The sequence below is a fragment of the Ursus americanus genome, chromosome 14 (genome assembly GCF_024610735.1).
Source record: "Ursus americanus isolate L20-20 chromosome 14, mUrsAme1.1.p, whole genome shotgun sequence".
Lineage (NCBI taxonomy): Eukaryota > Metazoa > Chordata > Mammalia > Carnivora > Ursidae > Ursus > Ursus americanus.
Genome location: NC_142140.1, coordinates 41,501,103 through 41,642,890, shown reverse-complemented (window position 1 = coordinate 41,642,890; position 141,788 = coordinate 41,501,103). Strand labels below are relative to the sequence as shown.

Below are 141,788 nucleotides of genomic sequence, written 5' to 3'. Positions count from 1 at the left end.
GTTATACATTGAGAAGAAATAAAGTTCATCTCTCCATACCATATATAAGGAACAAATTCCAGATGGCTTAAATATAGAAATGTATAAAATAAAACTCTGTAAGTACTAGAAAAAAATGTAGAAGAATATTTTTATTCCTTTGGGGTAGGGAAGTCCTTACTAACTAAAACATAAAATCATAGCAATAAAGAAAGACAATCAGACACAATAAACCAATTTAAAAGGCAGCAGAATAGAAGAAAATATTTACATTTAACAGACCAAAGATTATTGTCCAGCCTCGTATGAGAATACTTCAACAGAAAGATGCCTCTTTAATTTGTCCCACATGGATTCTCAAAGCAAACCAACCACTTCATTTTAAGCAAAACTGAAAAAAATAAAATAAAAAAGATCTCTTCTGATAGTGAAGGAAAATATTGGTGGAGCAGCTATAGGGCACCTTCAGGCAAATTAGAAAAAGCTGTGTCTTCTAAGGAGCCACAGTGGGCATTCAGCTTGATGAGCAGAGGCTGGGCTGTATCTCAGCTTCCAGTAGCACCCCAACCACACAACCATTCTCAAAGGTCCTGAATGATTATGTGGCATTTACCAACTAATTGTTCAGTTTGTCTTCTGTGTATTGTGATATTGTAAGAATGTAAATATTTGGTCTTCCTCCTGGCTTCTGGCCAGAGATCCTAAACCCTTGTAATTTCCTAAGTGATAAGAAAGATAAGAAACTATCTTTTGTTACAACATCTGGTTTTTGTTCCCAATTCCTGAAATAACCCAGGCATGATAAAGCTGAAAGGAGCATTTAATGTTATTCATAACAAACCCCCTTCAACCACACACAAGTTCATGGTAATAAGGTGACTTTTAGGAAGCCTCCAAGGATGGGGTGATGATTGCCAGGGAAGCAACCATGGTTCCCTGGATTAGAAGGTTGGAACTTTTTGTCCAACCCTTCACATACCCTCTCTGTTTTCCTTCTAACCTTAACGCCTGGGAGAGGAGAAGGGCTGGAGATTGAGTTCAATCACCAATAGCCAATGATCTAATCAATCGTACTTTTGTTAAGAAGGTCTCCTTAAAAACCCTAACCAAAGGGGTTCAGAGACATTCCAAGTTGGTGAACACATTGAGCTGCTGGGAGGGTGGCAATCCCAAGAGGACATGGAATCTCCACATCCCTTCCCCCATACTTTGCCCCATGCATCTCTTCCATCTGGCCGTTCCTGAGTTGTATCCTTTTATAATTAACCAGTAGTCTAGTAAGAAATCATTCTTCAAAGTTTTATGAGCTGTTCTAGCAAATTATTGAACCCAACTTCCAATTAGTATCTGAAGTGGAAGCAGTCTAATGGAGCCCTTAACCTGTGGGGCCTGCCCTACCTCCAGGTAGTGTCAGAATGGGGTTGTAGGACACCAAGCTGATGTCCAGAGAGTACTGGAGAATTAGTTCGTGTGGGGGAAACTCCCACACATTTGGTATGAGAAGTATTCTGTGGGAAGAGGAAACAGGGTTTTCCTTTATTTAAAGTGTTGTGAGCAGAGTACAAGAAAAAGTTTTTCTTTTATTCTTCCTGAGGATTTTCAAGGATAACATTTCTTTGCTTCTGTTTAGTTTTTGTTTTACTCTACATTGCAATCTCTCTGTGGGATGCAGCTAGAATAGTGCTTAGAGGGAAATGGATAGCATGAAACTCCAATAATAGGAAAGAAAAAAAGCTCTCCAATCAATGACCTCAGCCTACACCTTAAGAAACTAGAAAAAGTTGAACAAACTGAACCCAAAGTAAACAGAAGAAAGAAAATAAGATAAGAACATAAGTCAATGCACAGAAAACAAAAAATACAGAGAAAAATCAATGACAAGCTGGTTTTTTGAGAAGATCAGTAAGATTAGTAAAACTCTAGCCAGACTGAGAAAAAAAGAAAGAAGACACAAATTACCAATATCAAGAATGAGAGAGTTAACGTCACTACGGACCCCACTGATAAAAAGAGAATATTATGAACATTTTTTTATGAGTAAGTTAAACAACTTAAATAAAGCAAATTATCTGAAAGACACAAACAAAGATCACCTAAAAAGAAACAGATACACTGAAGAGCCCTGTAGCTATTAAAGGAATTGAAACTGTAGTTAACCCCTACCCCATAAGGAAAACCCTAGACCCAGATGGCTTTAATTCCACTAGATATTTAAAGAAAAAATACCAATTCTTAGCAAATTTCTTCGTAAAATTGAAGAGGAGGGAATACCTCACAACTCATTCTATGAGACTAGCATTACCCTGATACCAAAATCATACAAAGACAATATGAGAAAACAACACGTTAATATTTTCTTATGAATGTTAATAAAAAGCACTATGACCCCATGCATAAATTGGGACTTTACTCTTCTACAAATACAAGCAATCCAGCATTGTTGAGTGTCTTCCAGTTGTGTTAAATCCTGCCTCTTTCGCGGAAGGTATCCCTCTTGAGGACACATAGCAATATTTCCTTCCTCACAGCTTCTCTCTCAGTCCTCAGCACTTGCTGACCCATCACTACATAGATAAAACATAGAATAATTTCATGAATTATTTTAGAGAAAAAGTAAGAGGAGAGAGAGAATTTTGTATGGGAGAAGAGGGAGGAAATCATGTGGGTTTTGTATAGAGCCAAGGGAAAATTATAGATGTGAAAAGAAAGAATGTGTAAAATGGTGTCCTTGATATCTCACATTTAAATGATTTCATTCGTTTTTGAAAATGACAAATATGCCAGTGCTTGGTGTTAAATCTTTATTGAATGTGTAATATGCACTGGTTCCTCATCCCTGAGGCTGGAGATGATAACTTCCTCTTTTCGTTTGATTATATTTGGTGAAACAGTTCAAAGGCTGAGATTTAAACACATTCTATTTCAGGTGCATGACCTTACAACTGGGCTCATCACAAGAGGGGTTGCAGCTGAAGACACCAGAGTCCTACCAACAGAACTTTTCTTACAACCTGACTTCGGCCATGTAGCTTTGGTCCTTAACATCAAAGCAGAGGAAAGCCAGAGGAAGTGACTCATTTCTGCTTGAAGTAGGTTGCAACCTTCTAATGAGGAAAGGCAAGATGCACATCTCCTTGCTCTGGTGTGTAAAGCCTATGTAATTTAGGATTTTGGACCTGCCTATTGGAGCTGGAGGGTTGGGGACAACACTGGTGGCATCACGGGCCATGGATTGTCACAAGAAAGTGAAACCCTGTAAAGATTAAACATCAAAACCCTCCCCTCCAGTTTCCTGTGGGATGTGGATTATGGTCATAGATGGGCATAACTGGGGTGGAGCTGGAGAAAATATTATTAAGAAGGCACTTCCAAATATTTGTGAGAGCTACCTTCTTTGAATGGGAACCCATCCTATTTCTATGGTGGCCCACTAGGCATCAATTCCAAGGATCCATAGGTTAGAAGAGTCCTTGTTTTCTCTATCACCCAGGACTCCAGAGAAGCCCAACATGCTAACATTTTCACATTCCTTTTTTTTTTCCCCATTAGCCTAGAAGTTTCTAAAGGGCAGGAGTCTGTCCTACTCATCTTTGTCACCTTAGCAATTGACCCAGAATACCTGTTCCCTGAAGGCTTGGTGAGTTATAAACATGCATGTCTTATCTCTTTTGTTTCACAGTATGAGCTCGAGGGACTGTTACCAGTACTCCAATGATCTGTTTGGCATCTGTCTGCCCTACTAAACTGTGAACTTCCTGAGGGCAGAATCTATGTACACCCAAGCTCCCTGTATTCAAAATCATGCCTAATACATAGAAAGCATTCAGTATGTGTTTGTGGAATGGCTTAATGCATGAGTGAATGACTCAACCATAATGAGACTCCTTAAATTTGATTTGTCAATTATACCTCAATAAAGCTGGGTGAAAAATGAGCCTCCTTGTTTCTGATCAGTAGATTCACTGTTTTGCTATTTTCTTACAGGCTAGAGCTTAGCACCTGGGGCATCTAAAGTGATCTGTTAGATCTAAAGTAACCTAGTACAGTGGCTCTCAAACTTTGGTGTGTATCAGAATCATCTAGAGGCCCAGGATCTTTGAAGTAGGATATGGCCTAGACCTTCGTAGTTTTACCAAGTTCCCCAAGGGTTCTAGTATCTACCTGAACTAGAGAACCAATGATTTTGTGTCATGCTCTCAGCCTTTTCCATGCCATACTATCCTGGATGACACTTATTCAGCACAGTAAACAAGGTGAAGCTACTTACAGTCAGGATACTCCGCCACTTGGCCCACCCAGGATCCTTTCGTTTACTGGGAATACCAGTTGGAAAACTCTGCCTGACTTTGATAATCAAACAGTGGTTGGGGACCTGTAGCTTCAGCCAAGAGCTTGTTTCAAATGTGAATCTCAGGCTCTCCCCCACACCCACTGAAGCAGAAACAGCCTTCTAACAAGATCTCCTGTGGATTCATGTGCATATCCAAGATCAAGAAGCACTCGCCTTAACACCCCTAACCTTGAAACTCCAAGTCCTCTCTGACCTAAAAAAAAAACTTGTATATGTCCAGGAAAAGGCATGACTCCTTCCTCCATGTAGTTGACTCACAGACACAGGGGAAGTGGGGCAGAAATCTGCTGAGCTCAGCTACAACCACTATTCACACTTGAGGTTGTGTTTGTGTGTGTGTTTGTGTGTGTGCGTGTGTGTGCACGTGCATATGTTCCATTCCTGTCAGGGCACTATTGAGCCAGAGTGTAACCCGTACAGTCTCAGAGGTTTAAAAAAGTCAAAATGCTAAAAGATGCTGAAGAAAATTTCACACTGACCCTTAAGCTTTCTGTCTGCTGTTGAGATGACACCCAGGACAAAATTTTCTGCTCCATTCCTGCTATCATGACTTCAGTTCATTCATTCACTCATTGAGCATCTATTCTGTACCAGGCACTAGAAATACAAATGTGAAACAACACTTCAGATCCTCACTCAACCCTCTGCCCATAGTGTCTCATCCTCCGGATTCATATCTCATACTGCACTACACTAACCGTCTTAAAATGCGTATTTCATTGCATCACTCCTCTGGACCAGATCCTCCTGTGGCACCGACCTTTGTTATTTTATGGCTTATCTCTTAGCATATTCCTATATAAACCCATCAGTCCCTGCAGTTGGTCATTCACTGTCCCCCAAGCTTGCCGAGGACTCTGCTGCTACAATCTGATTGAGTTGGCTCTAAGGAGAGCCCTGAACGTCTATTTCTGTACCATTCCTTGCCTGGGGCTGACCCACAGCCATGACTGAGAATTGCTTGTTAATAAGATCAGAGACTTGACCCTTGTCTTTTAGATACTCACGGTCCAGCAAAGACATGGGAAGGTGGGAGATGTGTTACTCAGCACAGTGTTGACATCAGCATGGGTGGGGCTGACCCTGGACAGGTCCTCCAAGAGGCTGCCCAGAGGAGAAGACACCTGAAGTGGTGTTTTGTAGGTAGATGAGAGGAGGAAAGGCACTCAGGCAGGAGACATGGTGTGAGGCTGCATAATAACTTCAGGGACCTGGAATGGGTTTGGTGTGGCTGGAGCTCATGCCGGGGAGTGGCAGGAAGAGGGCGTGGGGAGGCAGAGGGCCAGATCTCAAAAGGTCTGCTATGCCACACTAGAGAATATGATTGTAAAAACATAATGGGGCATGGAAGAGCAGCATGGAAGATTTTAATCAGGGGAATGGGAATCTGAACTGTAGTATCAAATGAGCAGTCTGGAGGTTTTACAGAAGACATGAGATAAGATGGGGGCGGGGGGCAGAGGAGTCAAACTGGAGAAGGCTAGCTGGAGAAGCCACATGGGAGTTAAGCACAGTGTAATGGAAGAAAGCCATCAGGACTTGGCTCTGCCACGAGTGGCTACGCAGCCTTTCTCTAGTAACGCCATTTCTCAGGGCCTCAGTGTCTTTAGACACAACATGGGCGGATTACATCACGTAACCAGAAAGATCACTCCTCACTCTACTAGCCCACAATGTGGTGAAATTAAGTCTGAGAGACACTTTTTTTTTATTGTGGTAAAATACACATAACATAAAATTTACCACTTTAGCCATTTTTCAGTGCACAGTTCAGTGGCATGAAGCACATTCACACTGTTGTGCGGCCATCACCACCATCCACCTCCAGAACTTTTTCATCTTCCCAAACAGAAACTCTCTCCCCATTAGACACTAAGTCCCCATTCCCTCATCCCCCTGCCCCTGGCACCCACCATTCTACTTTCTGTCTCTATGAATTTGACTACTCTGGAACCCTCATATTCTGTGGATTCATATAGTATTTGTCCTTCCATGACTGGCTTATTTCATCAGTATAATGTCTTCAAAATTCATCCATCTTGTAGAATTTCCTTCCTTTTTAAGGCCGAGTGATATTCCACTGTATGTATACACCACATTTTGCTTATCCATTCGTCAGTTGATGGACACTTAGGTTGCTTCCACCTTTGGCTGTTGTGAATAATACCACTATGGGCTTGGGTGTACAAACGTCTGTCTGGAGCAAGTCCTACTCTCAATTCTTTTGAGTATATACCTAGAAGTGGAATTACTGGATCATATGGTAATTCTATATTTAACTTTTTGAGGAACCACCATGCTGTTTTCCACAGTGGCAGCAGCATTTTACATTCCCATCAGCAATGCACAAGGGTTCCAACTTCTCTACATCTTTATGGACATGTGCTATTTTCCAGTTTTTAAATAATACCATCCTAATGGGTGTAGAGTTCCTACACCTGTACTCTATACCCTCTGTACCTCCTTGTGGTTTTGATTTGCATTTCCCTGGTTATTAGTGATGTGGACATCGTTCCGAGTACTTACTACTCATTTTCTATTTTGGAGAAATGTCTATTCAAGTCCTTTGCTTAGTTTTAAATTGGGTCGTTTGGTTTTTGTTGTTGACTTTAGGAGTTCTTCACATATTTTGGATCCTATTTCTCTTATCAGATATATGATTTACAAATTTTCTTCCATTCAGTGGGTTGCCTTTTCGTTCTGCTGATGGTGTCCTTTGATGAACAAAGTTTTTAATTTTGATGAAGTCCAATTTGCCTGTTTTGTCTTTTGTGGCCTGTGTCTTTGGTGTCACATCGAAGAAGTCACTGCCAAGTCCAATGTTATGAAGTTTTTCACCTGTTTTCTTCTAAGAGTTTTATAGTTTTAGCTCCTACAACTTAAGTCTTTGATCCACTTTGAGTTAACCTTTGTATATGGTGTAAGGTAAAGGTCCAGATTTATTCTTTTGTATATGGAGATCCAGTTTTCCCAACACCATGCTGAAAATACTGTCCTTTCCCAGCCGAATGGTTTTGGTACCCTTGTTGAAAATCATTTGACCATACGCGCATGTCATGTTCTATTCCATTGATATTTATGTCTGTCTTTATGCCACTACCACTGTTTTGATTATTGTAGCTTTGTAGAAGTCTGAAATCAGGAAGAGTAAGACCTCTAACTTTGTTCTCTTTCAAGATTGTTTTGGCTATTTAGGGTTCTTTAAAATTCCATGTGAATTTTAGAATGGATTTTTCTATTTCTGCAAAAAACAAAAAAAAATGCTGTTGGCATTTTGATAGGGATTGCATTGAATTTGTAGATCGTTTCAGTTAGTATTCACATCCTAGCAATATTAAGTCCTCTAATCCATGAACATGGGAGGTCTATTTATTTTGTCTTCTTTCTTTCAGCAGTGTTTTGTAGTTTCAGTGTGCAACTGTTTTATTCCTTTTGATGATATTATGAACTAAATTGTTTTCTTAATTTCCCTTTCCGTTTGTTCATTGTTGTTATATAAAAATGCATCATGTTTTTGTGTATAGATTTTGTATCCTGAAACTTTGCTGGATTCATTTACTAGTTCTAACAGGTAATTTTAAGTAATCTTTAGGGTTTTCTATATATGGAATCATATCATCTGGGAACAGAGGTACTTTTACTTCTTTCTTTCTGTTTTTGATGCCTTCTATTTCTTTTTCTTGCCTAATTGCTCTGGTCATGACTGTCAGTACTATGTTGAATAAAAGTGTTGAAATCAGACATCCTTGTCTTTTCCTAATCTTAGAAAAAAAGCTCTCTGTTTTTCATGATCTGAAAGACTTTATAATCTGTTCTTGGGTTTAAAGAACTTTAGAAGTTTGTGAAGTAGGAGGCCATTTTATTAACTTAATTAGCAATAGTGTGGAGCAATCAGAAAAGAAAGAGAAGAGATGGAAAGCATCTGGTGAATATAATGCATTGAGTGTGCTGCGTATACTTCTAGTTTTCCATAGGTGTTAAATACATCACAAAAGAATGAAAAATAAAACAAGGTACTAGAAGAGGCCAAAAGTTGACTGAAAATCACGGAATAAAGTGGCTTTGCCTTTATCCCCATGAATGACTTCCCAAGGAGACCCCAGCCTTGATTTTAAGGTAAAACAACAACAAAACCTAGCATCTAAAACCAGAAGCCTTGCAAGAATGAAGAAGGACTTTAGGGACCTAGGTCTTGTCTATTCCAGAATGGGTCTCCATCTAGGGTCCTGGCCCCTAAAAAGCTGTGCAAAAAGTACCCTTGCCACATCTGTTGAAAGAAGGAAAGTTGGTCTAAAAATACATGAGAAGGAACTGAAACATTTCAGAGAAGGCAGGGCTCAAGAGCCAGAAACAAAAAGAGGAAGGTAAAATTCTAGTTACAAAAAAAAAGAGGAATGGAAATTGAATTGTCTTACAAAGAAAGTCCAAAAGCTTCCCCCTTTTCCCTGACGACTCCATCAAAAAAGGGGAAAAAATAGTCAATGGGAAACAGCTCTGAGAAAAATAAGTCTCTGCACCGTTACAGTTGAGAATTCAAGCAACCTGACCTGAAGAGCCAGTCAATTTCCCAACTACAGGTGTGTTAGAGCTGAAAGGACTTGTCTTGAAAATGTCCATCCCTACCATCACAGGGAAAGGGAACTCTGAAGCTCTCCGAGGGTCACAGAGCTAACGAGGTTCAGAGACAGGTTGAAAAGTCACTTTTGGACATCTGTCCTGCGTTCAATATCAATAGGATGTATTCATTGCAATGAATTAGCATCACCCCCTGAGCTATCCTCAGTGACAGGTGCATATCCAAGACCATGGTCTCAGAGTGGGGTCCCCATACAGCAGCATCAGCAGCACCTGGGAATTTGTCAGAAATGCATTCTCAGCCCCACTCCAGACCCATGGAATCAGAAACTCTGGGGATGAGGGCTGGTCTTCACAAGCCCACTGAGGAATTCTGATGCACTAAGGTTTGATAACCACTGGCCCAAGAAGTAATATTCCTTTTATCCATTACAATAGCATAAGTAATAATCAGCATGTGTTTCATAATTTACAGAAAAGCTTTTAACCTGCATCCTTTTTTATTTGATAGTGGAGAGTGGTAACCCTCTTAAAATATCCGTGAGAATAGAGTCAAGTACTGATATATTTATTTTATGACCTCAGAGATGAGGTGCAAGGAGGGTAACCCATTGCTGGGATGGCAGATCTAGAGAAGGCAGGGCCCAAACTGCAAATGACTTACATAGCTACCCCAAGGGATTCCCGGATAAAACTTCCCACTTATCACTCTTAGATAAAAGATTATCAACCAGGGCATCCTTTTAGAACATTCTTAGAAATATAATGCTGGGTCAATTGTGTCATTGTCCAGAAGAGGAAATAATAATACTAAGAGCTCCCATTTTCTGAGGACTTACTGTCAGGTTGGAAGCTGAGTCTCAGAGAAACAAAGTTGCCTGCTCAGGGTCACCAGGTGGGTCTGGAAAAGCCAGAATCAGCATGTAAGCAATCCGCCTCCAGAGCCTGCCTGTTCAGGGAGTCTGCATGGATCATCCTTGGTCATCCAGATGATGAAGGGGCAGGACTGGACCCCGTAGTCAACGTTCTTGACTGTATATCTAATGCCCTAGCTGTTACAGAAAACCTCTTTTCTCTAGACCAATGTTTTTCAAACATTGGTTTTCTTTCTTTTTTTTTTAAAGATTTTATTTATTTATTTGACAGAGATAGAGACAGCCAGCGAGAGAGGTAACACAAGCAGGGGGAGTGGGAGAGGAAGAAGCAGGCTCATAGAGGAGGAGCCTGATGTGGGGCTCGATCCCATAACGCCGGGATCACGCCCTGAGCCGAAGGCAGACGCTTAACCGCTGTGCCACCCAGGCGTCCCCAAACATTGGTCTTCATCAGAATTACCTGTAAGGTTTGTTTCAACATAGATCAACCCACGCCAAGAGCTTCTGGTTCCGTAGGCTGGAGTGGGGCCCATGCATTTCTAACATGCTCCCAGGTGATGCTGCTACTGCCAGTCTATGGACCACACTTTGAGTCGTGAGTCTCTAGACTCTAATTTGCAGATTGATCGGGCTGATATGGCAAATGAATAAGAACGGAAGTTCTGAGTCCAATATCTTCACTGTCACTCCCAATCAAAACCATACACACGGTCCTGGCCATTTGCCCTTTAGCTGCTCCTCTTCACCCATCTCTCCAGTTACCTCACACCGGGTAAATCTTATAACGGCCTCCTAGCTCATCTACCCCATAGGTTTGTTTGGCCTCAATCCATACTGCCCACCTTCATCAGAATTTGCCTTGTCAAAACTCCATTTAAGGCAGGTTTGGGATAACAAATCTGTTCCTCTTCATTGCCTAAAACTCCTGAACTTTTCATTCAAAGTCGTCCATGACTTCCATGAGTCAATTTAACATTTTAGCTTCATCCCCAAGGTCTTCATGCTATCATGCATTCTCTACCCCATAACTTTGTTTATGTCATTTACTCTACCTGAAATGTCCTCCCTCACCATCTCCCCAGTTTTAAATTCTTTGGTGCTCATTTCAGACACCCTTTCTTTCACAGAGACTTTCATGAAAAACCCCATCAGGAGGTTCTCCCTCCTCTGAGCTCTGCAAAACATGGAGGTCTACATTTGTGGCCATTATCCTATGTTGCCTTATATTAGAATTTCCCCAGCTCACCACATTTTCATTCCCTTAAGGACAGAACCTTATCATGACTTACCCATCTTTGGATTTCATCAGCACAGCATCCAAAACACTTTAGGGGCTCAGCTAGTATTTCATGATTGAATGCACAGATTCTATTTCCAGTCATATTTACATATATTTCAAGTGAACCATTAATTTCTCCTGATAGTGACCTAAAGAATACATAATGAAGGCCAGTGCAAAGTCATTAACAAACATAGAGGATGATTTACAGAAAAATTCTACAGGCTGATCATTACATACTGTAATACCCATCCACCTGACTTTAAAGCCAGCTAAGTATTGGCCATGTTAATGAGTGAAAGAGGAAAATACAGTAAAATATAATGAAAAGCACCCAGCTAGCCCCATATCTCCTTGTGCCCCGGTAATAAATAAGACCCTATGATAATACTTTTGAACACTAAAATTCCCGGTTCTCTTGACAGTGAAGCAAGAGCTGAGAGAGAAGTCTGCAGAGCCTTTGCATCTGGCTGCCACAACTTTTGAGAACAATAGTCTTTCTTCTCTTCTGCTTCCCAAATCACAAATTTGTGGCCTCTAACCATATAGAAAAGGGAAGCCATATACAATCCATATAAGGAGAAGGATTCCGGGAAATGTAATCTCTTGCTTCCGTTGCACATGCTCCTTTTCAAAAGCCTTTACAATTTTACTTAAGACTTGAACTCCTGAACAAGGCATTATACAGTCCAGTCCCTTCCAACCCCATAAACCTCCACACTGCAGTTTGTGCTCTGGGCACACTGGCTTTCTTTTAATTCCTTGAAAATGGCGATTACTGATCCAGATGCCTCAGAAACTTCATTTTACTCTTTGTATCCTTTCTGTTATAACAATATGGCAGTAATGTAATATACTTTTTTATTTTATATATATATATGTTTTATGTACATGTAAAATTTTTATTTTATTTTATGTATATAAATATAAATATATAAATAATAATATATAAATTATATAAATATATATGTGTACATATATGTATATATATAAATATGGAGATATGTGACATATACATAATATACCTCCAAAAACACAAATCCAGGCTCTAACACAAGCATCTCAGGGAACCAGGAGTGGAGCACAAAACCAATGTGGTGAGTAGAGCTAAACCACAAGCCTGCTGGGCCCAGGTCCAGAAATAGGCGATGCAAGCCAGGAGTGTAGCTTCTGATAGGTAATAGGTACTAAGCGTGTGTGCCTGAGAAACGGTTTGGAGCTCAGGCTGAGTCTTAAAATCAAAGGCGGAATCAGACTCTGTAACTCCTGACAGAGGGCTCACAGTTGTTGCCCACGCTTTCCTAGGGCTACAGTTGTACAGAGCAGCTGGCTTAAGGAGGCAGGAGGACCAGACATCACCTGGCATCCAGGCACTGAACCAGACCACCTGCTGTTATATCCCCAATATCCTCTGAGCGCCAGTGCTTCCAGCCACCACACAAGGCCTGGTTCTGGCCCGAGGGACTAGAGGAAAACCACCACAGAGTAGCTGGACAGGGAAAGACGAGCAGAAGACCAAATAGTCTTTTATTCAAAATGAGATTACAGGTCAAAATCCCACAACTCATGAAGAAATCAAATGGTAATAAAGACAGCCAAGGCTTATCGCTTAAAGTCAGAGGCTAGGATGAGCTCTAGGATGCCTGAGGGATAGGAATACACCCAAATGTCTTACTCTAACAGAGACTACTGCATGCCTTCTAAAGGCTCTCCTTCCTGGGGCACCTGGGTGGCTCCGTTGTTAAGCGTCTGCTTTCGGCTCAGGGCATGATCCCAGGGTCCTGGGATTGAGCCCTGCATTGGGCTCCCTGCTCCACTGGGAGCCTGCTTCTGCCTCTCCCACTCCCCCTGCTTGTGTTCCCTCTCTTGCTGGCTGTCTCTCTCTCTGTCAAATAAATAAATAAAACCTTAAAAAAAAAGCCTCTCCTTCCTTAGGAACCCTATCTTGCTTAGTAACAAAATCCTGGGCAAGGCAATTACAGCCAAGCAAAAGATGACTTTTCACAGTTTCCCTTATTACTAGGTATCACTAAGTCTGGTCATTGAGAAGTGAACAGAAGCATTATGTAGAACTTCCTCAAATTCTCCTTAAAAATAAAGGGAGGAGTGCCATTTTTTTTTTCTTCCTCACTTGCTCTTCCTGCTGTTCGAATGTGGGCATGGTGGCTGGACACACTTTAGGCCACCAAGTGACCTTGAGGATAGAGGGTTTGTGCCAGAATGGGGGCAGGGGGTTGGGTAGAAAAAGGAGAAGTGATAATAAACCTCAATATTGCTAAGATGGCAGTATCCCCCACCCTGGGCTACAGATTCCACTCAAGATTTCAATGTCTGTGACATTGCAGCTGACGTTCCTGCAGAAAGTGACACATGGATCACAAAAATTGACATGGAAATGCCAGGGATCGGGACAGTCAAAACAATCTTGAAAAGAAGAATGAACAAAGTTGGAAGACTTGCACTTACTGACTCCAAAACTTGTTACAAAGCTTGCGTCAGGCAATGTTTTCTTAGATATGACACCAAAAGCACCAAGAACAAAAGAAAAATAGATGAATTTGGACTTTATCAAAATTAAAAGGACTTTTGTGCTGCAAAGGACAACATCAAGAAAATGAAAAGACAACCCACAGATGGGAGAAAATACTTGCACAATATGTATGTAATAAGAGACATGTATCCAGAGGTGCCTAGGTGGTGCAGTTCGTTGAGTGTCGGACTCTTGGTTTCGGCTCAGGTCATGGTCTCATGGGTCCTGAAATCGAGTCCCATGTCAGTCTCTATGCTCAGTGTGGAGTCTGCTTCAGATTCTCTCTTCCTTTGCCCCTCGCCTTGCTCTCTCTGTCTCTCTCTCTTTCTCTTTCTCAAATAAATAAATAAATCTTTAAAAACAGAGAGAGAGAGAAATGTATTGAGAATACATAAAGAACACCTAAACACAACTAAATACTAAAAAGATAAGTCACCCAACTAAAACATGGGCCAAGAATGTGAATAGATATTTCTCCAAAGAAGATACAAAAACGGCCAATAAACACATGAAAAAATGTGCAACATCATTGTTGGGGAAATGCAAATGGAAACCACAATGAGACGCCAACTCACACTTACCCAGATAGTTATAATCAAAAACACAGATCACAGCTATTGTGAGCAAGGATGTGGAGAAACGGGAACCTTCATACAAGGCTGGTAGGAATGTAAGATGTATGGCAGCAGCTTTGACAGTGTGGAGTTCCTCAACAAGGGAGCCATAGAGTTACTACATGAATGAGCAATTCAACCTCTAGTATATATCCAAGAGATAGAACATGAGCCACATTATATACCATGTTATATTAATTACTATAATATTATAATATATAACGTAGTACAAACAATATGATACACACTATATTTATTATTAGCAGTATTATATTAGCAATGAATAGTCAAAAATGGAAACAAACCAAATATTCAACTAAAGAATGGGTAAATAAAATGTGGTATATCTATAAAATATGATTTGGCCATACAAGGAATAAAGTACTGATCCAGGCTACAACATGGATGACGCTTGAAAACATAATACTAAGTGAAAGAAACCAGTCACGGAAGACCGTATATTGTATGGTGTGAAGTGTCCAGAATAGACAAATCGACACAGACAGAAAGAAATACTGCTAAATACCTGAAGAGGGTTCATTGTTGCATTATTGAAATAGTGAAAAACTGGAATCAATTAATATATTCACAAGCAGGAGATTGTTTTTTTAACTGTGGCTTGTCCATCTGACGGAATATTACATGAAGTAAACATTTCATTTCACCAGAGGGAAGCCTTTTGCACTAGGACCGTTCCAACCATGGTCAGATCACTGGGATTCTCTGGTATACAGAAACATTTAAAGTGAACATATTCTTTGATCTAGGACTCCCACTTTTATCAATTTTCCCAAAAGAGGCAATTATAATGAGTGAGATAAATCTTAAAATCATAAAGATGCAGATGATACAAAGAAATTTTAGAAATAGAAGTGGAAATTTTTTTCCCATTTCTATTCTATTTTTTAAAAATAGACAAATTTTAAACATTAAAACACACAAAGCAACATTGTGTCTATAGTAAAAAGAAACAAATAATGCACGAGAATGATAAACACCCAGTTCAGAATAGTGTTGATATTGTGGTGAGAAAGAGAAAGATAAATGGGGACTAGGGACAAGTATACAAGGTTGATTTCAGTTGTAGCTCTAAATTCTTACTTTTTCCAAATAGAATACTGCAAAAGAAGATTTGTTAAAGCTGGGGCAGTAGGTACATGGCCGCTCTGTCATTTAAAAAATATTTCTGTATATTTGAATATTCCATTTTTATTTATTTTTTTATTATGTTCAGTGGCTACTGTATAGTACATCATAATTTTTTATGTAGTGTTTGATGATTCATTAGTTACATATAAAAAAGATTTTATTTATTTATTTGTCAGAGAGAGAGAGGGGGAATACAAGCAGGGGGAGCAGCAGGCAGAGGGAGAAGCAGACTCCCTGCTGAGCAAGGAACCCGATGTGGGACTCGATCCCAGGACCCTGGGATCATGACCTGAGCCAAAGGCAGACGCTTAACTGACTGAGCCACCCAGGAGTCCCTGAATATTCCATTTTAAAAACAAAAATACAGGGGCACTGAGATGGCCCAGTCAGTGGAGCATCCAACTCTTGATTTCGGCTCAAGTCATGATCTCAGGGTGATGAGATCAAGCCCTCCCCCCACGTCTGCTTGATTCTCTCTCCCTCTTTCTCTGCCCCTTCCCTGACTTGTGCTCTAAATAAATAAACTCTTCAAAAAAAAATAAAAATAAAAACAAAAATCCACATGTAATTTTTTTAAAAGATTATTTATTTATTTATTTATTTGACAGAAAGACAGACAGCCAGTGAGAGAGGGAACACAAGCAGGGGGAGTGGGAGAGGAAGAAGCCGGCTCCCAGCGGAGGAGCCTGATGTGGGGCTCGATCCCAGAACGCCGGGATCACGCCCTGAGCCGAAGGCAGACGCTTAACGACTGTGCCACCCAGGCGCCCCTCACATATAATTTTTTAACTGGCTTTTTTCTGTTTGCTGGTTTTACCTGCCTGGTGAGGTATGGCTCCCTCTGCCTGGATTCTTCACTTGGCAGTTAAGAGCAAGGTGTTGAGACACACTGCCTGGGCTGGAGTCCCAGTACTAGATTGACTTAGGGAGAGATTCTCAATCTCATTGCTTCAGTTTTTCTTCTGAAAATCGAGTAGAATAATAGCATGGAGCTCATAGGTTGTTACAAGGAGTAAATGTGACCATTATATGGAGAGCTCTAGAACAGGGCCTATCAGCACTTACTAACATCTGCCATTACCACCATCATTGTCAATATCACCATTATTATTAAATCTCCTTGTCAGTAAACTCCTATTTACCCTCCATGTTTTAGAGATCAGTTAAAATACTACTTTTCAAAGAAGTTTACCCTCACTCTCCATTATAAATTAGATTTCATAGGAACCTGTTTGTTATTGTCCATACACTTATTAAAATTTGTATTTCATATTTATATGTTTTTATTTCCTTAACATCTGCCTAGCACATTTGGACACAAAAGTTTCTTGAGGTATGTTTGATTCATCTTTTTATGTACATGGTCCAGTCTAGGGTGGACAAGGAATATAACTGATAGAGATTCTGAGTACTTATTGATTGAATGAATGAATGGATGAACTATTTTATCATTTGAACAGTATGCAGCCATTACAATTATGTTTGCAAAGAATTTACAATATGGAAAAAGTTTTGGCTTCCTTAGTGGAAAAATGAAAAGGTACAAAAGTATACATACGATGTGACTCTAATGCCACATAAATAACACCAAACACAAGCCCATACATTGGGGTACAACAAGGGAGGTGTTCATTCACAACGTTGTGCAACCACCTCGATCTACTTTCAAAACGTTTCATCATCCCAAAATAAAACGCTGTACCCATGGGGCTGCTACTCCCCATTCTCCCCTCCACAGCCCCAGAAACCACCAATCTGTTTTCTGTTTCTATGGATTTACCTATTCTGAATATTCCATATATAGAGTCACACAAAGGTGGCTTTCCTGTCTGGTTTCCTTCCCTTAGCATGGTGTTCTCAAGGCTCATCCCCGCTGTGCCATGTATCAGTACTTCATTCCTTTTTATGGGTAACTGTATGTATATCATTTGTTTATCCATCCATCTGTTTTGATGAACATCTGAGTTGTTTCTGTCTTTCGGTTACTGGGGACAGGTACCGCTATGTACATTTGTGTAGTAGTGTTTGATTACCGGTTTTCAGTGTTCGTGGATATATATCTAGGACGGGAATTGCAGGGTCAGGGGATAATTCTATGTTTTATTCTTTTTAGGAACTGTCACACCGTTTTCCAAATCGGATGCGCCATTATACAGTCCAAGTGACTTAAGAGCGTTCCCATTTTTCCACATCCTCACCAACACTTGTTTTTTCCTTTTTTTAAGAAAAGACTATAGCCATCCTAGTGGGTATGAACACCTCTGTATCTAACGGGTGTCTCATTGTGGTTTGATTTGCATTTCTCTGCTAACTAATGTTGTTGAGCACCTTTTCATACGCTTACTGGCCATTTGTACATCTTCTCTGGAAAAACATGTCTTTCAGTGCGTTGCCCATTTTTAAATTGGGTTGTTTGCCTTTTTGCTCTTGAGCTATAGGTGTTCTTTATACTTTCTGGAAACTAGACGCTTAGCAGATACACGATTTGCAAATATTTCCTCTCATCCTATATGCTGTCTTTTCACTTTACTGGTAATGTCTTTAATGCACAAAGGTTTTGATGAAGTCCGATTTCCTATGTTTTGTTGTTGTCACTCATGCTTTTGGTGTCATATCTAAGAATTCATTCAAAATCAGTGGTCATAAAGATTTACCTCTGTATTTTCTTCTAAGAATTTTATTGTTTTAAGCTCTTATATTTACATCATGGATCCACTTTGAGTTCATTTTTGTATATGATGTGAGGAAGGGATCTAACTTCATTCTTTTATCATGTGGATATCCAGCTGTTCCAACACCATTTGCTGAAGAGAATGTTCTTTCTCCAACTAGTGGTCTTGGTACCCTTGTTGAAAATTAATTGGCAATAGATGGAGGAGTTTATTTCTGGACTTTCAGTTGTATTCCACTGATCTATAGGTCTATCCTTATGTCAGTGCCACACTGTTTTAGTTAATTTAGCTTTGTAGTTTGTTTTGAAATCTGAAAGCTAGAGTCCTCCAAAGTTTTTGTTTGTTTTTTCTTTGTTTTTGTTTTAAGGATTGTTTTGGCTATTCAGGGTTCCTTGCAATTCCATACAAATTTGAGGATCAGCTTTTCTATTTTTGCAAAAGCCATTGGAATTTTGATAGGAATTACATTTTATCTTTTAGATAGCTTTGGGCATTACTGCCATCTCAACAATGTTAAGTGTTATAATCCATCAACATGCACTGTCCTTCCGTTTATTTAAGTCTTCTTTAATTTCCTCTGCAATGTTCTATGGTTTCAGTGTACAAGTATTTCACCTCCTTGGTTAAATATATTTCCAGGTATTTTATTCTTTTTGATGTTTTTGTAAATAGGATTGTTTTCTTAATTCCCGTTTCAGATTGTTCATTGCTGGTATATAAAAACACAACAGATTTTTGTGCATTGATTTTATTTTCTGCAATTTTGCTGACTTTATTTATTGTTTCTAGCAGGTTTTTTGTGGCTCACTTGGGATTTTCTATATATAAGATCATGTCATCTGTAAATAGAGAGTTTTATTTCTTCCATTCCAATTTGAGTGCCTTTTATTTCCTTTTCTTTCCTGATTGCTTTGACTAGACCTCCCAGTATAGTCTGAATAGCAGTGGTGAAAGTGGGCATCCTTGTCTTGTTCCTGATCTTAGAGGGGAGGTTTTTAGTCTTACCATTGAGTCTGATGCTAGCTATGGGGTTTCACAAATCTTTAATTATGTTGAGGCAGTTTTCTTGTATTCCTACTTTTTTGAGCATTTTTGTTATAGAAGGGTATTGAATTTTGTCAAATGCTTTTTCTGTGTCAGTTGAGATGATCGTATTTTTTTCTTCATTCTGTCAATGTTGTGTATGACTTTGGCTGATATTTCCTGTATTGAACTGCCCTTGCATTCTTTGGATAAATCCTACATGGCCACGGAATATAATTCTTTTAATGTACTGTTGGATTCACTTTACTAGTATTTTGTTGAGAGTTTTTCCTCTATTTTCATGGAGGATATTGGTCTGCAATTTTCTTGTGGTGTCTTTGTCTGGCTTTGCTATCAGTGTAATTCTTGTTTCACAGAATGAGTTAGGAAATGTCTCCTCCTCTTCTATTTTTAGGAAGAGTTTGAGAAAGACTGATGCTAATTTTTCTTTAAATGTTTGGTAGAACTCACCAATGAAGCCACCCGGTCCTGGACATTTATCTGTTGGGAGATTTTTTATTTCTGATTTAATGTCTTTATTTTTTATAGACCTTTTCAGATTTTCTATTTTTTCTTGAGTCACTTTTTGGTAATTTTTGTGTCTCTAGGAATTTGTCCGTTTCATTTCATTTGTCCATGTTATTGAATTTGTTAGTGGGCATTGTATATAATATTTTCTTATAATCTTTTATTTCTGTAAATTCACTAGTAACCAGTTTCATCTGATTTTAGTTATTTATGCCTTTTCTTTTTTTCATAGTCAGCATACAGGTTTGTCAACTTTGTTGATCTTTTCAAAGAACCAACTTCTGTTTTCAGCATGAATTACTTTAAAATACATATATATTATATATAATACATACTATATTTTTATATGTATATATATCTGAGTCACATTACAAATGATTTGTCCTCCCCAAACTTGTCTTTTCCCCACAGCCAAGTATTTATGGTTCCTGCAGAGCCAATAGCAGTTGGGCACATCTTCAACTAGCCATACATGGCAAGGGTCTCTCTATCTTCCATCACTCACTGCCCACCCAGTATGAGGCCTCAGTCATGCCCTCCAATCAGAAACGCTGCCACATCCAGATTTGTGGGTTTCTTCTCATGCCACCTTCCAAGAGCACTATTTGTGTGCTTTGCAGATGGCTACAGCATTGTGCCCCTCCCTGGGACACCTCAGAAGCCACACTCAAATGGTAGATGATGTCGGAGGTGGGAGAAGAGTAGCTATGGTCCCTAATGCCATGTCTAAAACCTCATCCTGTAGGCGGTCACCTCATCCTCCTCCTACTCACCACGCCTTGCGGAAGGGCAGGTGATGGTGGTGACAGTGAGTTCTAGCTTCTGATTCCCCAGTACCAGCCCCCCACCCACTGCTGCCATGTCCTAGGGGTCTCTAAAAATGCCTTCCAAGTACTGTGTCCTGACTCATCCCCAGCCACAGCTTCCTCCCTAGAACAGGCCACCTCCGAGGCTAAGGTCTGAGTCTAGTCACAGAGTAGTTCAAAACATCTGGGCTGTAGAAGAACACAAGATTATCTCGCTACTACAGAGTTCAAAAGACATCCTCTTAAGTCACTTGAGAGGGCTTTTCAACAACTGGATGTATTACAGATCTTGACTTCACCTCTATTGTCCAAAGCTGATTTGGTCTCAAGGTGTGGAAACATCCCATCTCCCATCTTTACATTCTCAGTTAATAGAGACTTAAATTACCTGTTTTTATGATATTTTTATTTCTTTTTTTTTTTTCATCACATATCCTTGTTAGCTCTTGGTTCACTGGAGATGGTGGTGAACTTGGAGGAAGAGAGAGAAATTCATGCCTATCTTCTGTTATTTGACACTTTCTCTTCCCATTTGCAGTTTCTGGGTTTTCTTGCTGTTGTGTTACTATGTCACTTGGAACAATAGTGGAAATAATTTGTATTCTTTTTATTATGGAAACAAGACAAGAGCATGTTCTTGTTCTTTCTGTGGGTATCGTATTAGTCCAGATCAATGTTTAAACCAAAACTGAAGATGTAAAATCCTAGAGCTCACTAATCTATTTTAGTAGGTCACAGGAAGCATGCAAACCATAGAAACCACAATCAACCAAAGCATCTATGCTGAAAAAAAGGCAAGAATTTATCTTGTAAAGGTGTCAACTGAACAAATCCATCACAGATAAGTAAGGGACTTAGTTACAACATAACCTGAGGCTGTTGATAAACATTTCCTGTCTTCTTGCCCTGGCAGCAATTCTTTCCAGCCACACTTTTCCCCATGTTTTCATTTAGCTGAATGTTGGCATCCGTGCAAGGGGAGAGAGGTTCTTAGAACAAATCTAACTTTCAGCTTCAATGGTCTAGCCCCCAACTCACTGTTGACCTTCAGACTACAGATAAACAAGAATCTTAACCTTCTCATGGTCAGTGTTGGTCTGGTTCTTCCCTCTTCATTCAGAGAGTGTGACCTGCTTTTATTTTATTGGTTTATAGAACTAAGTGTCCCCTCATCCCTGCCAGGTCACCTTGAGGTGACCACCGGCATGCCCATTATTGAGATAGGAGGCTGGTGACACACTTTCCCCAAGTCTGCTCAAAAGACCATACCTCTCTTCCGCACTGAGAATTTCAGAACCCATGAACCCAGTGCCAAAAGGTGAACATGAGTCTCTCAAATTGCTGGAAAAGCATTGTTCCTAGCTCTCTCCATGTGCATAAAGAATCCTTAATCTTAAGGGTACTTACCCTGGTTCCCAATTTTCTGACTATCTGCATGGACCAGGTGAGAACACAGTGACCAAAAAAAAGTTTGACTTTATATTGAGTGGTTATTAGTCATGCTTCCCCAGATCCACTTCGATTTCCAGGAAGCTGACACCGACTGGCTACATCATCTGTACCCCCGCTGCTCCCTTTTCCTTTTGGGTTCAGACACTGGCAGGAGATCTGGGGACTTCTGCTCCTACTCTCCTCCTGCCCTGTGGAAGTTCTAGCAGCAGCTGAATCCTTCTGCCTTCAGCTCTCAACAGGGCTCAGGTGATATTTATTGGTTTGATCCTTCAAGCATAGGGTAACAGTTCCCACTAGTCTTTGGACACCTCACCCACCTGTTGCTCCTCCTAACCCTGCCTACCCTTCTGTACATATGTTCAGCCTTACACTGTGTCTTCAAAACAGGTGGCCCAGTGTGCCATCTATTCCTTGTGCCAGAATTAAGCCAAGGATTCAAATCCTGGCTCTGCCACCCCCTACCTCTGTGCCTCCCTGTTTATAAAATCACAGGGCTAAAGTCAGTGATGTCTAGTGTGAAGACAGAAATCAACAAGGGCAAAATTCCAGGGTCTTGACCTTCCCCATCCCAGATTGACTCAAAGGAACCAGCAGCATGATGCCAGAGTCAAAACATTCCATAAGTGGGCATGGACCCAGCATCACTGGGTAGGGAAGACCAGTTTTACTATTGAAATCTCAGAAAGACCCTTCTGATCCCCACTCAGAGACCACATTAGGAGACAACTGGGGGACTTTAGATGTTCCTGACCAAGCAAGAAACTATCTTCTAAGTGAAAACCTGAGGCCCTTCTTGCTTCACACAAAAACCAGGTCTTATGCAGGACACATGGCTACAACAAATAGAAATCCAGAAAGGACCCCTGGATTGCACTGAGTGTTTCACTGTTGCTGTTGTTGTTAGCTACTATTAGCTATGTGTTGAGTGCCTACTTCATACCAGATGCTGTACTAGCTGCTTTGTATCCATTTAAACCCCACAGACCCCAGCGGCCTTATTATTCCTATGTTATAGTTGGGAAAATCAAAGCTTAGAAATTTGCCGAGACCACAGCATAAGGATCCTGACCCAAGACCTGCTGAATTCCAGAAAGTGCCTGGAGCCAAATCAGGTGACTCAATTTTCCCTGTGGAACCTGAGGAATATTCCTAAGTGCAGTTGCCTCAATTGCAGGGTTTATGCTGTTAAGGGTGATTTCTCTTTATCTTTTCTTTTTTTATTGAGGTAGAATAAACATAACACATATTTTGTTTATATAACATAAAATCTTACCGTTTTAACCATTTTTAAGTGTACACTTCAATGGCGTTAAACACATTTGTACTGTGGCCAACCATTACCACCATCCATCTCTAGAACTCGTTTCATCTTGTAAAACTGAAACTCTGTACCCATTAGCACTAACTCCCCATTAATCCCTCACCTCAGCACCTGGCAACCACCATTCTATTTTCTGTCTCTATGATTTTGACTAAGTATCTCATGTAAGTGGAATCATCCAGTCTTTTGTGACTGGCTTATTTCACTCAGCATAATGTCCGCAAGGTTCTTCTGTCTTGTAGCAGGTGTCAGAATAAGGTGTCTATCATAAGACTGAATAATATTCCATCATATGCATATACCACATTTTGCTCATCCATTCATCCATGGGTGGACAGTTGGATTTCTTCCATGTTTAAGGTATTATGAATAATAATATGGCTATGAATGTGGGTATATAAATATCTCTTCAAGACTCTGCTTTCAATTCTTTTGAGTATACAACCAGAGTAGAATTGTTGGATCACATAGTAATTCTACTTTTACATTTTTGGAGAACCACTATAGTGTTCTGCACAGCAGCTGTAACATTTTACATTTCCACAAGAGCACACAAGAGTTTCAGGATCTCCACATCCTCACCAACACTTGTTGTTCTCTGTTTTTTGGATAGTAGCCATCTTAATGGTTGTGCGGTGGTATCTCATTGTAGTGTTGATTTTCATTTCCCCAATGATCACTGGTGTTGAGCATAACATGTGCTTATTAGCCGTGCACATATCTTCTTTGAAGAAATGTCTATTCAAGGCAAGTCCGTTGTTTAGTTTTGAATTGAGTTGTTTAGTTGTTGAGTTTCAGAAGTTCTCTATCTAGTTTCAATACAGCCTCTCCCAAAAAATGTCCTAGATACATTTGAGAATAATGTGTGTGCTATTGTTCTTGGGTAGAGTATCCCGTATCTGTCTGTCAGATCCGGGTGGCTTATTATGCGGCTCAAGCCCTCTGCTTCCTTACTTATCTTTCATCTGGTTGTTCTGTCTGTTATCAAGAATGGGGTGTTGAAATCTCCAACTATTATTGTGCAACTGTCTTTTTCTCCCTTCAATCCTGTCAGTTTTTGCTTCATATATTTTGATGATCTGTCATTAGGTGTAAATGTTTGTAATCATTGTATCTTCTGGCTGCACTGAACCCTTTATTAATATGTAATATCTGTCTTTGTCTTTTGTAATCTTTTTTGATTTAAAGTCTATTTTGTCTGATATTAGTATAGTCATCCCTGCTCTCTTTTGTTTCATATCTTTTAGTTAATATTTTCTCCGTCCTTTCACTTTCAATATATTTGTGTGTTTGGATCAAAAATGAGTCCCTTGTTGATAACATATAGTTGGATCATGTTTTGTTTTGTTATTCATTCTACCATTCTCTATCCTTTGATCAGATAATTTAATCCATTTACATTTAAAGTAACTACTGATAAGGAGGGACTTAATTCTGTCATTTTGCCATTTTTTTCTATACGCATACTTAGGGCTCTTTTGTCCCTCATTTCCTGCACTACTGTCTTTTTTGTGTTTGGTTGATTTTTTTGGTAATGAAATGCTTAAATTCCCTTTTATTCCCTTTTGTGTATGTTTTAAAGCTATTTCCTTTGTGGTTACCATGGGGATAGCATAGTTAGAACATGCTAATTTAAGTTTATAGCAGCTTAATGTCACACAGCTTAACAACACACAAAACTCCGCTCCTTTTTGGCTCTGTCCTCACCTCTTTTGGTTGTTGTTGTCACAGAAATACATCTCCATGCATCGTGTACCAAGAGGAGGTGGTGGAGGATGGCTAGCTGCTACTGTGCCAAAAGCTAAAATCGACCAAAGTTAACTGCAATTGATCATCCAAGCCTTATCCTGACAGTTGCAAACCTTCAGTAGATTCCAGAGTGCCAGAATAGTTAGATCAGACAGATTCTGTCAGTGCAATTATTATCTGGGTGGGGAGAGAGATTTCTGGGGCTTCCTATGCCACCAGAATCTCTGTGGTGATTTCTTTTAGAAAAACTTCTTTCTGAGGAATGGAACCTATAATAAATAAGGCCCTTCTTGCTAAGGACATCTCTGATACAAGAGACCATTTTGCATTCCCTTTTCAATAAATATTGCCAGCTAAAAAAAAATTTCCAACCACATCCCAAATCCAAGATGTCACCAGTGTGCATGGTCACATAAAACTCATTCTGTTTTCTCCACCATCACCAACAGTCCCACTGTTAGCATTTATCCTCTGGAAAATTAAGTTCTGTTGTGCTCGTTTCATGCAAATTATCACTGGTAGAAGAGAGATGAAGATTTCCAGATATAGAGACCCACAAGATAAAGAAGCGCAGAGTCGTTAGACAGAGGAGCAGATGTACAGGGTGTGCCTGACTCACACTCACGGTTGCATAAGTAAGATTTCAAAATTAATATACTCTGGAGACCTCAACCTAGCGTACAATGTTCCTGGCTGGAAAAGAAGAACTATATCATTCTTTTTTTTCAAATCTTTACCATTACTTGCCGTTGTATCTCCGCCTCCTGCAGGAAATATTATTTCCTACTTCTGCACACCAAGTTTCTACCTCCAGATCTGTTTGGTTCAGTTGCTGAGAAGCCTGACCCTCCAGTACCACTTGGGAGAAGCTATCCACTGGTGAGTTGCGTGTGCTTTTTCCATTACTTTATGAATCACAGGCTCAAAGCATCCCAACACTGGAGATGCAGGGACTGGGAGCACCCTGGAGGTTGCATAGCTCAGGACTCTGGGGGATGGTCTTGGGGGAGAAAAGGCTGGAGGGTGGTGTCTGCACCAGAAATGGTGGAGAGGCCCGGATGGCAGTGAACAAGTACAGAGCAGGGTGAGACCACCCCACGGGGCTCAGGTGAGATGACAGTGGGCTAAAGAGGACAGTCACGAAGTGTAAGGACACTCAGGCTTCTCAGCTTCTGCTCCTCTCACTCTGCCCCTCCCAGCCCCCTAGGGCTTTAAAGAGCTAGAACTTTCTATCCCAAATATTCCTCCCTCCCCCCTTCATAGTCCATCTATGTGATGGTCCAGACCCTGAACCAAAATGGGCCTCTTGCCTCAATTCAGAAGGCCCAGAGGGGCTGAAGCAAGGAATCTATTTTTCTGAGAGTCAGCTTTTAATTGATTCAGGATGTGTCCTGAGACTTGAAAGTGACACCTCACAAGTGTCTGCTGTGCCATGAGCTAGGTGTGCTGGAGTGACTGGGGAGAAGTCGTGGAGGAGGAGGTGGCTGGTAGCCAGTGCGGGTAAACAACAATGTGGAGAGAAGACACGATGGAAGTGGTCAGGGCAATTGGCCCCCTTGCACCCTACCTTTTCCCCACCCCTGATCTGAATCACCAGAGGGTCTGGACTGTGCATTTCTGACTGACAGACTTCCTGTGTGATACCGAAGCCCAGCATTTGAGAACCACTGGTCCAGTCCACACTTTCCCATCCAGATGAGGAGGCCAGCCCTGTGGTTGGTTACGGAGCAGCCCAGAGGGTGTGCTGCACTTAAGGGTCTGTGTGCAAGGATCCCCAATATCTTAGTTTTTATATGGTCTCCCACTGGATTACCTGGGAGGCATACCTAGGTAATTATTACCTATTCCATATGCATCTCTGCTCTCCCAGGCTGGAGATAGGAGCTCCTGAGGTCTTTCGTAACGGAATAGCCCCAGGTTCAAAATCCAGCTCAACTATTACTTGTTTTGTGAATTTGGGAAAGTCATTTAACTTGCCAATGCTTAAATTGTGAATTTCTTCACTTGTAAAATGTATAAACACTTGCTCACAAAATATTTGCAAATATTACACTAATGCACGCAAAGTATTTAGCGCAGCACCTGGAGCTTAAGAAACACTCGATTAATGATCATAGATGTAATTCTTTAGGTGGATACATTTTCACCCCAGGTGCTTGAGACTAGATAAGTCTTATTTAGTTGCAGCAGATTTCCAAGAATCTGGCTTAGTGAAATGCAGGATCTATGAGATATATCGATCATAAGAGAAATTGAAGAATAAGGTGTGTACAAAGATAAAAACCAATTCACTGTTACTACCAGGAAAGGGAAAAAAAGAATATTCTTGAGAATCAAGCCTAATGATGTCAAATGTTATACTCAGTATAAAGACTTTCATGCGTTCCTTCAATGAACATTTATTGGTGCCTCCTTTAGCTAGGTGGTATATCATAAGAGCTGGAAACACACATGATCTGGACTTCAAGGGGCACACAGTGTATGGAAAACCATGTGATAAGGGCTTGTTTTAGAGGCATGCATGGTGTTTTGAGATGATTGGCGTGATTGATTAGAGGAGGCAGGTTTGGCTTCACAAGAAGGGGAATTTGAGCGAGAGGTACCGGCGGATGAATAGGAGTTCACCAGGCATTTTAGGCAGAGGGGAAAGCTTATGCAAAACCACTAAAACAGGCGAGTTTGCAGGAAAATGGACGGAAGATGGTTGGGGTGGGAGCACAGGACCTGGGGTTTGAAAAGTGACTGGAGCCAAAGCCGGGAGGACGTGAGCATAGAAAAGACTGACAAGTGGTCCAGGCATTGCCTTTGAGGTCCCACCACATACAATGTGTGGGACCACTGCGGTTTTCAGCTGAGAAGTGCATGATCCCGTTGCAGTGTTGGGGAAGTCAGGTTGAAAAGGAGCAGGTCAGGAATAAGCCACGAGCAAGGCAAGACCACAGCAAAGATGGAAATGGGGAGGGTCTAAGGCAAGACAGTGGCAACTGACAGGGGTGCAGAGGGGCTGAATCCGGAGGTGTTTATGAGGTAGAATTCACATGACAATGATAATGACAGTAGTAGTAGAAAAGAGTATGGCTCACGGGAGGTGCTTGGTAAACACTGGGAAAATGGGTAAACCCATGGGGACCTATGCAGGAGGCAATGGGAAATTCAACTCTGAGATGTAGGGGTTGCAAGGTGGGACCGGAAGGCAGAGCTTTGGGACACATTGGCATTCAGGGCGCCTAAAACCCTGCAATTAGACAACACAACTGAGCAAGAACTTGGGGGCGAGAATAAAGAGGTAGCAGGTAAAGAGGTGACAGCCAAGGGATGGTGCCTGGGTGTTCTCACAGGGTGGGCAGGGGAAGGAGACACCAACGAAGAAAATGAATAAGGAGGCACGAGGCAGGCACTCACCTCCCAGAAGGCAAATGAGTTTTAAATAGAAGAACGTAGCAGAAGGATCCAATGCTCATCAAGGATGAAGCTGAAGCAGAGCGGGGGCATTTAGTAGTTGGGTTGTCATGGCAACCTTGCCCAGGAAGCTTTGGCAGGAAGGTGGAGGCAGAGAGTTGAGAGTTAGTTAGAAGGTGTTCAGCTGCAAGTAACAGAACATGGAACTCACAGTAGCTTAAAAAGCAGGGCTCATTTTTTTCAAATCACAGGAAGTCAGAGGATGAGCAGTTCAAGGCCAAGCTTACGACTTGGTGGCATTGGGACTCAGCCTGGTTTTGCTCCATTCTCTGAGTCTTTCGTTCAGGGGTCCCAAACACCAAGCCCTTGCAAGACAAGCTCCAGAGCAGGAAGGAGCAGGCCCGGGTTTTGGCTGCAGCTCTCCTGTCGGAATAGAGCATTCCCAGGGGCCCGCTTGCAGAATGCCCTTCCTCACTGTCCTCCGGCATCGGGTCAGTGACCCGTGTGCCCCCCAAAGAGGAGGTAGAGCAGCACGTGTGCTGTGCAGGGAACTTTACCGAGCAAGTCGGGTCCTCCGGGAAGGCCCAGGGTGTTGAGAAACAGCTGGTGGGGAGACAGCTCACGTCTGCTCCCACGGATAAAGGGAAGTGATCGGGCAGTGCGGGAGCTTTCCAGGACAAGGCTGCAAAGCAGAGACATAGACCAGGCCATCGCTGACACCGCGCGAAGACATTTTTAAGCTTGGGGACGGCAGCAGTTACGTGGGGTGTCATCATTTTGTTCTCTGATTACAGGACGGAGAAACATGGGTGACAATGGCACGTTTCCCCAGGCCAGCCACAACGTGCTGTCCACATCGCATTCTCTGTTCACAACCAATATCCAGGGCAGCGATGAAGAACCCACCACCATTTATGACTATGATTACAGCGCGCCCTGTCAGAAGACCGACGTGAGACTGATCGCCGCCGGGCTCCTGCCCCCGCTCTACTCGCTGGTGTTCATCTTCGGCTTCGTGGGCAACATGCTGGTTGTCCTCATCCTCATCAACTGCAAGAGGCTGAAGAGCATGACCGACATCTACCTGCTCAACCTGGCCGTCTCTGACCTGCTCTTCCTCCTCACCATCCCATTCTGGGCCCACTACGCCGCGCACGGGTGGCTCTTGGGGAAGGTGATGTGTAAGTCATTCACCGGGCTGTATCACGTTGGGTATTTTGGCGGAAACTTCTTCATCATCCTCCTGACCATCGACAGGTACCTGGCGATCGTCCACGCCGTGTTTGCATTAAAGGCCAGGACGGTCACCTTTGGGGTGTTGACAAGCGGGGTCACCTGGGTGGTGGCCGTGTTTGCCGCTCTCCCCGGGATCGTCTTCGCGAGAGTGGAAAGTGATGAAGATTTTCTCACCTGCGCTCCTCACTTTGCAAAAACATGGAAGAGTTTCCATACAATAATGAGGAGCGTCTTGGGGCTGGTCCTGCCCCTGCTTGTCATGGTCATCTGCTACTCGGCCATCCTCAAGACTCTGCTCCGGTGCCGAAACGAGAAGAAGAGGCACAAGGCCGTGAAGCTCATTTTCGTGATCATGATCGTGTACTTTCTCTTCTGGGCTCCCAACAACATCGTGCTTCTCCTGAGCACCTTCCAGGAGTCCTTTAACGTGAGCAACTGTCAGAGCACCAGTCAGCTGGACCAAATCATGCAGGTGACAGAGACCCTTGGGATGACGCACTGCTGCGTCAACCCCATCATCTACGCCTTCGTCGGGGAGAAATTCAGAAGGTATCTCTCCATGTTCTTCCGAAAGCACATCGCCAAACGCCTCTGCAAACAGTGCCCAGTCTTCTACGGGGAGACCGCGGATCGAGTGAGTTCCACCTACACGCCTTCCACAGGGGAGCAGGAGGTCTCGGCTGGCTTGTAAATGAGTAGTGGTTCGCTTCCTACTTATAAGGGGGTACGGCAATGTGTATATGATAATAAAGCCTCAAGGGTCTGTTGCAGCAAGGAGGCCTGTGAGCCTCTGAGGCCAGTGCCCAGGAACCTCAGGGTCGTGCACCCTAAGACAGACTTTGTCCCTCCCTCAATAGCCAGAGCATGCTCAGGCGATAGTCCAGAAGAACCATGGGTAGAGACTGTGACTTCTCCAATGAGCTCTTCCCAGTTCCTGGAAAACGCCACATCCAGAAAATGCTTATGTGCTTCTCCCAGCCTTTGCCTTCACTTCAATGGCTCTGTAATGCCATCCCCTTGGTCAAGGGCCCAGCCGGAGGCGGGGAGGGGGGCGAGTGGGCGCGGGCGGATGGTGTGAGGGCACGTGGGGTCAGGCACGAGTGTCAGGAGGTGGGAGGTGTGGGCTTGACTGAGCCTGGGTGAGGAGGATGGGAAGGCCTTCATTGGCCCAGCCAGACAGCCGTGCCGCCCCCAGCCCCTCTTCCCACCCATATTAACCTGGAAGGCCCCACCTGCTCAGAGAGAGCTTGGGAACCCCAAGAACCCTCTGAGAGCTTCGTCTGGGTCTGATCATCCTCTTCTGTGTAAGTACATGACACATTTTTGCTTTGTTGCCATTTATCTATGAGAACCACGCAGCCTACATTTGAAATCTATTCAATACAGTGCCCCATTGTTCATGTGCGTCGTAAGCCAAATCCCCCTATGTCAAAATGTATGAACGTGTTTGTTTATAAAATCTGTGTAATCTATAATGAGATGAAAAATAAAAGCCCTCGTTTGGTCTGTGCAAGGAAAGGGGAGGTTTGCAGGTAGTGATGGGGAGAAGGTGTGAAGGCGGATGACTTCCTGGATCAGGAGGACAGGGGCTGTAGCAAGAGCTCGGGAGGCTGTGTGAGGCCCCATGAAGCAGTGTTTCCAGAATCAGCTAGGAGGAGAGGCCAGGAAGGATGCGTCAGGACCCAAAGAGGCCTCAGTTCTTTGGATCTGACTGTGTTTATCTTCTTGTTGCCTGTCCCTGCTGCCCTGGCCCCATCTGCCGCCCCACCCCCCGAGACTTCATCACATCACTCTTGCCTGAAGGATTGCCCTGCCCCAGAGCCAGCTCGCAGAGGTCCAGAAAGTAGCCTTGGGGAGTAGAAAATGGTGCAGCGAGAACCCCTCCATGGGCTCGAGAGAGGGGGAACAGCTGGTGGGGGCCTTGGGGTGTGTCGCTGGGGCAGAGAAGGGGCCAGCAGATGGGGTAGAGGCCCCTGCCTTGGAAGTCATACCCCAGCCTGTGAATCTCGGGGTCTAACTGCACAGACGGGGTGGACCTACACGAGGAAGACTCTCGATGGGTTGGGGAAAGTGATTTCCAAACTACCTTCCAGCACCTCGTTTTTGGATCCAGGCATAGAGTTCACATATGTAAAAATAATAATAATAATAATAATAAAGTAAAAATAAAAGTAAAGCTGAAACTGTAACTTGCACATGGGACAGAGTATCATTTTAAGAGTTGCTATTATGTCAAGCCTGAAAATACCGTATTAGTCACAGAGAGAATTCTGGTTTTGAGTTAGAATGTGGGAGCCTGTGGTGTGTTTGGGAGACTACCAATTCAACATTAATAGTTGTTGCTCAGGGAGTCCGGGGTCTGGTCTAGGGGCTTAGTAGCTCATGGTGATGCAGCATCTAAGTCACACCGTTGGGATCCTAGCGCCCGCTCCACAGGCGGCATCTCAACGGGATCTCTATTCTCGAAGCTTCGCGGCCACAAATCCTTCTGCGTCATTATGAAGTCTAGGGAGTCATGGGTTTGATTGCGTTCAAATGCTTCTGTGCTCTGCAAATGTCATTCATGTTCAGACTGTCCGGTTTGGAGTGGGAACTCCTAAATCACACTGACCCCTCATCGAACTTTTAAACCGTATTTGTGAAGGAGAGGAGTTAGCTCACTTAAGTCAGCAAAGACTTTTATCTTGGGTGAGTCAAGAACGTACACGGGTGACCCGGCGCGTTTCTGATCTGACACAAGCAGGAAACAACAGGGCATCTGGAACCTGGCGGCTCGGGAGCTGTAAGCGATGATGATTCTGCTTTCCTGCTTCATGGCTATAGAGATGGTTTCAGAAAGAAGTGTGTGTGTTCGGGGCAGGGAGAGCACGCTTCGCCTTCCGATATTTGTAGTATCCTCACCAATGCATGAAGTTTTGTTTGGACGATGAAATGTAAATATTGGGGTTTTTTAAAGCTATGATTTGGAAAATGAGTTAATGCTCTAATGTTGTTTTCAAAACTATCTAATTAGCGACTCCACATTTTCTCCTCCCGCCCCAACCACAGCCTCTGTTAACCACCATTCTATTCTTTACATCCATGGTTCTATTTTAGGTGCCTCGTGTAAGGGGAGTCACATGGCATTTGTCCTTCTATGACAGGTTTATTTCACCCAGCCTAATGTCCCCACGGCTCACCCGTGTCGCTGCATAAGGCAGGACGTCTTCTGTATAAGGGCAAATAAAATATTCCATTGCATGTATACACTGCATTTTCTTTTTACGTTGATCAATATGCATAAAATTTCAGTTGTACAAGACGAGAAGTTCCAAACATGTGCTTACAACATTGTCCCTGCTGATACAGTACTGTATTGTCCATTTAAAAATCTGCTAAGAGGGTAGATGGCATGTTAAGTGTTCTAACCATAATAATAATAATAATAATAATAATAATAATAATAAAAGCCTGCCTATTTTGTTATTCTGTGGTGTGGTAGATTGTCTTCCTGTTTGCCACTTTTCACTCCTTCCCCTGTGTGATGACACGTGCCTGTCCTTGCGGTGTGACTTAGGACTTACAGTGTGCCTTGCAGGTGTCCCCCTCTACCCACAGGAGGCTCGGCCGCTAAAGACTGAGCAGAAGCGCCATCTGCCTCAACCACACAGAGTGATAGAGATGGTTGGGCTGAGCCTCTGGCTTTCCCTGCTCGGCCAAGGGGAAGGTCCACCCCGGGCCACAGCAGGTGCCACGGCAAGCGAGAAAGAAGACACAGAGAACAGAGCCAGAGACCCAGCCACACACGGCAGCCACATGTCACAGGAGCAAGAAGTCCACGCTTGCTATTTTAAGTCACTGAGCCGTGGGGGCTGTTTGCCAAGAAGCACAAAGGCTAATTAGCACACATGGTACATAGCGGCTTCATAAATACAATTCAGGAAAGTATGCATTTGTTATTCCATCGTGGAGTTCAATGCGGCAAACACCCCCTGAAGATCCTCCGGGTGCCAGTCTGGGTCAGGTACATAGAGATGGGTGTGTTAATTCCCGTGTTCTTAGACCCCTCTAAGTGCAGGGACTGGGGAGGGGAGGAGGGGTTGTAAATCACCAGGCACCGTGCAGGGCACAGAAGGAGAGGTATGTGTGAAATGTTCTGAGAGCCCGGAGGAGAGAGTCACTCACTCAATGATAGTCCCACATCACGGCAGTCAGAGCTATAGTAGGATTTTATTGCCACCAAAGAAACTGCTGCTTAAAAGCTGCCGATGATCTCCATTTCTAGAAGTGGAAACCTGTCTTCTTTATCCCAAGGAGAACGTTTGAGTGGGCTGTCTGAGACAAGCAGATGTCCGGGAAGATCATCATTCCCAGGGATGGGTGTCTTGAGACTTCTGGTGGAGTTGGGGGCTGGGCAGAGCGCACCCCTTGCCGTCCTCCACGATGTGTGACGCTCAAAGGCCCTGGGAGTGAGTCACCCAGACCCCATCCTTCTCTGCTTTGTCTTTTTCTCATTATTAGGATTTCCCTAACAAACTGAAATGGCTTCAGGGTTGATTAACCAGCAGCAGCAAGGGCCACCAAGGGCCACTAAGAGGGAGCTCATCAGAGAGAAGAGGCCTCCGGGCTGGTGAGCTGACCTCCGTGAATTTAGGGGAGGGCTGGCCCTGGGTTTGGTGAGTCACTGAGATTGGGACATTGTCACTCTGACACGATGTTTGTAACTTGACCCAGGGCTGTTCTCACATCCTCGGGACCTCCTTGCTGCGTCACTGCTATGCCCTGTCTCCACCATCTCCTCTCTCCAATCCCCTCTTCTCTTGCTCAGCTCGCCTGCTGTCTAGACGATGCCCCTCCCAGCAAAGAGGAGCCGGCCTCCCCTTCTTGCAAACTCCCACTCCTCGCATGATTTTCTCAGACCCCATGCCCTTGGCTTTGAGGAGATGACCCCCCCCACTCACCTCCCCATTAAGCCCACCCCTTTCTATAACCCTTTCCTACCCAAATCTCTCTCCTTGTAGGACAGGGGTGCAAGGAGTTGACATGACAAACAGGGGGACAGAGCTGATTCTGCCACTCTAGTAAGCCCCCAGGGAAGATGTGTGAGCCCAGGTGTCAGTGGTTTTCCTTAGAACTGTAGGGTACTTAACACCTCTCTGCCCTCAGCCTCGGGCCATAACTGCCAGTTCTGGGGTAACAGGAAAAGTCCTGCATGATATCCTGTTTTGCATAGAGCTGAAGACAGAGGTGCAGGTGTGATCCGATCCGAAGTCACAGTGGGCCTATTACATAGCTTCATGGTGCACTACGTTGCATTAGCTCGATGTCTGGGTGCTGATTGGAAAGAAATACCCAAAATGCATAAAGCAGACTTCCCAGCTGAGTTAAAGGGTTTCCACCACATCTGGATGTATCTGATAAGGGAGGAGGTAGACAGCCTGCAAGTGTCCACTTGGTTCGATGACTTGCACAGGGCATGGGGATATGGAGCAGGGGCTGGGAAGGGGTCATTCTGGGAAGAACCTGGAGGACAGAGACATCAGGGGTTGAGAGGACAGCATGATGACCCCCAGCCTCACCCACCATGAAGTGTATCTGAGGCCAAAGGTGAAGCAGTGTTGGGAGTCATGGGACCCTAGCATCGTTGCTAAGACACACAGGTGGTAGGGAAGGATTCTTCCCCTTTCTCTGAGGACCATGGGATTCTCTGACTTTCTTGGTGAGGGTGGCTTTGGGGACACTGGGAGCATTCTCCTTGGTAGGGAATATCAGAGCACTGGCAGCCACACTGAGAACAGGCAGTCCATAATAGTGATTGATGGAAAGAGCATGAATGTCTAATAACAGAACTCTGGCAAATGTGGTTATGGCATTATACTGAACAAAAGAAGCCAGACACAGAAGAGGATACTGTCTATGATTCATAAATATATGAATTTAAAAGGAGAGGCACGTGATGATCCATGGTGACAGAAGTCAGAGTGGCCCTTACCCCTGGGTATGGTGCGAGGCCACCTTCTGGAGTGATAGGATGAAGCTCTATCATCTCGAACTGGAGGGGCGTGGTTATGTGGGTATATGCATATCAAAATTCGACCAAGTTGTGCACCTAGGATTACTGCACTTTGCTGCATCTAAATTATACTGCCATAGGAAGGAAGGAAGGAAGGAAGGAAGGAAGGAAGGAAGGAAGGAAGGAATCATACCACCATAAAAATGACAGTGTAAGAATTATATAGAAAGAGAACTTTTTAACAACATGGAGAAATGTCTATACTGTAATCTTTTTTTTTAAGATTTTATTTATTTATTTGAGAGACAGAGAGATTGAGAGCCAGAGGAGGGGCAGAGGGAGAGGGACAAGCAGATTCCCTGCTGAGCACGGAGCCCGATGCGGAGCTCAATCCCAGAACCCCAAGATCATGACCTGAACCAAAGATAGACGCCTAACTGACTGAGCCACCCACGCACCCCTATACTGTAATCTTTAGCAGGAAAAAAAAAGAACAGAGAGAAAAGCATATAGAACTGGTATACATATGGGAACAATTAATCAAAAAGTATGCATGGGAAAACGTCCGGACTGAAGCACATCCTATGTTCAAGAGTATAGTTTTGAGATTGTGAGAATATGTCTGATTTTTTCCCTACTCTCCATTTTTCTGTTTTTCCTAACGCCATACAGTGAGTGTGTGTTGGTTTTATTAGACATCGGTGTTAAAAACTGAAAGGTGTTCACAGCCCATCCCGCTGTTGCCTGGCATTGACCTGGAGTCAGGCTGGAACCGTGTGAGTGTGAGCTGCTGCGTGGCAGGTGCAACCACCCACCCAGCGTGGATTCAATGTCTGGACACCGAGCAGCTATTTCAAAGACTGGCCAGCTCCCTGAAAGGAGGGGGGGCACAAGACACCCTCCGATATGGGCATCGATCGAGTCTAGAGTGACAAACCGGTGAAAAGACCATTTCTCATGGGAGTCTGAATGCCATCCCCAGCAGAACAAGAGCCCTACAAACGAGAATCATGAAAGACACCATGAAACTCAGTCACGGCATGACAGACCGAAATGTTTCCTTGATTCAAGGCTGAAGAAGTTGCCGTGGGTCCTCACTTCCTTGTAACTCCTTGGGATGAAGCTCCTTCCCGAGAGGTGACCTGAAGCCCCCTCTGGACCCAGAAACCCAAAAGAAGTGACGCACCCGCTAAGCTGGGCTTCCATGTTCTATGAATCCTCACCCTGTTTCCCCCCCGAATGTGTACTGTCCAAACCAGCTTGGCCATAGAGTCATCCAGTATGGAATGGGGGAGCTGCCTTCGGGACCCCCGGGTCCAGCACATCACCTGACAGATGAGGATATGGAAGCTCAGAGAGGGGAAGTATCTTGCCAAGGGCACACTGGGAGGGGTGGGGGTGGTGGGCAGCACCCTCTGGGACGCCATGCCCGCGCCGCTACTCTATACTGCCCTCTAGGGACGAGCACCCGTCATATCCTCAGCCACGCCTGACGATGGACGCACAGAACTTCCTAGGGCCAGGCTCCAGCTCCGGGGGTGAAAGTAAAAAGCCACCCTTGGTCACATACAGAAATATAACATGTATCCAGCAGCGTCTGAGAGTTCTACACACACACACACACACACACACACACACACACACACACACACACTACCACCAGTGAACACAAGGCTATTCTTTGAAGGACCAAAACTATTGATGCCGCCTCTTTTCTGCAAAATTTTATATTGATTGATTTGCTTCCCATTTTGTGAACTCATATTTTTGTGAACTATAAGGCCTCCTTTACATATAGCCCACAGAGAGCCGATATCTGCCAAGCACCCTACACTTTTTATATCATTTGATCTTGACCACAGACCTATCGAATAAGTTTGTGATTTGGGTTTGGTTTTTTTTTTTGCCCCCATTTTACAGATAAGAAAAACTAAGGCTTGGGGAGTTTCAAAAGCTCATTCAGTGCCAAGCGGCCAACGGTGAAGCTTGGGACTTACTTCTGGAGCATGTCAGCAGAGTCGGGTTCTTAATCATTGCCTCCTGACTTGCATACACAGGATGAACTTGAAGATCTTTTCTTTTTTCATGATTCACTGTCCTGGTTATGATGACCCGTTGTTGGGTTCTGTTGTGACCCAAAAGCATGGCCCTGGGTGGGTGGTTCTTGATTACTGGGCTATTTCTGTGCTTTTCTGGCTGTCCCAGCCGTCATCTCCTTCTAGTCTATTCTCCAAGCACCAGACGCTAGCTTCACCCCTGCAGCTTCCAGGCCGCTGAGACTTCTCTGCTCTAGACCAGGACCCCGGGAACCAATTTCATTAAAATTTTACCAAATATACTCTCCCTAGGAAAGGATCACGGAATGAGTGATTAGGCGTTTGATGTTTCCCGAGTAGATATTATGTGCTAAATTCTGGGTGTGGCCGCCTCAGTGCCCCTCCCCATAAACTTGTTATTCAGCCCATTGCACAGACGGGAAAGCTGAGGTAGGGCGGTGCTTCAAGCGCCGCCGGCGGTCTGGCTGCAGAGGCCAGGGCTTAGCCCTGTGTTAGTCTGCCTCCGCAGGTGTGGGGTCTCTGCCACCCTTTCTTAGACCACAAGCCGATGCTGCTGATGCTGTTGTGGAGGAAGCGGAAGACCCCAGAGGGCGCTGTTGAGGTTCAGAGTGCTGTCCCCTGTGTTCTCGGCTCGGTAGTCAACAGTTGAGGTTTTTAGATAAGTAACCACTCCACCAAGAAAGCTCTCTGTGACTGCATATGGGATTGTCATAGACTCCTGAACCTGACCCTACGCCATCAACTGTTGCTTATTTTATGCGGACAATTTCTCACAGCTGCAGAGAGACTGTGTCCTTGGAGGCAGGATCTCTGCTGTATGTATCTGGCAGAGTGCAGGCACTCACGAACGCCTGCTGATCTGGAGGGCTGCCACGGAGCAACCAGGTGGAGGAAATTCATCATGACGTGCCCCACGACATACGCAACCCCAAGGAAGACGGGCAACGTGTTTAGATCACAGGGGAACCTACAAGTAAAGCCCTTTAGACAATCAGTTGTTTTCGTTTGCAGAGAAAAATAGTACTGGTGGGGGGTGAGGTATGAGTGTGAGCTGGGGTAGGCACAGGGGATGGGGGGGAACGTGGGCAAAGGGGACCACAGGGTTCATAGGAAGCATTCCCCTCTCAATTTCAGGTTGGCTTCAGTAGCTTTGATTGAGGACAAATAGTCAGAGAATCAGAATCTCTCCTGTTTAGCCTCCCCATTGATAAGCCCTGTGGTCTTGTACAAATAAACCATTGATGTCTCAAGCAGCAATTTCTTCCAGCAAAATGAAGGCTTTTGACTCGATAAACGCGAATAATCCTCTAGTTCTAACATCCTTCGATCCTATTTTCCAACAGATTCTGTGTAGCTGGATGAGTAGAAAACAAAAGACATATATGTGATCAGGGAAACCCATGAATAAGCTCTCAGGCCAGACATCTAGTCTCCAACCTATTTTAAGTTGAAAAAGAAGAACTGTTCTCTGATTTTTTTTTTTTGGCCCAGGCAATATACTTATTCACTAAAACTCCGCCTCCCCCTTTCAGCAGAAACTGTGCATTTCCTACTTTTAGGCTGCCTATATGTTCGATTTGCACAGCTCAGCTGGTCAGAGGAGCTGAGACATCCGTCCCCCTACGAGAACCCTCCTGGTAAGTCACCTTTCAGCCACTTCGCCTGTTAGTTAGCTCAGCTTCTGTGATGTGTAAAAGCTTACAGGAAACCCATTAGACAAACACCAGGTGCTCCTAGAGCTATCTTGAAATATAATCTTTGAGAGAAGAAAAGAATTAGAATTTAGAATGAGTTTCAGATTGTGATAACATCAAAGATACAAAAGACGATTGTGAATGAAAGATTGTAAAGGGATCAATATAGAAAGAAGGAAAGAAAGAAAGAAAGAGAAAGAGAGTGGAAAGAAAGAGAAAGAAAGAAAAAGAGAAAGAAAGAAAGAAAGAAAGAAAGAAAGAAAGAAAGAAAGAAAGAAAGAAAGAAAGAAAGAAAGAAAAAGAAAGAGAAAGAATGAGAAAGAAAAAGAAAGAGAAAGAAGGAAAGAAAGGAAGGAAGAAAGGAGGAAGAAAGAGGGAGAGAAAGAATGAAAAAAAAGAAGGAAAGAAGCTTCAATTTTCAAAAGAAAGCTTTTCAAGACAGATGATTCTTGGCAGAATCTTGGCAGAGATTATCTCTGGTAAGAAGAACTGAACCTACCCCCCTCCCCGGGACAGGATGCCATCTGAATGTGTCTCCAAGCAGAAGTTGTATCTAAGTCAGACTCTTTGTTTGTGTGTGTGTGTGTGTGTGTGTGTGTGTGTGTGTGTGTGTGTGTGTGTTTCCCCCAAAAAAGGGGGAAGCTAAATATTGTCCAAATTAATATCATATAACAAATATCAAATTAAGTTTCCCTTTAATATATCAGTTCCACAGGACATTTAGTGTAATGATTCAGGTTCTGGGTCAGAATTTAAGGTGAAAGTTTCTGTATCTTCCTCCCAGCTGCCTAATCTGAGGTCCAGGGGGCTTGAGACCCACAGGGATTAATTAAAGACACTTCTCAATCAAGCAATGGAATGGAAATAGACCAGGCAAGCCAATGTGAGAGCAAATGTGAGAATGGGAGTCTGGATTTAACAGTGGGCTGCTGGCTCCTACGGCCTCCTGGGGGAACCTGGGCTTTAGCCCATTTCATTCTGACTGTATCGAGGCGCCAGGCTAGTGATGCCACGTCCCAGTTCTCTCACCACGAAGTGAGAGACTGGGGTAGCAGGTGGATAAGAGCACAGGCTGTCTGCCTTTGAAATCAGTTGCTTCCTAGCTGTGTGTCTTTGGGCAAGTTACTCATCCTCCCTGGGCTTTGAGGTTCTCATCTGCAACCTGGGGACAATAACATGACCTGACTCCTACAGTGACCTTGAGGATTAATTGAATGAATGGGTGTGAAGCTCAGAACAGCGGTTGGCCCACAGAGTGCCCTGGGGAACTGTTCATGGTTACTAGCAGGGGGCGGGTGATGTTCTGTGTAAGCTCAGCCCAGGGAATGGTAGATGGTAAGACAGTGTTAGCATCTGAGTCAGTCCCTTGAAATGGTGATCAAAGCTGCATTTGCTCCATGTGACCACAGAGCACCAGATTTTATTTGGTCAGACGACGCTTTTGTGAATTTCCCGGAGAGTCAGGCTCTCCGTGCAGCGCAGCGAGCAGAGACGCTCGCAGTGATCCTTCCCTTTCCTGCAAAAGTCCTTTGTTCGGCCACATAAGGGAACTCAGTTGAATGTGGAAATCGAGGCACCAATGTTGAAAGCCTGTAAGACCCTTTGTGCTCATGGTGGACCATTCTGTACATTCTAGGGCTTTAGAAAAGATCACTTTTTCTTTATTCACAGGATAGAGCAAGATGAATTATCAAACGTCGACTCCATACTATGACATTGATTACGGGATGTCAGAGCCCTGTCAGAAGACCGACGTGAGACTGATCGCCGCCGGGCTCCTGCCCCCGCTCTACTCGCTGGTGTTCATCTTCGGCTTCGTGGGCAACATGCTGGTTGTCCTCATCCTCATCAACTGCAAAAGGCTGAAGAGCATGACCGACATCTACCTGCTCAACCTGGCCGTCTCCGACCTGCTCTTCCTCCTCACCATCCCGTTCTGGGCCCACTACGCCGCGGACCAGTGGGTCTTTGGAAACAGGATGTGTCAGCTTTTGACGGGGCTCTATTACGTAGGCTTCTTCACCGGCATCTTCTTCATCATCCTCCTGACCATCGACAGGTACCTGGCGATCGTCCACGCCGTGTTCGCCGTAAAGGCCAGGACGGTCACCTTTGGGGTGGCGACAAGCGGGGTCACCTGGGTGGTGGCCGTGTTTGCCTCTCTCCCTGGGATCGTCTTCACCAGATCCCAAAAAGAGGGGTCTCGCTTTACTTGCAGCCCCCATTTCCCACCCACGCAGTACCGTTTCTGGAAGAACTTCCTGACGTTGAAGATGAACGTCTTGGGGCTGGTCCTGCCCCTGGTTGTCATGGTCATCTGCTACTCGGCCATCCTCAAGACCCTGCTCCGGTGCCGAAACGAGAAGAAGAGGCACAAGGCCGTGAGGCTCATTTTCGTGATCATGATCGTGTACTTTCTCTTCTGGGCTCCCTACAACATCGTGCTTCTCCTGAGCACCTTCCAGGAGTCCTTCGGTCTGAATAATTGTAGCAGCTCCAACAGGCTGGACCAAGCCATGCAGGTGACAGAGACGCTTGGCATGACGCACTGTTGCATCAACCCCATCATCTACGCCTTCGTCGGGGAGAAGTTCAGAAGCTACCTCTTGGAGTTTTTCCGAAAGCACATCGTCAGACGCTTCTGCAAACGCTGCTCCGTCTTCCTGGGAGATGTCTCTGACAGAGCAAGCTCGGTTTACACTCGGTCCACCGGGGAGCAGGAAATCTCTGTCGGCTTGTGACCTGGATCAGGTCGTTGTACACAGCCTGGGGGTGGGAGTGGTTCTTTAAAAGGAAGTCACTGTCCTAGTGGGTCTAAGATTCATCCATCCATCTGGCCTCTCTTCTAAATATATTAGATCATTAGAGGCTGTCACTTCCGGAGAGCCAAATCCGTATACGTCGATGACACAGCAACCTTCTCATCTCTGCTCCACATACATCAACTTATTGGCACATTCTCTCTTTGCTGCAGAAGTTCATTATTTAAAAAAAAAATCCTCAGAGAACTGCTGATTCTTGAGTTTGGTTAACCTGAGGAGGAATACCAAAATGAATCAAGACACATATTGTATAGTTTCTGACCTGCTGGAGGAAACAGGGGCAGGTTGCAAATGTGCTTAAAGCAAGTCCTTGTCGCGATTGGTTAAGAAACGATGTCTTCCAAGTGTGATCTGCCCTCCAAGGCATGGTTGGTAAGTTTCACAGATGTTCAGGACCAGGGGAGAACTGGGAGAGCTTCTTCAGTGAGAAGGGGATCCTCTGCTGGGAGAGGGGAGGGAAGCAGCTCCAAGCTGCATACCCCACACCCACAGGTGGCTCAGCGGCTGTGGGAGGACTGGCACTGGCTCGGGAAGGCAAGGCGAGCCCAGACCCTGGGAAGCGTGCACAGCACCGCTTGTCAAAGACAGAGCAGGGAATGCCCCAGTTGCTGTTGCAGTGAGCTCATTGCATGGCCAAAGGATGCCCTGGGAAGGTGAGCATTTAGGGCAGGGAGGCCAACAACATGCAGGCGATGTGAGGGGGCTTCCATGTAGGTCCAGGCACCAGGGATGGGAAGCGGAGAGTATTTTCACAGCATGTAGGATGAGAGTCAGCAGAACTTGGGATGGATTTGGGTTGGAGGTAAGGGGCAGAGGGGAGACAGACAGAACTTGCAGGCATCAAGCATGCACACTGGAGATGCCCTAAGGAAGACTTCAAGCATGGAAAGAAGATGAGGTTCAGGTCAAAAGCAGGAGGGACTGGTGGAAGAGGAAGGGTCTGGTTTTGTGAGCTTGAACATAGCCCTCTGGAGACAGAACCTGGGCTGGCTCTCTGCGGCTGCTCCTGCCCTGGGAGCTGTCCTTCCCAGCCCGGCTCCAACGACAGGGTATCTCCACGAGGTTTAGAAACACTAGAGTTATGAACGTGTGAGTTGGAGGTCCAGGAACACATCCAGGTGAGGACTAATTCCATAGTTAATGAACCTCCAGAGCTTTCTAAGCATTGAGCTAAGACACCCTGGTAGGGGCAGGGAGGGAAGCCTGAATGAGTACATTTCTGCCCTCCCAGCACACACCACTGCTTAAACATTATCTTCTGGATTCAACTCTCCGTGGGCAGAGGGCAGAAGGCAGAAGGGACAGACTCATTTGGAAACAGGCCGCCTCCAGCTTGATCAGCCACAAAAAGCACAATTTACAGACCTTTGTGTTTCAGGCTGAGTGTGTTAGCTCTGGACGCTCCTTCCCGCCGCCGTCTCCAGACACACTGTCCCCGACACCAAGGGGTCTTTTCATGTCAAAGAGAGAGTCATGACCTCGTGTTCTGCGGTGGCTACTTTCATGATCTTGTACCTGCCTGGTTTTGAATCTGGGGAAGAGCTGAGACCATTTGGGGAGATCAGGTGATGGAACATAAAGGAGTGAGAGTCGCTCAAGGGGTTAAGGTGGCAGGATAGTAAGAGGTACTACGGACTTTTCTCAAGCTCTGAAAGACAAAACTTGAGAGCATCGGTGGCAACGGGAAGCACCCGGAGATGCACTGAAGGTTGTTTCAAGGGCATCAGTATCTTGTGACCCTAGCCTCTGGGTCAACTCAAAGACTTCCTGGTATCTTTGTGTATGTGTGTGTATATATATATACATATCCCATATATGTGAGAATCTTAGGTCTATGGAAAGTTACAAATTGCTTAGGAGAAAATCCTTACTCAATAAAAACCACCCTTTAAAATAATTGATCGTATTCTTGTTCTTTCAGTCAACTGTCCATTTAGAAACTAGCATACAAAAGTGTGAAAGCATTTTGTAAGTAACTGGTTTTGGAAAATTCCATACGTACACACACACACAGTGAATTACACTTCTTTTTAAATATCTGTAAAAGTTGCCCCTCTCCCTGGGTCAAATTGCCAGAATAATATTTTTGAAGAGGCTGCCTCTCAGGACATCGTTTCTGAGCAATGGACACTGGACCCTTTTAAATTTCTAGTTTAGTTCTACTACCAGAGCCAAAGGACTGACACGTTTTTAAAACACAGAAAAATCGATGTGTGTTTAAGCCCATGTCAGCTGTCTGTGTTTGCCAGTGAAGAAGCCCTAAGGTCACAGCTGGTCCTTTCTGTCATCCTAAGAAGCAGACACACAATGCATGAGGACGGCTTTTCATGAGGTTGCTTTTCTTTCATTTCAAATTTCCAAACACTTGGCTGCAATCGCAGTGGTGACAATGGTTGTGTCATTGACATTTGGATTTCTGAGTACGTGTCTCTTATCCCCAGAGAAGACAGGTGCTCCAGGAAGAGGTGATGGGTCCGGGTCACATCCATGGTTTGGGGCCAGCTGGTTTTCAGGCTCTCTCCTTCCGGAGCGGGTCACCATCCTACCTGGAGGTCGGTGGAATGAGCGGAAGACAAGGACAGCCGTGGCTGGCTCGTGGGACAGCTATTCCTAAACAACCTGAAGGACTGCCTTCTACCCGTGAGTCAAAGGAAGGCATGACCCAAGGAAGGGCAGAAGGGGGCTGAGTCCAAGTAGAGGGAGTGTCCAGGGCACCCTCCCATCATCCCCACACTCCTCACTTTGTGGGACCCTCCACTGCCCAGCCCCCTTCTCCCCCAGCCCCGAGATGGACAAAACAAGTTTGGAGTCATTGTGACTTTCAGGTTCTGACTCCACTCACCATGTCCTGGGCGAAGGTACCCTAATCCCCAGCCCGGAGGCCTCTGTCCTGGAAAGGGTTACATATGCACCATGGATAAAGTCAAAGTAAAGTGAACATCCTCAGCAGAGAGGGAAAATGTGCAAATTCGTAAGTTAGGATTCCGCTCACACTTGTATTCCAAGGTTCTAGTTTCAACACCTGCAACATTAGGGGCACCTGGGTGGCTTAGGCAGTTAAGCATCTGCCTTCAGCTCAGGTCATGATCCCAGGGTCCTGGGATCAAGTCCTGCATCTGGCTTCCTGCTCGGTGGGAAGCCTGCTTCTGCTTCTGCCTGCCACTCCCCCTGCTTGTGTTCTCTCTCTCTGAGAAATAAATAAATAAAATTTTTAAGAAAGGAGAAGTAAATAAAAAAATAAACACCTGCAACGCAAGTAAAGTGCATTGGCCTCACCACTGTTACGATGAAATCAAGGTATTTTTCTGTATGTGGTGCCGTATTTTTCTATTTGCCTTCAGTCTTTTCTGGAAGCATTTTTACAAGTCTTACTTTTATTTGGCTCCATATTGTTACTACTTTAGTTTTATTATAAGTTCTGTGCCATTGTGGTTGTGTCATGTGTCAGGAGCTTGGTTTTATTTCTTTTTCTTAGGGTGGTATCCAGTTTTTTAAACACTTAGAAAGTCTTTTCAAGTTGGAATCCAATGGACAGGCTTTCGGAGCCAGTAAGAACCTTGGGCAACACTGCCCCCCTGTGGCCACTTTGGTAACCAACAAGGGCGTCCCGCAGCCCAGCCGGGACGCGGAGCCTGGAGCCCGGGGAAGTTTTACTTTGGGCTGCTTAGTGTTTGCCTCTGCTGGCGTCATTCCAGTCGTGGACAAGAGGTATTTCCACAGCAGCGCAGGGTAGATAATGCTCGGCTCTTTCTGTTTCTGAGGACCAAGGGAGCGCCAGCGGAGGACGCGGGTTGATGCCTGCAGTGGAAATGAAGGTCCTAGTGGCCCAGAGCCAATCTCTGCAGATCACTGAACCCACAGCCTTGCAACAAGGCCACAAAATATTCTGTGACAAAGTGTTTTTCACAGTTCGTAAAAACGCCACAAGCCCCTCCCTGTGTCTCTCTCGTGTATCCAGCAGTGGTCTCAGGTACCAAGTGTTGGAAGCAATAAAATATGATCGCCAGTTGGGTGGGCTTGTTTTTTATTCTCACTTCCTTTTTTCCATTCCTGTCTTCACCTCGGTCAGATCCCTCTCCTCCCATCACAGCATCTGAAAACCAAAAGGTTGTTGAGGACCAGTCAGCCCGATCCCGCACTTTCTGGACAAACAACGGAGCGCTCCCCTCCCCCACCCTCGCGCCAGGCGTTCTGACGTCAGCGGTCTCGGTGGGCCGGAGCATCCCGCCGGTTTTCAGTTCTCAAGGGGTTTGTTTCCCCGTCACACCTGCACAGCCAGCTATGCACCATGGAGGAGAGCAGGTGGGAGCACGGTGTGACTCCCTTGCGGGTCAGCACCCATGTTAAATGAGGGAGAGCTGGGCCCGCAATTCAAGGGGGCGGGGGGGGGTGGTGCTCCTGGCCCCTGGCTTAAACTCAGCGGCTGGTTGGAGTTAACCTGGGCAGTCTCGCAAATAGTGACACCTGGTCCCACCCCCGGGACTCTGATTTGCTAGGCCTGCAGAAGCTCCCGGCCATTCTAAGTAGAGCCAACTTTGAAAACCGCTGTTCAAAGCCCATCCAACCGAGGAGCGTGCTGGAGTGAGGCTGCTGTCCCTGGAGGACCCTGCCCGCCTGGAAGGGGGTGGCGCGAGGGCCAGGGAGGGTCTGGATTCGACTCCTCGATTTTCACAACAGAGCATTAACTCTGTCTTCCCGCCAGCTGGTCTTTAAAGCATGTGAATCTAGACCTGCTTGGCAATATCAGCTCTCCCTATTGGAGGCTCCAAGCATCTTGCTTTCGTTTCTGGTTTGGGATTATGTTTCAACCCGTCCCTTCCAAGTGAAAAGTAAATAGAGATGGGCTCTCTGGCGCCCGTGTGGAGCTTGGCGGCTTCACATTCAAGACGGAATTAAGTAGAAATACGCAGAAAAGGTCTGTTCGACCTTCACAAGTGAATCTCGATTTTGCTTATGTTGGCGAAAGAATTCCCCCCTCCTCCATTTCCTCGTCCCTCCAGGGAGCCATCCCTTTGTGTCCAGTAAAGCCTTATCCCTGAAGACCTGGAAAATGCTTAAGTCTGTGTCTGCCCTGGGAGATACAGTGATAATTCTGCAGAGAAAGCAACAAGGTAGTTTTAAAACAGCAATAGCCCATATTTACTCGAAAGCACCTGTCCCTGGGCGCCTGGGTGGCTCAGTCAGTTAAGCGTCTGCCTTCAGCTCAGGTCATGATCCCAGGGTCCTGGGATCGAGTCCTGCATAGGGCTCCTTCCTGAGTGGGGAGTCTACTTCTCCCTCTCCTGCTCCCCCTGCTTCTGCTTGTTCTCTCTCTCTCTCATAGATAAGTAAAATCTTAATAAATAAAATGACTGCACTATGGTTTATTTCCACTAGGTAATACTCTTCAAAAATCCCTTTTCAGAAAACTATGATTTTTTTTTTCTAACGGATCATCAAATCAGGACTCTCTGTTGATTGGATATCTCACTCCTTCCTACAGGGTGGCAAGTGGAACCTGCTAGAAAAAAGAGCAGGGATTGAAAAGTCAGACTAACTTGGGGTCCCGTCTGGAGGCTGGGGGAGCTTGGGGAAGTGACTCAGCATCCGTCTTGGGACGTCAGAGTCCCTTCCTGTGACTTGGGATACTATCTGCCTGATACTATCTGCTAGGTGGGACTGGAGTTTCTAGACCAGCCCGCCCGGAAGAACTTTCTGTACTGATGGAGACGCACTGTCCAGTACAATGGCCACCAGACCAGTGCAAAATGCGGCTAATGTAACTATAGAACTGGGTTTTTAATTTTATTTCATTTTAATTAATTTTAAAACATCCGATGCATGGCCCAATGCACCATGCAAGGCTGGCATATAATAAGTAGTCAAGAAACATCAGTATAACTTGGATTGTGGCATCAGGGATTCCTAGGCAAGTTGCTCAATGCTTCTAGACTCAGTTTCCTCATCTGTGAGTTGGGGCCGAGAGTGATACCTACTAGTTCATACGTTTGCACGGAGGATGAAATCAGAGATTGCGTGTTGGCTGAGCGCAGTGCCTGGCACATCGGAGTTCTCCTGGCTGTTAGCTACTTTCCTGATAATGGCTATTTCCTCTTTAGATCAGAACTGCACTCTCTCGAAGAATGCTCTTCGGTGTGGTGGGCAACGCAGCTCCCCTTCTGCAATGGAATGGAAGCTGCTGGGGACCTGGGAGGGCTCTTGGGTATGAAATCAAACCCTGTGGATTGACAGCAATCGACGGAAAGGGGCTGCCAATATTAGGGCGTTGTGTTCAATCCGTGTGACCCTGGGTAGTGTCTTGGGAAAGGCTTTCGGAGGCGGGGTGTGGGGGGCGAGAATTAACCTGAGAATGTAATTCCGGCTGATGCAGACCTTGCAGCTCTAAGCAGACTGGGAGATGGGGGGTGGCAGGCCAACTCCCCGCTCCCTCCCTCCTCTGGAATTCCGACAGAAGCGGACACCCGGAGAAGCAAGGTGGGAACACAGTTCACTTGTGCGTTGACCTTGTGCCGCCCAATTTTAGCATTCGTTCGTTCATTCTACCAACCAACATTTATGGAGGGCCTATGCACGACCGACAGGGGGCGTCGGGTAAGGGGAGCTTGCAGGGGGCGCGGTGCCCCTGAGCGAGGTTGCTTGGAGGCTCCGTGGGTGGAGTCTAGGAGGCGCCACTACGCAGGCGCCAACGGGGGCACCAGGACCAGGCACCGTCCAGCTGCCTAATGTGGCCCAGCAAAGATGAGTGGGGCAGACAGACAGTGATTTTTCTGACCATTTTGTAAAGAAAGCGTAGCTACAACCGCTTCTTGGTTTCATGCCTCCTTAAACAGCTTAAGCAGAACAGAACGTGCTCATTCCTGGGCCCAACACCGCTGACCGGAGGCGGGGTCCTCCAGGGCTGGGGACAGGGCTGGGTCTGCACAAGACACCAGCCTCTTTGAATTCTTGGGGCCGCTTCTGTAGTTTCCCTGTCTCCGCTTTTGCTTTCAGCGTGTTTGTACCAAAGGGAATCAGTGAGACGTTTCCTTCCCACCCCTGCTTCCCGCTACTCCGTCATCCATCCAGGAGGCGATAAAGTGACCACCGTCTTATCATTTGGGAGAGATTTCCTGCAAAATCACGTCTCTACCCTTATCCCCTGTGTTTTCACCAATGCCAGTATCATATACCACACCTTGGGCTTTTTTCACTTTACGATCTTGGGCAAGTTTAAGCTCTCTGTGCCTCACTCTCCCCATCTGTGGAATGGGGGTAATAACGCCAACCTCATTGATTGTTCCAAGGAGTAAATAAATGAACTAATAAATGAACGGGCATGTGGCCATATGTAACAGGTCTTAACTGTCACATGACAACCCCTTGGTGAGTTTCCCCTGTCGTCCACCACGCAGATTTTATTTTTACGGAAGTGAATTTATTAACTTTTTCTTTGGCTTCTGTGTTTTATGACATGCTTGGAAAAGCCTTCCCCACGCTGAGATTGCAAAAATCTCCCATCTTTATTTCTAACGCTGTTATGGCTTCATTTTCTATCATTTGTATTGCTCTTTCTGGAATTCATCTTGGAGTGCAGAGTGAAGTGGGAATCCAAGGTTTTTCCCCAGATGACCATCCTGAGACCATTTATTAAATAATTTCCTACTAACTTAAAATGCCATTTTTGTACTATTTTAGGCTCCCTCCCCTCCCCTCCCCCTGCCAGTGTTTGGCCCTATTTCTGTGTTTCCAGTTAAAGGACTAGATCCCTGGGTGTCATTTAATGTGTTTCCTTCCTTGGGGCGGCCCCTTCATGCATGGGGCGAGTCCTTCCGTTGCTCCACATGGGGCGCACTGCCCCTGCTTCCGTGATGGGAACACGGATGGGTGGGTCAGGGACTGTCAGAGCCACTAGCGTCCCCCACCGGCCTTTGGTGATCTCTCAAGGGCCGTTGCAGTGGTCACGAATTCGAGAGGCTGCCCGCCTACCACAAAGTGCCAGGGTGTGCTGCTCAAAGCAAGCCAATCCGATTCTTGCTCCCAAAAGTGATGACCATGAATGCACCCCACAGTGGCCAGCAGTGCCCTGGAGGGAGACTTTCGGACCGCCTGGGGTGATGTCCCAAGGCAGAGCAGCCTGGGGTCCCGTCTTTCCTGAGGGAAGACATCCAGCAATTCCTTCGGTCCTGTGGTCAACCCCAAGGACGTTCCAGCTCTCCCCATCACGGCTAGCCGAGCTGAACCCCCACTAGTACAGACATAACCCCCCCACTTCTCCCACACTCCGCAAGAAATAGTTCTTCACCTCATCCTTTTCAGCTGCCCCTTTCTTTTTCCAGATGAGCTAATGGGTTTTCACACACTGATTATTCACCCACTGTTGTAGCTTGAATGTGTGTTGGCCTCCCCCAAAATTTGTATGTTGAAATCCTAACCCCCCACCACCATGTGATGGTGTTAGGAGCTGGGGGGGCGGGGGGCCTTGGGAGGTGATGAGATCATGAGTGTGGAGCCTCACGAATGGGACCGGTGCCCTTGTAAGGAGACACACGAGAGCTCGCTCCTTCTCTCTGCCCTTCCCCTGTGAAGACAAAATGGGCACATGGCCATCTGCCAACCAGGAAGTGGGCTCCCACCATTTGCCACGTCTGCTGGCCACTCAGTCTTGGACTTCCAGCGTCCAGAAGTCTGAGAAGCACACGCCTATTCTTTAAGCACCCCCACCCACCCACCCAACAGTCTGTGGCAATTTGATACAGGAGCCCGAGCCAAGACACCAGCCCTTTCTTCTACTCGGTGTTTGTCTGTCCTCTTGGAAATTGCTTTCTCAAGGGGCCTGATGATAATTACAAAAGAATACTGCTTTTGGAAGATGAACCCTTTGGCCCCTCTCGAAGTCCTGCCCACCGTCCCCCTCTCGTGGTATTCCTCCTCGACCAAGAACTCCACTCCCTCCTTCACCCAGCACAGAGGTAACAGATCACGGTGGAAAGCGTCACGAATCCGGGACTCGCATGTGAAAGCATTTAGCGATTTACCTAATGTAGATCGAGAAGCTGGTGTGCTGGTGTTAGAGCCCGACATGGCCCAAGTCTTATCTTCAAGGAGCAACAGGAGCCAGGGTCCCCGTGAGAGTGAGGGGCACCCCCTGTGCCCACGCCGGCCCCCCAGCCCAGAGCTTCTGCCGGAGCCCGGGAAGCGGGAGAAGCCGTCTGATGCCTCACGTTTCCATCAGGCCCATACTCGGAAGCACAAAGGAAGCTAGTCTCTAGCCAAACAAACACTCCCTCACTCTGAGCTGCACTTGTCGTAGAGCCCAGACTCCCACTTCCCCCTTCCTAGCATGTTGGGTCCCATCCCGGGACTCAGGAGTCAAATTCAGAAGGCACAGGGCTCGTTCCTCCCAGTCCCCCAACTCCCACGGTTGGTTCTGGGAGTGTAGCGGGTATCCACCAGAGCATGCTTCTCCTCCAGTGGCCGTCCAGCAAGGTCTGGCCAGATTTGGGTTGTCGCAACCTGGGAAGAGGCCAGCAACGCTCTTCCACATCCCACAACACACGGAACAATCCCCCGCAACAAAAGCTTATCCGATCCAAATGTGGATGGTTGCCACGGTTAGAAGCCCTCCCTGGTGTTTCCGCCTTGCTTGAAGCCTCATCAAGAGGAGTCTGGGGGCGCTTGGATGGTTCAGTCGGTTAAGCATCGACTCTTGGTTTCGGCTCAGGTCTTGATCTCAGGGCGTGAGATCAAGCCCTACATCAGGCTCCCCGTACTGAGTGTGGAGTCTGCCTGGGATTTTCTCTTCCTCTGCCCCTCCCCACTCGTTTTCTCTCCCCCGCCCTGCCCCAGTCTCAAAAACATAAAATGAAATGAAATGAAATGAAATAAAATAAATAAAATAAAATAAAATAAAATAAAATAAAATAAAATAAAATAAAATATAAAGGAAAAGTCTGAGGGCTGTAGGGGGCTGGTCCTGGCCCCTCCCAGATTTCTGCAGCTTCCTTGTAGAACATTCCAGATCCCTGGCACGGCCGCAGGAGACTGGCTGTCCACAGGCACGATATCTTCATCCTCATTCATGCCACTCCTCCACTCCCACACCTGTCGATGCAGGACACGCTCACGGCGAGTCCTACCAGGGGCCAGAATGCCATGCCCTCTGACCCCAGTCCCCACTGACAAGGTGCCCTTAGAACATAGCCACGCCGGGCATCTTCCTGAGTGATCCAGTTTGGAGTGGGAGGTGGCGGTCCTACGAGGAGAAAGTGCAAGGACCAGTGTATACGCGTGGGAGGAATTTCAGTGGAAACGGTGTGTGAGAAAACAGGGAGGCAACTTCAGGGAACTCTAAGTGGTTTTGTGAGAGCAGAGGAGAGAATAAAGTGGGAAGAGACAGGATTGCAAGCTGGTAGGTGGAGAGCAAATTGCAGAGCACTGCGGAGTGCAGGCCAGCAGCGGGGCGGGGGGGAGGGCTGAAGCCAGGGAGTAAAGGCATACTCTGGATGGCTCATTGGCAGGCAAGGTTCTGGAGGAAGGCAGGGACAGAGTCAGAGCCGCCAGGCGAGGGTTGGGCTGTATTCCTTCTGGGACACAGCAGAGGCCTCTGCCAAGGTAAAAAGCTCTAAGCAGAGACAAGTGAGGGATCTGGAAGCTACCTACCAAGGACAAGGACTCATCAGGACTTGGGCTGAAGGAGTGAGGGAAGCAGGGAGGGCAAGACTTGGGCGCCAGCCTAGGGGGATGGGAGGCACTGGCTTCAGGTGCAGGTTTCAGGACAGGTTGAGTTAGAAATCCTGGGGGCCCTCCAGGTGGCAGTGTCAGGAGAAGTTGCCTTGAACCCAGCAGAGCACCTACGTAGAGATCCACAGTCACAAGCAGTGGACACCATGGGCTGGACAGATGGCTCCAGACAGAACCCGGAGGTGCACAGGCAGCAAAGGAGCCCCAAGGAGAAGGAGAAGGTGTGCCAGGAAAGGCAGAGCCAGTGCAGAGAAGAGACCTCTGGGAGAAAGAGGAAGTGTCAGCAATGTCCAATGCTGCAGAGATATGAAGCAAGGTAAGAGCGGAAAAAACATCCAATGACCCCGTGATGCAATCAGAAAAGCAAGATAACTTCACGGCCCTCTCCTGTCGCTTCCCGCACCGACTCACGGCCAAGGACACAGAATCGTACTTCCTCCCTCCCCCTGGAAAAGCACGACTTTTGTACCCAAGTTCTGGACTCTCTGGAGGGGGGACAGGACCAGCCTCTGGGGTTTGAAGGTCCTGGTTAGCTGGTTAGGGGCCCTTTCCAGTCACCCTTTCCCGAGGGGGCAGCTGAGTCCTTTGGGACAGGCAGGGGACGTGGGGGCAGAGATGGGAGCCCCAGGGCCTGCAAGGGAATGGCTGCAGAGCCTCTGGGGAGCTCAGGGACTGTCCCTGGTGGGGCCCTGGGGAGGGAGGAAGCCGAGCCTTCAGTGTCCAACAGCTGGGCTCACAGCGGCCGAGGCCCTAGGAGGGGCCACCGCGGCCCCCAGGGCAAACCCTGCCTGTCATGACGGAATGTTGTTAAGATGAGACTACGACTTGGTTTATTGCTCTTTCACTCTATTTTAAATATGGTTACTATCAGACCGGGGACTGTCCAACCCACCCGACCCCATGGAAACAGGAGTGTGGCCACTTAGGTGGGGAAGAAGAAAGAGGAAAGAAAAAAGAGAAAAAGCTGGAGGATGGGGCCCGAGGGGGGTCCAGTTCCTCTTCGACTCTGTTCTTCACCCTCTGACGCCAACGGGTGAGTGACCAGCAGAGCGGTCACGTGGAGTGAGCGAGTGGTTTGCCCCTTGTTGTGCATGTTGACTCATCCGGTGTGCATGAGTACCCACAATGGGGCTCCTAGTCTTATGACATGGGGGTTCTAGAAATTTTGGTTGCCATTTCTTGTTATGCAGGAAATCTGTAGGAAACCCAGCACAGGCCATGGGTGCTATGGGGTCTGTCCAGATGTCCTCTGCAGGGCCAGTGCACCCATCCTCTCAGCTGCTGGGGACAGGGACCACCTCAGCCACTGGAACCTGCCTTCCCAGGGCTCTGCCCCCTCCCAGGGCATGACCGAGGCCCGTGTCTGGCTGAAGGGGGTTGCGAGGGCCCGGCCCCCTTCCCTCCATGCGGAACAGTGCGAATGGCCATCGCAGGCCCAGAGCTCCTCGAGGGGTCAGCAGGGGGCTTTGGCGGTCTCCTCAACTGGGGTCTGCTTCTTCCTCTGTCCAGTCCTGCCTCACCCACTCGCTGTCGGGGGTGCCTCCCGGAAGCCTTCCCCAGCCAGGCCTCTGCCTGCAGCTGTCCCCCTGAGCTCTGGACTCCCAGGAATTAGATCAAAAATTGTCTGGTTCCTGGTTTCAACTTCCTCTTCCACAGAAACTCACATGCCGATAAGTAATAAAATGTCTCCCCCTGAGTTCTGTTTCCCTTGTCTTGCTCCATCTCTGAGATACAGGTGGATGGCCCCTCAAGGACCTAAAGAAGACGTTAGGAGGAGAAGGGAGGAGAGAAGAGGTCGTGCCCCCCCTCACCTGGCTAACTCCCACTCGGGCTTTTTGCTTAGACGACCCCTCCCATGGGACACCATCCCTGATCCCTCTGGATGGAGCCAGGTGTCCTTGCCCACGCACGGCTCCCCTAGCTCCCGTGGGCTTCCCCCAGCACAGTACCAGATTCCCCGGATTACAATCAGTTATGTACCTGCCTGGTTCCCTTTAGAACGTCAACGCCATGAGGGCAGAGCCCAGGTCTATTTGCTCACTGTTTTCTCCCGGGGCCTGGCAAAGTTCCTGGAACCCGGGACATGTGTCCTGCAGAGTCTTGGCAGAAACCAAATGGCACATTCAAGTAAGGCAACTGAGGAAGGCTGGTAAGAGGATTCCTCCCGAGATTTAGACAGGGTGTAGGGAAACCCCAGGGCGTCATGCAGTGCTTGGTACAGGAGAGGACAGGCTGCCATTCCCCCTGCTCGGAAGAAGGGGTAAAGGAGGGGGAGCTGCCACAGTCAAGGTTAGGACACACCAGCCCCACCAGGAAGGAGCCAGGGCGCTAAGCCCCTTGACCTCAGTCTCTAGCCTCCTGCCCAAAGCCCCCATTGCTTCAGAGGGCAGAGGCTCTGCTGTTAAGATGAGCCTCCCTGGACACAAAGCAGGCTGGAAGGGATGGAGAATGGATACAGAAGGGCAAACGGGGGGTTTACCAGACAGCAGACACTAAACGCCTATGCAATGAATAACATTTTCCAACAACTATGCCCTGAATATTCACTCAATTATTTATTATTTTGACCCCTGGCTGATGTAAACGAATCAAAAGGCACCCACCCTAAAAGGCTGTTGAGAGTAACACCAACACGGAGCAGACGGCCAGGCCTCCGGCCATGTGTGACGGGGAGCTGGTGCCCCGAGGTCCCCCCAGAAAGCTAGCCCCTGGGGAAGAAACACACCCACAGGTGGGAACAATATGGAAGCTTATCTGGCTTTGCCTCGACTCCAAGTGGTAGGTGCAAAATCCGAGACTCCAAAACCTGAGACTCGTGCAAATAGCAAGTTCGATTTTATACTACCCTCAAAACGGGAGACCCCGAAACTAAAATTCAGCTCAGGCCACGGATGCCCCTCGTGGTCTTGGTGGAAACAAGTGCAAAACTCCTCCGGAAGGGAGGGCTCCCACCTCGGGCCACAAAAAGGGGCTGCAGGACCAGTAAGTCCCAGTAAATGTGAAGTCACAAGGACGCCACAAAACACACGAGGAAACGCATCACCAAGGGTGACGGTGGGCAGGCCTCCCAAACCATAGAACTAGAACCCTGAAAGACTTGTTTAAATCATTAGTTGATTCAAAGTATTTGGGGGGGGGCGCCTGGGTGGCTCAGATGGCTAAGTGTCTGCCTATGGCTCAGGTCATGATCCCAGGGTCCTGGGGTCGAGCCCCATGTCTGGCTCCCTGCTCCACGGGGAGTCTGCTTCTCCCTCTCCTTCTCCCTCTGCCCCTTGCGCTGCTCATGCTCTCTGTCTAATAAATAAATAAGGTCTTTAAAAAAGACAAACAAACAAACAAAAAACTATTTCTACAACGAATCAAAATCCTAAAAACAAACATGCAAACAAAAAAGCAACTAACAATATTACTACCAGAAGTTACTCAGGGTGTACAAGGGTATATTTGACTTTTGTCACGTTTGTCCTACTGCCCTCACTCAGCACATTGTCTCAGAATATGAGAAGTCCAAGAAACCCTTCTGGAATAGGAGGGCCTTTACTCACTAGTCATTTCTCCTTTCCTTTCCTAGGGGTACATACTTCCCTTCCACCCACTTGTCTCCTAACAGGCGAGTATTAGGATAATTCTCAGGATTTACTGATTTTTCCCTCTTTCTGTGTCTGTAATAGGATTAGACTCAGACATCGCTGTAATGCACCACATTTCAAGGTTTGGGAACAAGACTGTACCCTAGTTTGTGTTCGGTTGCTACTGACAAATTTTTAGAACTGTTGTTGAAGCCATTTTATAAGGTACCGGAGGAGGGCAAGGTCATGGATCCTACTTCCCTCTGCCATCTTTCCTGGAGAGCACATACTCATGTTTTTTAGATTTCATAAGAATTTCAAAACCCTTAAGCACAGCTTCAGCTTGGAAAGCCCCAGAGGTGGTGGTGTTGATGTGTGGTCGGCTTGATTGGGAATAGGGGCATGTTGGACGCTTCCTGCTCACGGACTCTTCACAGAGCAATTGATGACATTTCAGCACAGAAGGGTGTTGGTGACCCTGGGGAGGCCAATCTCAGCAGAATAATGAGGACTGATGCCAGGCTGGTGGGGACTGAGTAGAGAATGAACAAGGACAAAGTAGGAAGAGTGGTGTGTTTGGACAACGAGTGGAGGCTGCCTGGGAAGAGGGAAAGTATGTAGTTAGAGCAACGTGTGGGGTTCAGGATGGGTTTGTGGTCTTTATTTAGAGGAGAGACCAGAGCATTTCAATATTGCCAAGAATGCAGTCGTGGTTGGAACTGACCCTCGGAAACAGTTGCTGGTGGTCAGACAGAATGTGGTCCTGAGGGGAGAAGGAGAAATGAGCCTTTACTCTCCAAGGAGCAGCTCTATCCGTGGAGGAGGAGGAGGGAATGCAGATGCCACGATGACATTTAAAGCCGGGGGCCAGGGAGTGGAGAGAAAGCTGAGAAAAGCAGGAGATGAGGTCACCTCCTGAGCGGAAGTGTGGGTGGTGGCGGTGGGAGTTTGAAGGCACTAGAAAAGTGTTAAGGGTCTTGGAATAGCTGATGGAAAACAGGAGAAGGTGACGATTTGGGCCACTCAGAAGAGTGATTGGGGAAACAAGAAAAATCTCTGGAAGCTAGCTGAGCCTGGAGACCACAAATTAGTGATGGGTCTTCTCTTTGTGGCTAAGTGGTTTTAACCAGCTCTCCTCAGAAACACATATTCAGAGAAAAATTGGAAGGGAGGAGCAGGTAGACAGGGCGATCTAAGGCTGGGGCTTCAAGGGAGAGCAGGATATTGACCAGAGAGTGGCTAAGTGATAGACCTGGGTCTCAGCGAGATGGGAAGGATGTGACCACCCAAGGAGCTCACAGGGAGAGGTGGAGGACTGGAGGAAAGACAACAACCAATGCTGGGAAGTGATCAGAGGAAGAGGGGGTCACAGGTGAGTCATCAGGAAAGTGAGCGATTTCATTGTACGGGTTCAGGGTGGATCAGTGTTAACAGACCTGACTGAAATTGAATTAATGAGTCCATGAGAGTTATGACTGGGGTGCTGGATGGGGATCAACTTGGGCAGGTAAGTCCCCAGGGACATGGAGGAAACTGAGGTGAACAGAAGCCTGTTATCCATGGCACACAGGCTAAAATAAAAGAAGGGGACCATTAGGCCAGTGGTGGAGCAGAGAGTGGTACGTACGGTCAGAGAGCTGGGGACCCAAGGGGTCTCCTATATACCTGGGAGCAATGGTCAGCAAGTGGCACTGGGGCCCGGGATGTCACCTCCTGACCCCCAAGTCTGAGGTAGGTGTGAGAGGGAAGGAATATCCTCAAGGTTCAAGAGATGCTAGGAATGTTCTGGAATGTGTGAAGGACGTCAGGAGGAGCATCCGTCCTGGAGTTCAGATTTCAGAGGGCACAGAGGAAGAGCATGGGGAGAGAGGAAACACTGAGAAGTGAGCCTAGGGCAGAGCAACCACAAAGGAGAATGGTGATGAGAACCAAGACAAGGTACATGACCTGAGGAGTTGAGTGGGATGGGGGCGTGATGGCAGTACCTGGTCTCCTGTGTTCCGGAAAGTTCCACCTGGGCAGGCCACAGGTAGATGGTGGGCAAGACAGTCAGAGAGGGATGGAGTGCTACAAAGTGTATCATTCTCCAGCAAGCAAAGGGCTCAAGACTCTAGAAACAGATGCCTCCCTTCCAAGGTTGTGTTGGCTCAGCTCCTTCAAGATGGGATGTGGCGTAGAGGAAGTGTATTAGAGGAAATGTCTCTGAGAGATTGCAAGGGAGCTGGGAGAAGCTGGGAAAGCTACCAGAACACAAAGCGGAATTGACCCCAAACGAAGGAGAGAAAGAGGGAGTGAGGCTGGGGGAAAGCACTAGCCAAAATCGCCATCAAAGAAGCCCACCTCCCCGAACTGGGCCTGTCCTGGTGTTCCTAAGAGGCTCACTGGCTGAAGCAGCCCCTGGTAGGCATGGCCTTGGCACGAATGCGAGAATGTGTTTCAGGGTGTGGCAGCTGGGACCCTCGGTCACTATGCTCCCTTCAGAGATGTGGAGGTCCATCCCCATTTTCACACCAAGACACGGTAACACACGTATGTTGAAGGCAACGCTTCTCAAATTATGTTCTGCAGAGCCCTTGGCCCATAAATATCTGTTTGAGACTTAAAAAGGGGGTTCCATGATCAAACAACTTTGGGAAACACTGCAGACCCTCTCTTCCTCATGGAGGATCACCATGCTTATTAGCATAGTAAGAGTTCTGAGAAGTCCTGCAGTAAAGAAACTGGCTTAAATTTTTTTAGTTTTTCAAACTTACATGGGCAAAGTCACCCCCACCCCAACTTCTCTTTTACACTTTTTTAGCACACTGCAGAATAAACGGAACGTGCACGGAGAGACGCTTTTTTAGATATACTTAACAATTTTTCTTTCAGTAGGTACATAGAAAAGCTGTGTTTCAGGGCTGATTACCAATACAATCACATTTTGCAAGGATCAGTCCCCCCTTTGCTGCCCTCCCAGGAAGGCCAACTACTGGGAGGACCAAGCCCTGAGGTGGGGTGTTAGTCATTAGGCAGCTGGTAGGAGAAAATGTGGGGGCAGGACAAACAGCCTCAGAATCCTGAAAATTGTAACACGTGGGTATTTGCCCTTTTAATCTACTAAATGCCAAGTAACTAATCCGGCAGAAAGCAGTCATCTGAAAGCAGTTTTTGCACATTTTCCGTTAAGAAGCAGTGCTATCTAAAATTATAATAGCTGTTATTTGTGACTATCATATTAGAGATGATTTTTTTCTGTACTTTCCAATTTTTCTGTCATGTAATATCTTCAAATAAAAATTAGATTGACGGATTAATAGATAACCTGAGGGCACTGATATTTGAAGAAGTCATTTTAAGGGATAGATTAAATTATTGTACTTTTAAAATTTTGAATACCCATTTCTCAATATCAAGTTAGATCCCTGAGAAATTCAGCATGTTAGCAATTCATCATCCAGAGCTGCTCGAAACTCTTCACTGAACTGAATTCAGTGTTGGATATCTATCCATCGGCATCCAGTCAAGAGACAGAATCACACCAGTAGTCTGAACAAAGAACATTTACTATGAAGAATTACTAATTAGTAACAGGGGCCTAATTACAGGGCCAGCAGAGGTAGGGAGCCGTCTCTAGGCTAAGGCAGAGCCCCCAGAAGGAATACATTTGGACAGTGACTTCCCTCCCCAGGCTGAGCTTCAGACCTTGTTGGAGACGGTGTGACTACAGCCCACTGGACCGTGTGCTTTCCAGCCTCCGTGGAATAAGAACTTAGTAAAACAAGAAAAAAAAATGAGATCGTGAGCATTAATTATTGGGCCTAATCACGTGCTATTCCTGTGCACACCTGTCTCCAAGCCTCCTCTGACCATCTCACGAAAAGTGTGAACCCCCAAACCATCCCGGCCCTTCCTACCCTCCTTCCTCCTTTGCTTTTCTCTACAGAACACCCGTCTGACTGTGCTACAGCTTACGTACTTATTCTGCTTTTGTCTGTAGAACATAAGCTCCATGATGTTCAGGATGTCTGCCTATGTTATTCACCCAGAACAGTGCCAGGCACCTGCTAGGCCCTCTGTAAATAGAGGCGAATAGCTGAATAGATGAACCGAATGAATGAATGATCTCTGTATACGGGAGAGTAAGAGTTACAGCTTCTAAGTTTCTTGGACTGAAATTGGGGTTGACTTATAGGATCAGAAAGAGCTCAGACCCTCGAAGGTAAGGTTTGTAAGCTAGGCGCAGAAACCACAGGACGCAGTAAGGTTTCACAAACCGTGAAGACCCTAGTATGGTTCCAGAGAGTAGAATGGTCATAAAACTTTCCTCCTGCCTCCACTTCAGACCTCCAAACCCTTCCTTCCTACCATTTAGAAGTTTCTAGAAACCCAAGGCCTTGGAGCGCTAATACACAGTATAGCAATTATAGGCAACAAAACTGTACTGTAAACATCAAACTTGCTGGCAGGATGCATCTTAATTGTTCCCACCACTAGAAGAAACGATAGTTAAGTGACGGGACAGAGGCGTTAGCCAACCTCCCGACGGTAATCCTGCTGCAGTATAAACGGATCAAATCAATACGCTGTATGCCTTAAACTTACACAATGGTGTATGTCAATTATATCTCAATGTAAAATAAAAGGGGGAAGAACCCCATGGCCTGAGGCTGGATAAGCAGAATGTTGGGAATGCAGCCAAAATAAAATAATACTGAAAGTGAAGGCCATTAATATCAGGAAGTTAGGGGTGGTCCTGAATTTCCAGTGTTTCTCCTGGGAAACTTCAAATTTCACACCATTCTGTGACATACGTGAGGTCCTGCCTGCTGCTGTTTGCCTCCGTTTAACCGTGTAGTGTACGTGTGTACGTCCATGGGGCTCTCCACGTCTCTGAGCTGACTTGACTCTCACTCCCTTGCCCAGCGCGGACCAGGGAGCATCTGGCAATAAGGCAGGAGACTTACTGAGTCACCATCACTTACTCAAGGTCCTGGGGAGGAGAGGTGGGGCTGGCGTGGCTCCAAAGAGCCCAGTCGAGGTGGGTAGAGCCCAGGCAGGCCGGCCACGGAGGGTCCCAGGGCTGTGCCGCCTCCCTTGGGCAGCGACCCCCCGCTCACTCACAGGATCCCGTGCAGGGGCGGGAGGCAGGCAAGTCCTTGCCAGGAAGCTCACATCGCCCAGGTTCCCAATGACACCAACCCCTCCGTGTGAAGGACCAACGTCATCTTTGAGTTAAATTTAACACTCAACCACATATTTGTCTGGCCCATTTTATGTTTGTTTTTGCCTTTCTTTTAATAGTGTGTTTCTATTTCCATCTTCACAGGTCCCCACTACGAGCTGAGCGCTACCTCAGACATACCTCTGGCCTTCATGAACAGGATGTCCTTTAACCAACCCCGTGAGTGCTGAACCACTGCGTAGGGGGATGGCCCCAAATTAGGTCAGTCACAGGTCCAGAGAGCGGATCCGGGAGAAGTTCATATGGACTTACAGCTGTTCGGTGTTCCTCTTCTCCCTTCTTCCTTCTTCCAAGCCACCCCTTGCCCCGTCCTGCCCCTGAACACCCACTGCTTCCTCCCCCAGCTCTGAAATCTGGACTCCTCCAGCTTCCTTTCTCTCCAGCCTCAGACCTCCCCGCTCCCCACCGCAGTCCCCGGCTGGTAGGTTCCCCCTCAGGCTCTGTAGCCCAGACTTGATGCCCCCCTCAAACCTCCGTGGAATTTTCTGGGATCTTCTGGGAGCAGGGTCAGCGCCTCACGGCTTGCTTAACTCCTGGCTTTGCTCACTATGTTTTCTGGTCCTAAGCATCTCTGCACCAGCCCCCTTCCCAAGTGACACCACTCTGCGGCTTCCTTTGTCCCCAGATCCTCTCTTGGGATGTCCTCCCCTCCCCCCAGTCACAGCTCAGTGTCTCTCAACAGGGACAGCGAGAGCCAGAGCTCACGCCGCTCACTGGGGCTCTCCCCGAGCCTTCTAGATGCCCTACGGATGCAGGGAGTGGGCTTCTGCAGATATGCAAGGGAGCACCAGGCCCTGGGGTCTGCACACAGAGCAACCACAGGACACTTTCCCCTCCACCACTGCCTGTGACCTGCTCAGAAGTGCCCTGCTGTCACCCCACCTCGTATCACTGGGGAGCAGTGGCAACTCAGTTCCCTTATCTGGGGCAGCCAGGAGGACGCCTGTCTAAAGGCCAGGGGGAAACCAAAGGCGGGGTCCAGGGGAACCGGGGAAAAGAAAACAACTTCCTGGTTTCTCTCAGAGGCTTGAGAAACCCTGCAGGGGTCCGGAGGAGCTTTCAAGTTGCTTTCTTTGGGTTAGTCCCTGACCCAGACGGAGACCAGTGACTTGTGGTTGTAGAGCTCCCCAGGGGTAAACAGTGGCTTTTCTTGCCCTTAAAGGTCAGGACCAGCTGCTCAGAAGAAAGCCGGTCTCTCAGCTGCCCCAGGCCATTCCCACAGCAGCTCGGATGGTGGGTCGGGAGGCCGTGCCGTTCCCCGCTGGAACTCTGTCAAGTGGTAAGTCATCTATGTGTTTAACCAGTGACGTCCATGTTGATGCTTGGGGTGGTTTCGCTTTTGCAAACCTTTGTTTCTATCCTTCGAGAGAAGAGCTCAGCCAGCCTGTCACAGGAAGCTCTCTCACGGGGTGAGCAGACTTTTTGGACACGTAGAAATTAGGACCCATGCCGATTTCATGCCACTAAACCACAGCGTTTGGGTCTCTTTGATGGTGTGTTGTCTTAAATATTATCTTCAGATAGGCAAATCTTGTTTCCACCAGGGAAATTTCAGGTCTGTGAAGAAGTGTAATGCTTCCTTTTATGACCCCGGTGGTATTAGAGCGTTACCAAGTACATGAAGGCTTGATGAGGAGGCCAATGACAGTAGCCGCTCTCAGCAGGTGGGGATGGGTTAGAGAAATGTTCATTTTCAATCTTCTGAGCTGTAGACCTACTCTGGGTAAAATGAAACACCAGAAAAGGGACAGAATGGCTTCCCGGACACTAATCCAATTTTTTTCCTCCTCCAGGAGCACCCAGCTGTATGAAGGACAATAATCTCTCCCGACTCCACAGGGCGGCCTGAGGATGGATAATTACACGTCAGCTCCAGAGGATGACTATGACGTCCTCATAGAGGACGACCTGAATAGCGGCGAGCTAGAACGATGCAACCGCTACGACACCAAGATCCTGGAGGCTCGGGTGGTACCGCAGCTCTCCACCACCGTGTTCCTGGTTGGTCTCCTGGGAAGTCTCTTGGTTATGCTTATCCTGGTGAAACACAAAGGGCTCAAGCACACGGAAAATATCTATCTCCTAAACTTGGCAATTTCGAATTTGTGTTTCTTGCTGGCCCTGCCATTCTGGGCCTACACTGCGACACACGGGGGAGTTCTTGACACCCCCTTCTGCAAAATTCTGGTGGTACTGTACTCCATAGGCCTGTACAGCGAGGCATTTTTCAATGTCCTCCTGACCGTACAGAGGTACCTGGTGTTTTTCCCCGTGAGTGTTCCCTTGATCACCAGGACGACACGCTGGGGCATCATCTCAAGTGGTCTGGCATGGGTCCTCGCCACTCTGGTCATTGTGCCCGAATCCATGTTTTACAAAGCTCGGATGGAAAGCCAGACATATAGATGCTTCTTTAGCAGACCTCACTTTCTGCTGGTGGAGGAGAGAGCCTGGAAGCATTTTCTGACCTTAAAGATGAACATTTTGGTACTTCTTTTTCCACTGTGCATTTTCGTATTTTGCTACATGCGAATGAGAAGAATACGAAGGTCCGGGGAGAGGAGGTCTGGCCTTTCTAAGCTTGTTTTTGCCATAATGGCTGTTTTCCTTCTGATGTGGGGACCCTACAATATTGCACTTTTCCTGTCCACTTTCAAAGAATATTTCTCCCTGCATGACTGCAAGAACAACTACCACCTGGACAGGAGCGTTCAGATCCTGAGAATTGTTGCGGCCACCCACTGCTGCATCAACCCCCTCCTACACATGTTCCTCGACCCCACATTCAGAAGACCCCTCCGCTGCCTTTGCTGTGGGTGTGATAGCAGTCCGCCTCAGTCCAGTGAGGAATCTGCACGAGAGGCCTCCAGGGAAGGACTTTACCTTTCCACCAAAGTGTAAACTAACTTCCGTCAAAGGCAGGACAAATAAACATTGAGTTTTGTATCGTTGTATTATTTTGCGTATTTTTTTTTACACATTTGAATATAAAACAGGATATGGAAAGAAAAGTGGGGAGGTGAACAAGCACTTTCCAAGCGCCGAATTTGTCTCAGGTGTTGTGCTAGGCTCTTCGCAACCCTGAGCCCATTTGTGCTCAATACTTGACCATGGGTGTGGATGGAATGTGTCTCATTTTGCTAAGGAGGAAACTGAGGCATGGAAATTTGTCCAGGCTCACACAGCTGGAAAGTGGCAGGGCTGGGACCCAAATGTGAGTGCCAGTCACTCCAGAGCTTACCTTTTGTCCAGCATGCCAAACTTGCAAAAATTGGGCAAGGAAACACACAAAATAAATACGCATACCCTTAAAACCAGTCAGACAACATTCCAAATTAAAAGCAACCTATTCATATAGAAATAGTTGTTCAGGCACATTTTCTTGCAAGTAATTGAAAGAACTAGCTGGAAACTATGGATAAAGAGGTAAAAGTGACTTGCTCTGTGAAATTTGCTAGGTCTTCTTGGCTACTTGCTACATGAATAGTCTGCATGAAATAACTCCAGGCAAGAATATTTTCGAAGGAATCGAGAAAACAGTCATTCAGTACAATCTGAAGTGGAATCCGCTAAGATGTGTTGTAATTGGTGGGGGTTAAAATACATGTGGAGCAGGAAAAGGCTTAGTTGGACAAATTTACAAAACATGTGGAAAATGGGTAAGTGAACAGTTATCTGTTAGTGGTACTTTGTGGAAAATAATGGAATTTATGGTGTGCATTAAACTGGTAGTGTCGGGGTGCCTGGGTGGCTCAGTCGGTTGAGCATCTGACTCTTGGTTTCAGCTCAGGTCATGATCTCAGGGTTGTGAGATAGAGTCGGCTTGGGATTCCCTCTCTCCTCTCCCTCTGACCCTCCCACTCATGCTCGCTCGTTTTTTCTCTCTCTCTCACTCTGTCTTTCTCTCTCAAATAAATAAATCTTAAAAAAAAAACATGTTTTCTGAACTTAGCAGTGTCTTTCAGACCTCAGTGCAAGGACAAAAGATATTTCCATATTTTAAAATCCGTTTGTTCAACTGGAGAGCTTTCATCGTACCCTCAGTTGGAGGTGCTCTGTAATCTAACGGCATGCCATGCTAGAAGGAATACATGAAGTGAAGAATCTAATAGAGTTCTATAAATATCTTCCAAGCGATAAATATGCGCAAGTATCAGTGCTTGGAGCACAAAAAGACATTTTCAAAGATGAAGGATGTAAAATTTCTCCACGGATCAGCTTTAAGGAATGGCCTTTTGCAATCAACTTTAATAATAGGGGATACCAGTTTTGAACCTCAGTTAAACAGAAGTTACCCCCCGCCAACTTCCTCTCTTCTCATTAGTAGACCTGGATCATACAAAAGAAATTGTACTCCAGTTATGAATTGGTACTGGGCTTCCACCTTGCCTTCTCCTTTCCGTATTTCTGTCCTCTTTTCTTTCATGGTACCTCTAGGTCCCCCAAAACATCAACACATTTACTCATTTTCTCAATCACACATACACACAACAGTGTCCAGCGTTGCTACAACCATAGTACTCAAGAGTCACGGGTAGACAGGGATAAGGATGTAAGGGAAGGTACCCAAACCAGTCCTAAAGCTGTAGCCTGGAGGAGGGGAGACGAAGCTTTCATGGGCCAGGGAGCATGATCAATGTTACAAGATTCAGCAGAGGTCTCCCTGGAGGGTATCTGAGCTCAGACATGAGTGATTCCCCCATAGGAATCCTGCCCCTGCTCCGTCTTCTGTTTCTGTGGGGCCTGGGCAGCTGTGCAAGGGGAGTCCTGCCTACGCACCCTAATGAGGGACACACTGGTCCTGAAATCCAGCCTATGTTGCTGAGAGGGCCGTGCTCCCAGGCAGGGGGCTGTACACACCCTGGGAAAGGGGTACTTTCCCTGGTCTTTGCAAGGAGGCCCTGTATGGGCTGGCAGGGCTGTCATCTGACTGCTCTCTGGCCAGGCACCATGAAATGCTCTAATACATTTTCCCTGTGCCACTGCCCTGTCCCCTGTCCTGTGTGTGGGCATGGGAATCCTTCTGCCACCAGGACAAACAGGAAAGGGGTTGTCTCCCTCTGGGACCAAACTCGGGGGCAGATCAAGGAGCAAGGCAGAGACAGCTGCAAGCCAGTGCAGGCCTGGAAAAGCCTTGCCAGAGGGTAGAGAGGCAGAGAAGAAGACACAGGGTGGAAACCATACAGAATGCAAGGCCTCAGGCTTTCCCTTGAAGCCTGTGAGAAGTTAGGGGTTGGAGGAAGGGACACCAAACCAAAGCCACCCTCCATTCAGTGTGAAAAGAATGTGGGGACCAAGGGTCACGTGGCAGCCCAGGGCTTGTGCTACGTGGGATGCACCCCGAGAGGGAGGAGAAAGGAGCATCCGAGCAGTTATGGGACTGTAATGTGCAGATTTCCCACTTCTGCAAGAATTCATGAGTACGAAGCTCTGAGACGGTTTACCGTGGGTACGGTTTCGGGCTTTGTGTGTCCCCAAAGATATGAGACACACAGAAGGAGGGATGTTGCTCTTGGCCAAGACAAAGTCCACACGTTGGTTCCTTCTCGTGACTGGAAGCTTTGACCGCCGTCCAGCCAAGCTGAAGCAAAGGCAGTGTCGGGTTGTTTCTTCTCTTCCTCTATCTGTCCCTGCCTTACCCCCGATTCTCCATAGACTCTAACTTTCTGGGGTGACACTTTCCTCTAAAACTCAAATAGCAGGCCGAGGTACCAATCTCCTGCTCTGCAGAGGGCTCAGGGTCCCGCTCAGAATTCCACGGGTTCCCGGGGCCTCACCTTCTTCTGACCACCTGTCACCCACATCCTTCTGCTCCCTCATTACTGATCTTCACCACTTTTCCTTTCCAGAAGCTGCGATCACCTCCCCATGTGCTCTCCCCATGGGCAGACACGGTCCTGGTGGGTGATGGCCAAGATGGGTCAATCATCGATAGGTATTAGGAGTCGGTGATACACCACCCTGGCCAGCAGGGGCAGGAATTGTCTCCATGATGACATTTTTTCTTTAGAACCTGAGTGGCTGTGTCCTCTCTGAGCAGATCTTCTACCATCTCCACACCTTTCCTCACCTGTGGTCAACTCTAAGTTCCCCCGTTCACCTAGGAGAGCAAGTCTGCTCGATTGATTTGGCTCCAAGCTCTCACTCGTAGGGTAGAAGGCTCGCTTTTCTCAACCCCAGTGAGAAATCACCTAAGATGATTTCCTGACATACCCTCTGCTTCTACCCTAAAATTGAGACTCAACATCACCCATTTATTTCACTCTAGCTCAAACACTAGAAATGAGCCGCTTTGGGCCATGGTGTTCACAGCGCAGCAGGACTGTCACCTCAGTTGGAAGGAGCAGGTGGGTCATCAACCCACAACTATAGCACAGATGGTTACTTGCTTACATTCTCTACATTCCATGGCTGTGAGCCTGATGTACAGATATTCCTGTGTGTGCTGTTGACAACACTGAATTTCAGAAAAGAGAGACGTACCAGAGCCTTAGGGTCGAAAGGAGTGAAGGTACTGCCTCAGATCCAGAAGTGAAATCGCGTCCTAGTGCCAAAATATTCATGGCTTCTTCCCACTGGGCCTCCCCCGGTGGAACATCATACGCCCGCCTCGTTGATGCCGTGGCCGCCTGACTTACTCTGGGCAATGAAATGATGGGAATGACAAGGCCGCTGTCCTACAGAAGCTCTAGAAGTGATGGTGAGGTGCCTCCACCTCCCTTCCAGCCCAGGTCTCAGAACAAAGCCATGAGCAGGAGAGCCACTGGTGGAAAGACATGGGTGTGAGACAGAAACAAGCATTTGTTGTGTAAGCCGCTAGGATTTCGATAGAACTTAGCATGAGCTGATGGGTGCAGTGATGTTCAATTTTCAAATTTAATTTCAGCCGGAAAGGGGATTTCCCTGGTGGGGCTTTAATTTCTCCTCATATCTTATGTATAGAAGAAGGTTCATACTGTTCAAATGTTATGCTTTACGGGGCTGGTATTGTAACAAATACGGCAACAGCATCAAATGTTGCTCACTGAAGAAGCTTCTCAGGCTAGTGAAGACAGACTGCGTATCTGGGCCAATAATTCATAGTAGCAAAAAAGAGAGATTTCATCCTAAGCTTAGGGGACCCTAGTTCACGTCCTTTCCTGGTAGATTTCAGAGCCTGGCGCAGGCAGCGGCAAAGCTACCTACCCATTAGTGGTGGTCAACGCTGGCCACCCTTGTCTGGCGTCTGCCTTCGAAGGGGCTGTCTTCACCTGGTTGGCACTGGTTTACCTGTTGGGTCCAATGAGCCAATGGAAAAACTGAAAGCCGGAAAACGATCCCTTCCCAGGGAAGAGTTAGCAATCTGAGAGAGCTGGTACCTGGCCCCCCCGAGCCCCAGTTTCTGGAAGAAAGTCTGCATTAGTAGCTGAGACCCTGTCATTTGGTTCTCTTGTGGGTCAGAAGCAAAACTTTGGAGAAGAAAACCATGGCGGGGACACACTTAAGGGACAAAGCATGGGCCCTCCACAAGGCAGAGGAAGGAAGGCCAGAGAGACGGATGAGTGGTATGGAAGCTGAGGGAACGGGGTTCTAGAAGGACCGTGTGGGCCACGGGGTCAGGAGCGGCCACAGGCTCGGGGAAGGAGACCTGGAAACCCTGCAAAGCCTGGTGGTTTGGGAGGGCATGGGCGGTCTCTTCCAGAACCACTCAGGAGAGAGAATAGGTTAGAACCCAGTCACAGTGAGGTGCGGAAAGAACGAGAGAGTGGCCTGACCACCTGCTCGGCTTGCAGAAGGAAGAGAGGGCAGCCCGCCTGGACCGTGCTCTCCAGAGCTGGGCCGAGGAAAGTGGGGGAAAAACAAGTGAGGGGAGGTTAGCTGGAGGTGGGGGGACAATAAGGCCAGTCAGAAGGCCAAGGGACAGAAGGGTGTCACCTCTCCCTATGATGCCTGTATTATCTGCACATTTGTTATACCTGATGCAATTTATTTAAAACACCAAATACTCAAAAATCTTTGTGATATCCGGTTTCTTTCACCAATGCCTTGATTCCTCCTCCCTATTCCCTCCCCCTGCCCTAGAAACACACGCGTACACAAGCACACACGCAAACAACCATGTGAACAACCAGCCAGAGGCCCTTGGGGAAACTAGCTGCTGGGCCTGTCCTTTGCTTCCAGAAACTGCAGGACGGAGGAGACGCTGGACCTGGAAAATGCGGAAGGAAGCATCCAGCTGTGCGGACACTTGATCAGACACGGGATTTCAGCCTAAAATCTAGAAAAGACGAATGACACTTTACAAGGAATGAAAATCAACAGCCTTCCTCATTTTATTTATTGCGAGGATGACAGCAAGGAGCTGGGAAAGCAGATGACTGGCCGGGAAGGGAGAAGGCCCAGCGCCCCCAGGAGGGGCCGAGAGCAGCGAGGGGCTGAGGCGTCTCAGGAAGGAAGGCCAGGCCGTCCTTGGCGGGTTTTATCTACTCAGGAAGGCGCAGGCTTCCAGAAGCGCTGTGGGACACAACAAAGCAGAAGATTCAGAAACTGATTTCTTTTTTTTAAACCAAGAGGTCAATCGAGGAAGGTGCTGAAACACAGGCCTTCTCCCACCTGCCTTCTCCACCAAGCCCCCTGAGCCTCCTCCTAGCGGGGGCCCCACAGCTCTGGCCCTCACTAACCCCGGTGACTTCCTGCGCTGGCCTGAGTGTCACAAGCCCCACCTCCCTTTGTCTCTAGTTGAATCAACTGTCACTCTCAAGTTCACAAGACGCAGATGGTCCTCTGACGGGAGCAATCAATGCCCTGGTCTTCATGCAAATCCGTCTGCAGTGGCGGTCACCTACTCGTGCACTGGGTCATATGCACTCGCTGAGGACTACTTCGTGCGAGGCACTAAGTGCCAGGGTTCAGCAGGGACACACGGGCCCTGCCCTCAAGGGGCACGCGGTCTCTGCCCGCCTGAGCTGACCACTCATAAGAAGAGCCCTGCAGCCTCTCTGTCAGAGCGGAGTCCTCGGACCACCTGGTCACAATTCCCCCAGATGCCGGTTGGGAAAGGGCAGTGACAATATTGACGTTTGGGGCTGGGGACTTCTTCGTTGGCCGGGCTGTTCTCTGCTTTGTTTAGCGGCACCCGAGGCTCCCGCCCACAGACACCAGCTGCACCCCCTAAGTTGTAAGAATCAAAAACACCTCCAAGCATTGTCCCCTCGGGGGGGAAACATTGCGCCTCGCTGGGAAGGACTGATACAGAGCTTCTCGGCCTCACCCCATCCCTGGGCCCCCCACCCCATGCCTCCGGCTGTCTGATGAGGTACCAGGAACAGGGCCCTGGGTGACCCCATGCACAGGGGAGGCGGTGGACATCGCAATTTTAGAATCACCGCCTGGAGCCTTACGACCCTGCAAATATCTTATAAATGTGTTTAAAGGAGCAAATTATTTGTCAATTCATTTTCCTGGCTGGTATTTACGGTAACTGTCTAGAGACCAGAATTTGGCATTTCTGAATACATACGTGTGTCTATGCACATGTATGTGTGTGTACGCGCGTGTAAGCCTATGTACATACAACTACACGCATACACACACGCACTTCTCCTACTGAATAAAATGAATCATCAGACTCTAAAACCACGACAGGCACTACAGCATTATTAAACTTTCGCATGTTACTACTGCCTTATTTTTCTCTGTCTTGCATCTCAACAGTGACGCTGTGACTCCCTAACGCAGCGGGATAACCCATCGCCTTAACTTTTATTCCTTTCTTCATTCCTAGAACGCCGCCGGGCCCTCCAACCTCGCCACCCCTCCCACCCGGGGGCTTCTCCGCAGCATTCCACTTACGGGAGCTTGAGCATTGTCTCAGATTAGCGACCGCCGTGACGTACGCGGATCCCAAGTACTCTTCGTACGTGTTTTTGCCCTGGAGTCTGGCCAGGCACTCCGTGTTGTCATTGAACAGAAGGTTTTTGGTTTCAGACACGAACAAGCAAAACTCTCCCGGGCATTTAGCTCCGTTTCTTCCAAACTGATTCTGTAGTAACAGGGCAGACAGTAAACGAGTGGCCGAGGGAAAGGGTTCTCGAGAATGTAGGGATTAGGGGAGGCCAAGGACATCTCTTCCATCAAGAGCTCAGCCCTGGGAAGCCCACGGAACGAAAGGAGCAGAGTTCTGGAGGCCTTCCACTGCTTGGCTGAGCCTTCCCCTGCCCCATGTCTTCCTGCAGCCCGTGCCCCCGGGGGTCACAGACGCACCGGGCAGTGCCTGGGCCCCTCACTACTTCTGATTTCACCTCCCACCATCTTTCCCTCCTTGTCCACCTGTGGCCTCTTCCTGTAGAACCTCTGGGTGGCTAGGTGTCAGCTGAGGATTTCTGAGATCTCCCCCAAAAGCTGATCACCTACAGCATTCTGAGAGGCCAGCTCTCGCAGATAGACAGTCTGCACTGGAAATCTGTCTCTGCCATTGATCAGGTCATTGCCTTGGGAGGGTGGGGTCACTTAGCTTCCAGTGGCCACAGTCCCTCTTCGGTGCCGCAGGCCGAGAACAACACACCTCAGTGATGAACCCCTCTCACCAGCACCAGTGAGTGTGCCACAGTGAGGTTACTGGACCCATTACTACCATTCTAGGGCCACCGTCTTTATTTTTATTATTTTTTTAAAGATTTATTTATTCGACAGGATAGAGACAGCCAGCGAGAGAGGGAAAACAAGCAGGGGGAGTGGGAGAGGAAGAAGCAGGCTCATAGCAGAGGAGCCTGATGTGGGGCTCGATCCCATAACGCCGGGATCACACCCTGAGCCGAAGGCAGACGCTTAACCGCTGTGCCACCCAGGCGCCCCATAGGGCCACCATCTTTAAATCACAGCTGGACACAAGGTGTTCTGATACAAAAACTAGAAGCTCTAAAAGAGAATCACAGACTTGAAGGAAATTGCATGGTTTCCTTCAAACCACTTCCCATAGATAGCCATAAACCTACAGGAGTTCTGGGTGTGTTGTTTCTAGAGATTACACACGTGGACGCCTCTGTCGTTCTCATCACTGAGACTCTGGGCAGCTCCTCGGCATGAAGCAAACACGGTCGGCACCAGCTTCAAGCAGAGGGACAGGAAAGACGGGCTCTGGACGGGCTGTTACCCCTACAGCGCTGGGACCCACCCCCTTCGCAGCAGCCCATGCAGTTAAGAGACAGCGGGAGGCCCTGGCGATCCACACCTGTTGGTCGAGCAGCACCTGCTTCAAGTGTTCTGCCTTCTCTCCCCGAGATACCACAGCGTGGTTCGGAGCCACGGCCAGGTGGCAACTCTGAGCCTCCGTCACGGGCTTCCGGGTGCCATCGAGGCACAGCAGCTCAAAGTCCTCCAGCCTCAAATCCCTAGCCCAGGCCTCAGGGTTCCCTCCTGGGGAGAGAGAGAAAGGCGGCATCAGCCACGGGGCTGCCCCACTCAGTCAAATCTCAGTCTGCCCCACTCAGACCCCCACTCAGGCAGGTCCGCCCGCCTCTCCTGAAATGCACACGTGAGGGTCGCAGTGACGCGAGGGAGAGGGAACGGTCTGTCCGCACAAGCCAAACAAACTTCAAATATAGCAAATGTCAGTGCCGCTTCCATACAAGGGGACAGGATCCAGAAATATAAGGGAGCGAAGCCCTGACACATTCTACAATGTGGCTGAACCCTGAGAACGTGATGCTCAGTGAAAAACGCCAGGCGCAAAAGGCCATGTGATTCCATTTCTGTGAAACGTCCAGAACAGACAGACCTACAGAGACAGAAAGGAGACTGATGATTGGCAGCTCTGGAGGAGTGGGGGAAAGGTGCAGAGGTACTTTATGGGGCGTTCTAGAGCGTTCTAGAATTGGACTGGGCTGGTGGGTGTGGCGCTCCATGAGTGTGCTGCAGACCACTGAATCCCACACTGGGAATGGGTGGATTTTTATAGCACGGATTATATCTCAACAGAGCTGTTAATTTTTTTAAAAGAACGCCCTCCACCTGTGCCCTATTTTCCAATGAGTTTCAGAAAAAGAATATCTAGTTTATGTTCAAGAAGAAAGCGTTTTGTCCTTCCCTTCATATTCAAATGCTCTTAGCATATAACCAGACAAAGGATAGGAACTTCTACAAGTTTATCGAATATGTTCTCTCAATTAAAAAAAATAGTTATGAAATCCCAAAGAAACTTACACTGAAATCTGACCTGGCTCTAGGGGATCGAGGGTACACTTAATCGTGATGAGCACTGACTCATGTACGGAATTGTTGAATCACTATACTGCACACCTGAAACTAATATCACACTGTATGTTAATTATATTTCAATAAAAAAAAACTGACATCAATCGATCCCCGGAGACCACTTAGATTACTGGTTCATACATTTGAAATAGAATCGTATGCATGTCTGTGTGTGTGCAAACACAGGTTCATTGTTCAGGCCCCTGATCTGCTCCTTCTGCCCCCTCTCACCTCATAACAAAAACAAAAAAAAACCCACTTTATCCATTCTCTTGGCTTTGTCTATTTAATATTGAGATCACGCCAAACTTTTATGTCTGTCCTCAGTCCTTCTCCCAAGAGACGTGGGGAGGACCAGAAGGTGGGAGGAGGGGCTGCGACTGCCGATATTTGAAGGACAGAGGCAGAAGGTCTAGGCGGTTCTTTCTCAGGGGACCAAGTGGTGAGTCATCCGCTGGGGGCCGTGGGGCCGAGTGGGGGTTCGGGAGAAGGCTGCAGTTTGGATGGCGGCCAGATGGCTCGAGGGGCTGAAGCTGGCAAATTATTATTCCTCTTCCATTATCTGTACCTGCCTGTGACTTGGTCCCTCAAAGACTCCCAAGGAGTTTCCAGACTGAGGGCTCACATGGGTCCGAATGAAGGCCTTTACTTCCTTTTTTAAAACTATGGGACAGGAAGATGGTGTGCTTCTGTGGTTGATGAGACTAAGCCACTGTGGAGACATTTGCTACTGAGTATGGCTGGTGTGTGTGTGTGTGTGTGTGTGTGTGTGTGTGTGTGTGAGAGAGAGAGAGAGAGAGAGAGAGAGAAGAGAGAGGGAGGGAATTTGGTTTCAAAATCAATGTGACACTCACAGACATACCATGTGGCATAATGAGATAAAGAATTTTGGAAGTAACTTGATCCAAAGCCTAGAAAAGGTTATAATAGCTTCCCAGTTGCAAATCTGAATACTGAGACAAGAAAGGGAAACACTTTGCTTACCATTCGTGTTCTGCAAGACAGTGACATCTTTCACAAAGGCGACATCTCCAGCCCTCTCCGCCAGGCACCTAAAATGTTCCAGAAAATAAACACATTGCCACAGAAGACAAACAATGAGGGTTTTCGTAAATATTTGTAATATAGATTCCAAAAACTGAAGCTTGGGAGTAAACATGGAACAGATAAAGACAAATATTTCCAGGCACTTATGGTTTAAAATGGTAGCTTGAACACATATGTTTGTGAACCTTCCCTGCTTCTAGAATCCCAATAAAATGACATTAATGAGACTGTTGGAATTTTTTTTTACATTAGTGAGATTTTTTTTAAGCTATAAACCATGAGCCAGAGAATGGCAGGAGGGGAAGAGAGAAGGTAATACTGACAACGTTTGGAAGACAGAGGGCAAATCAATGGGCTGTAATTGACCCAGCAGAGCAGAGACAGCTGTGACGTAAGCTGGAAGTGGGGGAAGCCCAGAAGAAAACTGATGTGCACTACAGAACTCCAGAAAGGCTCATCAACGAGAAGTACCAGGCACCACGAAAGTGACTAAGGCAAGAGGAGTGGACAGAGTGTTTATAGACACAGCTTAGGTGCCCTCCTATTCCAGATGGATGGGAGATGGCTCTCCACACCTCACTGTGTGGCAGAAGACTAAAGGTTTGCTCCTAACAGATTGAACCTGAACAACACTAGAGACAGAGAGCCAAGCACAGTGGAGAGCAGAGGCCCAACACTGATATCAGAGAGTGGATTAAAAACCTATATTCTGGAAGGTTAAATCATAAGCTCTTTCCCACACTCAACCTCCCAAGAAGCATACGGGATGATTCTTTCTCTGGAAAAGCTGATCAAGCCAAGAAAAATTCCTATAGATTCTGACATGGGGATGCCCCACAGTGAAATGACACAAACCAGTTGCCCCACAGGTGAGACTCATAACCAAGCCAAGACGTGGTACCTGATGAGGAACTAACAGAGCTAGTGCTTCATTCGTAAATATGGACAAATGGCCAGAAACTGCTGGATCTTTGAAGAAATGCCAGAAAAAATTGTAGACTGGAAAAAAAAAGTAGCTAATTATACTCAGAAAATACAGAGACAATACAGGAGAGAGAATAAAACTTTTTTTTTTACTACAATGAATATCATTAAAGAGATGAAAGAAAGTGTAGCATTCATAAAACAAGAGCAAGAAGCTCTAAGAAAGGAGCAGTCAGAACACTAACAGTTCTTAGAAAGTAAAAAAATCATCATAAAAATTCTCAAAAATGATAAAATGATTAGAAGGGTAATCTGAGGAAATATTCCAGAAACTAGAAGATAAAGAAAAACAAATAATAAAAAAATAAATAAGAAGAAAATGAAATGTTAATCCAGGAGTCAATAATTTAAGATATTAAGGTTTAAAGAGAAATCAGAGAAGACAGGGTAGAAATTATCAAAGAAGTAATAAATTAAAATTTCCCAAAATGAAACATCTTGAGCTTCCAGATGAAACAGGTCCACCAAGTGCCCAATCCAAAGGATTACAAGGAGACCCAGATAAACTAACATAATAACAAATTATTATTTAAAAAAAAGAAATATCAGTGTGAAGTTTCAGAACATTGGGGATTTTTTTAAATGGTTTTTTAAAAACTCAGAAACTTCTTAAGAAACTTGTTTTCAAAGCATTTTACTTTGATAAAACCCCAAATGAATTTTTCCTAAAATGTACATTTCATTCATTGTTAAATCTCTGTAAATTTAGAGAGAAATACACTTTTAAGAAAGAAGTATAGGGGTCTGATTTCTTTACTCTTCACAAAATATTCTTTGTGTCGACCTGTGCATCTAAGACACTTCCTAACCCTCCTAAAGCTTATTCTCTCAGAATTAGGAAGTTACAAATAAATTGTTGAAAACTCAAAAGTAATTTTTTTTTCAAAAAGGAAGAGTTCATATACAAAGAATCAGGAATCCAAAATGGTATCAGATTTCCCAACAGAAATTCTAGATTTAGAAGACAATGGATTAATGTTTTTAATTTTTTGTATTTGCTGTAGTTTCTGTCTTTCTTTTACATTATGGATAATTTTTCCACCTATCTTCCCTAATTCCCTTTTTAGCTACATCTAAGCTGTTAAACTGGTCAGCTGCATAGCTAGTTTCAATTGTTACATTTTTTCCTTTCCAGAAGTTCTATTTATTCTTTTATAAAAAATATTACCTTGTTTTTTCTGCTGGAAAACTTGCTTCTGATAACTTCCCCCCTGTGTGTTTGGTTAATATCATTATAGTTATTTTTGACTGTGTACTGCTCATTGTTATCAAGACAGGATTTTTGAGTAATCGTTGAGGACTATCCTAAGGTGCTGTCTTTCAGGCAGGTTTCTAGAGGGACCATTAGTCTGGGACCACTTTTAAAAATATTTATGAGTTGAGAATTTCTGGACCATTCTAGGGGATATAAGTTTGAGCAGCAAATCCATGCACGGTTGGCTCGTGCTTCCTGTTTCTCAGGGATGGTGTGCAATCTCCTCCTTGTTTTCCTCAGCATCCAGCAACTTGTTGCCCTCAGGAGTAGGTGTGGAAATTACTTCTGATTCACCCCTACCTTAAAGGTGTATGTAACCTCGGTGTTCAAATTTGTCACGACAGGTAACCGTCCTCAGGACAAAGTGAACACTGAGCTCTCTGAATTCCTACTCCCCCTTAATCATCTTACAACTTTGTCATTTATTTGATATTCTTAAGAACGTGTGTGTGTGCGCGCACGTGTGGACTAATCCAACATTTTTGCTTGTTTTTAGTGACAGAATTGGTCAAAATAGCTAATGCTGTCCTCTCTCAGATAGGCAAAATCCTGTCAAAATCCCTCGGGAAAATGTTTTCCAACTGACACGTCGTTATCCAGCCAAACTCTACATCATTCCACAGGTAGGACGAAGACGTTTTCAGACATGTGATAAATGTCTGTAAAACGTTTACAGACATGCTGGAAAAACAGCAACACCAGTTCAGCCTTTCTCAAAAATATGTGTTCTATGCCAACAAAACCAAGAAAGCCAAAGATATGGAATCCAGGAAACAGGCAATTGAACATGAAGTATGTCGAAGGGAAATCCCAGAATGACCATCAAGGGGAATCCCAGGACCACAGCTGTGCGGGGGGCCTAGAGAACACCAGTCCGGACCCAACCGGGCCAGAGCAAGATTCCCAAGCATCTGATGAATCCGAGTCAGCATTCACTGTGGGTACGTATTTTGAGGGGGTTTATACCACTGGCTAAGGATTTTGACATGAATTAATGATTTTTTTAAGCACAGAAAATTAAGCAAAAAAATAAATAAATAAATAAATAAATAAATAAATAATAAGACACCTATTAACTCTAGAGTAAACAAAAACTTTGTACCATAAGGGACATATTTGGAATGAATACCACATATTTAATATGAGGATATGTACATACTCATAATAACATAAGCACTGAACATGACGTGAATCTGTGGGGTGCTAAAAGCAGGTGAAATTTGTGCTTGTGAATGGAACAGGCACAGAGGCAGCAGGAGAGGTTAGAACTTCTCCCGTAATGGAAAGTCAGCAGAAAAGAGCTGAAAACCGAAAATTAAGAACCAGCAATGTAAGGATGTTAGTTAGAAATATAGCGGTGATAGGACTTCTGGGTCCAGCGCTCAGTTTAGACAAAAGACAAACCATTTCCTTCTTGTATAAATAGGAATACGAAAGTGTAGGTGTTTCCAATAAAAAAATACCTTCCCATGAGTTTAAAATAGAAAACCACATGATTCCTCTGGGTTTTTCTCAGATATGTGTCTACTCAGTATTTCTGAGCAGAATCACATCATAAATTTTCCATTTGCAAATCCTTATTCTTTTTAAGATATTCTTGGACATTCACAGAATATTTTCATGAGTCACTCACACTATAGGAAAAGTTACGTCTATATCATCCCATCACTGGAGAGAGAGCTACTGAATTTATATATTAAAAAGTTCAAAGACCCCAGTTGGGCCACTGTCATTTTCTGATCCATGACGCCATCTGGTGGTGGAATATATCTATATCTATATCTATATCTATATCTATATCTATATCTATATCTATATCTATATATATCCCCTCCCCACCCCTCACCCCCCCACCCCCCCACCCCCCGCCCAGTAAGCTCCACACACAACCCTGAGATCAAGACCTGAGCTGAAATCAAGAGTCAGACACTTAACTGACTGAGCCACCCAGGGGCCCCAAGTGCAATATATTCTTGGTGGATAGAGAAAAAGGGACTGGGGAGGACCCCTGAGAAGTGACCACCGACGTCTGTAGGAATGGGGTTGTACTTTTGAGTTGTGGATAGTTGCCGTGGATAACTAAGTGATTATAACCAGTGGATTCTGAAAACATGTTTTTTGGTTTATCTTTCACTTTACTAGTGGAGAATAACACGGCACCACGGCTTTGTCCCTGCCATTTCTAAGGCTGAAATCAAAGAGAAAAATGAGGCATGCGACGGAATGACAACCCCGATGGGCTGGGGGTGGAGAGTTTGGTGGCTACGGGAAAGAGAATTCTTGCCCATAAAATTGAACTGTAGAAAGGACTTAAGAGACTACAGACACGACCCATTTGATTTGGAGGAGGGGGACACTGAGGCCCACTGAGGCTGACTTTGGCCCCAGACCACGGGGAGGGGTCCGGCAGAGCTGAGGTCAGGCAGCCCCGTGGCAGCCTCCGGGGAGGAGTGGAGGAGCCCCAACAGGTGCAGCCCCTTAGTGGACCCCGAGGCTGCCCCCTGGCTCTGCTGTGACAGGCCGTATCTGGCTTCTTAGAAATGCACTGCCAAGATGCTGGATGATGAGGGACGAAGGATGAGGCCCTACCCTGGGCAGGCTCGGCCGCAGAACTCACCTAAAAGCCCCAGTGTAGCCGAAGTACCTCTCACTGTTGTTGGGCACGCACTTGTTCTCACCCTTCTCGTCGCCGACGCACAGTGCGCAGAGACTGGACTTCGGGTCAGCCCCAGGGGCACAGCTCTGGCTAAAGAATTCATCTGCGGAGAAAGAACACGGGCATCAGCGCTTCGTCCCGGAGTCGAGACCAGAGGCCTCTCTACCCAGCAGGCCCCGCAGCTTAGGTTGGGTTCATCCCGTGGCCTGGGACAGACAGCACACACTTGCTGTCACACCCCGCCAAGTGCTATCCCCCACCGAGGGCCCAGCAGAAATCAGAAGAGCTTCACACGGGAGGCACTGACAGGAAGTCTGCCTGGGGGCCGGAGAAGAGGGTCTGGGACTGGGCAGAAGGTCCCATCGTGACAGCCTCGAGCGGGAGACTCGACTGATGAACTCGGCGGCGACCCGCGGCAGAACGTGCGGGCCGCCCTCCAGGATCTGACGTCCCCTTTCCTCGGAAATAGAAACCCTGCTTTCTACCTGGGCGCCTGGTCCCTTAGACGAAAGACTGGCCTTACCAGCTGCCCTGTGGCTAGGACAGACCTCGCCAGCGAGTTCCTTAGAAACACCCTTCGAAGACAGTTGGCACAGGCCTTTCTCCCCTTCTTCTCCTTCCTTCTGCACGCGGCATGCGGACCTGCACTAGGCCTCCCGTGGTGACATACATGGGCCATGAAGGGACCTTGAGCATGGCAGCCACACAGATCAGGACAGCCAGATGTTTGAAAGCCGGCTCTCTGACACCACGTCATCGTCACAGTAGTTCTGGACAACCTAACCTCTGGGTTTCACTTACGTGACAGAGAACAAAACCTCTGCTGCTTGGAGTTTTTTCTCCTTGCCGCTGAACTTCATCTGAACTCACCCACCCTGTGATCTGAGCCACATTAACACAGACTAGCATGGTGAAGGAGAGAGGACACGCCGGGGACATGAAAGTCCTGCCTCGACGAGCGGCGAGCACCCGTTATCAGACCTGTGCGGCCCCTAACCCCTGGAAGAGCCACACCGCGTGTCAACCTCCGGAGAAGCCCGGGGAGCACCTGCTAAGGTCCCCCCAGCTCGGAGGCAGCCGCGGGGCTTGGAAAGGGCGACCACGGCGAGTGCTAGCAGCGAGGAGCGGAGCCCCGCGGAAGTCGGCGGGAGCCAGGCTCCCGAACCCACTCCAAATGCGGCAGCGCCCCCTGGAGGAGACGCCTGCAGGAGAGGCGAGCCCCGACGAGAACATGCCACACGCTGTGGCAGGTGGGGCGCTGCTTACACGCGGGGCTGGAGCGCGGGGCGCGGCAGGGAGAGAAGGCCCCAGAAGCAGGCGGAGCCAGAACCCTCGAGCTCTTATTCGGTTTCCTGGCAGTGTGGAGGAAGAAGTCCGTTTCCTGAGGCAGGCACGTGCCTTTCCCCAAATTAGGAAGAAAGCGCCTATGAGAAATTTGGATCCGGTGCTCCAAGAGATTAAAAGAAAAAGTAACATCTGTACTTCGGAGAACCTGCATCTATTCTTAGAGCGCAGAGAAGCAGACTGACTGATCCCCCAGTTTTTTATCTTGGGGTGGGGTGGCTGGGGCAGGGGAAGGGCGAAGTGGGACCCACTCAGGGCTGCTCTGTCTGCAGGAGGCAGCCACGCGCACAACACGCTCATCCCAAAAGAGGCGCGCCGGCCACAGTCGGCCTGCCCCTCCCCGCCCCCGCCCTCCCCTGAGGTCCCACAGCTCAGCGTGCCTACCCACGTACCCACGACTCCCTCAGGACGCCTTACCAAATTTGCAGGAGCCTGTCTGGTTGAAGAGCAGGCCCATGGGAATGTTCCAGCCTGCAGTCCTGCCCACGGCGGTGTGGCAGGACTTCCTGCCTTTCAGAGAGTTCCAGGTGAGATCGGCATCTGATTTCCTAACAACGGCCACAGCAAGGTACCCTTGAACAACAGAAGAGCAGGTCTGAACCTCCGGGGGGGAGGGGGGAGCAGGGGCTGGCATGGGATTGGAGCACAGCTGTCTGCAGCCCCAGAACAAGTCAGGGAGCGCCACCAGGCAGTGATGCCCCCGGGTATCTGGCCATTGTCGGAAGCTTAGCTGGCTGCTCTGTGTAAAGGGGAGACCGATCCAGGCTATGAAATGAAGAAGTAAGACAAGCTGAGCCTTCAAAGTGATTGCTGGGACCGTCCCTGACCAGCCCTATGAGACAGGGATGTAACAGCCCTCCTGCCCCGTGACCAGCACGCAACGAGCAGCTCTGACAGTTCTCTGTCAAGTGTGAGGGTCAGTAGAACGTTCACTGCAATTACTCATCTACGAATTATCTGCATCTTCAAAAGAACTTACGGCTTCTCCGGCTACATCTCTTTCTGTGAGTTTTTTTAGAGTTTCTGCCACCCCCTCCTCTGGCCACGAGGACTTACCCTCGACCCTGAAACGAGCAGGTTCCAACTCACCTTCCACCGGTCTATCCACACAACCTGCATTATTAGGGTTCTGTGACTCTGAAAGGACAAAAACAAGCAAAATGTCATTAAACACCAGGCTTTGTTGAGAAGCCGCAAACTTTTAAACCTCAGCCACGCGGGGTCAAATCTGAAGAGACTGTGCCGCGGTCCCATGTTGCAGCTCGTTCACAATGGCCACCAGCTGGACATTACCAAATGCCTCTCCACCACGGGGGGGACAAAGAGCTGTGGTCGGGTCACACCGCAGAACACCGCACAGCCACGAGATTCAATATTCTTTGGATGAACAGCCCAAACTTTCACACCGAGCGAGAGACGTACAAAGCACACGCCTCGCATGTAAGGTTTAAAAACAGGCAGAACTGCTCTGTGCTGTTTGAGGTCAGGGGTCATCACCGTGGCCGGAGTAAGGGGACTGGTGGCAGGAGGACACCTGCGGCCACGTGGAACTTGCTGTGTCTCGATCCGGGCACTGGCGCACAGGGACGTATCAGCTCGTGAAATATCACTGAGTTGCACTCCTATGGGCACTTTTCTGTATGTATCTTATACTTTACTGAAAACTTTTTTAAAAGATTCTATTTATTTATTTATTTATTTATTTATTTGAGAGGGAGAGAGCATGAGTGGGGTGCCAGGCAGAGGGAGAGGGAGAAGCAGGCTCCCCGCTGAGCAGAGAGCCCGATGTGGGGACTCAATCCCAGGACCCTGAGATCACGACCTGAGCCAAAGTCAGATGCTTCACCGACTCAGCCACCCAGGTGCCCTTAAAACCTTTTTTAAAATGAAGAGGAGGAAACCAATCGATGTTCTGTCACTTCTCAACAGAGCAGGCTGTGTGGGTAAAAGCCCCTTTCCTTCATTCTTTCCCCCGATTCTCCTGTTTGAATGCATCCACCCATCGCGACATCGCCACCTGGCCCCACGGCGTGGGCTTACTCCATGGCCCAGACAGAATAAACCAGAAAGGACGCTCCCCTGACTTACTTTGGCTCTCTGCCAGGACAGGCACCAAACCACACTTGCCCGCCACATAGATAAGGCCTCCATCCAGGCTCAGGGCATCAGCTCTTCCTTTCTGTAAAACCAAAGCAAATAGTCAGCACCACACAGTGTGGCTGTCTCCCGTCCCGCCTGTCCTTACAGTCTCTAAGAGCATGGCTTTAGGTCAGAGAATGTCAGCTATTCTAATAAAACAGCGGAAAGAGACAGGGGTTTGTTTGAACAGAGCACCCAAGGAAATACTAGGTGCACTATTGATTCTCAACCAGCCCCCCACGCCTTTCATGCTGTCACTTCCAATGCAGAGACCAGGCACAGGCGGCACTGACCCTCTGTCCTCCAAGCAGTCTCGGGACACCCTCCTGGACCAGCCTCACTCACTGAGGAGACTCATGGAAACAACTGGCCTGGTCTAGTCTCATCCCACGGGCACTGCAGGCAAAGCACTACCCAGAAGTTGTTCAACATGGGGACGCCTGAGTGGCTCAGTCCGTGATCTCAGGGTCCTGGGATCGAGCCCCACATCGGGCTCCCTGCTCAGCGGGTAGTCTGTTTCTCCCTCTGCTGGCTGCTCGCCCTGCTTGTGTGTGCTCTCTCTCAAATAAATAAATAACATCTTAAAAAAAAAAGTTGTTTAACAAATGAGCAGCTATGACTGATCTGCCTCACCCTGGGAATGAACAAGCTCGCACCCAAATTCGGGTGATGAACACGGATTCATCACGACTGCAAACTCCCTCTTCGACTCCGTAATAATTTTTTTGACAACTCTACTAAAACTAACCGGAGACGTGGCTGAAGATTTCTATTCAGGGATGCAGCACCGCGGGGTTATTGATAATGATGAAATAAGGGGACGAAGCGGAAGAGGATCACAGCTAAACCAAGCCACATCCACAAGAAAGATCATTTTTAAGTGTTTTCAGAGAATATATATTCACGTGGGAAAATGGCCACGGCGTCCAGTCAAGCGACAAGGACTCAAAGCCTACGGACAGAACTGGGGCGGTCCAGGGTGGCTGCCGGCACGTGCACACACATACGGAGAAATCCGGGGGTAGGGAGCGATCAACACCTGAACCGCGTGTATCTCTGCTAGTTGTGTTCGACATGCTACCTGTCTAATTTGTCCCGGTCCCCTGCAATAATCGCGAGTTGTTCTTTGAAGCAGGGGGGTGGAAAGGCCACCAGAAGCGGTTCTGAATGGAGAGCGGAGCGTCCAGCCCCCCCCCACCACCACCCCCGGCAGAGTCCGCGTCCCTACCACGACCAGCGCGATGCAGTCCTCGCCGCTGGGCGCCGACGTGCAGCTCACACTCCCACCGCTCGCGCGCCTCCACTGCTCACATTTGTTCAGCTCGTCCTGGCCCACTGCGCACCACACCACCCGCACGCGCCTCTCCTCCACGTCCGAAGCCTCTGCGCACAGGGACACGGCCGTGGTGGGGCCCAGAGCCTGGCGGGGACATCCCGGCACTGCCCACCGCCCGCCAGCCCAGAGAAGCACCCTGGGCACCTGCCGCCCTCCCCCTCCATCCTCGGGGCCCAACCCCTTCTCCAGGCTTCTCATTTCCCTTCCTTTGGAGACTTCCCTGGCTTCTCATCCACCCTTTGAGCCTTAGAGCAATGACTTGTCTAGTATCTCAGGACCACGGGATCAAAGCTCCAGGACACAGAGACAGCGCAGTCCCAGGAGATGGCCTAGTCTCCCCCCCCTCCCGCCCCCCGCCAGCTCCCCTCTGCACTTAGGAGAGGAGGAGCCATGACTGAACTGGCCCACTGTGGTATCCCCGGCCAGGTGCAGGGTGCCAGCCTCGGGGTTCATCGCTGGAGGTACCCTGGCTCTCTTGCTTCCTGTGCATATATCTTCATAGGAGGCCCATAGATGGTGCCATCAGGGCTGGGGAGCCTGATGTACCCAGGGACATAGAATGGCATTAATTGGGTGCCTGTCACAGGAGTTTGGACATATTAAATGCCCTGGCTTGGCTGACTGCACACTGGCAGCTGCCTCACATTTGAAGAAGTGACCACTCCCAGGGCAGGTCCGTGCTGCCTGAGAAGGGAGTTCCCGGCAGGCCTCACCCGTGGCTTACTGCCCCTGCACCAGCCTGCCCCCGGGGCCTGCCTGGGCCTCACTCACTTTCCCGCAGGCCCTGGAGGGCATTGATGTAGTTGAAACCAAGGTACAGCTCAGAATCTATATTCGAGGGGACCCTCCAAAACCCAAGGGCGGAGTCTTTAAACAGCAGGTCCTTCTCCCCTTTGGGCGAGCCGAAGAGCTGGAACGAAGACGACGTGTCTTTTCCAAACTTTTCCTAATTCAGGAAAAATTAGAATTACAGTGTCAGTGGTAACTAGAGAGGAAAGCAAAAACACAATGCTGAAAAACAGTATCTGGAGCTGGGGGATGACCCTGGAGCGGGAGTCTTGGTTCGCTTCCCCCTGTGCAGGGACCGGCGCCATCCCTGTGACAGGAGCTCAGCTGTGGCTTATTCCTTAGAAAGTTGCTAGGGTCCAAGCTCCTTAGGGTCCTGAGAATCTGCCTCATCCTCCCTCTGCTTCTGCTCCAGCCCTTGAAACCCTGTCCGTTCATCGGTAGCGCTGGAGAGAGAGCTTTATTGCTCCTGCTGTCCAGAGCCAGCTGAGTTAAGCGGTTCCCTGAATTTGTTAACCCTTCGTGCAGAGAGGCTGCAGAAGGCCTTCTGGGGCAGCAAGGAATTGGGAAAGGAAGGAATCTCCCCACACCAAATGCAAGCAGGCACAGAGGGCCTTCCTGGAATGGGGGGAGGGGGATGGATACCTGTGCCTTCTGGAGAAGCTCCCAGATCAAGTCCTCCTTGCCATCCACACTCCGGGCCACAACAGCATGAGAAGGGATCCGGGCCAGGTGACAGTCCTTGAAAGCATCCACTGGCTTCCGAGTGTTGTTTAAGCAGAGCAGCTCATACTCGTTCTGGTCAGCCTTGTTTGGCAGGTTCTCTGGAGGAAGGGTGGAAGTGAAGGGGAGCCCAGGTGAGCCTACTGGAGGCATTGCCCATGAGCTGTAGGTCCCCTTCCCCCACCTGGTGAGCTAGAGCCCTCTATAAAACTGGGGGGGGGGGTCAGAAGGGCGGTGGATTGCTCCAGAACATTCAAAAAAAGAAAGATAGTGCCCAGAAAGCCTTGGAGGCTAGCCCGGTGTTCCTCTGTGTCAGATGGGCTGCTCTGGCATTATTAAGACAGCTGTCTCGCCAGCCAAGAAGGCCGACCAGACGCCATCTGTTTCCATGGCAACTCCGCCTAGAAAAGCGCCCCATGGCAGAGGCAGCCCAGCTTGCCAGCCAGGGGGTGATGCCTTACCCACCTCTCTAGAAAGAATAAAAATTACAAGCACTTTTAAGGCAGGAAATAGAGTTGGATCCCTTCCCCACATTGGGTGTTTTCAAAAGAAGGGGAAAGACTGTTTTTATGAGCGAGTTCAGCCCGATTTGGAACTGCTAATGTATCTCGTCCAAAAATTGATTCAGAATCTATGAAGTGACAGGAACCTGCCCAACTCATCTTATGAGATTAGTACAACCTTGATCTCGAAATCAAAGAGAGAAGTACAGGAGAGAATTACAGGCCTTTTGTACTGACGAACATAAATGCATCAATCTCAAATATGCATTAGCTAACTCAGTCTAACAGAGGATTTTAGAAACTAATAGATCAGGATTAAGGTTTATCAATTTATTCCATTAACAAAAGAATGGTCGGTCATCAAAAAAGCTAAAGCAATGCACGTCATTAATGAGATCATCTTAATAGAGGCAGAAAAAGAATGTGTATGTTCAATAACTACTTTGTTTGCTTGTAAGTTTCAGAAAACTAGTGATATGGAGAACTTGGTAAAGTTCTTGACCTTGACAAATGCCATTTATCACAATGGCTACAGCAAAATCATACTAACAGAGGACAACGTAAGCATGCGTTTCGAATCTGGTGGACACATTCCGGGGAGCATTCCTCAACTGTTAGAACCACTGAACTGGACATTCACATGGCATAGACAAATCTCTAAAACAAAATGCTGAGTGAGAAATCTAGGCAGCAGCATGGTTTCTGGTGCTGAAACTTCTGTGGTCTTAGAACCAAAAACACAAGGGGCGCTCTACATTTCGCAAGACCACATACATCTCGAAGGACCCGTGTCAAGTACCGTGGCAGGGCTGTCTATGAGGAAAAGAAAGGCAATAGGTATGGGGATTTAAAGAAAAATGATTGTTTAAAATAGGAGATAACAGGACATAAGAGGTCTGCCCTGTGGGGAACCTTGACAATAGTGTGCCAAGAGGTGAGGAATCCGATTAGCTCAATACTCAAAATTATGGGAGAATAAAAGAAAAGGAGAGAGTACCCGTGGCTCTCCTCCCACCTCTTACCGAACACTGTACTGTCCCTGACAAAAGCCACATCTCCAGCCCCGTCTTGCAGGCACCTGTGGAATAAGAAAGCACCAGAAGGGTCAGCACGGGCCAGCCCTCCCCAACTTCTTCCTCGTGCCTCCCAGGAGCACTGGGTCCTGGGGCTTATCTCCTGGGGGCATCCGACCCACAGAGGTCAGGGCTCTGAGGCTTTGGAGCACCCCAGCTGGGGAGGGGGCAGGAGCCACCCCCAGGTAGATGGTGAGGAACAATGGCTCAGGTGCTGGCCAGAGAAACCCCACCCCACCTCTTGTCTTAGGGACCGAAAGGGCAAAACGGGTCTTTCTATATAAAAGGGTTTGAAACCTCTCCACCAGACAGTACACGCTCACCAGCAAAGTCAGTGGCCTCTTTGGACTCAGTACTTCTGTCTACACGGCAATGGGAGAACTGGACCCGCTCTGTGGGTCCGGCCGGCTGACTGAACTGTATTTGGGGCCAGAGAAAAGGCCTCCAGGGCTGAGGACACATGGCACTCAGGCCACTAGGGAGACAAGGGCCTTCTCACTCACTTGAAGGCACCAGAGTAGCCGAAGTATGGTTCCCTGGAGGAGCAGGCGCACTTATTTCCCTCGGTCCCCGCACACAGGTGACACAGGTTGGGGTACTGTCTCTCATCCGCGCAGGGCACGCAGGAGGCAGAGAAGAATTTGGCCGCAGCTGTTCAACACGGTGAAATAGACCACAAAGTGTGAGCCAGCCCCGCCCCAGCTTGTCACACCCCCCAGTGTCAGTCCTGTGGGCGGAGAGCCGCTTCCCCCACCCCTGCTGGAGAGCCTCTTTGTGAGGCTGGGAGCTCAGAGATGCACTTGGCCGACAGCCGACTCAGCGGCCACTTCCCACGGGCCGCTGGGGCCATGGGCCCACCTTGGGCTCATCACACATGTTTAGCAAGTGGCCTGTGCGTGCAGCTGGCCTGGAGACCCCTGCCAGAGATGGGCCACCATCCCCCAGCCATCTCACCTTCCTCAAGAGGCTCAGGTGGCCCTGGCCAGTTTAAGAATGGACGGAGGGTACCCATAGGGATGTTCCATCCAGCAGACCTGCCAAGGCCTGTGTGGCAGGACCTCACGCCTTGTAGTTGGTTTAGCTGGAAGTTGGTGCCCTTCTTGGCTATGGCCACGGCATAATAGTGGATTTGTTGCTCTGCAAAGGGACAGAGAGAATTGAAAGCTCTTCACCTGAGAACTGAAAGCCTTAGAGGGAGAAAAACGGCCCACCTTGACCTTGCCCGGGTGGAAAGGGGAGCCATATGCTGCCTTTTCCTCCCGCCTGCTCTGTTTCCCCAGGGAGCACACACATGTCCTCCCCCCGTGGGTCGCTTCTGGCCCGAAGAGCCCAGGGACTCCGTCCCCTGCAAGTCGGATGCTATCCGAGATCCCGTCTCTACAGCTCAGCCCCTCGGACTGCACAGAGCCCAGAGCCAAGGCCAGGATCACTCCTGCTTCTGGGTCTCCAGGGACAACTCACTTGCTTGGGTCCCATACACCTCAGCCGCTATGGGTCGCAGTTTGTTGGGGTCCTGGCCTGCCTCAAACACCAAACCACCGTCCAGGGTCACAGCATCTGCCTTGTTTGCCTGAAAGCAAAGAGGCCAGCCAAGCTTCAGGAGAGAGCCTGCCCTCACCCAGGCGATTCGATTCCAGGATGTCACAAATCTCCGTGGCTGGAAGGATCCTCAAAAATGCTGCTACACTGGCTCTTTTGTATGAGTCCCCCTGCCTGTATCGCTCATTCATTTCAGTCATTTATATCTAAAGTTGTTTATTCTAGATGCTTTCTCCCACTTTCTGCTCTATATTTAGTTCTTTTAAGTTCTTTTTTTTATTGAATAAAAAATAGAACTATTACGCTATCCTAAAATTATCCTAATAAACCATGTGCGTTCTCTTTGGCATATTACTTCTCATATACTTAACATACTGCTTATATTTGCAATCTGGTACAGACAATATTTGGTGGACTGCTTTACTCATCTAAAAGCACATGACATTTTCTGACATCTGCAGAGCCTTTATTGATTTGCTTGACCTCCTAAAACTTTATGATCATGTATTTGTTCCATAGTTTATCAAATAATTCCTCAAATGTTCAGCACTTCTTTTTTTGCTATGAAATCTATGCTTTCGTAGCTCGCTTTGTCCTCCTAGATTTTTTTTTTTCCTTCTGATGACCTGTTGTGGCCTTGGGATAGGCATCCGAGGGTGGGAATCACCCAGACAGCGAGCACGTTTATCTTCATGGCCCTGGCCACTGTGCCTCTGTTTTTCAGAAGATCCGTAATGCCAATTTAGAATGCCACCAACCACAAAGATCAGTTGTGCTGGAAAATCACCAGCAGCACTGGCTTTCATTTTATTGCTCTTCCTTTAGAAAATGCAAGTGCTAACGAATTGGACAGGTGTGTATCCCTCTGGCTACTAAGGGGAACATTTCATATTTCTAGTAATTACGCACGCCCTCTTACTAACGCTCGGTTCATACCATTTTTCGTATATGGTCCTACATTTCTTACCAAGTTGAATTAGGTCTTTATAGAGTGTACGGTCAATAGCAATCCCCTGTCAGAGCTGGTGCATATTCATTCTGGTGCTTCCTAAATTTTTTGCTTAAATATTTTTAATGGCTATAAATTAATTTTTTTATGTTTTTCAGTCTGTTTACTTCATGATTTAGTTCACTGCTTAAAAGCAACGAGAGTTCTTGTTCCTCTAAAGTTCTGAGAATTAACCTGTCCCTTGGTTCTTCAATAATACGTGTTTTATTTCCAACCATGTCATTTGATGTGTGGTATGTATAACTGATTGCGAAGAGGCTTTTATTAAAAAGGCAGATTTTGCGACCTCATCACAGGTCCTCGGTTGAATAGGTTAGAAGAGGGTCTAAGAATCTGCATTTTAAACCAGCAAGGTATGCCAGTGCTGTTTTTCCCCCAGGCCATAGTTATAAAATAATAGCCTACAACATTGTTCAAACTAAATTTTTTTCCCATACCTACTGTTCCGATAACTCTAGATCTTATGAGAAACTTTGACACAGATTACGCACTCCGTGCTGGACTGGAGTACCCACAACCATGGCACAAGCCAGGGACACAGAACATATATGTTGAGTGAATGAGTAAAAATTATTTCAGTAGATCTTATATTTCAAAAAACAAAAGGAATCTGAAATCATCTGGAGGTCATGATTCCCATTTCCTTCCCTCTGGAAATGTCTTGCATAAATGTCCTTCCAATGCCCGGTGCCCTGGCTGGCCCTTCCCCAGCAATGTGATGTGGTAACTACAGACCAGCTGAGCTTACTTTGCTCAGGGTTTGGCGGTAATGATCTTCTGGAGGTTTTCCCGTTCAGAGGAACCCTGACTCTTGCCCGTGTTATATGACTGCTTCTGTGTTTGCAACAGCTGTTATTCACAATTTCTGTTGTGACCCAGATTCCCCACACTTGGTCTCTCAGCTTTGAAATGTTAATATCTCCTTTCAAAATAGCCTGCCTTGTGTCCTATGAGGAAGGAGCACTCCCAAGTTACAGGTACCCAGAAAGAAAAGCAGAGGAGGTAAGGGAAACACATTTTCTATTTCACTCCATTTCATTCCCTCCACTCGGTTTGGTCCCACCCAACACGTGGCACTGACTTACCTTGATGGCCTGGATACATTCTTGGTGAGAGGTTTTCCTAGTGCAGGAGACCTTAGGGCCACCCACTTTTCTCATATTCCGTTGGAATTTGGAGCATTTTGCCGACTCTGCTTTTGAAATGGTGCACCACCGAACACTTCTCCTAGGGGCGGCCACACACAGTCCTGGGAGAGAGAAACCAAGGAGTCAGGGCTTAAGCACTGCCCATGGGAGACACAACCTCACCCTCTGACAGGGTTTTCTAGACTCCTCCATCTCTCTGCTCCTCCCCTTTCCTCTCCACTCAGTGCCTAAGTCAGGCCCCTCTCCTCGAGTGGAGGTGTCTTGATGGTCTAATGAGCATTCTCTGATGGCCGGAGGGCTGTGAGTCTCAATAAATGAAAGGAGATGGTCAGAGCCTCTGGATTATTTTCCTTCCTGTAACTGACACGTTTCCCACCTCTAAAAAATGATGATGACCCTTTGCCTCAGTTTGTGAGGTCCTTCCACCACCTTTGTCCCACTTGAAGCCAAGAGATAGGCAGAAAAGGGTAATCCCTGCTCCTGTTTTATTAATGTGGAAACTGGCTCTTGAGGAGGCTGAATGATTGGTTACTCAGCAGTGGCAAAATCCAGCCTCGAATCCAGGTCTCTCTAGACTGTTGCATTGACAAGAATCTCCCCAGATGATACCAAGGCAACTAAAATACATCCGACTCTTTGTCAGTAGCTACAGTAAGTGGTGTACCAAATGGGTCAGCGTGCCTGAGTTACCACCATTCACCTCTGTATCAAAAACATTTGTTCTCCTGCTGAGACTGCCTTGTTGGTTAGAATCTGTGCAATTAGGAAGGAGGTTGGACCAAATTTGCTCACAGCCCTTAGAAACCACATCATTGAAAAGCTTATAGTGAACATTAGATTAAAATGGTGAAAGGCTGAATGCTTTTCCCCTAAGATCAGGTATCCACTCTCAGTTTTTCTATTCAACGTAATACTGGAGGTCCTAGCCATAGTGATAAGGTAAGAAAAGCAATAGCAGACACCCATACTGGAAAGGAAGGAGTGAGACTGTCTTCATTCTCAGATAACATGATCCTCTATGTAGAAAATCCTAAGGAATGCACAAAATGCTATTCGAACTAATATACAAGTATAACAAGGTCACAGGATACAAGATCACTACACAAAGAGCAATTATATTTTTGCATATAAGCATCGGATAATCCAAAAAATGAAATTAGGAATATAATTTTAGGGGTGCCTGAGTGGCTCAGCCGTTAAGCGTCTGCCTTCAGTTCAGGTCATGAACCCAGGGTCCTGGGATCAAACCCTGCATCAGGCTCCCTGCTTGGCGGGAAGCCTGCTTCTCCCTCTCACACTCCCCTTGCTTGTGTTCCCTCTCTCACTGTCTCTCTCTGTCAAATAAATAAATAAAATCTTTTTTTAAAAAAGAATATAATTTTATTCACAATAATATCAAAAGTAATTAAATACTTAGGAAAAGATTTAACAAAACAAATCCAAGAACATTTGTGCACTGAAAATTATAAAACTTTGCTGAGGGAAATTAAAGGAGATCTAAACAAATGGAGAAACATTTGCATCCATCCTTTATAAAACTCAATATTGTTAAGATGGTAATTCTCCTTAAATTGATATAGAGAATCAACACAAATTCTATCAAAATTCTGGCAGGCCAGTTTTTTTTTCTTCTTTTTGTAAGAATTGACCAACAGATTCTAAAGTATTTATAGGATAAATAAATAAATTGGTATAAATAGCCAAAGAAATTTTATATAATTTGTATTTGTATTTACAATTTTTCTTTATATAACTTATTTTATATAATTTATATTCAATAGTCAAAACAATTTTGAAAAAAAAAATCTGGAGCAATTTTACTTCCTAATTTCAAAACATACTATAAAGCTACAGTTATCAAAACAGTGTGATATTAGCATAAAGACAGACATAGATCAATGAAACAGAATTGAGTCCAGAAGTAAATCCTTATATTTACATTCAATTGATTTTTTTATAATAACACTAAGGCAATTCATTGGCAGAAGGATAGTTTATTAACAAGTGGTGCTAGCACACAGATATCCACATATAAGAAGATTAACTTAGAGCCCTACCTCACACCACACACAGAAATGAACTCGAAGTGAATCATAGAATTTAGTGTGAGAGATAAAACAATTAAACTTTTAGAAGGAAGCACAAGGGGAAAACCATGCAACCTTGGGTTAGGTAAAGTTTAATTAGCTATAACCCCAAAAGTGCAATCCATAAATGAAAAAAAATTAATAAATTGGGCCTATCAAAATTTGAAACTTTTGTGTTTCAAAAGACAGTTAAGAAAATGCAAACACAAGCAACAGGTTGGGAGAAAATATTTACAAAGAACTTTGACAACTCAGCAAAGACAAACAACCCAATCAAAAAATAGGCAGAAGGTATGAACAGACATTTCACCAAAGAAGATACAAGAATGGCTAATAAGCACATGAGAAGATGTTCAACATCACTAATCATTAGGGAAATGCAAGTTAAAAGCACAACGAGGTCTTCATTTCATACCTATGGGAACTAGTTATAATAACTAAAACAGAGGATAACATTTGGGTGAGGATGTGACAAAATGGGACCCCTTGTACATTGTAAAATGGTGGAGCCACTTTAGAAAACAGGTTGGCAGTTTCTCAAAATGTTAAACACAGAGTTACCATATGACCCAGCAGTTCCACTTCTAGATACCCCAAAGAAATAAAAAGATATATCCACATAAAGACTCCTTTGTGAATATTCACAGCAGCATTATTCAGAAAAGCCAAAAACTGGAAACAACTGAAAGTCCAGCCACTGGTGAATGGTTAGAGAAAATGTGGTATATCCACACAAAAGAACATTATTTGGCGGTAAAAAGGAAAGAACTAGTGATATGCACCATGATATGAATGAGCCTCATTTGTGCTAAATTTGGTATTTAGAACACTAAATATTGTATGTAAATAGGTAAATAGGACACTACCTATTGTATGATTCCACTTACATGAAATGTCCTAAAAGGCACATTTATAAAACAGAAAGTAGATTAGTGATTGCCTGATGCAGGGGTGGGAATGAGAAGTAATGATAAATGGACACGAAGAAACTTACTAGGGGGTGGCAATGTACTAAAACATTTACAGTGAGGGTAGTGCCACTAAAAATCATTGAACTGTATGCTTAAAATAGGTGAATTTTGGGGATATGTTAAATATACCTCAATAAAACTATTACAAAACAAAACAACAAAACAAAAAACAAAACCCTTGATTGCAAAAGCCCCCTTCCCGTTTGGATGTGCTTTAGGGTAGAACGCTCAGCCCTCTGCCACCTCCTGTTCATGAACCATCCCCTGCCTAATCCGACCCACCAAAGTATTTGAGGCTCCCTGGGGGGGTTTGGGGAGGAGACCAGCGGCTCCCAGGCCGAGTCAGCAGGCTCTCAAGGGCATGCTACCACAATCCTTCTCCACCAGCCATCGTCCCAGGAAATCCCAGGGGATGTAATCTAGCCCAAGGGTCTCATGGAACTGTCCTGCCATAAACATTAACCCAGTCATATTCAGCCTCTTGTGACCCAGTAGCATTTACTGGATGCCTTCTGTATACACAGCACTGTATATACAAAGGAACATGTAAGCAGACAGGACTAGATCTCACCTCCCATCTGGAGAGGCAGAAAGTCAAAAAAGAGGAAGCGAAGGATGATGAATGCTCTAGAAGAAACAAATACCAAACCAGAAGTGAGGTCCCCATGACCTCAGCCAGTAATCAGGGTGGTGGCCGTCCAGGAGGGTGAAAACAATGGCCCCATTGTTGCAAGCTTGTTTTATGCCAGGTGCTTTACTCAACATTTCACACCTTCTCTGTCCATTGATCCTCCCAATTCCCTGTATTGTGAGTGCTGCTAACACCCTCATTTCCAGGTGAGAAAATAATGGCTTAACTAGTTATGTGGCTTGCCCAAGGTCCCCCCAACTAATAAGCATTGGGTCTTGGATTTGAACCTACAAGGTCAAACACGAAACCTCCTGCTCTCACCACAGAGTGAGCCTTCCTATTTTGGGTGGCTAGGTTAGAGACAGGCTGCAGTAGAGATGGGACAAGTGAAGGGTTTGGGGTCAGATCAGGGAAAGCCCTCAGTGCTGGTCCAAGGAGGTCTTACCCCAGAGGGAGTAGAGCTCTCCTCTCATGAAACAGAGCAGAGATAAGAGCTCTGCCTAGAATGGGGGAGGGATAGAGTGAAAGCAGGGAACCAAGTAGAAAAGCACTGGGAATGCACAAGGGAGAGGAATAGGGAAGTGGTGTCAGAAATTAGCTTGGTGACAGATGGGACCAGAAGGTGAAGAGGGGGAGCAAAACAGAAGACCATGTTTCATGGTGGGTGAGGGCATGAACAGTGGCAGGAATGGGGAGCCCATGGGGAGAGGTGGTTTCTTCCCTTGGGAAGGGCTGAACCAGGAGACTATAAAGGACCACTGAGGGATTTTCCAAGATCCACGGTCCCAGCCCCCCAAACACAGGGGCTGGATCAGAATGCACCACCCACTCATCCCTCCCCCGGCTCTCACCAGCCAACTCCCAAGACACACGTCCCCCTCAAGACCACACGCTCTCTGAAGCAGGTCTGGGGCTGGCCCCTCCTGTATCCCCAACCCCACACCTGAACTGTGCCAGCCATTCAAATGCTGTCCCCCTGACCCTAGATGGAATGGAGCTACTCTTCTCACCCCACCCAACCTCAGCCAGCCAGGACGACCATGGGAGCAGGGCAAGAATCCCCTAGGGCAGGGGTCCAAGGCAACCAAAGTGAAAATGGAACCCAGCGGTGCAACTCTGAGCCTAGATCCTGCACCACCTCCCATGACCACCTCCAGCAAAGCAAGGTTTCCTGCTTCCCGGTCTCTCCCAGGTGGCCCCAACCCTGTGCTCTGCTCCCAGCAAGCCACAGGTCAGGGAGCCAAAGGGAAGCTGGTCCTGAGCAGCTGGTCCTGGCCGACTCCATCCTGCCTCAGAGAAGACAGGGATGACAACACCCATTGGGAGGAATTTGGAGAAGGGGACCGGAAGGTGGGGACAGGGATGGCTTCATGTTCCCTAGGTTTGGGGGTGTAAGCTCACTGTGCTCTCTATCGCCCTTTTCTCCCCAGGAAGCTCCCAGCTGGGAGTACATGCTCTAAGCCAGGAGGAGGCTGACCCGGGCTGGCAGGAGCCCAGGAAGGGAGGGGACACCTGTCGTTTTCCTCTGACCCCCCACATACTGCGGAGGCTCCGATGCCAGGAACCCTGTGTTCACATTCACATCACTGATGTCCATGATGGGCCAGTGCCCTCCGCACAACCCAGAAATTATTTCAGATAGCCCTAGTCTGGGTGCATTTAAAACCAGCAGTCAATCATTTCTCCCTTAGATGCTCTGAAGGAGGGGTCCCCTCAGGAGGGTTCGTGCCATCACCCCTGTCCTCCTGCAGTGGGAGACGTGGGTGTACCTTTGCCTGCCATTGAGCAGGTGGCAGTCAGCCTCCACCTCATAACTGTGTGGGAAGATGGTTGGACTTTTTTTTTTTTTTTTTTAATTGAGGAAACTAGGGCTCTGTCTTGCCCAAGTTACACAGTCCTTGCAGGAGCTGGGTTTAGAATTCCAGTCTCCCGTGCGTCTTGAGCAAGTCAGTCACGTCTCTGGGTCTCCTTTTCCTCCCACCAAAAAGCCTGTCACGGTACTATGCGTACCAAAGGTCCGGGTGGGACGCCATGGGACAGGGTCGCTTTGCGCAGCTCTGGGGACACAGGGACCATCTCAGAGGAGCCCTGCTCTGGCACCTCCCCAGGCAGGTGGGCGGGACCCGGCCGCTCTGGGCTGCCGGCGCTGGGCGCCCACCGGCGAGGCGCAGGGACGGAGGGGTGGGGGGTGGGGCTGGGAGAGGGGAAGCAGGCGCCCACCCAGAGGGCGTCGGGGGGCGGGGGGCGCCCACCTGGCGGGGCGCATCCCCAGGTACCTGCACTCACCAAGGGCCCCGAGGAACAGCAGGGCGGGGAAGACTAGCTTCATTCTGGGTCCCTGAGGCGACTCTGGCAAACGAAGTCTCTGCCACCTGCCCCGGCTCTGCACCCCTTTATCCAGGGCTGGGTGACCTCACGGGGTGTGCCCCGCCCTGTGGCCCAATAGGCATCCCCTGCCTTGCGCCCTCGCACCCCTCCTCCACTAGTTCCTTGAGGCCAAGAAAGGGGGAAGGGGGAGGGGAAGCAGAGCTGGGAGGGGAGAGGGACCAGAGCCTGAGCCGCCTTAGCACCACGGGAGAGGAAGCCCAGCCCCCAGGCCACCTCAGGAGTCTGCGCTGCTCCTGCCTGAGGACTGGGATGGCCCTTCTCTCCACCAGTCTGCAAGTCCCTAGGGACTCGTGGCCCCTGAGTCTTGTCCTTCCTCTGGTCTCAGCGCCTCCTAGACGGCTGGACACAGAGCAGGGATCCTGTGATCATCTGAACTGTGAGGCTCACCCTTCCTTTAGCAGATGGGTCTGGAGCGCCTGGGAGTTGGTCAGGGCAGAGGGAGCCGACTCCACCTTGGCCAGCAGCCCGCCCAGTGCTCTACAGAGGACCCAGCTGCCTCGGCCTGAGGTCAGCATCCTGGGACAGCTGGCAGCTCAGGTCTCTCCCGCCCCCACTGAGACCACCATACAGCTCCCAGAACACAGAGCCGGAGGTCTCAGAGGAAGTGACCAGCGCCCAGTGCCCAATGGCTGTCTCCTTGTCCCCTCCTTTGCCAGTGAGATGGCTGTCTTAACACTTGGGTCATTTCTCTTTTGTTTTGTTTTGTGGCAGTACGAGGTGGGAGATGGGAACCTCATTTTGATAAATGGCGTATTTCGTCAACCTAAGCTGACCTTATTTCGGCAAGGTGTTTTTAAACTCGAGGATTCTGCTGCTAAGAATATGTCTTGTAAATACACCCCCCGGATGCACAACGGCCCACACTGGAGGGTCTCCAGGGCAACCGTGTGTGTCATTAACCAACTGGAAGCGAATTAAACATCCATGTCTGGAGGGTGTCGTGGAGTGTGCCTCCTTGAGTCCCTCAGGGAGGCTGTGGGGCTGCTCTGTGCCACGTGTGGAGCCCGCCAAGACACAGAGTAGGGTCTGTTCAGCTACCCTGCTTGCCGGACCCACGCGTGGGGGCTGAATCACCAACTGGGTTTTGGGGTGACAGATCCAGCGTCTCCTATTGTTTGGAAACATAGTGTCACAACATTAAAAGTCGCTTTCATCAATAATTGCAATAAGCGATTTCAAAAAAATAGTGAAGAAATACAAAATTGACTAATTCTCAGGAGTGCTGAAGCATCTTTGGACCGAAATTAGCCACTCAGCTCTGCCCTTCCATAATTATAAAAGAATTAAGAAATGTCACCACCCATGTGTCTGTCTCTGAATGCAAATTTTACAAAGGGTGGCTTGTGAAGTCAGGGGCCTCCAGACCCTCTTATGTCTGTTACAGCGTTGGCAGGAACACAGAGAACCTGGGGCCACAATCAAGAGGCTGAGCTGGAGGGATATGCCCTGGAGGCACGACTGGGCTAGGTCAGGCCATGGGGCAGCCTGCTTGTATGCTGTGTCTTTAGGGCATGGCCCAGTCCCAGGCTGGGGATGTGCTCAGCCGGACACATGCAGAGCATGGCCACGCCAAGGCCATCAGCAGATAAGGGTGGGGTCTCCCCAGGAGCCAATGAAGTTCCACTAAACTGTCATCAACATTCATTCTTTGTTCATTCGTGCCGGAGCTGGTGGGTTCCAGGAGGGACGCAGAGAAGAGGGGTCTGTCCTTGCCCTCAGGAGCTCACAGCACCGTCAGGGGGTGGGGGGCAGGCACAGGCATGCCCCTCTATCACACAGGCAGGACAGCATATACAAAGTCAGGGTGGGAGGAGGAATGACCGACCAGTTTCCATCATGAATGTTCCAGAAAGGTTTGAGGAAGAACATTTGACCTGGGTATTGGGGGGAAGGGCCATGTTTCTTCAGGAAAAATATTCAGGTGGAGGAAACAGCCAAGTAAGGGCTTGGGAGCATGAGAACTCAGTGACCGATGACTTGAGCAGAGGAACCACAAAAGGTCACTCTGGGCTTTCTGGCCTGGACCTCTCCTTGGAAGGATTAACAAAGTCACCTCCTCTGTCCTGAGCACCACACCGGGTGTCTATCTGCCTCTGGACAGGTCCTCCTGTGGGTCCTGTAGGCGCCGGAATTCACTACATCTGAAATGGAGTTCACCCACCCCCTCCAGCCCTGCACCTTCTCTCGGATTTTCTACCACCTTCCACCAAACCCTCCAAACAATGAACCTCAGAGGGGGGCTCAAATCCTCTGACCAGCTAGCCCTGTACGTGTGAGGGACACCTGATGATCAGTATCGGTTGAATGACTGAAGGAGCGAGGAGAAGGGATGGGGGGTGAAGGATCCTGCTTGCCCTGAGTCAGGTCTGAAAGACAGGGAAGCCCAGGGCTGGCGATGCCAGGCCTCCTCGGAACCTGTGTGCGTGGAGGCATTACTTTGCCGGTGAGCTCAGCATCGATCTGCATGGCTCTCTGAGGGGCCAGGAGCTGGGCCAGATCTCACGGAGCCTGCCGGGAAGTAGGATGCGGGTGTCGCCATGCTGAGACCATAGCACGGCGTGACTATGAGGAGTGCAAAGAAGGGTGCCAATGGTACAAATCACCGTGTCATGGCAGGAGCTGGTGTGCGGCAGGCAGGAGAGGGAGGCCAGCTAACTTCTCCCACATCTTCACTCCCTCTCCGTCCCCTGAAATTCACACAGGGACCCTTTGCCAGCTCAAGGATTGGCCCAAGTCAAGCCCCCTCCTGACAGGTGCACAGTAAGTCCCACACCCTGCCCTCTACGGAACCCTCCAGCTTCAAACCCCAAGAGGAGCTTTGGGAAGAAGGTGTGGATCTGGGCGGAACAAGCTTTAGATGGAACCAAGGAGAACAGGAGTTCTTGAGACATCCGCTCACACGGCAGCTCTACCCTGGCCGACAGGAGACCACGGGCCGGAGTGCCCGCCCTGCCAATGGTGGGAGGTGGGAGGTGGGAGGCTTGCTAGAGAGCCACTTGTTAAATATCCGGGAATTTTGTGGCAGGTTGTTAAACCATTGGTAGCTTGAACTCATTCATGATGGGAGTATTTACACCACGGAAATGAGCAAACTCTCTGAATTGGGGCATGTTTCCCTCCTGGAGAGCCAGTTCACAGCACATCACGGCCCGGGGTTGTCCCTGTGTGGGGGCAAGCGGTGCCCATGTCAGCGTGGCTATGGAGGGGGGTGGTGCCATCCTAGGAGACAGACAAGATAATAACCCGAAGCATTTGGCTGGCACTTTGAACTCCAAACAGAGCTGCCGGTGACCTCGGCTCTGGTGGCTCAGAAAGTTCTGGAAGTCATGGTTACTGCTCTAAAAACAGGTAAACTGAGGGTTGCCCGCAGTCACACAGTGAGTAAGATTCAGAGATGGAACTGTCAGCCCTGAGTCTCCCCTGAGGCCCACAGTCTGTCCTCTGCAAGGGCCCCCCGAGAGCTCAGCATGCAGAGGCTGAGAGCCAGGGAGAGCCCCAACTCTTGGTCTTGGCAAGAAGGAGAACCCGCAGGGATGGAGCCCCTTGTGGTGCCGCATGGCCAGCCCCTTCCACGCGTCAGCCATGGCCCTTGATCCTCAGGGAAGCCCCGTGACATAACTCATCAGGCCTGCTTTCCAAATGGGGGGAACCGGCAGAGCAACTCGTCCGCGGTCACGCCGCTGGTCAGATCTAGAAATCTGCCACTGCCCCCGGCCCCCTATCCAGTGGTCCTTTATGGCTCTTGGTTGTTCCTTTGCTGACCACCCTGAAGAGAGAGCAGAAAGTGAGCAAAACTGAGGGCGAGGTGGACTGAGAGCTCCCTGCTCCTGGCCAGTGTGATGGCCACGATTTCCAGAGGAAGGTCCTCATATTCGGCCCCAAGCGGGCCCCTTGCCGAGAGCGGAAGGCCCTGATGGGTCTCCAGGGGTGTCTGTGGGTGGTGGGGGCTGAGCTGAAGGGTGGCGGGCAGGAAAATGGCGGCTTTATGAACTAATACGTCTTATTGCCAAATGTTGCCCAATTTACACAGAACCCACAGAGACAAAGAGCTTCTATGTCCTTGGGCAGCTGTCTTCCTCCTCCTCCTCCTCCCCCCTCACCTACCTCTCCTCACAATCAGCACCCTCTGTCCTTCTGGACCCTCCCCTCACAGGACCAGCACCCCGCAGACCTGCCGAATGATACCGCACCATTCTGCCCAATGGTCCAGGGGCCAGTGGAAACGTCCCAGGTGTTCCAGGGGCAAGATTTCAATTCCCCTGGCCAGGATAGCACCCCTATTTCCCTGGCAGAAATCTGAACTCCATGAGCACCTACTCACCATGTCCAGATGAGAACATGCAGCCGGCCAGGCCCAGGGAGAGTCTTCCTGGAAGATGCCAGCCAAGGGCAGCCTGGAGGGTGGCAGCTGCTGGCCCAGGGCCAGCCATGCAAATTTCTTCCCAGAAGGAATGAGGTCCCTGCCAGAGAAACCCCCAGGAAACCCCTGAGCTGGGGGGGCCCTGCTGCTGCCACCCCTCCCCTGGGGCTGCATTCTGGCAGCTCCGCTTGCTGGCGACCTCCACACCTGCTGCCTGGACCTTACGGGGACCATTGGTGGGCCATCTCTGAGAAGGAGCTGGAGTGGGTGCCCAGAGGAGCAAGGAGCCATTGTTTTCCTCCATCCCCCTGGGCGAGGCCAGAGCCGCTCTTCCCCGGGTCTTCCAGGCCGGGAGTGACCAGCCCCCTGACCTGCTCCAAGCGGACGTCCCTTCCACATCCTGTCATTCATTTCTGCACTGGATGGCCCAGCGGGCCGGAGGGCGCAGGGCAGATACAGTTAGAGGCATAGGAGACTGGGTTGGATACCTGGGTCGGAGCCTGCTCCACTCTAAGTTGCCACTTTGACCTGGGTTAGTCTCGTAACCTGTGTAAGCCTCGGTTTCCCCATGTGTAAAAAAAGGATACAAATAATGCCCAGCTTATGAAGTGGGTGGAGTTAAAACCTGATGTTTGAGATGCTTCCACAGTGCTCAGTACGGACAAGCTTTTGGTCCTATTTGCAGACACTCCTGCGTGTCATGAGCTCTGTGGGCCTCAGCTGGGCACAGGGGCACAGAGGGAGCAGGCAGTGGCCTCTGGGGACACCTGGCCCATCAGGAGGGGCGGTGTGTGCTGAGAGTCTCCGTCCCGAGTGCAGGGCCCCCAACAAGGTGCTGCTGGGAGCTCTGGCAGTGGAGGGGACAACCCCCCCCCAGGAGCAAAGACAACAACAGAGTTATTTTTCCCATATGCCTCTCCTTCTAATGGAGCATGTGGCTGCCCTCAACTGCCCATGTGTCCTAGAGTGTCAGTCTCACCCTGTCCTGCTCTCCAGCTCCTTCTCCATGTCTCTGTCCCTGATCCCTGCCTCTTCCGTCTCTCCCTCCTTGGCTTCCTTCTCCATCTCCCATGTCCACATTCCTTTTGGGCGCCCCTCCACTGGGAGCCTGCTGACCCTGGCTGAGCGTCCTTCTGTCACAGTGACTGTAATACTGACCCATCTCCCCACACCCCTCCCCTGAAGCTGGGTCCTGGGAGGAAGAGGCTGACTCTGACCCATCTCCGGATCCTCAAGTTCAGCTCAGGGCCTGGCCCAGGGGAGAGCCTCACTGAGGGATTGCTCACTGGAAGCGTGTGAAGAGAGGCAGGAGGAGAGGTCGAAATACCCCTCCCCAAAATCCTTTGCTTATAAGTCTAATTGGCACCCTTCTCATCCTCGTGGAGGTAGGAGGAAGCTGGCCCATGACAGTGACTGGGGCACTGAGCTCCAGTGTGGCATGTGGGGGGGCACCTGCCCCAACCTCCCCCCTGCCCCCCGCCTCACCCTCTGTGCCCTGGCAGAGACCTCCCAGCAGGTGGGATATTCCCATTTTGCCCCCACCCTGCCCTGTGCAACATCTAACATCTGTGGGCCTGGTGTCCAAAGGAGCATCTGTATGAGGACAGCATCTAGGGAGTTGATGGGAAAGTTTGGAGAAGAGATTCCTCCGTGACCCCCAACACCCAGAACTCCCCTATGGGGAAGCTAGGACCCCCTTCTACTGAAAGGCCTCTTCCCTCCCCTACAGCCCACATCAGCTTCCAAAGACAAGGAGAGAGGGCACCAGGAGAGCAGCAAGGAAATACCAGTGATGAGCTGGGAGGACTGTGGGGGGAGGGGGACAAAGCCTCCCAAATCCTAATGCACCCCCATTCTCAGGCCAGAGATGCTCTCGTCTTAGTGAATCAGTCTGCAGCCAAAGGCCTATTGGAATGTCCAGAAGGGCCTTGGCAGCCTAGGACCTCTCTCTCTAGCTCCTTCTAGATGTTGTCTTCTCCAGGGACACCCCGCCCTTTCCATCCCTTCCTTCCCTCTCCCTCCCAGCTCCAGATTCAATCCTCCTCTTCCCTCCCCTGACTCTTGTTCAGCTGAAACCAGAGGCAAAGCTAGCACAAACCCAGGTGTCTCTACGATGTGCTGGCACACAAGCGGTGCATTTAACCCCACAGGTGTATATTATCACTGAACGTGCGTTCTCCCAAGGCTACAGAGAACATTAGCCCAGGGTACTCTCCTGGGCACTCTGTCCACTCATCCTTAACCTCCTGTGTGCTCATGTTGAATTAGAGGAGGGACAGAGAGGGGGAGCAAAACGTGCCCTTCCTTTTCTTTTTTTTTAAAACAAGTGGAATTTGACATTTTTTTAAGAGAGGGAGATGGGGGGAGGGGCAGAGGGAGAGGGAGAGAGAGAATCTCAAGCAGACTCTATGCTGAGTGTAGAGCCCCATGCAGGGCTCCATCCCACGACCCTGAGGTCATGACCTGAGCCAAAACCAAGAGTCAGACACTTAACCAACTGAGCCACCCAGGTGCCCCAAGACGCCCCCTGTTCTTGGTCCGCTGAGCAGGTCTTGATCTTGAGCAAAGTCTTCCTCCAGAGAGTATTAACTTCCAGAGAAATCCATTTGGGAAAAGATTAAAGTTCAGTCACCTGCTTGGCCCTCTTGAAAAGAGATACGAACTCCCTAGCGTGTGTGGTGTTGGATGAAAGATTGGGGGAAGCTGAGGGGTGGGGGCTGGGGATACAGGAAACCAAGGCTCTGACCAATAGCGTTGTTGCCCAATGTTGCCCCATTTGTAAAGGAAACTCGGCAATCAAAGGGCTTCTCTCTGCTCATCCTTCCTACCTCTTCTTCGAGTCTTCCTTCCTCTCTGGAATCCTAGCCCTCTTATGGTTTTCTCTTCATTCCAGTCTGGCTGGGCTGGGCTTAGCTCCCAGTCTCTCTAGGTCAATACTTGTATGTGTTTTCAGATGCCCCCTTCTCCTTCTCTCCCTGGGTGCCATCTGGTGCCCAAATGCACTCAGCCTTCCTTCATCCTGCCTCTCGTGCACACACATCCTTTTCCATTCTGTGGTCATGAGATAGTCCTGGGCTCCTACCTCAGCTCCTGACCACCCTCCCACCTCTCACTGCCCCATTACAGTCCATCCCCAAGGGACTCTCAAAACCACAGAGTCCACAGTGGTTCTACGGCTTCTTTCCTTGCCCCTCCTCTCTTCTCCCTACGCTCTGTGCCTGAAGAACTTCGTCTTCCTTCCTCCTATAGATTAAACTACCCTCTCTGTGCTGAAAACTCCTGGAAGTATATTGCCCACCCAGATCTCATGTCTACTCTGATGGAGGTATGCTTAACCGTGAACAAGACAGCTCAACCTGGAAGTCTCACCAGCACCTGAAAACCGCATGTCTGACTTCAGTTCTGGATCAAGATGGAGCAGACACATCTCTCCCTACTCCTCCCAAGTACAGCTTGAAACTCTGGGGATGATAGCTATCATGGCTTAAAACAACACAAATTTATTATCCTCAAGTTCTAAATGTCGAGGTTCCAATCATCCTCAGTGGGCTAAAGAACATATAGCTGTGTTCCTTCTGGAGACTCTTGGGGGACTCACTTCCTTGCCTTTTCTAGAAACTGACTGAGTTCCTTGGGTCTTGGCCCCACATCACTCCCACTTCTGTTTCCACTTTCCCACCTCTGTCTCTCACTCTGATCCCCTGCCTCCTTCTTATAAAAACCCTTGTAATTACATTGGGCCCACTTGGATAATCCAGGATATGCCCCCTCATAAGATCGTTATTTTAATCATATCTGCAAAGTCCCTTTTGCCACATAAGGTAACATATTTACAGGTTCGGGAATTAGGACATGGACATCTTTGGGGTCCCTTTCTCAGCCTAACAGACCAGTACATTGTGATAAATCATATACATGAAGTGGCCACTGGAGTGACCACTAAGTAAACTGTACAGGGATACACTCAAAAACACTATAGATAAATCAAGATGGAATTGTAAAAATATGTTTAAGTAACCCACAGGACAGTAGGAAAAAGAAAATGATGAAAAATGTAAAAACAAAGAAAATAAATAAAAAATAAAATGGCAGACGTAACTCTAGTATATCAATAATTATATCAGATATAAATAGGTTAAATACTCCAATTAAAAGACTGGGATTGGCAAAGTGGTTTTAAAAAAACATAGCCCAGTTATTGGCTGTCTATAAGAAACTCACTGGAAAATATAACAGCATAACTAGGTTGAAAATAGAAGGATAGAAAAATATATGTCATGTAAATATTAATAAAAAGAAAGTAGGAGTGACTGCACTAATATCAGAAAAAGTCAAATTCGGAGCAAAGTAAACGGTTAGGGGCACAGAGGGACATTACATAATGATAACAGGGTAACAATCCTAAATGTGTATACACCAAAAAGCAGAGCTGCAAAATGCATGAAGAAAAAACGGGTAGAATTAGAGGCGCCTGGGTGGCTCAGTCGGTTAAGCATCTGCCTTCAGCTCAGGTCATGATCCTGGGATCCTGGGATCAAGCTCTACTTCAGAGTTCCCTGCTCAGTGGGAGCTGAGCTCCCTCTCCCTCTGCCCCTCCCTCCACTCATGCTTGCTCTCTCGTGCTCTCTCTCTCTCAAGTAAATAAATAAACAAAATCCTAAAAAACTGATAGAATTGAAAGAAGAAATAGAAAAATCCACAATTATAATTGGAGACATCAAACCCCTCTCTCAACAACTGAGGGAACAAGAGACAGCAAATGAGCAAGGGTGCAGGAGCACCCAACAACACCATCAACCTACAAGATGTAAGCAACATTTATGGAGTACTCTGCCCAACAATAGCAGAATATAATTCTCCAGTTCCCATGGAACATTTACCAGGACTGACCATGTCCTAGAACATAAAACAAACTTCAACAAACAAAGAGATTGAAATCACAAATGTATTCTCTGATCAAATTTAAATCAAACTAAAAATCAATAACAAAAAGAGGAAAATCTCCAAATCCTTAGAAACTAAACATCCAGGGGTGTCTGGCTGGCTCAGTTGGTTGAGCCTCTGACTCTTCGTTTCGGCTTAGGTCATGTTTTCAGGGTCATGAGATTGAGCACCATGTTGGACTCCATGTTCAGCGTGCAGTCTGTTTCAGATTCTCTCTCTCTCTCCTTCTACCCCTTCCCACTGAGCTCGAGTTCTCTCTCTCTCTCTCTCTCAAATAAATAAATAAACCTTTTTTAAAAAGAAAGAAACTAAGCATCCTAATATTCAATGGGTGAGTGGGGCTGTAAGACACAGGAGGAGCAGGTAGGGCTGGGACAGAGTGGCAACCCCCACAGTCTCCCTTTTAAAGCTGAACCAAGCAGTGTGCCCCCAGTGCTTGACCCAGGACATCTGTCCTTCTGATCCCTTGTTCTGTCTTGTTATTTGTTTGTAACTCTCTGTCGCTCCCTCCTTCTCTCTCTGTTACGACTTCTAGCTCTTTCTCCATCTCCAGATCTCTCTCTCTGCCTTGTGCTCCCATTACACCTTTCAGTCACCCTCATCACTCCCGCCCTCTCCCTCAGCTGTGCAGCCCCAAGTCCTCTAATGGCCTCTCCCAGCAGACTCTTCACTGTCCTCGGCACTTTCTGATCTATCTCCCAGCCAGCTGCCTCTTGGTTCTCAGGTTCTATCTCTGTTCTACGATGCCTTCTCCCTCCCACTTCCAAGCTTCCTGGGCTACAGGAGAAGCTTTCCCAGAACCCGTGTGGCCACTTGGTCTCTTCCCCAGGAGGTGAAGTTCACAGTGTTGGTGACTAAGGACAGGTGATGTGCTTTGCCCATCAGCAGGCAACAGCAGGGGCCACGGAGAGCTCCAGGGACTGAGTCCAGGTGAGTCCAGGTGAATCCAGGTGAGTCCAGGTGAGTCCAGGCCCAGATGGTTCTTAACCACCATTCCCTGGTCACCAGGGAAATTGCACTTTGACGAGGAAGTGGCCACAGGATGCAACACAAATGCCAGAAGACCACTGTAAGGACACAAAGGCAGAAGACGACTTGTAGAATGAGGAAGTGGTGGGCAAAGTAGTTGGGGACCTGGTAGACGAAGCAGAACCTGATGGCTATTTGGAAATGGAGGAAAGAGTCAAGGAAGTAAGCAATTTCCAGGATATTTGGAAATATTTTGCTTTGAGATTGCTCCCATAAAATAAGCTAACCAAAAAAATCAGACACTTTCAGAGCTTAATGTTTCTCTGGATACTAAAGTGGGGTCTCTAAGCACGAGGGGCCGTGTGGCCTGCCCAGACCTGCCCCGGTAGGGCTAGGAGGACTCTGGCTTCCTGAATTGCACTAGGTGGAGGGAGGAGAGTGTGGGGAGTCAGAGTTCCCTTCAGTTGAAAACAATTCATAGAGCATTTGCTCTGGGCCAGGCTCCTGTCAAGTGCTGTGGGTCACCAGCATGCATCAGACTTGGTCCCTGCCTGCAAGGACAACAGACAAGAAAGCAGGCAGTTACTACCACGGGGGAGATGAGAATGTGCGGGAAAAGGCTTGAAAGACCATGCCTGTGCCCAGTGCCCTGTAAATAGGGGAGGGGTCACCCTCTGGGGCAGCTCTGGAAGAGGCTGGGAAAGCCCTCACACTCCCCCACCCTGGCATTTTCCAGCAACCCCCGCAAGGTGGGCCTGGCTAGAACCAAGTGGCTGAGGGAGAGGTTATAGGGACCAGGAATTGTGGGACCTTGCAGGGAACTGGAAGAACATTTGCTTTCATTCTGAGGAAGAGAGGAGCCATTGGAGGGGCCTAAGAATAGACTTAGAGGGAGGGGCAGGAGGGGAGCAGACAGACAATTGTGGGAGCTCAGCAGTAATCTGCAAGAGAGATGTGACAGCTTGTTCTGGGGTACAGCAATGGGGAAGTGGCAGCATGGATTGGATTCTAGATGTGTTTTAAAGGTGGACACCATGGGATTTGCTTACATCACCAAGAAATGTGGGGTGTGAGTGTCGGGAGAAGGGGATGCCACTAGGGTGCTTGGCCTGAGAAGCTAGAAGAAGGCACTTGTGTTGCTGAGATGGGGAAGACTGGATGAAGGAAACTGGGAGGGGTAGACCAGAAGTTCCATTCTGCACACCATCAGTAGAATAGACCCTTGGACCTCCAGGTGGATGGTGATGGAGGAAGTTCCCCGACTCACTGCCACCCAATGTGGCATTGGTATTAGGAGTCAAAGGTAGAAGTTTGCCACTTTATTTAAAATTTATTTTGGACCATGGGTCCATATTCTCCCCAGGGTAATGCTGACACCTAGTTATGCAAAATTCTGTGTCCAACTCCGGGGGCTCATGAAACACTCTGTACATGTCCGTGGGTCATTCTCACATGTTGGGAGTCTGGGACTTCACAGCCTTTCCTAACCACTCCTTCAAGCCCCACTCTCACCTTTGTACCCCCTGCCCCACCTGTGTCCATGGCAGTGGAGTGCCAACAATCTCCCATTCAAGCCTTTGGCTCATCTCGCTGTTTCATGGATGTTGGTGCTGTCTTTGCACATGAACCCAGAAGGAGGCTGAAGCTTTTCTTTGTACAGTCCACATCTAATGCAAAGCCTGTCTCCTCGAGTTTCACAGCTAAAAGTCCTTTGTGATTGATTGTTGACCTCTGCCTAAGAGAAAGAGCAGGAAGTGTCTACCCTGGCCACAAGAACAACGGGGCACATTCACAAGCCTCGGAAGGGCTTGTGTGCATTTTTGGACAATGTTTATTCATTATATTATGGGCCACTCGGTGTTGCCCACAGATGTCAGTGCACAAAAGAATTTATTAAGATTGGACCTGAGCAGTGATATACGAGACATGAGAATTGAACCCACAAGAGAGGGGTTACCTTGAAATGGGAAAAGAGCTTTCTCAGGCGAGGCTTCTGCCCCAGAGACAGCCCGGTTCAGGCTTCCTTCCAGGTGGGCAGTGGGGCTGATGCATGGAGGACGGGAAACCTGCACAGGAGGGACACATCTGCCCATGGAAATGCCCGCAGCTCTCTGCCCCCGGCCACTGCTCATGGGAGTACAACCCAGTCTTACTCCCTACCCCATAGCACTCACAGGCTGACCCTGCTCGGTGCCTGGTGCCTCCCCTGCCCACTTGAACTTGACTCGTGGGACCCTCAGAGTATAGCCCCCACCAGGAAGCCAAGTAGCCCACTGCCCCGCCTGGCTCACACGTCAGACAGTGCAAGTAGTATGGAAGTAGTATTTGCTTAAGGAATCTTTCACCAATAATTATCAACCAGCCTATGTCAGCTTGTTTGTTCAGCCCTAACCTTAGTTTCTAAGAAAGTGCTGGTCCTGGGATAGGAGTACAAAGTACAACTGAATTTTGTTTAAAAACCCACCAGCAGACATGTAAATTGGCATGACCACTTTGGAGAATGGTTTGGCGGGGCCGGCTACGGCACAATACGCCCTCGGCCCATGCGGGGCTGATCAGCGCTTCCTAACTGGCTCTGGGAGTGCAGCTGCAACAAAAATATCTTTTGGTTAATATTTTTGTTGATGTTAAAGGGTAACACGGAAGAGAAATCACACTGAACGTCACTCATTCATCAGTGATGTGAGCAATGAACTTCTTTCCTGAATCAGTTCATAGTTTTCAGCCCTGGAGAAATGTATCCTAAGTTTCTTTGCACTACTTACAATGTCACAGCCATCTCTGAGCACATCCTGCATTACCAACAAGTTCTCCATCACTTCCTTCACGCTAACCCTAGACCATCAGCCAAACAAATCTATTAAGCCTCGATCTGTAAAACTTGCCGATTTCCATGGTGTGAAAACTCCCCCGTGACTGATTTCACGCTACCAACATGGATGGCTGTCACTGAACTTGGAGCTGGAAAGAGATAAGTAACATCACATTATATGGTATTCCCACCATGATAGAGACAACTTAGGAACCCCGGGACTGCAAGGGAAGGAAGGTTGGAATGGGACAAAATTTTGCAAATTCTTGGCAATCGAACAGCCAGCTCACATGAGCCAGGAGCAGCCAGCTCCAACACAGAGCTGCCTACAACCGGGTACTCCGCTCCCAGAACTACGCCCAACTGAAATGCGCACCAAGACCATGAACAGCAATGTTCATAAAGGCGTTTCCCTAGGGGCGCCTGGGTGGCTCCGTCAGTTAAGCATCCGACTCTCCGTTTTGGCTCAGGTCACGCTCTCAGGGTTGTGAGATCGTGCTCAGCGGGGAGTCTGCTTAAGATTCTCTTCCTCTCCCTCCCTCTGCCCCTCCCCCCACTTGTGCTCTCTCTCTCTCTCTCTCTCTCTCTCTCTCTCTCTCTCTTTCTCAAATAAATAAATAATCTTAAAAAAAAAACAAAAACCATTCTCCCAAACATCCAAAACCGTCTGAGTGGTAGACTCATGACACATAAATGATAAATGAATAAATGATAAAGAAATAAACACAGTAAATAATAGTAATATAAACTAAGCCAGGAGAATGAGCCTGCCGCTGTGACCCGCTATAACATGGCTGACTGTTACAAATAGAAAGCTGAGCAAAAGAGGGGGGACACAGAGGAGCACGCCCCCCTTACTGCGTGTATATGAAGCCAAACTAGCCTCTGAGGTCACAAGATAGGAGAGTGGTAACTTTGGGGAGTGGGAGGGCGGGAAAGTGATTGATGGGGGCAGGAGTGGGACTTGGGGTGCTGGTAACCTGGGCTACTTGTGGTGATCACATGAGGGGGTTCATTTTGTGATAAGTCATCTAGCTGTACAAAATATTAACGATGCACTTTTCTAGATGCTTGTTACATGTACGTAACAAGCTTATTTTTATTTAATTACTTAATTTTTTTTAAAGACTTTATTTATTTGACAGAGAGAGACACAGCAAGAGAGGGAACACAAGCAGGGGGAGTGGGAGAGGGAGAAGCAGGCTCCCCGCTAAGCAGGGAGCCCGATGTGGGGCTCGATCCCAGGACCCTGGGATCATGACCTGAGCCAAAGGCAGATGCTTAACGACTGAGCCACCCAGGCGCCCCAACAAGCTTATTTTTAAAAGCCACCAGCATGAAGGCATATGAATGGCTGTGGCCCAGGGCGTGGCCTCCTTGTCACCCCCAGAGGTGCTGCCCTTGCTTGGGGTGTGTCAGAGGTGCTCCTCCAGGGACCTTCTGGAAACAGCAGAGCAAAGCCTTTCCTGGAAAACGACCCTCTCCCTCAAATGTCAACCCTTGTCGGGGGCTAAAGAGAGAAAGGATGGGTGGGAGAGGGTGGGGATGAATATTTGTGAATGGACACAAGTTATGGTTCTCCACATCACAGTGGGGTAGGTGTTTGAGCTGGGGCATGGGCTCTGGAAAAGGGAGGAAGGGAAGAAGGGAGAGAGAGAAGGAAAAAAGATGTCTGGCAGACCTGGATGAGCCCCTGAGCACCACGCCAAACACTGTTCTGGACGCCGTGTGTGCACTACTCACTGGGTCCTTGCCGCTCCCCCCGCCCCGCCACCCCCCGTGCGGTAGAGCCTGTCCTCATTCTGCCCATTTCACAGATGAGGAAGCTGAGACTCAGGGCTGAGGCAAAGCCAAAAGGCCCTCCAGGCAACTGCAGGCCCCATACCCTACCCCTACTCCCCTAGAAAACTGCACGTCCCCATGGGAAAGGCAGTGCCAAGAAGGGCCCGACATGTTCTGCCCCAGAATGTTCTGCCAATGTCTACCCTCCTCCCACACTGGCACTGAGCCCTCACGATCTGGGGCCCCCAGCATATTGTTGTTGATCAAGATTAACTGTGTTGATGGAACAGGGACTTCAAAGGGGCCCACAGGAGGAATAAGGAAATAAATGAAAAATCAAGTCAAATGTTCCCAGCCAGTGCTGACACCTGTTCCCAGGGCTGATACCTGAAGGCGTAGTCTCATCTCACGCCCCCACCCCGGCCCACCTTGTGGGGTCGAGCAAGAGCCCGCACCTTGGGGCAGAGAGGACAAGCCTTCCATACATTCGGGGACTGCTCAGTGGGCTCTAGACTGGAGAGAGTCACCATGACCTTTGGGATTGGCCCCTGGGGCCATACTGCCTCCGTGGCCAGCCTCCTGCTCTCCCCAGCCCCTGCCAGCTCCAGGAGGAACACGCCTCCTTCCATTCTTTGTTGATCAAATTCTGAGTCAGCTCTGACCTCAGTCCAGGACCCAGCTGGAGTTGCAAGGAGCAGGGAAGATGGCAGCAGAAAGCTCAAGGGCCCCGGCTGATTGAGCCAGAGGCAGGTGGTCCGGAAGGTGATGACGGACGGGTTCTGCTCACTGGGCTACAGGCTTTGTTCTCCCAGCTCCCAGGTTCCAGCTGAGCTCTGGGCCCCGAGCAGCCCACCCACTGCCCACAGGGCTCCCTGCTGGGGGGCAGGAATGAGCAGGAATGGGGGTGCTGGGACAAGGAAGGAGGCCTGCTGGGAAAGAGGGAGTTGGGCAGTAGAGGATGTCCACCCACAGTTCCCGTGACAGCTTCCGGGGGCCACGGAGGACCATTGCTTGCTTAGCGTCAATCACAGAGATGCTGAGGTGACAGGCGAGGCCAGTGGGAGCAGAGGTCAGGGTTCCAAGGACCCAACACAGCTCCTGGAGAGAGTTAGGGGGACTTCTCAGAGAAAAGAGGTCACAGGCGGTGCCCACCCTTCCCTGTGTCCAGCCCTTCAACCTGATTTTACAGAATCCACTCATGCTGGCGAGCTCCCTTGCTCCCTGCGGGTGTTGGCAGTCACATCTGAAAAGTGGTTATTCATACATCTTCTTCCTCAAAAGGTCAGGGTTCCTTGCAGTAATGCTGATAATTTATGGTGCATTAATTGTGCCTACTAATGGCTGGGAGTGTAAACAAAGGCCCAGTCAGGTTGGCTTGTCCACCCGTCCTTGCTGGGGCCAGGGTCACAGTGTGTGCTGTGGGCCACTGGGTAAGGACCTTCCCCCTTGTGAATACTCGTGGGACCTGGGCACAGGTCTACTCTGGGGGCTCACTTCTCGGAGGAGGGAGCTGAGACTGTGGGCCAAATAAAAGCTGGGAGGCCTTGGGTATGAGGCCCACCAGGACCGCCCCCGTCCTTGCAAAGGCTCAGGAAGGAGCTCAGGAGACAAGGCGTCCTGGAGAACCCTCCTCGGAAGCTTGGAGGGCTGGTGCAGCCCTGGGAGAGGGAGGACAGAAAGGCGAGGGGAGCGGGCTGCGGCCTGTCCTTCTAGAAGAGACGGGAGAGAGCACAGGTGTGTGGGCACCGTGTCTGTGCCCAGAAACGCCACTCTCCTGCAGGCCACCCTGCGGACCCCCGCCCCCCGGGCAGGAACAAGGAAGCTCTAAGTTTGCCGGCTTCCTGACCCACAGCAGTGCCCTTGTGGGCTGAGTGGGAGGAAGGCCCCAGGGACAAAAGATGCCAAGGGTGGGGAGGGATGGTCTCAGACAGGGCGGTCCCCCTGAGCTTGAGAGTGACACAAACCGGCCACAAGATGAACAGCCGCCTTTAGCTTCCAGCGGTGCCCCAGGCCTACAGGAGCGGCGTTTCCAATCCACCAGCTGGAACCTCAGTTTTCTCATCTCTAAAATGGGAACGATAATCTCCAGCGTTTGCAGTGGGGATTAGATCATTTATCTTTTAAAAAGCTTAACATAGTGTCTGGACCAGGAAGAACATGTTGGTTCCAGTCTTCCTTTCTGTCCTGTCTGCCACCCACCCAAGCTGCTAGTGAGCTACAAACACTGGGTATATGATTGAATGAATGAATGAATGAATGAATGAACGAATGAGAGAAAGGAGGCAGGGAGGGAGAGAGGGAGGAATGGAGGGGGAGAGTGGGGGAGGGTAGATAGTAGGAATGCCAACCAATACAGGCTCTCCCAAATTCCTCAGAGCCTCCCTCCCTCCACCCCACTGCACTCCGAGGGCCTGTCAAAGGCCTGAAAACTTTGCTGAACTTTCCAGGGCCTGGAGGAGGTTCCCAGTGAGGGACACATGTTCCTTCCCCTCCGTCACGGCCCCAGGGGACGAGGGCTTGAGTGACTAGGTCCAGGAGGGGTCTGGTCTGCTTCGTGGACGTGCTGTACAACTGTGTGCTATGTCTCCCTTTCTCCCTCTCCCCCTCCCCCTCTTCCTCCTCCTTTCCCTCCCCCCCTTCTACCTCTCCCCTCTACTCTCTCTAATAGATCAGACACCCTTCCCCAAAAGCAGAGAGCTGCGGGCCCCGGAAGCCAGGTCCCCCCGGGAAAGGGAGGCCACAACGTGTCTCTAGAAGGACAAGCAGAGGTCCTGTTCCCCATGCCCTCTGCAGAGGGGTGGCAGGCCCAGGCAGCCAGGGTTCAGGAAGACTTTTCACTCCCGACACTAACAATCTGGAAGGCCTCTCCAGCTCAGCCGGTTCCCTGACGCTAGAGAGGAGGACCCTGGCAGCTGGCCACCTGTCCTCCTTCCCTGGGGCTCAGACGCAGCCATCCATTCACCTGAGGGGCATTTCTCAAGCCCTGGGCTGGGCTGGCCACATACCAGTGAACAAAGGGACCAAAGTCCCTTTCCTCCTATTGACATTCAGGGGACAGCCCGGTGGGGAGAGGCAGCTAATATCAACATCCTAGGGCAGACACATGATGGGAACTCTTACAAGATAAACTCAGGCAGAGGAGAAACGTTAAGAGCTTTATCTGAGCACAAATGTGCCCAAACCGGGCAGCGCCGAGCCGGAAGTGCTTGGAGTCCTCCGGGGTGGGGGGACAGCAGGGTGGAACCCCGGTCCCCTCACTCACACCTTTGTGCTCTGCCACTAGAAGGGCTGAGGCTCTATTCCCTGGAAGTAAATCTAGCCTACCCAGAAGAAGAGCGGTGGGACCAAACCAAGTCTCACCGCCTGGAGGGGGCCATCTGTACAGAGGTATTCGGAATTCTTCTACACAGAAGATGTGTCTTCCCCTCTTACTTTTCATTTCCTCAGTCATTACGAATTCATGTACGCTTAGTCATACTTGGGGCTCTAATCCAATACCGTGTTTCTCTGTAGCTTGGATGGTCCAGCTTTGGCCATCACGAGCTGGGTCAGGTGGGTCCTGGAGTCCCCTTGACGCGTCCCCATACTTCTGAGCTTTGAGCCCTTCCTTACCTTCCCGGCACTACAAGGAGCTCCAGGCTCATCTTGTATTTCTTCCTGCTATGTCACCAAGGCGTCTTCACTCCTTTACCAGTGAATGATATTTAGAAACCAAGTTGTGAGCACTCAGTGTGCTGGTCGCTACCAGAACCTCTCGGCAGACGGGGCTGGGGGGATGTGTGTATGGGGAACAGACATGTCTGTACGCGGACTTACACTGTCTCTGTGTCTACCCATCTGTGCATACACGGAGCTCCCGTGGCTGTCTCCAATTCTCATCCGGCCCTCAGGGTCCATTCCAGCCTTCTTTTCTGGGCACCTGCAAGCGTCCCTCTCTTACGGTGCAAACAACCTGGCCCACCTCTGTCATCCACGTACGTATTTGTTCAACCCCAGCACGCCTATCAAGCAATGTCAGAATGGCACTCCTCTGGGGGGTGTCTGGGCGGCTCAGTCGGTTCAGCATCTGCCTTTGGCTCAGGTCATGATCTCCGAGTCCTGGGATCAAGTCCCGCATTGGGCTCCCTGCTCAGTAGGGAGACTGCTTCTCTCTCACTGCGCCTCTGCCCCCCAACTGCTTCTTCTCTCTCTCTCTCTCTCAAATAAATAAATAAAATCTTTTAAAAAAATGGCACCCCTCCGGGAAATGAATTTACCAGTTAGAGTATGATATATGCAGATCCTTTCATCTTTAGCCCTACCGTGTCCAGGCCAAACACTGTTTTCCAAAATTATCTGGGTGGACGCCTTGTCTCCCAGCCGCTTCAGTGTGGTTATGTCACACGTTTGTACAAAGTTTGTGAAGGTCTGGACACACCCTTCAGCATCCTTTAGAGTGAGCAAATTTACTTTAATTTAGAGTAAGCTTTCTCGGCAGAGGGCGCTGGAGGGACGTGGCAGGAGGAAGGGACCCTGCTGCTGTTTGCAGTGTGGGGCGGGGGAAGGGCGGGGCGGATGTGAGCACTGGCATCCGGGCTGCAACTTGACAGCCTGGGCCTGCGGCTGATCCTTCCAGCAGCCCTCTAACACAGAGCCCAGAGCCCCGTGCAGCCTGCGTGCCCCACTGGCCTGCTGCGCGCTGGCTCCCAGACTTCCTCTCCAGGGCTCCGTGTGGCCTGCGGCCCCAAGGGTCATACAGTCACCTGCAGCCCCATGTACAAGCCTCCACTTGGCCCAGGCACTCGGAAGGCCTCCTGTCCCCCTAGTGCCCGGTGAACGCTGGGCTGACCACACCTTCTCCAAGCAGACCTGACCCCTTCCAAGTGTGTCCTTCCCTGAGCTCTCCTTTGGCTCTGCAGCACCATATAGAGTGGCTTACCCCTCGAGTCTTGCAGGCTAGATTATATTTCTGTATCAGCTCCTCCTCGACTCTAGGAGCACTTCCGCTGGGAGAGAAGGTGACCCTCAGACTCAAAAGAATGCGTCCTAATTTAATAAAGCAGCCCAGTGATGGCATCTTGGGACCAAAGCCAGTGTGATGAGAAATGCAGACTCGGGCTGGTGGTCTGTGCCCCTGGGCTGGTGGCAGGAGCAGCCGGGCTGGGTAGCCCCCCCAACTCCCAAACCCCAGCCTTAAGCGTTCACTTGGAGCTAGGCTGTGGGGACACTGAGCAGGGATCCCCCTGGGGTGCCCCTCCCTGGCTTTACGTGTGCTGGTGAGAGTGTCCCAGGGGTTCCTGGACCAGGTGAGCTTCTCTGTGGCAGGCTGGTCTCAGGGACAGGCTAAGCACAGCCTCCACCTCAGGGGGCAGGACCCAAAAGGAAACCTGAGGCTGAGAGAGAACCCAGTGTCACGAATAAACTTTCTCTCCCTTGAGTCCAGCGTGTTCTCTGTTCTCTGGGCTAGTCGTGGCACCATTTGCTCAGAGATGCTCTTGCAGCCTTTACAAGGGTGCATGCTGCCCCCCGAGCCCGAGATGCAAACACTGTCCGGGGCCATAGCAGGGGCAACTCAGGACCCCAACACACACGGGCTGTCCAAAGACCCTGCAGAAAGGCCTGAGTCAGGGCACGGGGACCAAGGACCTGCCAAAAAGCACAGTTTGGAGTCCTTAAAGAGACTCTGTAATCCCTCCCTCATCTGATGTCTTTGTGCTTCTAATCTATTATAAAATACCTAAGACATATATGAATACGGAAAGATTGAATAATCAGACTACTGGCAGCTTAAGAAATGGAATATCATCAATAGAGACGATGCCCCCACATACCCCCTCCTTGATTACATCAACCCTCCCTTATGTTTATGAAACTCCTTAGGTTTTAGTGACAGTGAGTGATTGCCCACGTGACATAGAGTACCGCACTGTGGTCTGTTCTTCATACAAGTGGCATCATACTGTATATGTTTTTCAGCAGCTTGAATTCTTTGTTCAACACTATGATTGACAGATACGTCCATGTTGATACAGGCAGCTCTAGTTCAAAGGTCAACAAGCCTCTTGCTGTTAAGACCCAGATAATACAGATTATAGGCTTTACGAAGCAAGAAGCGAAATTGAGGGTATTATGTATTGATATAACAAGAAGGAAGCCAAATTTCCACAAAACTTTGATGAAATTCAAAACATGATAATAATAATTGAATAAAAATTGTAATACAGGTCTAATAACAAGAAGACTGAAACCCTTTTGGATTAACCTCAAAGTTCCTGTTCCTTATCTATTGCTACTGTTCATCTTTATACACCATTCTTGGTTCTTCGGTTGTACAAAAACAGTTGATGGGCCAGATGTGGCTGCAGGTGATAGTTTGCTGACACCTACTCTAGTTCATTCATTTGTACTGCTATATAAAATTCCATTGGTTGGGGGTGCCTCGGTGGCTCAGTCGGTTAAGCGTCTGCCTTCAGCTCAGGTCATGATCTCAGGGTCCTGGGATCGAGCCCCAAGTCAGGCTCTGAGCTCAGTGGGGAGCTTGCTTCTTCTTCTCCCTCTGCCCCACCACCCCCGCTCGTGCTCTCTCTCTCTCAAATAGATAAATAAATTTTTTTAAAACAAATAAATACATAAAAATTCCATTAGATGACTCTAAAAAATCCATTTATTTATTCACACGGGATGAAGGAGTTCCAGTTGTTTTGATATTAAAATGATATTTCTTTTTTTTAAGATTTTATTTCTTTATTTGAGATAGACAGAGAGAGAGAGAGCACAAGCAGGGGGAGAAGCAGAGGGATAAGCGGACTCCCCATTAAGTAGGGAGCCAGACGCGCGGCTCTATCCCAGGACCCTGAGATCATGACCTGAGCTGAAGGCAGATGCTTAACTGACTGAGCCACCCAGGTGCCCCTAAAATGATATTTCTAGAAATAATCTAGTTTATGTCTGTGCACTACATGTATAAGTGTTTTTCTGGGTAGTATACATAGAAGTAGACTTGTTAATAGTTGAATAGGGCATGTGGATCTTTTATACTGAACTGCTTTCCAAGGCGGGTGTGCTAATTTCTACAAAGATCAACCATGTATGTATGTATACCTGTTGGGCCACATGCTTATAAACACTTGGTATATCAAGGTTTCAGGTTTTACAAATCCGGCTGGCATGTGATACTTTGACTTTAATTTTCATTCCTGGATTACAGGTGAGGTTGAATCTTTTTTTCAAATGTCCATTGTCCTTTCATACTTTCTCTTCTGTAAATTGCCTATTCATACCTTTTCCCACTTTTCTATTGAGTGGTTTATATTTTTCTCATTGATTTGTGAAATTTCTTCATATATCGATTAACTCCTTTTTTTGTTCAAATGTGTTGAAAACGCCTTCTTCCATTTTGTGGCCTTTTCCCAATTTTTAGGAGTGTCTTCTGTGGAAAAGAAGTTTTGTTGGGTGTATAGCTCTTTTTTGTGTGTCTTGTTTAAGTCTGTCCTTGAAAAAGTTTTGAAATTTTGCTCTTCATGTTTAGGTTCTTAATCTACAGGAAGTTAAGGTAGGGATCTAGCTGAATTTATTGGGTGGCATGTTGTCCTGGAAAAATGGATTGAGGGCTCCCTTTTCCTAATAAACTTCAGGGATGTCTCTCTCCTATATCATAACTCTAGGTATGGGTGGGTCCACTTTTGGGCTGTTTCTTCTGTTTAATTAGGTAATTTGTACACATTGCTTTGATTTACTAGTTGTGTGTGTTTTAATTAAATGTTGATACCTACTAGGGAGAATTCCTGCCCCAATTTGATTTTCTTTAAAATGGTCTTAATTAGGGGCGCCTGGGTGGCTCAGTCATTAAGCGTCTGCCTTCAGCTCAGGTCATGATCCTAGGGTCCTGGGATCGAGCCCCGTATCAGGCTCCCTGCTCCCCTGGGAGCCTGCCTCTTCCTCTCCCACTCCCCCTGCTTGTGTTCCCTCTCTCACTGGCTGTCTCTCTGTCAAATAAATAAAATCTTTAAAAAAATAAATAAATAAAAAATAAAATGGTATGATTATTTTGACTCTTTCTTCTATATAAATTTTGTAATCAAACTTGTGAAGTTCTATGAAAAGTCCTGTCGGAGTTTTTATGGAAACTGCATTGAGCTTTTAGATTAATCTGGAAAACACTGATATTGTTACGCAGACCCATCTGACCTGTGCACATGGTATAGTTCTCCTTTGGGGTCTTTTTAAAATGTCTTTTATCAAATTATAGAATTTTCCATAAAATTTTTCAACATCTTTTGTTAGATTTATTTCTAGTTTTTATTTTTATTCTTATTGCTGTTGTAAATGTCACTTAAAAATATTTTTTGTTTTCTAATTATTTGTCGTTGGTGTATCGATAAGTGCATAATTTTGGCTATACATCCTAGGAGAAACCTTGTTGAACTCTTAATAATTCTCGTTGTTTATCTATGGAGTCCTTGGGGATTTTTTTTCCTACCTATGTAAACAATCATACTGTCTGTGAATAATGGCAGTTTTCTTTCTCCCTTCCCAATCCCTATAACCTTTTGCTAGCGACTTATTGGGCTGCCATTACAATGTTGCATTACAACATTGAATAGAGGTTCCCATGTTAAATGATGGCAGGTGTATTTGTCTCATTTCTGAATTTTTAAGGGTAAGCTTCTATTGTTTCACCTTGTGGAATGATTTTGCTATAAGGTTTTACTAGATACTCTATCAAACAGTCATTCCCTTCTATTCCTAGTTTGCTAAGATTTGATTTTTTTTTCTTTTTGTCTTACATGGATGTTGGATTTTACCAAATACTGTTTTTTATTCGTGTATTCTAATCTTTTTATTTTTTTAAGATTTTATTTATTTTTTGAGAGAGAGAACACAGGCAGAGAGAGTGGCAGAGGGAGAGGGAGAAGCAGGATCCCCACTGAGCAGGCTCAATCCCAGGACCCTGGTATCATGACCTGAGCCAAAGGCAGACATTTAACCAACTGAGACACCCAGGTGCTCCTATTTGCCTTTTTTTACTCTACTTTGAAGATTATATGTTAATATGGTGAATTAGAATAATAATTTTCTGTTAAGACAGTCTTGCATTCCTAGCAAAAATTCGACTTGGTCAAGATACATTTTAAAATCCATTGCTAGATTGCCTTTGCTGGATTTTTTGTTATTGTATGTGGGTTTGTTTTCTTTTTTAATATATATTTTAAGTTCTTAGATGACATTATCCTACAATTTGTCTTCTTGATTGTTTTTTTGAATCAAAGTTATACTGTGCTAATAAAATGAGTTATCAAGTATGACTTCTTTTTCTATACATGTAAAAAGTACTGTGTAAGTTTGGAATTATCTTTTCCTTGAATGTTTTATAGCACTCACCTAGAAAACAAACCTAGATCACAACCTAGACCCAGTTTTCATAGATTTCTTTAATAATTACAGGAATATTAAGAAGTTAATTATAATGTTTCATAATTTTAAAAAGATATTCATTTCCTCTATTTCTCTTATTTTATTTAAGTAAATTTATATTACTTAAATTTATTTTATTTAAATTTATTTATTTTATTTATTTTATTTTACTTAAATTTATCATTATAAAGATCTCCAACATAGAAAGATGGAACGTGTATTTGTACCACATGTAACTGAAAAAGAATCACTATGGAAAATATATTTTTAATGTTCCAACAAACCAATAAAAAAAAGATAACTCAGTTTTTAAAATGAGGAAAAGATGCGACCAAGTACTTCAGAAATGAGAATACCCAAATTGTCAATCAACATTATGAAAAGATATGTGATTTCAACAATAATCAGGAAAACATACATTTAAATCATAGTGAGATATTTTTACATGACCCCTAGAAAGGTTAAATTTTAAAATAATGACAATATCAAGTATTGATGAGTACTGGAGTTATTGAAATACTCATCGACTTTCCCAAACTGGGATATCTACTGAGGGTTAACATATGCATACTCTTTGACCAAGCATTTCCATTCTTAGTTATATACCCGACAAAAAGGCACAAAAAAGATATGTCTAAATATATGGATAATTTCATTATTATAAGCAAAAACTGGAAACAACTCACACAGGCAACAACAGTAGTATGGATAAAAACACTGGAGTTTTCATTCAATGGAATATACAGGCTTGAGAATCAATTACTGCTGCCCAGAACAACATAGATGAATCTCACATATATACTATTGGGTTAAAAGAAGCGTTAAAACATAAACTGAGGCACACTAAAATTTTTTAAGAATTTATTTCAGCATACACCAATTGGAATCAGGCAGCCCCAGACCAAAAGTGGCTAGGTGTGCTCCACCCACAGGAGCAAGAGAACAGGTTTTTATAGAGAAGGCTCAGAAGCTAAGCAAGGAAATTATTTGATTGGCTATAGCTTACGCAGTGGCTCTATTTGGGAAAGTCTGATTGGCTGTGATTGGTTGTTCTTAAGTTTCATTTTCTCGGGTTCCAATGCATTGACTCTGACTTAGGTTTCAGTTTGCTTACATAAGCTATTGAGGCATTAGAGACACCTCCATCTAATGGCCTCGTTTAATTAACAGCAGCAAAACGAACAAACAAAACATATGGTTTAATTCTGTTTATGTGACATTTTTAAAAGACAAAATTAAAAAAAAAGAACTGCACACCCAGGTGGTAATTATCACACAAAAGTTAGAGAAGAGTGGTCACTTCTAGAGAAAAGGAGAGAGTTTTGATAAGAAGGGACACTTGGGGGGCTTCTAGAATGATGATACCAACCTTTAAAATTTAACAACGAAGGTTACCCAGCAGCAAATGAGTTTATTCCGGAATAGCAGAAGAATCACAATTCAGGACTTGCAAACTATGGTGAATGATAGGCAAGTCCAGAGAACAAAGGAGAACATCCATGTATAGGAGGAAAGAAAGATTTGGGGAGGGACTGGTTTGAACAAAAGTCCATTGGAGGAAAAGGAGAGTTGGAAATGGTGGTGGGCTCTCATTGGCTGCAGGCAAGCACAGCTTGCTCTTCCTGGGCCATAGGAAATATTCCTTCTTCATGCTGGACTAGGTAGGCTGGGAGAAGTGGTAGTTTATGAGGGCTCTCCCTTCATGGCTTCCTGACTCGTTTTTTGTTTTTTTTAAGTAGACTCCAGGCCCAACGTGGGGCTGGAACTCATGACCCTGAGATCAATAGTCGCAGGTCTCCTCCCCCACCCCCCCGGACTGAGCCAGGCACGACCCCCCCCCCCCAAATCCTGACTCAATTTTGAATAAGATTTACTTTATTCATTTTCACAATAGCAATATTCTATTTTTTGAACTTGGTGGTATTTATACAAGTATCTGCTTTATAATTACTCATTATGCTGGTATATATGTCTTATTCTTCTGCCTGTATATTGCATAAAACATTTTTTTTAGTCAGAATCTTAGAAGCCAGGATAGACAGATGTAATGGCATAAAAATATGTTCTCATACCTATTTTCTTAAAATATGGTCTAAACGGGGATATTTTAGCTGTATTTAGAGAACAACAGTGACTGCAGGTTGAAAAAGATTTAAAATAGGATAAACGAGGGAGTGCCTGGGCGACTCAGGCGGTTAAGCTTCTGCCTTCAACGCCGGTTGTGATCTCGGGGTCCTGGGATCCAGTCCCATATGTGGCTCTTTGCTCAGCGGGGGTCTGCCTGTCCCTCCTGCTTTCTCTCTCTCTCAAATAAATAAAATCTTAAAAAATAAAATAAAATAGGATGAACGAAATATATCAGAGATTAAAGTGGACTGCCTTTCCAGGAGCCAGTAAGAGTGGACTGGGGAGTGTGGTGGTGACACGGTGGCCCATCCCAGCTCGCCAGTTCCTACCTAACGAAATACTGCAAAATACCTTTCACTCTCTCTGCAGTGTTTTAGTCCTTCTCCAGTCAGCCAAGAACATGGTTAGATCCCCTTTTAATAGTCCTCATTTTCATTTAAAAAAATAACTGTGAAAAAACTGTTATTTTGTGGAATAGTCATCTCTTCAGAAAGTTCATTCTACTTCAGGACAGTTTACTGGAACTGAAGGTGCTCCGTTTGGGGCGAGAGTGGGATTAATAGGAGGTGTTTAAATCCTGGGCGTCACTCACTTCAGCCTGTAACCTGTGAGACTGCAGGGGGCCCTCCATTGCAGGTCACCTCAGCGCTGCCTTCTCTTTTCCCTTCGCCATGAGGCTTGGAAGTGTATTTTGTGGGGTGAGAGGACACAAACCCTAAAACCGGAATAACTTAAAATACTACGTGTGAGGGTTTTGTTCCTCTACGTAGCTTCTGTATCTAATCTCATCAGAGTACACAGTTCAAATGGAAGAGCCCTGCTCTTTTCACTCATCTGATTCGGTCCCCGAAAGAGTGACCTTGACCCCGGGAACGCTAGCAGCACTTTCCCGCAACTATTACGCAGCCTCCCGCCTCTCCGCCCCTCGGCCCCGCCCAGCTCGCCCCCAGATACTTCCGGCCCCTCCCAGCCGCGCCCCAAACACACTTCCGGCCCGCCCCCAGCCGGCTCGCGTTCTCGCGAGACTTGTAGCATCCCGCCCACCTCGTCTGCCACCGCCTACCGGGATCTCTCCTGGAATGACCGCGAGGGGCGCGAAGCCCCCGGATGAAAGCGGTCTCGTTAAGCAGATCATAGCCAGCGTCAGGACCCCCGATCTAAATTCTAATTTCACCTGAGCAGGAATCAACTCTTAGTATAAGACAGTAATTGTAGTGTAAAGTTCGCTAAGAATATTTATTATTCGTTGTTACTGAAATTGGAATTTAACTGAAGTTCAAGTCCAAGTGAAACTATTTCACCTGGCAACCCCACCTGGGATCGGCGAGACCACAAGCCAGCGGCCGGGCTGCCTTGCTGCCTGGTGCTCCACTAGGCCGCCCGGTGTGCACTGGCCTTCCTCACACCCCTTTGTGGGCGCCTGGGGGGTGGCGGGGTCGGGGCGCCGCTGTGAGACAGTTCACTAAAAACGTATCGATTTTTAAAATAAGTACTTATATTTAACTCCTTTTTCACCATTAGCAACAGAAATTTGTTTTTAATCTTGAAAATAAAAAACATGGAACTCAAAGATGCCTCACGAGAGGACGGAGTCTGCGCAGTGAGGATCACTGCCCACCCTGGGGGTCTCCATCCTCCTGGCCAGAGCAGGTGAGGGGCCTCGTGGCCTTAAGTACCTCTGCGCACCGCGCTAATCTGTACACCTTCCCGTCCAGAAGTTAGGGGCCTCTGCCCGAGCTGCCCCACCTGCTGCGCCCAGGCAAAGATTGCTGCGGCCCGGCCCAGGCTTTATTTTATTTATTTATTTATTTATTTAAGATTTTATTTGTCAGAGAGAGAGAGAGCACAAGCAGGGGGAGAAGCAGGCAGAGGGAGAAGCAGGCTCCCCGCTGAACAAGGAGCCCCATGCCGGACCCTGGGATTGTGGCCTGCGCCAAAGGCAGACACCTTACCCACTGAGCCACCCAGGCCTGCACCAACACCTGCCCCCTTACCCCAGGCTTCTGAAGTCACATGGTCTCACTCTGGTTCTGGGCTGTTCATCACAGAAGCCCTGGCCCAGACTGGGAACGTGAACCCCGGGATGGTGAAGTTCCATCAGTGAACAGATAATCAGTAATGGAAACTTTTATCATACTGAGGGCAAATCATCTGTTGGGTTGAAGTAAAGAATTCTCTGTTGAATAATAAACCCAGGGGTGCCTGGGTGGCACAGCGGTTAAGCATCTGCCTTCGGCTCAGGGCGTGATTCCGGCGTTATGGGATCGAGCCCCACATCAGGCTCTTCCACTATGAGCCTGCTTCTTCCTCTCCCACTCCCCCTGCTTGTGTTCCCTCTCTCGCTGGCTGTCTCTATCTCTGTCGAATAAATAAATAAAATCTTTAAAAATAATAATAATAAACCCAGTGGTTGAAATGGAACTTGCCCAAATCCCGAGGGTGGAATATTCTGTCTTTTATTGGTGATGAGACTGATGAGGGTTTTATCAGTCTCTGGAGGAACTAAATTGGTTTATAAAGTTTTGGTCTCATTTGGTTTGGTTTTCACTCTTGCAGTCAGGACAAGGACAGCGCAAAATCAAAGAAAAATAGTGGAAGTCATTTTAATTAAACTTGACTTAGCAATTTCCTTGGGGAATAAGATCTCAGAGGCTAGAGTGTGGTCAAATTTGAAAGAGAAGAGGCTTACCTTGACCTAAACGCTCTTAAAGCTAGGACTCCGGGGGCGCCTGGGTGGTTCAGTAGACTAAGATCAGGTCGTGAACTCCGGGGCCTGGGATTGAGCCCTTCATGGGGCTCCCTGCTCAACGGGAGCCTCCTTCTCCTTCTCACTGTGCCCCTCCTCCTCTCCACTTGTTTTCTCTCTCTCTCAAATAAATAAAATCTTTAAAAAACAAAAACAAAACTGGGGCTCCGAAAGAAGGCTCCCACCCTTGAAACCATTTTGCACCTATCCTAACCAGCCCAGGGGCCAGGTACTAGACAACCAGGGACAGCCTGTATGCCCGGGAAATTATTCACATTAGCCAATCCACAGGGAGCCCATGAAATCTAGCTAACCCTACCCTGCTTGCCATATGCAAACTGCCTCCTATAGCTCCAGCTGACTGTTACCTTGTCCTGGTAACCCTGCGGCAGCCCTCTCTCATTCTCAACGGTAAATAACCAAAAGTTCCGCCTTTCTTTGATCGGAGGGACAACATTTCGGTCAGCTGAGCAATCCATAACATTGTGTTGTTTCTCTTTAAAGACACCTTACGTAGTCAGTATTGTTCGTGTATTAACATTGAACTTGGGGGTGGTGGCACTGAACTCATGCCTGAATGAAGCTTATCTAATGCACGCTCTCTCCAGCAAGCACATCCCAGACTCCTCACCACTAGGCACGTTGGACCGAGCACTAGGCCTCGGGGCCACTTGAAACAATGAGATCACCTACAAAAACCCCAAAAATATCTGACGACCGTGGCACAAATAGACCGTGAAAAGGACACTTGTTTTCCGCACAGGAGCTGAAAAGAGAAGGCCGAGCGTTGTCTTGTCCAAGCTCAGCTGGGCTGTCCCAAGCTTTGAGACACGGCCCCCTCCCAGCCGCAGAGCCAGAGCCCAGCCAGGGTTCAGAAAGAGTGACAGCGAGTGTCCTGACCCTGTTGGTAGAAGAATGGCCTCTGGGTTAGAAGCTGGATGTGAGGAGGGCCATGCCCCGGCCACTGCCCACGAGGAAGGGAGGGACAGAGCCCTGGCCAGGCAGAAGGGTGAGGAGAGCTTGTATGTCTGCATGTAAATACCCTTTTCCAGAGTGCAGGGGTTTCTGGGAGAGTCACTGTTCCAAGTGAGGTCCTGGGAATTGTTTTTGTCAAGCTTCAGGGACCAGTGCTGGCTTCCTTCCAGGCCCTTCTCGGCACCAGGCATGCCTAGTAGCCCTCCACATAAAACGTGGCATTTCATCCTCAAAAAGCCCGAAGTGACTTGTCCACTGTTATACAGCAGGTCAGAGCCCCAGACCAAAGACCCCCTGGCCTCCAGATCGATTCTGTCCCCTGTCCCCTCCCCCCCCCCCCCTTTGTAAATCTTCTCTGTGGCTACAGTGAGGCCAGGAAAGAAGTTGCCAGAGAGGCTCCAGCAAACCCCTCCCTCCTCGCGCCCCCACCTTCCCTTTTCCTCCCTCCCCTTCCTCTCTCCCACCCCATCCACACCCTCTCCTCCTCTGGGAGCCCACTGCTCAGACACCAATGTCCAACCCAGCTGGGGGAGGCGACCAGGAAGCCCTAGGACCGCTTCCCCCGGAACTGCGTCTGTAAGCCTTGCCGATTCCACCACCGCACTGTGGGGGAGGGACCCCTCTTGGCTCTGGGTCTAGGACTGCTGACCAGGACCTGGGCACCTTGTCCTTCCCTTCAGGCTCCCAGAGTGGTGACCACCATAACAGCCTTGGAATCACTTGAGGAATTTTTAGATATCTGATGCCCAGACCAATTCAACGAGAACTTTGCGGCTGGTCTGAGGACTACAAGTCTCCAGCTATCTCCAGCCCTGCTGAGCTCCTGTGCTTTTTCCTAGGCCTTGGCCTCCCCACCCCCACCCCAGAAACCCAGAATTCTCTGGAAGATCAGGTAAACGATGTTACTCATGATAGAGGGAAGACATTTAGCCTATGTTAATTAATTAAGCTTTTAGAGGGGGGAGGGGTAAGGGGAGAGGGAGAAAGATCATCTTAAGCAGACTCCATGCCCAGGGCAGATCCCAGTGGGGGGCTCGATCTCTCAACCCTGAGATCATGACCTGAGCCAGAATTAAGAGTCGGTCCCTTAACCCACTGAGCTACCTGGACGCCCCTAGCCTATGTTAATTTCAATGTAAGAAACTTCCTCACATTCTTAAATGCTTGTGTTCAAACATATCATTTAAGAATGTAGAGTTTTCCAATTAGAATATTCTTAGCAGAGCGAGAGGCTAAAGGTAACCTTTACATGACAAAGAAACAGTGAGCTATCTGGGGATCTTCAAGGATCCCCTTGCACACTTGCTTTCAAGAGGTTTTGGGTTTGTTTTTTTAAAGATTTTATTTATTTGTTTGTTTGTTTGTTTGTTTATTTTAGAGAGAGAGCGAGCAAGTGGGGGGAAAGAGCAGGAGCGAGAGAATCTAAAGCTGACTCCTTGCTGAGCGAGGAGCCTGACTCCGGGCCCAATCTCAAAACCCTGAGATGATGACCTGAGTCGAAACCAAAGAGTCCGAGGCTCAACGGATTGAGCCACCCAGGCGCCCCTTAAGGGGGTTTTTGACAACCCAGAACTGCCTGTGACATTTTCACCCAAGATCTCATAGCAAGCCGGAAAGCAAGACAGGCTCTCATCTAAACACCCTCTGCTCTCCGCTTCCTCTGACCTAGCTCTGCAATGCAGAAGAGCATGGGCTTTTGGGCAACTACCTGAGCAGAGGGAGGAGGCGTGCTTACCTGGCTGAGATTTCTTTCCTAGGTGCAGTTAGGAGGCTGGTGTGGGGCCGGGCAGGGGTGTGGAACGTGGAGCCTGCGCTGTTGGGCCCCAGCACTTGAAGGGGTCAGGAACCACGGGAGCGAAGGCGGGTGCTCTGCTCCGTGGGGCAGCCGTGAGCACAGGGCGCAGGGCTGGGACAGCAGGAGTGTAAGAGGATAGCAGGGAGTGAGGGGCTGTGGCTTAGGGCGTAGGGGTGAATATGGGCTTGGGGGGAAGATGAGCTGGGCAGGGCTGAGGCTGGTAGAAGCAGGGGTGGGATGTGAGGGGTCCAGATGCCGTGCTAACATGCAGCATACAGGTGAGGGCTTCCACCTCTGGAAAGACGTCCCTCCTCCAGCTGCAGTGTGGACAGTGGCCCAAGAGGCACGGAAGCCGTTGGGGGGATGCCAGGGCAGAGGCTGTGATGGGTCAAGAGGCCAAGATGGGAGCTGCCAGGTTGGAGGACCGCCGAGGGTGGGGCTTCCCTCTTGGGCAGGAGTCCCTGGGACAGGTCAGTGGCAGTCTGTCTCTGGAGGGGATCGTGGCATGCAGACACCCAGAATTTTGCCCGCCCTCCCTGCGCCGTTGCCTGCCCCCTGTTCCTCTCCCCTTCTTTTCCAAGCCTCTCCTCAAGGAAGTGGGGTCAGTTGTGGCCACTGGCCTCTCATCCACGTGGGGACGGGCCTTGCAGCCTCATCTGGGCACGAGGGCAGCATCAGCTTTGGTTTCTAATGGGTGGAGGACGAGGTTCAGGAGTCTCCTTGGACAGCCTGGGGACTGTGAGATCCAGTCATACAGAGACCAGCGGGAACGGGAAGCAGAGAGCCCAGAGCAGGGATGCAGGGAGCAGGGAGGGCCCACAATGGCCATGTCCTTCTTTGCATCTCTCCTCCCCAGTCATGAGCACAGCAGCCCCACGGATAAGGACTTCCGAGTGTTAGAACAGAAAGGGCACCTGCAGCCTCTCTCCACCATTTCTAGAGGCTTCGGAGCTAAAGGATGTGTTCCAGGTTAAAGGTAGGTAATCAGCAGAGTCCGAGTGAGATCCAGTCCGGAGTCCAGAGCTTTCCTTTGGTCCCATTTGGTCGGATGCATTCTGTGTCTTTGAAAATTCCCTGCGGTGAGCCTAGCGCTGTCCTCTGAACTGGGAGACAGATTCAACTGACCTTTGTCCTTGACGCAGAGACCTAGTCCCAGCCCTTGTTCTTTAAAGTGGGAAATCTCGTGTCCTGCTACAGATCCGTCAGAGTCTCCAGGAGATCCTGATGCCCGCAGATCACCGCACAGCATGGAAGGTCCAGACGTGGAGCTATGGAAGCAAGTGTTCCAGGAATTAATTCAGGAAGTGAAGCCATGGCACAAATGGACCCTGACAGTAGACAAAGACCTTCTTCCCAACAGCCTGAAGCCGGGGTGGTCACAGTACCAGCAGTGGGCCTTTGCCAGGTGAGTGGGGATGGTACGTGTTCCAGAAAATTCTTGTGTATTCATTACTATGTATCCTTGCTCCTTTTCTTGTTCTATCCCATGCTTGCCCATTGAAGACTACAGGAAGTAAGGTGCACATCATCCAAGAAGTTTTAGCTTCGGTAAAGGGTTTTTTCCTTATTACAGTGAACCCCAGACAGGTGCAGGCCTGGGCGCTGGTGTGGGCTGCATGGGGAGGGGGAGCAGGGAGGAAGAGGGAAGGGGAGGAGCTGCAGGACAGCTGGGTGGGCAACGTTCCCTGCATATGCTCCCCGCCTTGGGGTACCTGGGGCTCACTGTGGAGCCCAGGAGGGAGAGGCCCCGTGGGCTGAGGAGGCCCCTGGCGGAGAGGGCAGAGGTTAGGATAGTTGAGCAACATGCAGCATTCTTGCCCCCTCAACTCTGCGCTGATGGATCCTTTTAAACTAAGACCCTTGGAAGTCATCTAAAGCCTTACCCTTTGTTCCAGGTGGGAAAGGAGTGCTCCAAGGGTCAGGGGTGGGGCTGCCCCCTGCACAGAGGGTGGGGACCTGAGACTCTCTCCTGGGACTGGGGGAGAGGCTCGGGGCCTGCCCGCTGCCTTCCTCTCTGGAGGAGGGTCTGGGCAGAGGAAGCAGAGCTCTCCTCCCCTTGCAGCCCATGGCTTTCCCGGGCCAGGCCGCTGGCACCAGAAACATCCAATCAAAATCTCAGCTCTTTTTTTTTTTGTAAGAACCTTGAACTCTGAGCTGGCCCATGACCAGAGCACCATGACCCAGAGGGAGGGCCGGGGACAGCAGCTCAAAAGAGCAGACTCCGAATGAGCCCAGTAAGGTCACCTCACTCACGGCGGTCAGAGCCTCTTGGCCTCTTCCCTTCATCTCATGGCCATGCTCACCCTGTGAGATGCAGTAAGAATCAAGACACAAGAAGGAAAACTTGACTGGCTCATCCCTCCCAGCCCCCTCCAATTCAGCCTCCCAGGTTAGGCGAGGCTTGGCTGCTAGAACAGGTAAACCTCGAAATATCAGTGATTTGACCTAACACGTGATCCCCAGGTCACTGAGTCAGAGGAAGAGGAGCTGAAGGGTTTTCCAAGAGCTTCTGTGCCAGATTTGGAAGTAACATGTGTCCCTGCCCACATCCCATTGGGCAACCAGTCATATTGACCAACCTAACTGCGTGGGGGCTGGGAAGTGAGCGGGAGTGCATGGGTAATTTGGGGAGCGTGAAATGTCCCTGCCATACTGCTAGCTTCTGCCTTTCCCCTAATTCCTGTCCTGGGTGCAGCCAGGTTCTTGTGTGCCTTCTTCCCCTCCCTCCATCTATCCTGACATGTATTTATCCGAATATCTGAGCTCAAGAAATTTTCCTCTTCCCTGCGGGGTCGAGGTGTCGTTCTCTTGTACCCTGAGGCCAGGTGCACACAGAATATGAAGTTTTCCAGGCTACCTTGAGCAACGAATAGGGTTGGGAGGGGAGCAAAAGGAGAGAGAGCTGGACACTGTGATCTCCCTGTAATACCGGCAGATCGGGGGCCCCCAGGCAACAGGGCAAAGCAACGTTTTTCCTCCAGACACTAGACCCTCCCTGATCTGTGGGTCTATGACATAGTCTTAGTCGGTTTGAGTGGCAATAAAACAAAATAAAATAAAATAAAAATAATATCAGACTGGGCAGCTTATCCCTGACAGAAACGTATTGCTCACAGTTCTAGAGGCTGGAAGTCCAAGATCAGGATGCCAGCTGGTCTGGTAAGAGGCCTCTTCTGAGTTGTGGACTTTTCATGGTGGAAGGAGCTACGGGATCTCTTTGATAAGAGCGCTAATCACCTTCATATGGGGGGCGCCTGGGTGGCTCAGTCATTAAGCGTCTGCCTTTGGCTCAGGTCATGATCCCAGGGTCCTGGGATCGAGCCCCGCATCAGGCTCCCCACTCAGCGGGAAGCCTCCTTCTCCCTTTCCCACTCCCCCTGCTTGTGTTCCCTCTCTCACTGTGTCTCTCTGTTAAATAAATAAATAAATAATAAATCTTTTTTAAAAAATCACCTTCACATGGGCTCCACGTTCATGACCTAATCACCTCCCAAAGGCCTTCTAACATCATCACCTTTGGGGGTTCGGATTCCAACATGTGAATTAGGGGGCAGACACAAACTTTCAGACGGTAGTACCTACCAGCACCCACTTGTACCATCTGTGGATTTCCAGGCTGATTTAATGGCTGCTGTTGCACCCATAGCCTCTGAACCACTTCAATCTATATTTGAAGAAGCCTTGGTTTGGGGGTCTAGTCCTGCTTCTTACACCCAGCAAGTCTCTGCTCCTGGTGTGTTCCAGCATGCGCCTCATCTCCAGCGACATCATGTCAGACTTAGAAGGTCCCTTCCAGCACCAACAGCTTGGATCTGCATTTTCATGACAGACCCCTATGGGTCACAGGCATGTTGGTGGCACAGTGGAGACAGGAACGAGGGGCTCACTAACTTCTTCCCCTGCTAACTTCCACCCCAGTCAAGTCACATCTCTGTGTCGTTGGGCGTCCCTTCCTCCTTCTGGCCCAGCCCACAACTCGGCCATCCCGGGCCAACCTGAGGGTCTTGTCTTCTGTCCCCACAGGTTCCAGTGCTCCTTGTGCTCTCGCAGTTGGTCCTCGGCTCAAGTTCAGGTCCTTTTCCACATGCACAAGAGTGCGGGGAACCCCAGGGGCAAGGTGAAGATGAGGGTCTTTGCCCAGAGATGTCGGAAGTGCAGTCAGTCTCCATTTGAGGTTCCCAAGTTCACAGAAGAGAACATCTCAAGGATCCTGAACAACCTGGTGTTCCGAATTCTGAAGAAATGCTACAGAGAAGGATTTAAGTCGGTGGAGGAGATTCCTACCATCAAGGAAATCTCTCTTGAAGGACCACATGACAGTAACAACTGTGAGGCGTGTCTGCAGGGCTTTTGTGCTCGGAGTGGGTTAGGTGAGGCCGTGCAGTCACCAATGTCCCCATTACTTCCTGCCATAAGCTCCCCTGCTCTTGGGACTGCCATTCCCACACCCTCTCCCGCTAGGAGTGGCGCCAGAGTTTACACAGTGAAGGGGAACGCCACAAGGGACACAGTGAAGGGGAACGCCACAGGGGACACAGTGAGGGGGAACGCCACAGGGGACACAGTGAGGGGGAATGCCACAGGGGACACAGTGAAGGGGAACGCCAGAGCAGACACAGTGAAGGCGAATGCCATGGCAAACAAGGGAAAGGCTTTACCCCAATCCTGGTATTCCGGGTCCACGACAGCCACGATGCTCCCCACCCACTGGAGCCCGAGAACAAACACCTACCACCACGCGGAGAGGAGAATCCAGGTCAGGACCTGGAGTCAGCTGCCCTTTTCTCACAGAACCCCGAATCTCAGGTGCTGGAACTTAAATGTTTGCTGCGGTTTTCTCATTCTGATCATTGTCGTGGTGATTATCATAAAGACCCTTCAGTGGATCTTCACATGAGGCCAAGTTCAAAGTCATGCAGAATGATCCCACGGAGAGGAAATACCCGGAAGAGTTAAATCCAGAGACAGGAAGTAGATTAGTGACTGCCAGGGGCTACAGGGAAGGGGATTAAACTGTATGGGGCTTCTTGGGGGCGGAGGGTGGGTGGTGATGAAAATGTGTGGCACAAGACGGAGGGCGTGGTTGTGCAACACTGCGAATGCAATAAACGCCACTGAATTGTTCATTCTAAAGTGGTTGATTTCATGTGATTTTTAAGGGTTCCTGGTAATTTCAATTCAATTCAATTTTGCGTAAAGGACGCTGAAATTCTGCTCATTCTCTGGAGAACTGCAACCAAAGCCTTTAGGGTTCACAGAACCGTTTGGAAATCTCATGAGACCTGTGGAGCCTCTCTCCCCGGAGAAGCTTGCACAGACCCAGTGACGTCAGCCTGTGGAGGCACTTGTCGCGGTTTTCATTAGGCTGAAAGCTTGGGTCTCAGAGCAGTGTTCTCCACAGCAGAGTCCACGTAGCTCGGGGCTGTGGCAGGGCCAGCCACACCCATGGGGGAGATAGCCTTCAAACTCTATTTCATGTTTCTTTGTGCTTTACTAGTTCTTGTAGCATGGTTTATAACGTGCGTTACTGTGCTAGTAGAATGGTATTGTGACACAGTGTGTAATTAAATAAATATACACCCATCTGGAGTGTGTGTTCAGTTTCTCAGTGACTTTTCACTGACTTTTTCATTCTCAGAATTGAAACTATACCCATTAAACAACTCGCATTTTCTCCCTCCCCCTTGTCCTACGAACGCCCGTTCTTCTTTCTGTCTCTATGAAGAGGACTACCCAGGACCTCATAGAGGCAGACTCCTACAGGACTTGTCTTCTTGTCACTAGTTGATTGCACTTAGCACAATGTCCTCAAGTTTCATTCACGTTGTAGCGTGTGATGGGATTTCCTCCCTTTCTAAGGCTGAATAACATTCCACAGGATGTATATACCACACTTGGTCTACCCACCTGTAGACATCTGGCAGGCTTCCAGCTCTTGGCCACTGTCACTAGTACTGCTAGGAATGTGGGTGTACCAATAGCTCTTTGAGATCTTGCTTTCAACATACTCAGAAGTGGAATTGCCGGAACATACGGTAATTCTACCTTTAATTTTTGGAGGAACTGCCATGCTATTTTCCAGAGCAATTGTGTCATCTTCCACTCCCACCAACAGGGAAAAGCATGCCAATTTCTCCATATCCTCACCAACAATTATTTTCTGTGGGGCTTTTTTTGTGTGTTGTTGGTTTTTTTTAAATACTAGCTACACCAAAGGGTGTGACATGATATTTCACTGTATCTCTGATTTGGATTTCAAGAAAATGCAATTCTTTATGATGCATGCTTCCTCTTTCAAGGCAATATCAGAAATAATATTTGTGCATCTCAGCACAGATGGAAGTATTGGGAACACAACAGAAATGTGTGGGTAAATTCTTCACAGGCTTGCTATTTGTTTTCAAATATTTGGGCATAGTCTGTCTATCTATTTAGCAAACTCCAGAAACCTAACATGTAATAGTGGACAAGACAGTTACAAACACATGCCTAAGGAACAAGCATACCCAGCAGCCCATAAGGAGCCTTCTAGAAGCTGAGTGACCAGTGAGGTAGGGAGGACAGGCTGGGTCATTAACATAAAAAGGGGAGATAGAATCAGCCTTAGAAATCATCTTCTCCAACTCTATTTTTTTTACAGGGGGGTAAAAGGTGAAGTGATTTTCCCAAGATTATACGGTGCATTAGTAAAAGAGCTGGCGTTGCAATCCTGGATCCCTGAGTCCCAGTGCTGATCAGCTTCCAGAACAGACCAGAATCTGCATGAGTGTGTGCGTACACATTTGCACAATGTCCCTGGCAGATACAGGGAGTTGCGAAACATCTGCCACTATCTCCAGACAGACTCTACAGTATTCAAAGATAGGCAGGGATGGGTGGAATGATCTGGAGTATGTCAAGAAGGAAAACCAACTAGAAAATGGCATTTAGATCACTGGGACATTAAGGGAAGTGGATGTTGAATGATTTGTGAGCTCACTAAAGACTAGCATCGAGAACTTTAATTTCAGGAAAGAATCAGAAAGTCCTTTAAAATTCCAAGAAACGTTATTACATGATCAAAAGTTACTCTGATAACACACAGTGCTCCCATAGGGTGGGAGAAGCTAGGCCAAGTGCTGTCCCTATGAACCAGGAACGCACCAGAATTAGGACCCAGGAAATGAGAATCCCATAAACCTACGGCCACCACAACACAACACCTCAAAGTACACTTCCCTCCCACTCGGGACTAGGGAGATTTAAGAGACGTGTTGAGGAGGGAAGGAAGGGACGCAAAAAGGAAAGACAATAACTGATTTCTGGAGCTTACTGTTTGCCATCATCAGGAAGCTACCCTAAACTGGTGTTTGGCGAGCACACCTAATGGTCATTCTAGAAAGCTCCAGTCAAGAAATGTGGTGTGGTCCTTGCTGGTTGTTAAAATGCACTACTCGGTGATGTCACCCAAGTGTCTCTGCCCCATAACAATCCAACATCTGAAAAACAGGTAGAATAATAAGGTTTTGGAACAAGAACATTTTTCTTCTAGGAATTACATTTTATTCTTTTCTTCATATTGCTTTAATGCTCATACATATATCCTGCTATGGCAATTCCTTTTCCAGATTATGAATCAGTCCAAATGTATCATGTAGAATTTTCAAATCTCTATGATATTTCCACTAAGATGCCTTATCATCTTGCTGCATTTTTGCATTTACATGAATCAATTAAATAGTATCTCTACAAACCTTATATTCAAACAGTATATGTGGTATGGGATATTACGTAACATGAAATAATTATCTGTCAGTGCAGTAATTTTTCCTTTGTTTATATGTAGCACCGACACAAGGTTTTTGCACAAAAGACTGGTTTTATTGACACAGATTTTACATAAGTCATGGACAATTTGTGTGAAAGCCCCTATTTGCCCCCTTTAGAGATTTATTTTCCATTTGTCTATATATAACGTATACCTTGGCATGAAATGAAATTTCAAAACCATTCAAGGAGTACAACTAATAAATTTGAATTCCATTTTTGAAGAGCTAAAAAGAAAAAATACAATTGTTTGAGGTTCCATTGAAGTGATTTCTCATTTTCCTACTCTTTTCATCTCTTAACCTACTTCTCAGAGTTTGTCTTTAACTTGAGGCAACCCTCCGCTGAAGCATTGCCATATGGTTTTAGAACGCTCCGCCTGCTTGGCGTCTGTTGAGGATAAAACACGGAATTATGATGAAATCGATCAAGACAAAATGTGGAGGGTGTCAATAGTGGCCCCTCCGGGGACACACTGTTCTTCAGATAAGAGAAAATAAAAATCACCCTTCGTTTCTTCCAAAAAACCCAATCGGCTTGACTTGAGTGTCCAATATGACAGCCACCTGTGGCAATCTAAATTTAAATGTAATTAAAAGCCCTTAATTAACTAAACTAAAAGTTCTTCAGTTACACCAGTCATTCAAGTAGTCAAAAAACACATGTGTCTGGTGGTCACTACATTTGGACAGCACAGACATAGACCATTTCCATCACTGCAGAAAATTCTATTGGACAGCGCTGAACTAGACCATGTAGGAGTCAATTCATATAGGAATATACATGAATATACGCACTCTTTTCCTTCTTAGTCACAAAAGCTACTTGCTAAAGCTTATCTGCAACTCACAATCTTGTTTCTTTTAGCTCAAAATAGTGGTATAAAAATAGACATTTGTACAATTTCTCCAAATCATATGATGTGGTGTAAGAGTCCAAAGCCCTATCACGAATCCCATCTTTGCCAACAAAAAACAGTCTCATGAGCACCCTGTGGACTGCAGCATTATGGCCATGGGCAGAGTTCTCCCGGGGCACCTGTCAGGAAGCTTTGCTAGGGGCTCCTCATCAGCATGGACTAGTTATCTCTGCTACCTTGTACGGCCACCCTGGAAGAGGAGTCCTTAGGGGATTGCCTTTGCTCCCTGCTCTAAGGTGCATCCTGGGACTCCCGAGTTGCCCATTCAGGACAGGGGGACCATCCACGCAGGCCACGTAAGGCTTCCCAGGACGGACCAGCCAGGCCCGCAATGCCTCTGCGAGGCCAACCAGCGCACCATTTGAGTGTCCTGTGCCCAATGCATGGGCAGACAATTCAGCCCTTCTTTCGACTTTCGATGCCCAAATTATACGTAAAGTCTTTCCTGAGACCCTACACTTACAAAATACAATGAAAACATATGAAAATAGCAGTTTGTATAAACCGAAGGAAAGCTTTTCTCAGTAAAAGAAACAATTCATTAAAGCTCTTTCAAAATAAAATAAAATCTCATTTGGCTAGTCCCATAGAAATGCTCTTTTTACAACCCCTTTATCCCTGGATTCCTAAAAACAGTGCAATCAACTTCAGATTTTGGTCTCTAGGTTATAATTTTTTAAAAATGACAAGTTTTCTAAAATAGTAAATGTGCATTACTTGGAAACAAGTATAGGCAAACAAACCTTGATATATAAGCCCATTTATCAATTCTCCAGTCCACAGAGAAAAGGATTTGCAAATGTGAAATCTGAAAAGTCATTCTTCCTAACTATGACTGTGGTTTCTAGACTGCGTCCTTAAGTGCAAACCTTATTCCGCAACACCAAGATTTATAGCTCCACAGCACAGGGAGAGTCTGCGGTCTTCTGGTGGATGGTATCAAAGCTGAAGGCTAAAAGATACTTTGGTGGTATAGCTGGGGACCGATTCTGTAACAAAAGGAACAAAGATATGCAACCATTCCCCATTTTATCATGTTCACACACAAATTCCTACCACTTCCTGTGATAAACAGACTTATCTATCACCATTAAGTCAGCTTTCACAAATGTCTAGTCATGCTTTAGAAACACTGAGATCCAAGCTAGAATTATTAACCCTCATTCTTTTGCAATCTTTCCAACAAACGGACACAGCTACATCAGCATCTGAGAAACTGTATGACCCTAAACTAAAAACTGACAGATCAGAAACAGACGCCCAAGGACCCAAGACAGCAGGTAAGACCCTAGGTGGAAGGGAAGATGGTTTATAAGCAAACCTTGGGCTATCCCTAAACCAAGCATGATCTTAGTAAGTACCCCTTTACTCAGTCTTGCTCTTCCCACCGGTTACTGCCCACTCTCCCTTCACAGTCAAATTTTGTCAAAGGATAGTCTACACCAATGGCTCTCAAGGTCAAGTTCCCAGACCCAAGGCGTCAACATCACCTGGGACCTTGTTAGAAATGCACATTCTAGGTCCTACCCCAGAGGTGCTGAGTCAAAATCTCTGAGGGTGGGGCCTGCAGGTGATTCTTAGGGTCACTAACGCTTGAGGACCAGCAAAGGGTTTCATTTGCTCATCATTCTTGAATCCCATGAGGTTGGAGGTCCACCTCACTCACTGAAGTGACTCACTAAAGCTACTTTTTTTCCCCTTAGCTATGGACTCTGGTCAAAACCAGCTGAGTATCGGCAATATCATATGAACCAATATGAATATATGAAGGATAGAATTATTATAATTATTTAGAAATAACTGAATGAATTCAAAAGCTATCATCACTAAAGTTAATCTTACAAACCAAACGATTTTATCGCTGACCAACAGATCCAAAGCTAACTACCTATTTTCTCTAATTCTTTCTTGTATTTTGAAACAATAGCTCTCGGGTGCCTGGGTGGCACAGTGGTTAAGCATCTGCCTTTGGCTCAGGGCGTGATCCCAGCGTTATGGGATCGAGCCCCACATCAGGCTCTTCCACTATGAGCCTGCTTCTTCCTCTCCCACTCCCCCTGCTTGTGTTCTCTCTCTCGCTGGCTGTCTCTATCTCTGTCGAATGAATAAATAAATAAAATCTTTAAAAAAAAAAAAGAAACAATAGCTCTAAAATGTAATTATGGATACATCTATAAAATACAACAATAAAGGCTTTCACGAGAGGAAACTTATACAACCCAAAGTTAAATTTTGGCAAAATAAATGGTTCTGCTCTTTGTTTCGTGTTTCATATAAATTTCTCATTTATTTCATACTATTTCAGCATTCAAGATTGGGGATGGCCAAATGGATTGGAGATAACTGCATAGAGATTTGCTTAATTTAGTTGAAGAAATTTTTTAATTTGCCAAATAAATGGCATTTTTCATTCATGTCATGAAAACCCAGAATATCTGAATGTGACCAATCATCCTTAGTCTATGAACAGGCAGCCATACTAGGAAGAAGGTGGTGATTAAAAGAACAAAGGGTGACTTATGTTTGTGTGTTTGCAGCAGAAGGAAGGGCTTCTAACCTTCCAGAACACTTTGGAAACAGCCCCTGGGGAAGCTGCTTCCTGTTCTTTCCTAAGGTCCCATGACCTCCCTGTGCTTCTCTGTATTATCTCCACCCTTGGGAAACCAAAGCTAAAGGGATCTAGGTAATAGTCTGCCATCTTGTGTTTTTCCTTTTGTGATTTTTATATAAGAGGACCTTGATTTATGTAAGAAACGACTTTTCCTAAAATTGAATTTAAATGGATTTTGAAATGGAATCTTATTTTCCCATTAACTGGGATACTCTTTTGTCAATGCCATTTTCTTAAAAACTCATGTTCAGTTAGTAATGCAACGTCTCAAGTATATGTTTCTGGGCCTCTCTGTCAAATTATTGATGATGTATCAAGTATTCAAGTACACTAGAAAAATTTGATATTTTAAAGAAACTATATATATTTGGTCCATGGAAAAATAATCAATTAACAAATTAACTTTATGTCATTGTGACTCATGTCAATAAATGTGTTGCATGAGCACATGAAATTCCGTATATTCATTTAAAAGAATTTTATTTTAACTTTTTAAAGATTATGTTATTTATTTATTTATTTATTTATTTATTTATTTATTTATTTATGTGAGAGAGAGAGAGCTAGGAGAGGGGCAGAGGGAGAGGGATAAGTAGACTCCGCACCGAGCGCAGAGCCCAAATGCAGGGTTTGATCTCAGGACCCCGAGGTCATCACCTGAGTGGAAATCAAGAGTTGGACACTTAACTGACTGAGCCACCCAAGGGCCCCTAAGATAATTTTAAATATGATTAACGTACCTCTTTCTTTAACATCTTCGATATAGGCTTTCAAAAATTCTTTATCAAAGCATTGACGATCTCGTTCACTTTCCATCACTTCGACATCATCTTGACATCGGGTATTATCAAGAGGATTGTCCATAAGGCTTACAAATCTATTCGAGAAAATACGGACAATATCACATTTTCACCTGTACGTGTTTAACCACAGAATTCCTCTCATAAGAAGTCAACCTCCGTGGCCCTAAATCTCAAGTTCTTACTCATCCTTGAAGGTCACGGAAGATCACGTAATATTAGCGTATCAGTGGAACTGCCACGTGGAATAACCCAACAGGATTACGGAATCAGTCCTGCTCAGA

General features: G+C 47.6%; 6 protein-coding genes across 15 annotated transcripts in view; 4 read left to right on the top strand and 2 right to left on the bottom strand.

Annotated features, from left to right (window-relative positions):
* The first annotated feature begins 25,493 nt into the window (after positions 1-25,493).
* On the top strand, positions 25,494-32,985 carry CCR2 (C-C motif chemokine receptor 2). The gene is made up of 2 exons (XM_045778784.2): positions 25,494-25,782; positions 29,097-32,985. Exon 2 carries the CDS (start codon positions 29,108-29,110, stop codon positions 30,227-30,229), a length of 1,122 nt encoding a protein of 373 aa, XP_045634740.1. The 5' UTR covers positions 25,494-25,782; positions 29,097-29,107; the 3' UTR covers positions 30,230-32,985.
* Positions 32,986-39,176: 6,191 nt separating this feature from the next.
* LOC123780012 (C-C chemokine receptor type 5) lies at positions 39,177-43,982 on the top strand. Of its 2 annotated transcripts, none has more exons than XM_045778760.2 (2): positions 39,177-39,224; positions 40,953-43,982. In XM_045778760.2, the coding sequence occupies exon 2, from the start codon at positions 40,964-40,966 to the stop codon at positions 42,020-42,022; it is 1,059 nt and encodes a 352-aa protein (XP_045634716.1). In that variant the 5' UTR covers positions 39,177-39,224; positions 40,953-40,963; the 3' UTR covers positions 42,023-43,982. The 2 variants fall into 2 exon arrangements, with proteins under 2 accessions (XP_045634716.1, XP_087723233.1); XM_087867107.1 differs by lacking the exon at positions 39,177-39,224 and adding an exon at positions 39,489-39,760.
* Positions 43,983-61,915: 17,933 nt separating this feature from the next.
* Positions 61,916-64,566, top strand: CCRL2 (C-C motif chemokine receptor like 2). Of its 3 annotated transcripts, XM_045778639.2 has the most exons (3): positions 61,916-62,036; positions 62,778-62,894; positions 63,409-64,566. In XM_045778639.2, exon 3 carries the CDS (start codon positions 63,467-63,469, stop codon positions 64,514-64,516), a length of 1,050 nt encoding a protein of 349 aa, XP_045634595.2. In that variant the 5' UTR covers positions 61,916-62,036; positions 62,778-62,894; positions 63,409-63,466; the 3' UTR covers positions 64,517-64,566. The 3 variants fall into 3 exon arrangements, with proteins under 3 accessions (XP_045634595.2, XP_045634594.2, XP_087723232.1); XM_045778638.2 differs by lacking the exon at positions 61,916-62,036 and having other exon boundaries at positions 62,621-62,894; XM_087867106.1 differs by lacking the exons at positions 61,916-62,036; positions 62,778-62,894 and adding an exon at positions 62,976-63,024.
* Positions 64,567-69,903: 5,337 nt separating this feature from the next.
* LTF (lactotransferrin) lies at positions 69,904-97,521 on the bottom strand. The gene is made up of 17 exons (XM_045778709.2): positions 97,364-97,521; positions 91,326-91,489; positions 89,154-89,262; positions 88,647-88,829; positions 88,196-88,343; positions 87,642-87,697; positions 86,039-86,217; positions 85,379-85,553; positions 84,500-84,654; positions 83,221-83,311; positions 82,222-82,269; positions 81,550-81,705; positions 79,750-79,891; positions 74,831-74,898; positions 72,825-73,009; positions 71,447-71,636; positions 69,904-70,108 (listed from the first exon to the last, which is right to left on the bottom strand). The coding sequence occupies exons 1-17, from the start codon at positions 97,404-97,406 to the stop codon at positions 70,074-70,076; spliced, it is 2,127 nt and encodes a 708-aa protein (XP_045634665.2). The 5' UTR covers positions 97,407-97,521; the 3' UTR covers positions 69,904-70,073.
* A 30,530-nt stretch (positions 97,522-128,051) lies between these two features.
* On the top strand, positions 128,052-134,957 carry RTP3 (receptor transporter protein 3). 2 transcript variants are annotated; one of them, XM_045778714.2, is made up of 3 exons: positions 128,052-128,465; positions 130,566-130,773; positions 133,392-134,957. In XM_045778714.2, exons 2-3 carry the CDS (start codon positions 130,616-130,618, stop codon positions 134,263-134,265), a joined length of 1,032 nt encoding a protein of 343 aa, XP_045634670.2. In that variant the 5' UTR covers positions 128,052-128,465; positions 130,566-130,615; the 3' UTR covers positions 134,266-134,957. The 2 variants fall into 2 exon arrangements, with proteins under 2 accessions (XP_045634670.2, XP_087723231.1); XM_087867105.1 differs by lacking the exon at positions 128,052-128,465 and adding an exon at positions 129,975-130,344.
* A 1,930-nt stretch (positions 134,958-136,887) lies between these two features.
* LRRC2 (leucine rich repeat containing 2) overlaps positions 136,888-141,788 on the bottom strand; it is a 42,266-nt gene continuing 37,365 nt past the window's right edge. For all 6 annotated transcript variants that reach the window (XM_045778712.2, XM_045778711.2, XM_087867103.1 and 3 more), the window contains exons 8-9: positions 141,445-141,581; positions 136,888-139,082 (exon numbers count right to left, since the gene is read on the bottom strand). In XM_045778712.2, coding sequence (XP_045634668.1) covers positions 139,033-139,082; positions 141,445-141,581 — 187 coding nt within the window. In that variant the 3' untranslated portion in view covers positions 136,888-139,032. The remainder of the gene's footprint in view (positions 139,083-141,444; positions 141,582-141,788) is intronic.

What these genes read in the sequence shown, in the direction of transcription:
- CCR2 (XM_045778784.2), top strand. Translation starts at nt 29,108, where the DNA reads ATGGGTGACAATGGCACGTTTCCCCAGGCCAGCCACAACGTGCTGTCC.
- LOC123780012 (XM_045778760.2), top strand. Translation starts at nt 40,964, where the DNA reads ATGAATTATCAAACGTCGACTCCATACTATGACATTGATTACGGGATG.
- CCRL2 (XM_045778639.2), top strand. Translation starts at nt 63,467, where the DNA reads ATGGATAATTACACGTCAGCTCCAGAGGATGACTATGACGTCCTCATA.
- LTF (XM_045778709.2), bottom strand. Translation starts at nt 97,406, where the DNA reads ATGAAGCTAGTCTTCCCCGCCCTGCTGTTCCTCGGGGCCCTTG. An exon ending in ACCTGAGCCTCTTGAGGAAG is followed by an intron (nt 88,344 to 88,646) that starts GTGAGATGGCTG and finishes CGTGTTGAACAG; the next exon opens with CTGCGGCCAAATTCTTCTCT. An exon ending in TGTGGATAGACCGGTGGAAG is followed by an intron (nt 81,706 to 82,221) that starts GTGAGTTGGAAC and finishes CTGTTGTTCAAG; the next exon opens with GGTACCTTGCTGTGGCCGTT.
- RTP3 (XM_045778714.2), top strand. Translation starts at nt 130,616, where the DNA reads ATGGAAGGTCCAGACGTGGAGCTATGGAAGCAAGTGTTCCAGGAATTA. An exon ending in CAGCAGTGGGCCTTTGCCAG is followed by an intron (nt 130,774 to 133,391) that starts GTGAGTGGGGAT and finishes CTGTCCCCACAG; the next exon opens with GTTCCAGTGCTCCTTGTGCT.